The 128,079-nt window shown below is 51.8% G+C and overlaps 2 protein-coding genes across 3 annotated transcripts; one reads left to right on the top strand and one right to left on the bottom strand.

Moving 5' to 3' along the window:
* Positions 1 to 2,077: 2,077 nt before the first annotated feature.
* LMX1B (LIM homeobox transcription factor 1 beta) lies at positions 2,078 to 85,143 on the bottom strand. 2 transcript variants are annotated; one of them, XM_065035333.1, is made up of 8 exons: positions 84,601 to 85,143; positions 84,094 to 84,280; positions 9,119 to 9,351; positions 6,539 to 6,717; positions 5,540 to 5,617; positions 5,073 to 5,139; positions 4,413 to 4,574; positions 2,078 to 2,735 (listed from the first exon to the last, which is right to left on the bottom strand). In XM_065035333.1, the coding sequence occupies exons 1-8, from the start codon at positions 84,737 to 84,739 to the stop codon at positions 2,578 to 2,580; spliced, it is 1,203 nt and encodes a 400-aa protein (XP_064891405.1). In that variant the 5' UTR covers positions 84,740 to 85,143; the 3' UTR covers positions 2,078 to 2,577. The 2 variants fall into 2 exon arrangements, with proteins under 2 accessions (XP_064891405.1, XP_064891406.1); XM_065035334.1 differs by lacking the exons at positions 84,094 to 84,280; positions 84,601 to 85,143 and adding an exon at positions 78,360 to 78,514.
* Positions 85,144 to 88,731: 3,588 nt separating this feature from the next.
* Positions 88,732 to 96,224, top strand: LOC135575824 (putative cuticle collagen 145). The gene is made up of 2 exons (XM_065035335.1): positions 88,732 to 88,865; positions 89,391 to 96,224. The coding sequence occupies exon 2, from the start codon at positions 91,025 to 91,027 to the stop codon at positions 92,030 to 92,032; it is 1,008 nt and encodes a 335-aa protein (XP_064891407.1). The 5' UTR covers positions 88,732 to 88,865; positions 89,391 to 91,024; the 3' UTR covers positions 92,033 to 96,224.
* Positions 96,225 to 128,079: the final 31,855 nt, after the last annotated feature.

The following is a 128,079-nucleotide window of genomic DNA, read 5'->3' on the forward strand; positions in this document are numbered from 1 at the left end:
ATCCTGCCGGTAATGAGGGATGAAGGAAGGTTCTGCCTTTGTGCAGAGTTTATAAACCTGCTGTGTTTGAGATGGTGAAGATGCTTTTCTCTGTTAAGTAGCACGGCAGAGGGGTGGAGAGAAACCTGATGAATCCATTGAGACAGGAGGTGACAAATGTTTGTAATGTGCCACATGAAGTTCACTTGCCTTCTGCCTGCAGGCAGTGAGAATCACCTGAGTTCTTTACAGATGTTTGCTATCGCACAGAGAGAAAGGAAATTGTTATTTTGAAATACAAGGAAAATTAATTGAAGGGGGTGGCTAAGGAATAGAATATTCTCCCAAATTCAAAACATATCCAGGGGCTCACGACTCCCACCTGAAACCCGCATCCCTGTCAGAGCGCGAGAGAACAGTCACCAGCAAAAGTGCGCGGGGCGATGGACCCGTGTCCCCGGGCCTGGCCAGGGGAGCTGCGACGCGGGACAGGAGCGTCACCCGTGTCCCACAGCCCCGGCCCTCGCCCGCCAGGCTGTGCAGCACACACAGCTGTGCGCCGTGCCCTGCACTGCCCTCCCCTGCACTGCACACACTGTCCTGTCCCTGCACTGCACACACTGTCCTGTCCCTGCACTGCACACACTGTCCTGTCCCTGCACTGCACACACACTGTCCTCTTCAGGCACACACACTGTCCTCTCCCCGCGCTGTCCCCATCCCTGCACAGTGAGTGCCGAACATTGACTCGGAGAGAAAACCTTGCTCTCTCTAGAAAACACGACTGCTCCACGTTTCCATGCTGGGGAGGAACATGATCTTATTTCTTCCCTTGGGCCCATGGTCTGCCCCTTGCCCTCCAGGACACGGGGACCGCACCGCGGTGCCGGCTCGGCGGGGCCGCTCTGTGCTGGTGCCGCGGGTCCCGCTCCGGCGTCCCCGCCACGGCGGGAGCCCCCGCGCCGCCCGCGCTCCTGCAGGAGCTGCTGAGCCCCACGGAGACGCTGCAGCGCGGGCGGGGACCCGTCCCCAGCCTGGAGCACTTGGATAAACCAGTGCTTTGGACTTGTTTTCAGCTATTATGGTCAATATATTAAAGGTATTTACTTAAGAAAGTGCCTATCCTGCCAATCTTTCCCCATGAGCATTATTTTGAACACACCCTATAATTATCGATATTACCCTGGCAAATTTTCCCCATGAAGTTTTCTCCACAAAGAGCCATGACCATACTTGTCTGCCTCTCTACATTATAATTATCACCAGGCAATATTTATAACTATACTATTATTATTTATGATATTTTATGCCCTACAAAAACCTACATGACATATGCTCAAACTTCAGCATCTGAGACACTCAGACTTTGGCTGGGACATCAGTTTGTGCCCGCGCTCGTACGTCTGCACTAACAGGTCAGCTGGAGCGCGTACTGAAGCGCAGCTCTCGGGTTACACTGCGGCTCAACACACCCGAACCTCCCCTTGGGATCTCGCTCGTACTTTTTTTCCCCTGGTTGGTCCACATTTTAGGCCTTTTAATGATTCGGGCTGGAACTGTGTATCACAGATTCTCGCCAAGGTGAGATAATTAACTAAAGGAGCGCTTACTTATTCCAGATGGACAGTGGAGCACAGCACATTTATGCCTCATGCAAAACATAAATAAACAGAACAGAATGAACAACATGTTTGCCAATCATGGTCTAGACTTGAAATTTGACATTGCAGCACCTACAAACAAATGTAAATGTTTATTCTCACACTTCAAAAAAATTAAATAAAACTCTGTCTTGTTTTAATTATTTAAGATCAATACTAACCTAAATGCCTCTGTCCCTAACATGCATCTCCTCGCCAGGGCCATAGACCTTTCTTATCACGGAATCACTGGCTTTCTTCACAAATATCACTGTTAACCAGTCTCCTCAGTATCATATGCATAAGGGCTATAAACTAATGAGCAGATCTAAGTTATGTAGAAAAAGTGTAGAAAGGAAACAAATGTTGAACGTCACATTTACATTAACTTCTCACAGTTCAAATGGCAATTTATCCACAACATAGTATGAATCATGCAGTAAGAAAAGGGAGGAATCTCCAGTTTCTTTGATTTATTTGTCATATGGTCGACTGATGTCAGATCAGTGGCTTTAAAAAGAAAAAAATGAAAGGGTTTTACCATCCAAAACAAGAGAGAAAGGAGGAAAAGGTGGAAAAGGTCGAAAAGGTCTGGCTTTCCGCAAAATCCGTCTCCTTTACACGATGGGCTCAAGCCAAACCAAACCAGAGGCTGCTGACGAGCAGGGTCTTGTGTTCCTTCCGCTTGTCTCGTGGTCTGGTGCAAGCTGGGAATCAAGGGCATGGGACTGGCGGACGTGTTTTGGTTATATATATATGTATGTAGGTAGGTATTTATATATATATATACATACATACATATATATGCACACAGATACAGTCTTCCTAAAAATGCTCTTTGCAGTCCAGAGGCAGCAGGAGTCACTGTGAAGGAAGAGCTGGGCAACATATGGCTGTAGAGTCTGCACTGGAAAAAGTCACTGGCTAAAGACACGCCGGCTGTTTGTTTTCTTTATTTTCATGAGGCGAAATAGGAGCTCTGCATAGAGTACAGCCTGTCAATGGGGTTTCCTACTCTAGCCTGCATGGAGTTAACTTCGGAAGAGGCAAGAAAACAGTCGCTCAAGCTAGTTAAAGAGGTATCACTGTCGATATCATGAAAAATGGAGTCGTTTCCTGCAAATGAAACGTATATGTTAAGCTGGGTTCTGTGCAGCCAGGAGGACACAGTACACACGGACGCTCACATGCTGCGCGCGGCAGCCAAAGGGAACGCTCCTGGTTTTGTCTGTACGTGTTACCGTAGTTTTGCTCTAAGGGTCTGACCTACAAAGAAGGGCAGAAACCAGGCGGCACGGGCGGGCCGGCAGCAGTGCCACCACGCTGCCGCGGTTCAACTTACAGCCGGGGCAGCAGCACCAAGGGGTCCCGGCTGACGATGTGAGCAAACGGCAGCCGGGGAGCGATTCCCCGCTCCCCGTGAGCCCAGATCCGCGCCCATGGGGGCGCCGGTGCCACCGAGGCAGGTGGAGCAGACAGACACCGAGCGCCCGCGGCAGGGAAAAGCGCCTGAGCCGTAACAGCAGCGGTTCCTGTTACACACAAGGTAACAAGTGCGACAGGACCGAGGAGGAGACCCTGCTTCCCTGTCCTCCAGTGATCTACGGTTGGAAACACACTTACATACATACAGCACCTTCTCTTTCCCTTAGCAAGTGAGATTTCGGCTTTCTCCTCTCTCAAGGTACGAGCCCTAGCTCAAGTCCTGTAAGCACTAAGAAGTGTTAGTCCGGCTCTTTTCCTCATGCCCTCATTTGCAATGGTTTGTGCTGTCTCCTGCGCTGGCTTGGGAGCACAGAACCTGCCTCTCGAGGAGTTTTGCTTAGAAAGCCAAGCAAATTCCTAGCAACAAAACGAGAAGCCACCTAACGCTCATTTGCACTTCAGATGTCCTCAGTTCCTCACAGGATTTACCAAACTGCCTGGTGTGCACCCTGGACTTGTCTCAGTGGGAAAAGTGGTAACACAGACCCCACGCAGCTTTGTTGTTGGCCCGTGCGCACAAAGGGATCTGCACGTGGGCTGCTAAGTGACGGGCTCCTGGCCAGCAGACAGTCTGACATAACAGGCCCCTGTGGGCTACAGCAAGGCCAACAACCACAGTCTCACAAATACACTTACATTTTATTTAAATGACACCTTCAGTTGTCCCGAATAAATTACTAGGCATGTAATGCTTCTGGTGCATTGGGTGTACCTATCCACCTGATGGTGTGTGTCAGGAAATCATGAAAACAAACCATCAACTTGATTTTGGGCAGAGAATAAAATTATGCAGGAGAAATGTCCTGTGGTGACACAGCTCATAGTAGCTCATGGGCTGTTCTTTAACAAATCCGTGCATCAGTCTGAGGGATCTTAAACGGGTGCTTATTCATTTTGGAATGAACAGCTTATTTCTCTTTATTAGACCACTTTTCAAGGCACTTTTTTCCCAAAGTTTCTAAGAAAAAGGAAAAACTTGTGAGGGAGCTAGAATTAGGTACTGTTTATTTTTCAATGTCTTGGATAGTGGTTTAAAAAAGTGGATCTGGAGAGGCGACGTTGCTTGGTTTATCAGTTATCAGAACTGTGCTGTGAAATGCTTCTGGCGGGTGTTCAGAGCCTGGGATGAGCTCTCTCCTACCCCTGTGTGTACGGGACAATATACACACCAAGCGGACTGGTACAAATTCCCTGAGACGAATCCCAGAAAAAGCATAGTAAAAGCAATCAGCTCTACTGAACCTGCGGTGTACCAACCAGCATCCGACCCCTGCTATTTCTGATGCGGCAGAATGATGCAAGCCTTACCATAAGGGTTCATGTGGTCGCCTGGCATTTGTGGCGGGGTAAGACCCTGCTGAAACGGGTCTGTGCCATAACTGCTTTGATCCATTGCTACAATCTGCTGCTGTGGTGGTGCCAGTGGCGTGTAAGATGTCATCATCCCTTCCATTCGGTTGGACATCACTTCTGCAAAGCAAACGAGAGCACAGTCACTGCTTGGGAGCAAAGCGGCAGCAGCCAGGAGCACGGGCTGCCGCGCGGAACCCGAGCGCAGAGCGAGTGTCCTGTCCTTCGGAGCAGCCTTCCAAATCGCATCTGAGAGTACCGTCCTGAACACTAAGCTGACGGACTTGTAATTTCTGACTATATAATTCCTGGAGCTCCTGGGGTTAGACCGTATCTTCCCCAAGTCTGCCCTGTGCGTGACGTGGCCCTTTATTCTCTGCCTTCAGCTGGTACCGGTTCTTCTGCTCTGCATAAAGAGGCGATTTGAGGCTGTGAGGCCTTGGGGGCTGCAGAAGCTCGAGAGCAGCAGCGGGGCACGCGCTGTGCAGCCCCGGCCGGTCCGTGCGCTGCGGGCGCAGGAGGGGCCGCCCTGTACGGCTGTACCTGAGACACTGAGAACGGCACTTCCAGAAACCTTACAGATCCTCCTCCCCTTTGCCTTTATCTCAAGGCCCATACCTTGCCCCAGCCGCTGCGAGTTCTGTTGCTCTTGCTGCTGCTGATGCCTTCGTGCTAGTTTCTTCATCTGAACAAAAGAGGAAGAACAGAACAATCTCATGGCTCCGAATGCAACAATTTTGTTTCCTTGCAAAACTCTCTGCAAACACTAAATCAATTAATTCAGACCATTTATATTCATACACACACCACTCTGGGTTCAGTTTCATTTCTAAGCTTAAACATTTCAGTTTCCAGCTCATATTTGCATGCAAAATTTACTCCCAATCTCCCATTGCTTTGAGCGTAAGAACTTATGTCTGTGTTCGAAAGCTGCCTTTCCTGTACGGATGTAGACAGCTGTGCATGCAGAATACGTACAGTCCGGTCCCTGGGGTCTCTGCAGCATGCGGCGCGTGTAAAGGGAGGGAAAACCTGTGCTGGGGGACAGTCTGCGTTTTATTTTGAGAACCTGACACACAACCCACCTTTGCTCTTTGGTTTTGAAACCAGACCTGGACGACTCGCACGCTGAGTCCTGTTTCAGCTGCCAGTGTTTCTCTGACCTGCAAGAGAAAACGTTTCATGACATCATTTTAAATATTTAAAAAAACTGATCAGTTACGTTAGGAGAAAGATGCCTGTACTTACAATGAAAATGCACGGCCAAAATTACTTTAAAAAATTCCTCCTATTTTTGCCGTTTGTTCAAGTTCTGCCCTTCATGCCACTACCAGTTTCCTAAGCACTGAACAAGTAGCCTGAGCTGTGCAAAACGACTCTCGGTTATTTCATGATTTTTATTTTACCCACAAAACAGTTCTATGCAAATGGTACCAATCCGGCTATGAACATTTTTAATATTTCTGAGGTACAGTTTCATACTTTAAAATGGCAAGAAGGCACACTGCCCGGTCCCAAAAACGTGCTTCGTATGTCAGCAGGACAATGTCACGTTTGAAAAACGGCAGCTTTCAGGATGCGCCTCAGTTTATTTTCCAGTCAAGCTTAGGAGGAAGCAATTACCCGGGCTGCTTTGCCTAAAGATCTGCTGCTCGTCAGCGCAGCAGCACGTTATACCTTTCCCTGGCTGCTCCAAGCAAGACCAGCGGCGGGAGCAGCGGCAGCGCCCGGCTCACGGGACAGCGGGCCCCGCTGTGCGGGTGCAGGCGACACTTGCTCGCCCGGGCTCTGGCAGTCGCGGACCGCCTCGCAGCCTGTAGGAACCAAACGCGGCTGTTCAGCAGGAGTCGGCCCCGGCGCGGCTCTGCACACGGGGGGCGAACACCAGGACTAAGGAGCTGCTGGTCGCCCCAGGCTGACACGGTTTGGGCTGCATCGCTGCGCGCTGCCCTGGGCGCTCTGCTCGCTCCAGGCGGCGGCTGCTGTCCCAGCAAGGGGCAGGCGCTCTCGGAGCTGTGGCCTGACCCCGTCACCCCCGTGCTCTGGTGTCAGAGCTGACTTCAGGTCCCTGATGAAGCGTTTACCTTCCTACAGGGCTTGGAAGACACTTCAAAGGACGCTTTGAATGCTCGTCTCTGCTGTGTAGTAAGTATTGTCCTTGGTCGTTTAGGTCGTCTTGGGTCCTTCCCATCATCACTTCCTTTTCCTTGGTTTACTTGTCCTTTGGTGGGCTTAACATCTCCATCTTCATCATCACTTTTAACTGGTGAAAAATAGACAGGATATAAAATCAGATGCCACAAAATCACAAAAATGTGTTGAATGTTTAATTGAGGGCATGGAACCGATCAGGGGATGGAAATTCAGAACATGCTTCAGTAGTTCCCGGAATGGGGCACAGAGGGACGTTGTGCCCTCGCGGTGTCGCCCGGTGGCGTGTGCTGACCCGCAGCCCCAGAGCACCGGCTGCCGCTGCCCGGCGCGCCGCGGCGGCACAACCGTGCCAAACAAACACCCCAACGGGCCGCAAAGCCTGTTCAGCTGAACACAGTGCAGACTCCAGTTATTGTTCTGAATATCTGGCACTCCAGAGATAACATTAAATACCATCTTTGCCATCTCATTTCTGCATCCCAGAGAACACGCCACTATTCTTTGTCTGGTTTTTTCAATGTGTCTATATATGCATGCACAAATGTATTTTTCTTGGTAAATATATACAAATATATATGTGCTTGTGTAGACCAAATAGATTATTTATATTTTCTGTAGTTAAATGACAATCATTCGTACAATCTGGTGATAATGCATGTGTTAGTATATTGTACTTAGAAACCTCAATCCCAGTGGCAAAGGTTGACATGTAAGTACAAATTTCACTGTGAAAAACACCTTTCAACTCAGCATATTCACCAGATTACTGATTTTTCTTCGAGTAAACGTTAATACACTATTACAGGGACTTCAGTGTGAAGAAGCACAATGCAATTTTTACATACTCAAAGATTACACTTAGGGAATTAACAAATTAGACTTTAATTCATTTTAGAGTCTGATTATTATGCACCTAGCAATCTAATCACCTTTTACTTTAATAAGCATCTTTTGCCTAATGATTAAAGAGAAGTTCAGCCATTTTAATAACCATGACATTATTAACTTTCCAGCATGCCATTTCTAACGAAAGGTTTGTGAGGATTAATATTGCTCATTGGAGAGTTACTTTTGTGTCCAGTGGATAAATATTTGATTGCAGAAGGACGCACACTCAGCCGGGGCTCGTGAACTGATCTGCTCTCACACGGGCATCTGGGGCAGCTGCGTTTTCAGCGTATTAGACAATGGGAGACAAAACATCCCACTTCATTTGTCAACTTGTTTTTCAGGTTTGGGTTTGGCTAACAGAACAGCGAGGGCAAAAAAGCATCTCCAGGAGCGAGAAACTGCCCCTCGTGCCAAGGGGAGGCGGAGCAGACCCAAGGCAGGTTGGAGCGGCTGCGGCAGCGCGGTGCTGATCGCAGACCCCATGGCCGAGCGCTCGGGCCGTCCCACGTCCCCGCTCCCCGCCCGCAGCCCCCGGCTGTGTCTGGACAGACAGGCGGACAGCGCGATGCCGGAGCTGGCGATGAGAACGACGTGCTGAAGGGAAAACTCACAAAGAGCCCAAACCCTGTGACATGAGCTTCACAGAGCAGAGCACTTGGGGTCCTGCAAATACAGTATGGCAATAAATAACATGCTGCTCCAAGAAAGGCCCCGGTCCTGCGCGTCCCGCTGAGTCAGCACTGACCTCTGTCCTGCAGCATTCCTGACATGAAAATATAACTCTCAGCCATGTGGAAAATAGGGCTCTCAGATTAGAGATTATGGATAATGACTGCTCCTAGCTAAGCTAGAATAATGCATTTTCCTATAAAGCAGAGGCAAACATTCATGTCATTTGCACACCTAATAGAATGGCAGTTGTTGATTTTCGTAGGCATTTTCTTGGGAAACAAGTGCTCGATTTCGATGGCTGGCAGCAGTTCGTGTACACGGTGTCCCGGGAGCAGCCCGGCACACCGGCACGGGGTCCCCGGTCCCCCTGAGCACACACGGAGCAGCCCGGCACACCGGCACGGGGTCCCCCGTCCCCCTGAGCGCACGTGGAGCAGCCCGGCACACTGGCACAGGGTCCCCGGTCCCCCTGAGCGCACGTGGAGCAGCCCGGCACACCGGCACGGGGTCCCCCGTCCCCCTGAGCGCACGTGGAGCAGCCCGGCACACCGGCACGGGGTCCCCCGTCCCCCTGAGCGCACGTGGAGCAGCCCGGCACACCGGCACGGGGTCCCCCGTCCCCCTGAGCACACGTGGAGCAGCCCAGCACACTGGCACGGGGTCCCCGGTCCCCCTGAGTGCACACGGAGCAGCCCGGCACACCGGCACGGGGGTCCCTGGTCCCCCTGAGCACACGTGGCGTTCCCTCCCTCCGGGAGCTTTTCTGTCCTTTACTAAACAGCCAGTTAAGGGTGGGAGTCAGGGATTGCTTTAGCTGTTCCTGCTCATTTGCATGGGCGGCGTGTGCATATGGATAAAGTGGATGTGTAAATGGATATACTTTTCTACAAGAAAGCTCTACAAACCCTTGCGGCTTTTCCAGTCAGAGCAGGTGTGGGAAAACTCACCTGAGTCTGAGTCGTCGGGGCTGACGGAGCTCAACAAGTCTTTCTCTTTTTCATAGTCACTCTTGCAGAGCAGTTGCCCTTCCTTGAGCACAAACTCGTCCCCTTTCCTCAGCTGTCGCTCACAAACGCAGCAGCAGAAGCAGCTTAAGTGGTAAACACACTCCAGGGCTCTCATCACGAATTCTGTCGGGGCGATTTTTTCCATGCAGCCACTGCACTTCGCGGCAAACAGCCTGTGAGAGAGAGGCAGAAAAGTCACTGCATGGATTTAAACACAGCAAACTCTCTAACCAGCTTGGCGCAGGCTTAAGCACGCGGGGAGACCTGCATCCTTGTCTCGGAAACATCACAGCCATGCAACTCATTCAAACCCCTTTGGTCTAGGGCTTCCCAAATCACCTTTGCTGGATGAAAAACACTCAGATTTGTCCTTATCTCACTATTTTGTTTCTCTTCAAAGAGAGAAACAAAAAGGAGCTCTCAGGATTTGGATAACTTGTTCAAAACCAAATTAGTCTTAATTCACCTTTTAGAGGAAGGGCCAATTCACCCTTTTTCTTATACGGGCTCTGCAGTTTCAGCACTTGAACCCCGTTCTGAACAGATTCCACAACTCTCCATTTTTGGTGTTGTCTGTCTCCGAGGAGGCCGATAAACGAACACAGAAAGCATGAAATCTCCGGGCTATTGCTGGGGAGAAGACGACACACACACGCAATCGCACACATGCAACTGATAAAGAGAGGAGTGGAATAACATGGCTTTTCCTTGGATGTTGAGTTATTCCAGAACAACCTGTCTCTGAAGGGAGTGCTGTGCATTTTAAATGGTGTGAAACATCCTTTGGCAGAGATAGGCTGTGATACAATCTGCTACATTACCACTATAATCACAAGCTCTAGAACATATACTGTATTCCAGACTAGTTCTTCTGAAACCTCTCTAAACCCCCTCCTTCATCCATCATTAATTTTCTAAGATAAAGTTATAATGATTTAGATTAATTTTATTTTGCTTTTCTAATGGCAACTGGGAATCTCCCTAAGCGAGCTTTTAGGAAGAGGGCTGCTCCAAATAAAGATGAATAGCTAAGTTACAGCCCTGTATCGCACAGTGGCCTTGGTGACTTGAAATTCAGTGTCTTTTACAGCAATACATCAAAGTACAAGGTGCATTAATATTTACATTTCAGCAACAAAATTAGCACAACTGCACCCGCGTGTTCACAGGAAAAAAGGACATTCTGCCTCCCAGGATGGGCATGCCGATCGTTATCTTCACCCTCGGAGTTCTCCCCTGTCCTAGAAGAGGCGATTCTCTGATGTCAGGAGGCACGGGCTGTGGCAGTTTCTGATTCCTCCATTTTGCTGAGCTGGGCAGCACAGCGAAATGGCAGCCGGGATGCTGGCGAGGCGCGGGCTCACGCAGCGGGCAGAGGGAAAAGGAAATGTAAATACGTTTGCATAGGGCGGCCAGGGAAAGGCTGAGTGCCCAAGAACTTGTGGGTTTTCCCCATCTGTATCTTTTGATCTAGTAGCAAAGATCTCCACTGTTCACCTTGCTGCCTCGGCGTGGACCTGCGCACGACCGCGAGGTCACGGCTGTGTGTCCAACCAGCCGCGCCAGATGCGCCGAGTGGCTCTGTTCTGGGGACATACTGAACTAAATCTGTTAAAGGGACACTGATGCCACACAGGACTCATGGCCAGTGCCAGTAAAAAGGCGCCCTTATTTCATAGGTCTGTTGGGTTTGTCTGCAAAGCTTTTCTTCTGCTGGGTGCAAACTTTAACAGAAAGAGAGAAATAAGATTTTACATTCTGACTGGTAAACGTCACAAAAATATAACAATGCTTTAGCGAGCAAATTCTTCAGCGGGAAACATTTTTATCTATATACAATAACAACTCTGAAAGGATTAAAACACGAATGGGAAAAAAGAGCAAGCAGATTTTAAGCACTTTAAAAAGTTGTTTCTATTTAACTGCTTAAAGCTATTCGACTCAGCAGAATTAAGCTTGTATCTTTTGTCTGAAGGCTGTTGGTACAGCGGAGCACACTGGAAGCCTCAAAGCTCAGCAGCTCTGTGTGCAGGTACCTGTCTCCCCCGACCGGCACAGCTCACCTGTCCCACGGTCACCCTGCAGGAAAACCCCACCGTGGGAGGGATGGGGCAGCGCAGGAGCGGGACCAGCTCTGAGGGGCTGTGCCGGGCCCTGCCAGCGCAGGAGAAGCCGCTGCTGCTGAGCTGCAGCCTCGGCGGCTCTTACCAGTGCTCTGAGAAATCTTCAAAAGGAAACCGCAGAAATGAGCGCGATCCCGCCGCTGCGGGCGCTGCGACCCGCCGGAAACCTCGGCAGCGCTGCTGCGGCCCCGGTGGCAGCGCCCAGCGCCGCGCGGAACGAGAGCGGGCACGGCGGCGGCCGCGGGCCCCGGCACTCCTGCCCCCGCGGACGGACCCGCGGAGCTGCGGGCTCTGGCACAGCCCCGCACAGCCCCGCACAGCTCCGCACAGCTCCGCACAGCTCCGCACAGCTCCGCGGGCTCCGGTACAGCCCCGCACAGCTCCGCACAGCTCCGCACAGCCCCGCACAGCCCCGCACAGCTCCGCACAGCCCCGCACAGCTCCGCACAGCTCCGCGGGCTCCGGCACAGCCCCGCACAGCTCCGCACAGCACCACACAGCCCCGCACAGCCCCGCACAGCCCCGCACAGCCCCGCACAGCTCCGCACAGCCCCGCACAGCTCCGCACAGCACCACACAGCTCTGCACAGCTCCGCACAGCCCCGCACAGCCCCACACAGCTCTGCACAGCTCCGCACAGCCCCACACAGCCCCGCACAGCCCCACACAGCGCCGCACAGCTCCGCACAGCCCCGCATAGCTCCGCACAGCCCCACACAGCTCTGCACAGCTCCGCACAGCCCCGCACAGCTCCGCGGGCTCCGGCACAGCCCCGCACAGCCCCGCACAGCACTGCGGGCTCAGGCACAGCTCCGCACAGCTCCGCACAGCTCCGCACACCTCTGCGGGCTCCGGCACAGCCCCGCACAAATCTGCGGGCTCCGGCAGCAGCAGCGGGGCCGGCGCATCCCGCGGGTACGGCCGGAGCTGCCCCACGAAACGTGCCAGCGAAAACACCGATGTAAAACAGTTCACAAATTATTTTAAGTAGGAAAGCACAGAGCCCCTGCACATTTCTTCATAAAAACAACCAGGTTTTTCCTTAGTCTGCGCTGGGGAGTGTATCTGTATTAAATGATCTGAGCAGCATCTTCCCTGTCGTTCTGCTTTACAGAGTGCTTTGGTTTTTTTCTTTCTCTCCAAAACAAAAGATTTCTAACAAATAAATAGAAAATATTTTTTGTTATTTACTGGCAATGGTGCTTTGGCAGCAATGTTTCAAAGGCAATCTTTCAGTTAAAACAAACTACATTGTTGCCAATGTAGCAGTAACTCCTCCAAACATTAACCGGACTGACACCAATGCACGGACTTCGTGTCTGCCGTTTGTCTGTTGTACAACACCAGAGATGTACAACATGCTCGGTCCTCAGGTACCCTCTGCATGACAACACACACACACACACAGACCGCGTCGCGCTGGGTCCAATTCTGAGATTATAAAATCTTCATTAAATCTATCTTATAAAGTGTTTATAGGTATTTTTTCAGCTTCCAGAGAGTAACCCACGGTTATGCACTCTTCTTGCACAAAGCAATCGCACAACAGGAAACTAATCTTGACAAATGACCAGACTTTGATATCTGTGATCTAAACCACTGCTCATTAGACTGTTCATTTTATAAACGAACGGTAATAAACCTGTTGAGAAGTGTAGGATAGCAGGAATACTTTACAGATCACCCCTTTACAGGTTTCAATCAAAGCCATAAATTTGAAGGGGAGAATGCAGATATTCTGTGCTGAGACAAAGATTCAGTCCCACAGCAACCACATTTAAAGAAATATTCCTTTTGCTTTCTATACATTTTACAAATAATTTGCATAACTCTGCCTTTTTACCCCCACGGCTGATTATCTCCAGCTCTCTTAAGTTCATGTCAAACCTCAAAATCCTTGGACTTGTTAAAGTATGTGGAGAGTGGAAATCAAATGCCTTTATGAGAAGCCCCAGGAAATCTCCCGACTCCAAAGCACAACGAAAACATTCCAAAGAAAATTGTTCAATGAGGACAAAGGAGAAAAGCAGAACAAGAAAACCTTGTTTTGAATCACTGATCGCAAGAGTTTTATAAATAAATTCTGTTGCCTGGACAATTCTGAAAGACAACTCAATAGGTTTAGCAGTTTTTAAGTGCGTTTGCCTCTATGCCTGAGACACTTGGGGGATTCAGCCGAGCTAAAGCTTGGAACAATGGTCTGTCTGTCCATCGGAGTATTTGTCATAATTGTTGTGGAGCAACTTTACATTACTAGATAGTCAAAAAGTCTTCACCAGCTAAAGCTGGGTGAACATAACACATTAATTTTGCATATCTTTTAGAAGCAATGAAAATGCTAAGACATGTGGTCCTGTCTTTAAACAGTAGATGAAAATGTTCAGCAGCGGAAGAGGCCATAAAGACTTGATTTGTTAGGATATCGCTGGATCAGTAATCCTCAGAAACAAGCACCGCTACACGATCCACTGTGCCTTCTGCATGGGCACAACCACCTGGTGTTCCGCCCGCCCCGCGGATTTATTGTCCCTCGCGTGTTATCCCGCGGTACGGCCGAGCCTGCGGCGCTCCTGAGGACCACGGCTCCGCTGTTTGCTCTTCCGATGTCCTGACAACCACCGCTCCCTTCCCACTGCTCACCCAGGTCCTTCATTTCCTCCTGTCTGGGGGCAAACACGTTTTAATTGTTTTATGATAACTAATTTAATCTGTGCTGAGAGATCTCCGTGTGCAGTGCAAAATTTGCTGTTCGTATTAAGTGTGGTTCAAGAGGTTTGTTATACAGGACAGAGGGACAGGAACAGCCTGATCAGCCAGGTGGTTTACTTCCTGCACCTCTGCCGTGAAGCAGTGAACAGGAGGTCGTTACACCCTGTTTGACACGTGCAAGGGGACAGATGCTGTGTCTGCCTGTCAGAGGTGCCAAATCGGTTTGCTTGCTGTGCCATTCTGACATTAAGTGTTGCAAGAAACCAAAGCGGAAACCTGGCTTTTCTTGATTTAATAAATATACAAAGAGGGTGATCACGAGCTTCTGTAAATATTGTAGATATAGGCTCTAGCTCTGGCGCTTTTCTTCCTGAAAATAGCTTGTACATGACATCTCTATCCTGCCTATATACCAGCTGGGAGTTCGCTTGGCACTCGTGTAGTACAAAATATGTTAGAGCTGAAGTAAAATATATTATGTTTTTCACACAACTGAGTTTTATTAAGAGAAGAAATTAAATTACTAACAAATGACATCTGTTACTTGTTCTTTGGGAGAAATTTTGATACTTCCATCCTCTTCAGATGACATAGAATGGGGAAAATACCATGGATGGGGTTTTTCCCAGCATAGTACTTGGACACTTGTGTGGTGCCTGACGGCTCACGGGTGCTTATTAAAAATAAAGATAAACTGTTGCTTGGTTACGCTGAATTCTGAACATTCAAAACATCTCAGACGCACTAAAGCAAACCAGAAATATCGTAACTTTACTGGGGGGGGGGGAGGGAAACAAAAACAAAACAAAAAACAAGAAAGAAACCCTAAAAATACCCACAATCCATTTAAAAGATTTTCCCAGCAGAAAAAATAATTACATAGTTTATTAAAGCCAATTTCATAGCTGAAACTCCAGAAAGAGAAAGCTAATTCCCTTTCACCGCCTCGTAATAAAACATGCAAGAATTAAAAGTTTCTAGGAATGGAAACAAAGAAACCTTTTTCTTTTCAGGGAGGAGAAGAAAATGTTTCTGGAGCGTCTGTGCACGGGTGCTGCGGTGAGAGCGCCCGTCGGTGCAGACCGCACAAGAGCTGCGCCTCGTGCCACGGGCGCGGGTTCAGGATGAAGTGCGGTGCACCTCGGTACCCGGTCACTTTGGCTCTCGGGGTCACGCTCCTTGTGTTGTCACGGGAAGCAGCGCTGCCGTGCGCAGGCAGCGATGGCGGGAACCCCCGGCCCCGCGGCCGTGCCCGGAGACGGCTGGTGTCACAACAGCCGCACAAACATCACCCTCTGTTCGATTCCTTCCCATAAGAGCAAAAAGTCCCGCTGGTCTCGCCAGAGCAGGGTTTGGCTCATGTTCAGCATTTCCCACCTGCACCAGGCCTGTGCCGCAGCGGGCCCGGAACCTGCCACAAAGGTCATTGTCTCTCTTTATGTGGCTTTAACAAAGGCAAACGTCCTCTGTGGACAGTGAGCTGATGGCCCCCCCTGGGCAGGGCGCAGGACCCGCACCCACTCCGCCAGCCCTGTGTCCCCGGCTCCCCCCGACACGCCACGGCAGCCCCGGTGCTGTGTGCAGGGCAGGGCTGGCACAGCGCCTGCTCAGCACCCTCCCCAGAGCTCCGCGACCACCAGCCCCGCAGCGGAGCTCAGTGTGGGCTGCAACCACAACCCTGAGACAACTGCAAAGACACAGCAATGGATGCGCTAAAATGCATGAAGTCACGCAGAATTCAAAGCTGCCATCCTAATGTAACTTGCTCAAGTGGGGCCAGAATGACCTAAAAAGTTACATCTTCCTTAACTAGAAACTAAAACAAAAAATGTAAAGTGTAGAGGAGTCTCTTGCTTCAAGCAGAATGTGACAGAACAGATTCTTCTCTTTGCTTAATTTTCATCTCCTAATTGACCACTTTGTTCAACTGTCTTCCATCACTGCCACGCAGTTCTGGTTTATAGCATTTTTCCTTACAATGCTTTGATGGAAAAATTTATGAAGAATCGAATTATTGCTGTTAGAAGGGAATTAAAACAATTTTTCATTTACAAAGTCACTGATATTGCTCTACTGTGCTCCACCTTCGGGAATCCAATTGCTCTTCTCAGCTACTCCCATTCCTCTTTATAGCACAGCAATTGCACTGTACAGATTATAGCTGCAATTTTCTGCTAATCTGTTCTGTAGAACAGAAACTGTTATAGAAGTTAAGGGAGCCAATTGAATTGATAAAGCCACGGCTGCAATTAAGAAGCCTAATGGATTAACAAAATACAATTATTTTGTTAGAATCATTATTTTAGGCAGTGCAAACATTTAGGAAATAGTGTTATTTTTGCCTACGAGTTTAAAAAAGGTTAAATGGGCTTGTGCTGTTCTGCATTTCGTATTGCTTCGAATTATTGTGAAGTGCTATAAAAGCATAGCGTGTGTTGGGGAGTTTGTACTCCTGCTGTACTGCTGAGCTCGGCCATTGCCAAAACCAGCCTTTTTCATGTTTCTTCCTTTGGGTTTTTATTCGGTTATCTGCACATATTACACCGAAGCGCCGCTGTCCCCACCGCACACCCCACGGCTCCCGCGGGCGCCGCGGCCTCGTCCCAGCCCGCTCCCGCGTGCGGCCGCTCTCTGATGAGACGTCTTATCCTTCTCGTTCGCTGAGTGGCACCCTGGATTTACAGCCGCCTTTGAATTTACATCACAAACAACACAGGGAAATTCTTCTAATGTAATTTTGATATGAAAATTCACCCTAGAGGCCCTATAGGCAGGGAAATGGCGCTGGTGGTGATTCACTACCCCGGCCTTCACTTTTACAGAAAAAAATAATCACGTGTCAAAGCAATCCAAATGCAGTTTCTAAGTTATTTCTTGGCTGGCAGGAATGACTTAGGGAAAGAATTTACACGGGGCCTTTCCTCTCAACTAAGAACATTAACAGGAAGAAACGTTATTTGCCAGTATAAAACAAAATCACTTCCTGTGCCGGCTGCACCGACGCTGTACGAGAGCTTGTGCCCAAGCATCAGCACAGCCAATTTAGCAACTGATTTGCAAGGGAAAGATACCTTAGTCCTGTGGCGTTAATGTCTTTCCAGCGGGGGGTCTATTGCCAGCTTCTCCAAACTCATCAACACAATCTATTATTAATACCCAGAAAGGCTTTATAGTATCTTTATAGCACAAGGCAATGAAAGCTCTGTGGTGTAATCTGTTATCTATATTGCAAAAACATGGGAAATAAAACAAAACATAGACACTTCATAAACAAAATGTTTCATCTGTTACATCTCTCTGCCTCTCCTATATATAAAGCAGTAGGGTGCAGGAAAGGCATTCAGCGAGATTCGCTGTGAGATGTGGGACCGGCTTCTTCTAAATTGTTACTTGAAATGTGACAAAATCTAAATCGAATGAAAATTTCTGCTTCTTTCACTGGGATGAAAATCCTTGTGTCTTTGCAAGTCAGGCTGCATTTGATTTGCAGAGCAAAGGGGTTTAGGAGCAAAACGAGGCATCTGAAAACCCTGAGGGTGAGATCTCCGTGCTGCAGCGAGGGGCGCAGCGCAGCGCTGGGACACGGGCGCACCGGGCGCACCCGCCGCGCCGGGCATCGCCACGGCCAGCGCTGGAGAACGCGCCTCCAGCAGCACCGGGTGCCCGCGGGCACGTTCCTGGGGGCAGCTGCTGCTTCGGAAAGCGTTCAACAACAGAACCGGAGCAGAGCTGGACCTTTTCTTCTGTTATTGATCTACAGGTCAATATTTTACAGGAAAAGCCCAGAACTACCCTCCAGTTTGACCCTAGGAACAGCCACAACCAGAAGTGTCACCTAACAGCAAACACACAATTTAAAACCCAAGAAGATTTCATTTGAACAAACAGATTGTGGCAAGGACGGGACTGAGCGGGGCTACGGAGGAAGTTTTGGGTCCTTGGTGCGTGTGTGTTTGCAGTACAGTAAGAACCAAAGCAGCCCTCAGCACAGGCCTGTGTCTTATTTCCCAGATGCCCTTTTATTTTCTTTGCCTGTTGCAAATAAATCGTTCTTTTGTAGCGTTTCTCTTTTCAGTCCAACTGTCAGCTATTATTTTTCTATTTCCTCTTTTTGTCACTTTGCATTATTTTTGGTGCTGTAATTCCCATTTGTTCCCACTCCTATCTTCCTGTCTGCCATTGTTCCATTTTTTAATCCCCAGTTTTACTCTTCTTCAGCTCTTTTTCGGCCCATTCTCAGTGGGGTTTGAGAGAATACCCAGGCGTGACTCCCTGCTATAGCAACCACACCTCCCCAGGAAAGCCACAGCAATCTCTTCGGGAGCAGGAAAGTCTTTCACAGGCTGGCAGCAAAAGTAAATCCTTCTTCAAGGAACAAGAAGGATTAGCAGCGAGCAGTGGGCTGCAGACTTAACCCTACCCTCATTTCTTTAGAGCACCAGTCACTCAGAACCCTGCTGTGATGTACAATTAAACAGGACCCAAAAAATCCTGAATGACACAAGAGCCGGATTGTGTAAAGGTTTAATTCCACTTTAATACCTTTCCAAGTTCAGAACTCAAAGATAGCAATTTAACCCAAGAATCCCCATCCAAGCGTGAAAAGTTGCTGCTTGTCTTACAAAAGTCCCCACTATATTCTGCTCTAAATCGTGCTCTATTAGTCTGACCCTCAATGGATGACATTTTCCCCAGTCATCTCACACTGTTTCTCTTTACTGTCCGTCTTTGACAAACTCTGTTCTTCTGACAAGACAGAGGAGTCTGATCACGGAACTTCGGGAGAAACCCCGCAGAAATGCCACTAACAAAAGGAAAGAAACCCTAAAACGCCACACAAAACCCCCTCAAACAAACCAACCCCACTCAGGCACCCGGAGGTGCGTCCCGCAGCGTCCAGGAGTTACCGTTTGTTCTTGAAACGTGGAGTCACTCTTACTAACATCATGTCAATTACTTGTTATGAATATTACAATGGAAAATGAATATGTCTCTCAACACGGGCTTTTTCAAAGACTCCAAAGATCTGATTCATCTCTTTTATGTTAAGGAGCAGACTGGCCTAGCTATTCTAGTATGGGCAATACTACAGATGCTCTATAAACCAAATTTTTGGATTACACAGAACTACCAAAACCTCCTGGCTTGTGCAAGGGCAAACGTGGCTGGTGGAGTCTCAGAGACGGGGCTATGGGCATCGGTGCCTGCAGCCGGGCCTGGGCACGGCAGACTCCAAAGCCGCACCGGAGATTCGCCAACGGGCAAGGCAGAGCGCGTGCCCAGCCCCGGGCTTGCCTGGAGCATCAGCACAGGGCTTTTAAGTTATTCCAGCAGTTAAACATATATCAGAGAGGACACTTCCACATGTGTGAGAACGAAATCCCATTAGACACCAACAACATTATTAGGCATGCAAAGAGGATTATTCCCCTAAGCCCACAAGACTGAAAGGTTTGTCTAAACATTTTATTAACTTTTTCAGATTTTTTTTTTAATTAAATGAAAACTTGTAAGGAGGTCAAAGCTGGAAAATCTTGCTTAACTTTTAGCTATGTCGACGTATATCTATTATACACACACGGAAAAAACAGAGATGCCTGTTAGAGAGAAAGTGCACAAAGTCCCCAGCACGCCATATCAGTACAGCATCCCTTTCTTTGGGTGAGAAAATGTGTATGGCTTGGAATTGCTCTGTCAACACACAGAAACGTCCCATGGTGTCCCCGAGGGTGACATAAATGTTTCCAAAAATCAGGTGCTTTGTTGAATATCTGGCTGAAAAAAATCCCGCTCTGACTGCACTGTCCTTTCTGTGAAGCTGACAAAGCCCTTGGGTTTTATTTTCACAATATTTGCTGAAATAGAATGAAGTTTGCTTACCAGGAATTCTGAGGTTCTTAATACCATCTGCTGGATACAAATCAAGAGGCAGCTGTGTGAGTTTAACCTCCAGTAAGAGAAATGAGGAACTGCCCTGACGGCCCGGGACAGGACTGGACCGGCTCCCGCTCACAGCTGGGACACTGAGAGCATTTAACTCCACTGAGGGTTCGGTCCCAAACCTGTTCTCTGCCCCTCGCAGGACCCCAGCTCTGCCACCACGGTGGTGTTTGCAGTGTCACTGCTGCTGGAGGGAAAACTCTTCCTCTGCTGGATCTCACATCTGCTCGTGCCACAAGTCACAGAGCAGCTTGCCCGGGCGGTGCTGCGAGCGCCGGGGCGACACGGCAGCACAGGCGGCTACGCTGACCCTGCGCACGGTGGACGCGTCCGATGGTCACGCAAGGGGCACGGCTGATCTGCACGTTTGTCTTGTCCTCACTTCACTGACAACGGGCACTAAAACATTCAAGATTTGCCGCTAGCACTGCACCAAGCAGGCAGGAAATGTAGAAGCTTGGGTGTACAAGTTAATGAAATATGGTTGGGTGAACATAAGCTCTTCATTTAGACAATAACAGTTACTGCTGCAGTTTCTTTGTACCCACTTTATGAAAGTCATAAACTCTCCAAAGAAAAGCACAAACTATTTCACCCTGACGGTCTTTGACTCTCTCTCACTACCTGCTGGCACAGTTAGAAAGTATGAACTGCCTTTGAACAGATTAGGACCAAGTTAAAGTGTGACAACATCTTAAGCTTTCTCCACATGTTGCCAATGATTTCCAACTAAAGATGTTACCCCCATCACTTCTGCCACAATGATAAGAATCTATAGCCCACTCACTTGAGGAGATAAAAGTGGTTTAGCTGGAAGTATAAAGTACTCTGACTTGCTAAGCTGAGGGCTGGCTGTCCCAACCTCGCTGAATTTTTCCTCTACAAAGCACAAAATCCTTATCATTAGGGACTTAAGCTGCTTTTTATTTTGAGACAAAAAGAATACTGTTTATTGGCATCCAACTCAAACCAGCTGTAAACAGTTGCTTTGATGAAGCAGCAGCTACAGCTCCAGCATGCCCGAAGGCACACACCCACTGAGTGTCAATCATTAAAGGAAGAATGTAAGGTGTATACAGGGTCAAAAGAAGGCCAAGGGACATTTAAGACCTCAGGGATCCTGGATAGCCCGGGTTGCCTTTAGAACCGAAAGGGGATTTTATGCTATCCCCTTTGTCTCCGGAGGCAGCTCTGGGCTCAGCCCGGACTTTACCCACAGAACAGCAGACTTGCAGTGTTGGGCTTTTGTCCCCAAGGTGCGTGTGGAAGCCACGCGGTGAACTGTGACTTGACAGACCCAGCCGGCTCCAGAAAGCTGCACTGCAAGATGGACTCGGATCCACACAGAAGACTTGGACCGCAGAAATCGTGTTTGTTTCTATAGACATTTGAGACACGGATGTGAAAGGCACTCTAAGTAATTTTAATTCTTGTACTGACCTTTCTCATAACTTATTTCTTTCATCAAGAATCACCTTAGTGGCTGCAACAACTATTTAAGTTAGAGATGCCCCACCAGCCTTTTGGTGTGAGAAGTATAAAGTTGTCATAGAATTAAAGATGAAATGGCAGGAAGATAAAAAATTTAATTAAAAGTAAGTTTGAGAACCAACAGCAACAGCTCTGTCACAAAACATGTCTCTACGGTTATAACTCCTGTTGTGATCAGATAGATACCAGCAAGAAGCCCAGACCTCAGGACATGCATCCACTGCTCCCCAGGACTCGGGGAACGGCCCCCGGTGACAGCCCACGCCCCGCGAGGGGACGCGGCGCCCGCAGCCCTGTCTCTGGCTTCGGGGTTCCTGCGGTGAGCCGGACACCTCGTGCCACTGGCTGGGAGTCGGCCGGGGAACCCCACTGTGCGTGCAATTAAATACTGAGGCAAATCTGAGACCTTCCTCACGGACACCTCCCTCTTACACTCCCAAAGAACTCTCTTACAACACCAAAGCAGAGACAGTTCTCTCAGCCCATCCCCAGTACAACACTGAAACTATCTGTAAACCTGTGTTGTACTTCAGGTTCAGCCTCCACAGCAAGGGACCACGTATGAGAAGCACATCCTACTCCAGCAGGGAGTAAAGGACTGAAGAAATGTGGAGGCGAGGCTGAGGAAGGGCAAGAGAAAGCATCAGCAACAGCGGTGACACCTGGGCAGGGATCTGCAGAGCGCGGACACCCCCCGGGCTGGTCTGCAGGACCCCAAGCTGCGGGCATTCTGGAGCACGGACAAACCAGCACACCCGGTAGCACTGCGAAGGTTCCAGCTCCGAATGGCAGCGCTGCTCACTGGCTCACGGGTTTGTGCTCCTTTAGAAGACCAGAGCAACGGCTCAGTGTGAATTCAAATGTTGACTTAGCTGCTAGGTGGGCCAGGTTAACCAGATCTCATTCATGCCACATGAGCTACATAGTTCATAGGAAAGTGGTGTTACTGTAGAAGGCCCTGGTGCTACCAGAGAGATGTGGCTCCTCCAGACATAGGCTCAGCAAGTCCTCCTCCTCCCATGGCTGGGAACACCAGTTTTGCCAGTTCCTCTGGCAGATACAGGGCACATCCCCTTGCCCACATCCTCACAGATACCACAAACAGATACCCTTGCTTTGGGGATTCAGCTCAAAATTGCTGCCTGGGCTTGGAGCTTCACCTGGGCTCTTGCCAAGCGCACAGTCTGTCCCTGGCCAGACCTGTGCCAGCGCCATCCTCCCACTGCCCGCTCACACACCCGAACCGGGAGCTGGGCCTTCCTGCTGGTGCTGCCCCCCAGCCCGTGTCCACGGGAACATCTGCAGCCGTGGCCGCGCTGGCGCCTGCCTGGTGTTCGGCCTCTGGACATCCATCCCACGCCGCTGAACTGCACCTTGCAGTTGGGGCTTGCACGACAGACCAAAGACAGCAGGAAGTCTGTGGTGCTGTTAGATTGTACAACATTACAATATACTCTGGTACGAAGTTTTCTTGCATGAACTTCATAAAACCTCTCTGAAGGAGATAGTAGTACATCTTCATTGTTACGCTGATAGCTTTATAAACTTACTCTAGTGATCTATAGGAAAAGCAAACCGGACAGCTCTGTATTTATGGGCATATTTAAAAAGCCGCTTATATTTAACAACTGCATTTAGCTGCGTTAACTGCAAGTTGCAGTAATAAAGGCTCTGCACACTTCGATACTAAATTAAAAAAAGTTCTGCTGTTCAATAATACATAGATGCTGTTTTTTTCATTACTCTTTAATATCATTTCCATTTAGTTTATAAATAATTGTAGCTAGCTAATGAAACGAAATAAAACCTGCCTCCAACCCATTCCCTAGAGCAAACTAAACTCCTCTTTTTAAAGCTTCTTAATCACCGCCCAGTTCTTACAAAATTAGCATAGTAATGGGCTTTAAATTGAGCCTCTTTGTTTTTTAATTAAGCTCCCAGCAGGTAAAAATAAAACAGATTATTGAAGAATATGCCAACACTAATAGCCTGAAACTCTTTTGACAATTAAAAAGATCCCATGTTAACCCTTCTGAGGAAGCTCGCATGCTAATTAGTCACTCTCAGGCCCACATCCACCCAGACTCCATCCACCTCGGGATGAGCGGGGCGGCGGCTCCCGGCGGACACGGGCCCGGCACAGCGGCTGCTGGACACGCGTGGGCAGCGCCGCGGGGCCGGGCTCGCCACGCGCCGGGTGACGTCATGGTGACGTCAACGTGACGACATCGCCGGACTCCCGTCTCCGGCGGGGCCGAGCCGTGTCCGCGGGGGGGAAGCAGCCCCCCGGCCGGACCGCAGCCCCCCGGGCCCGGCCTCCTCCGCGCCGCTGCTTCCCTGCCGGCGCCCCGGCAGCCGGCTGGGGGCTCCCACAAAGGGCGCCCCTCTCTCTGGAACCCCAGCGCTCACTGTTTGGCGATGCCTCCTTGGAGCCTCTGCTGCATTTCGTACAAAAATTGAACTGGATGCCGGAGGCAGCAGCCCTGGCCGGCATTTCAGCCCCCGGGGCTTGTTTGCAGTGTCTGCCTAGCAGCGCCAGCGCCCCAAACATGCCGGAGACACAGCTATTCTTTCTTTGCTTAGCAACATCAAACTGCCCAGAGGCGAAGGTAAATCTTCAGCAGAACGGGGGGGTTAAGAAAGAGCAATGTCGAAGCCTTTTCGAGGACAGCAGCGATTCTCTGGGAAAATTTACTAGAAATTGCTGGCAGCCTAGAAATAGGAATAGCACCGACTTTCACTGGTGGGTCTGTCAAATATTTGGAAACCACTTTCCAGGTCCCACGCTTTATTTCCCGTGCCTGATGCAGGCGGCGCAGTGTGAAGCGCTGGCTGCGCTCCACTTGCATCCAGCCAGGACTATTAATCCCTCGCGTTGAGGAGCGCTGTGTCCACCCCAGAAATGAAATCAGCAACATGAAAAGACCATTCATTTCCAAGCACACTGATCACTCTGCATCCTTCAGAGACTCGCAATAAATGGTACCAAATGCTCTTGTGTACTCAGTAAAAGCCTGTCAGGTCTTAGGCAGCTGCAGTAAGTACAGTCACTTGCTGCTTTATATTACACCTTATACCGCAAGGGTCACCATGATGGAATTAGAGGCCGACAGAGAATGTGATTGGATTTAAGGGCAGACTCCAGCCGTGAATATATGCTGCCTTCTTTCACTGAAGCATTTGGGAGCCTGTGGCACGTGTCCTAATGTTTCTGTTTCAAAAATATATGACATTTCCTGTGTCTCTTAACTGATACCAGATAATTTGGAGAAAGAAGGTGCATGGGGCTTATAATGCAATACAAATTAATTAGGCAAAGACCTTCATTTACTCTCAGTGCAGGGACAAGCATTGCAAACTCCACTGGACTTCTCTGGACCATGCCCTGTCGAAATAACTAACGCCAGCAGAATCATTCAAAACAACGTGAATCTATCACAACCAAATTAACTTCCCCCGAGCTACCCTGAAGCAGATCACACCATTTATGTGAGAACTAGAGAGGCCGGGCTGCGAGATGGTGAAGTCGACTTGGAGTTTGTTGGGTGGGATCCTGGGTCCCACGAGCCCTCTCCTCACAGACCGCTCACGTCCACAGAACCGCTCGCTCCTCCTGGGAGCAGTTCAATTACAGGGACTTCTCCAGGAATACACTTTCTTTAAAGTAAAGAGCTGCAATATTGAGAACAGGCTTGCAACGTTCTCAGCACATCTGGTTGAGAACAGCTGGAGAGGCCGTATTCAGTACAACCTCCTTTATCCCTGTGCTCGAGGTTTGTCAGCTCCTGGTGGGGCTCCGGGTCTGCGCCGAGACCAGCGACTTGCGAGGAGGCGTCTCTCGAACTCGCGCAGAACGGACGGTGCAGAACGCAGAACCCCCAGCAGCAAACAGCGGAACTCCAACCATTTCACATCAAAACTTCCCACCAGACTGAGGATAACAATTCCCCGTGCCCGCGAGAGGTATACTGCAGATGTCATGCTGGAAAGTGCATGTACATCCATTTTGCATTACATACCTTGTGCCGTGCACATGAAACAAGCCATTCTATGAAACTGTGCTAGCGAACTGTTTTGGAAACGCATACTCATCCCAATGCATCTCAAGAACATAGACACACAAGAGGAGCTCAGCACAATGGTGCATGTAAAAATACTTCTGCCTCATTTGACAGTTTTTACCAGGCCCAGAGACATTCCTCGCTATATGAATAACCCCTGTCCCACCACACAATCCACCAAAATGGAAGAAACGCTTTTCCATGTCTAATTCTGACTGGTTTTCAGCTGTGGCTGCAAATGGAACTACAGTGAACCTACCAACTTCTGCGCTGTGTGCACAGGCCATTATCTCCACCCGCGTCTGACCTTTTGCAAATGTGATCCAAGGTGACCTTTTACTATTATTGCAGCAGTAAATGCAGTTTTTCAAGGAATTCTCACTGGAGCATGTTTTACATTAGTAGTTGGTATGCATCAGAAAATCCAACTTCTCAGCTGTTTTAATAAACCCTACGCAGCACTCTCTATAGAGATGTTCAATCTTATATGAACCTTATATGGTACCAGCATTATTATCACCCAGCCGCTCTCAAGCAGCACCTTTCAACGGGCAACGCAGCTGTCCAAACAGCGCCTGGTGGACCTGGGCAGCACACAGGTACTTGTTTACTCTCCTCCAGCAGAATACACGGAGGTCATTCTTCTGGATTTCATCACCGTCCCTTGTTTTGTGCTTTATATTCAACCTCTCAGGAAATCAGAGAAACTTATTATTTCCTAACAAAAATATCTGTCACCTGATCATGGCCGGCAGCTTCAGCCTCCCCCTGCCCCCAGCCGGGTGCTCTTGTGTGATGTCTCCTTGGTGGGAGTGTGTTTTATACTGGCAAAGTGTAGTACGGTTTCTTTTGGCTGAAGGGTATCCAACCACACCGTGCTTTGTCTCATAACGAAGCTGGACTTACTGGTTGCTCAATAGGAAAAGAATTGCTGAGAGAAGATGCCCTTGATTTCAGAACCGTCTGCCACGCTCCCGGCCGGCGCAACGGCAAAGGTGTGACTACGAATTTCAAATTCAGAAGAATCTTTAACTCCTTGTCGCCACATCAGGCCCTCTCATCCCCGTAGGGCGGGGGACGCTAACGCAGCAGTCACCTCCCGTTCGCTGCGCGCTCCTGGCCTCTGCCTGGCTTTTCCACACGTACTCGGGGTTCACAGCAGCAACTTTCTGCTTCGGCGTGCGGCACGGCGCGGGCTCAGCCGGCCGGGATCCCGCTCACAACAGCCGCGGGTGCTGGCAGCGCACAGGACAGCGCCGGAGCAGCTGGCAGGATCGGGCCCGCGGCCCCGGCCCAGCCGGTACACGCAGAGCCAGCGACTGCTCCTGCGCTTCACTGTCTGTTGTGAAAGCTGACGGGGTCATCAGCTGCCAACGGCAGAAAACGCACAGGACAATGTACAGAGCTCAGCACCAGGCCCAGAAGTGCCATGCAGCCCTGTGGGTTTTTTCTTTGCTCCCACACACGCTCTAGTATTTGACATTTCACAGAATGTATTGGTCAAAACTATCACCTAATTGCAGTAATGATCTCTTGGTTAAGAGCAAACTCTTGGCAAAGCTTCAAGCCCTAATTATTTCAACTGAATCCAACTGCAAGAAAACAACCACCTTTAAAGCTGTCATTTCTTATAGCGACCGTTCCTGCCACCCCATGAAGCAGACACGCCACGTCCTCCACGTCCATCCTCCGGCTGACCCGCAGCAGCCTCGGAATTCCACTGGGTTGCGATTCCCATTAGAAAGACCAAGCTCTGGACAGCTTTGTGCATCAGGCCGGCTTGTACCTGACAGCAACTCAGCAAACAATTTTGTAAACCTGAAAGAGATAATTATGTTTCCTGCTCTCTAGACATTGTCTTCATTTTTTTCTCTCGTATTTTTGAAGTAATATTTTCCAATTTAATTTTTGCCTGTCTTAAATTATCTGAAAGTGAGATAAGCTACCATTAATATTTTATTAGACTTGGCATTATGCAAATTAGAGAAGTCTGGACTTAACCATCGATTACCCCTCAGCCCCAGCGGACTGCTCTCATGCTTTCCCACCTACTAAGCACTGGCCCTCAGCATCCTCAGCTCGGGAGAGCTGAACGATCCTGACGCGACCCGTACAGCGCGAGGGAGCCGGGCCGGACCGAGCCCCCGGAGCGGCCCCGGCAGCGCTGCTGGGAGCAGGAGCATTTGTAAAGACCTTTCGATGGAAGCGACACACAGGAAAGGGGTATGAGCGCTGGTTATGTGATTCCCACACCCGGAAGCAGTGAGTTTGATCGGGCTTGCAGCTCTGTAGCTGTTTACCTCAGCAATTTGGCCCGTTCTCACAAAAGAAGAGAGACAATCAGAATTAAAGGCAGCTTGAAATGCTCAACTCCAAGTCCGACTCGCCTGCTCCTCCCCTGCACCGAACAAACACGGATCAGAGCACCCACGTGCAGGCGCGGCCCGGCAGCGACCGCCCGACACACCGCCTGCTCCCGGCAAGGGAAACACAAAGGTATTTCGTAGGGAAATGGAAGTGACCGATACCCCCAGCACACAGCGCATCTGCGACTACCAAACACTACAGGAGCGATGGATCTCCAAGCTCTTCTTTTTGTCACCCACCAGAATTAGAAGCATGATATACTTAATTTAAACCATATTTCTCAAACATCTGAGTGGTTTAACAGAGCTGAGAAGCTTGTTGCCCTGTGGAAAACAATTCCGTCATATTTCTATCTAAAATTCATAAACTATAATAAGCAAACTTAAAAACTCAAATTATGCATGTGTTCTTCCCAACACATACACTCTTCTTTAACACACGTTTTCTGGAGCCCGGGGCAGACTTTCTATACAGCAAGATACAGAATAGCAAGATGCATTTGCTACAGGTATATAACTTAAAACTGTTTGTAAGAAACATCCTAAATATGTCCCCTGCTGTAAATGTGACATCTTTACAGCATATGCTTAGTAAATAAAAGCCCTGGGAAAAGGAGGAAAGTCAGGATACCTCCCATATAACTGATTGTAAATTCTTGGGCACCAGGTTTATATTCTTAATAACCTACTAGTTAGACTTAGTGTGTCTGTTCCATCTAAGTCAATTTAAATGAGGTGTACCAGATACAGTACATAAAGTGTTTCATACTTGTGGAGATATGTTTAACTATTGTTTCTTTAGGAAAATCTAATAGCTAGCTCCATTTAATCACTGTCAGATGTTCTACATGGTGCAAGTGGGAACTTCCTTGACACAAACTGCTTTTAATCACGAATCTCTAACATATCTTGCGTACATCTCAGACTGACTTTTGCGATACATTAAAAAGTTGTTGCAGTACTTCTTTTTGGTCATGTTACCCTGGTCGCTTTTTGCTGTACTGGGTACTTAGCAAAAATCCTGCAAGGTAACGTTTTCTTTCCCTGGAAAAGGCCGCGAATTCCATGGGGTTTCATAAAAACGAAAGCACAGCTGCAGCCCCAGCGCCGCTCCCGCAGGCTCCGGGCGCTGGCTGCAGCCCGGCCGGTACCACCGGTTCCGCCACGCGGTGCGAGCCCGGCGCGGGCAGCGCTGCTGGTGAGCAGCCCGGCCGGGGGCACGCGGGGGAGCCCCATAACCACAGCCCTCCCGCCACTCCTTCAGCTCCTCTGACTCTAAGACGGCAATCAGAGCCGCCCCCCAACGCGTGATCAAATACACGCAGGGGATAATCTCGCCTCCAAAAAGCTGGAGAAAAGGTGGTGTCGAGACTGGTTTGAAGTGGCCTCCTTAATAGAAAAGGACGGTCCCTTTCTGTGTACATCATGATTTGCTTTGGGATTTCTCTTGTGCCCCGTAAGCCTACAGGATATTACAGCAGCTTTTGTGTCGCTGGTGACCCAGCTGTTCATTATTGAAAAATTCCACTGCTTGATGCTGAGGGCAGGAAGGCTGACCCCTCATCTTATGGACGTTACTATCTTTCAAAAGATACAGGATTAAAGGGCCGAGCAAAATCTGGAGGAAAGCTATGTCTGGTTTTCTGTGTTTTCGTTGTCTTTCGCTATATTGGCCCAGAGAGGGATGTTTGTACAGGATTTAATTAGTTGGAATCAGGCTGAGATTATTGTTGAGACTATTTACTCAGCAAATCTCCAGTCTGAGCCGGAGCTCGAAATGAGTCTGAATAAGAAAATGTAGGAGTGTTCAGTCTTACCGCTCGTATTCTGTAACGAGCTGCGAGACGCGGCTGTGAAGGGTCTGATCACGTGAGGTGCCGAATGCCCTTCGTTCCCACTGGGACCAATATAGCACGGGGGCAACCATCATTGAGCTTTAATCAGCTATAAATAGCAAGTGAGAAGATCACAAAAGCCCTTGAGGTTTAAGAAGAACTTACTGCATTCTCTTGGGGAGCACTGCTACAACACTAGGGCATGGCACAGCACAAGCAGCAATAAAAGGGACGTTGTAAGGATCCAGTCATTCCATATACATCCATTTTTTATAATATAAAAGCTTAGGATTCGAATATCTAATTCATATTTATTTTCTAAATTAGAGCATCAAGATTTGGACATGAAATTTGGGCCCATCAGCTTCAAAGGAGAAAAAAACATTGCTGTTTCTAGATACAAGTGAGGTGGCTGGAAGCAGGAGCTGGAGACGCAATCAAGTATGGGGGAAAGCAAGGAAACAGTTCTGCAGTAGGATAAGACACCTCTCAGAACAGGCACGTTCGCTGTTGGGCCTCCTCCGGCAGGAGATTCCCTGGGATTCGCATCCCAATGCCAACAACGCACACAGGCCCCAGAACACACATTTTCTTGTAGGAGCACCTCTACCAAAATAATGGATAGCCGCCTGCAGACACACGTGGTCATTGCCCAGGGTATTAGAGGTGGCACTGAGACTGTTACAGAGACGAGAAAAATGAGTGGGGTCAGCTCCCCTTAGCCAGGCACAATCTTCATCAAAAATTACTCCCTGCGATTTATTAGGCTGGAAATCTTTATGATAAGGCAGAGCCAGCCACAGGACCTTGTGCCTCAAACGCTCCACAAGCCCAACAGCACGGCTGCAGAACAGCCCGCCGACAGCTGAGAGGGCACAGGACCCAGCAGGTTGCTGCCGCAGAGAAGGACGCTTACGGCGAGGCGGCCGTTGCTTCGACAGCGCTGGTTACTACGGCACGACCCTGGCCCTGCCTGCAGGGACGGGAGCTCTGCCGCACGGTGGGCTGCAGATGTTACCACTCCCGAAGCCGCTCTCTGCGGAGGGGAAAAGCCCTTCCCGGGAGCACAAGGCCCCTTGTTGCCTGGCTGCACTATTTCAAGTCAAATAATATTGTTTTAAAGTCACTCTTGCCAAACTGAAGTGTAACAGATACAGAGAAAGCAAACACGCCAACTCCAGCAGATCCTCACCAAGCCGACACCAGCACCCGCACAGCTCCAAAGACAGAAACGCACTCTGACCCGCACCTCAACACCCAACGCAGCAGGCATGCTGAGCACCTCAGCTGCCGGGAAATCAAAGTAAAGCAAGGAAGTAGAGGAAAATTCAGCACTGCTCTTAGATCCCAGCTCTGACTTTTTAGCAGTTTTGAGCAAAGTCCTGGCATTGGCTCAAAAGGCTTTTTGTGAGCAAGCACGTTGTCAGCATTTTTCCTTTAAAGACATAAAACCTTAAGTAAAAGAATAAAGCCAGACTGAGATTTATGCTGCAGCTTTCTTCCACCCTCACCCCTCTTTTGGTAAATTACTGATGTTGATGTATTAGCCAGCTCTGCGAGCTGTGGGCACACGACTTCAAAGGCAGAGGTTACCCCACCAGAACGGCAACGGGACGGACGCTCAGCGCCGGGCTGCGCATCCCGCGGCCGAGCACGGCAGAGAAGCGCCTCACTGTAGCTGCTGCGTGGCGCTGGGAGCCTCCCCAGGCCTCCGCCAACTGCTCGCAACATGCCTGGTGGATCGCAGGGCCCAAGGAAATTATTGCCATGTTTATAGTACGTGGCTATATTATCTGCCTGCAGAAACCATAGCCCTCCTTGTGCACTCAGACTCTTCGCCCTAAAGAAAGGAACAGAATTTGGATAGCAGCAAGATGCAGACAAACAAACAGAAAATCCTCTTTCAAGTATTTTGCTAGTGATCCTGTATGAAATGGCAAGTGTGCATTCCTCCCTGCAATGCACTGTGAGCTTTCACAAACCAAGCTTTTTCTGAAAGTCAAGATTTTACAAAGCTCGGAGCACGGAGGAAGAGCTGCCCGGCTCAGCTCAGACTGAAACCCGGGCGCCTGCACTGCGCTCCCAGGGCCCCGATCCAGCCGCGGCTGCGGGGCCGGTCCCCAGCTCCGGCAAACAGCGGCTCGGGCTTTGGAGAGAAGTGTCTGGGCTGAATGGCTTCCTGCACCGCTCAGCCAGGACTGCACACCTAACATGTCTTGTGAAAGTGGGAAACTGTTCATATCCTCCAAGAGGAAAGCGGTGTATGTTCACTGAATTATTAGTTAAGAAATTAACAATGAAGATTTCTTTTTTATTTAAGTAGTGGAAAAAAAACAATAACTTTAAACAAGGTAAATTTCCATGAGGACTGGGTCATTTAAAATAACTGTGCCACAGAGGTTTTCCTATGCCCAAGCTGCAGCGAAACTCAAACCCTCTGTTTTCAAACTCGGAAGCACCCAGGCGCTCTGCAGTAACGCAGCAAGGCTGTGAGCACGCAGCAGCTGACGCTGCGTTGCCAGCACACACACCCACCGGGCTCAGCACCACTGGAAGGTGAATTAAGAGTGGATTTGGGGCAGGGATAGATGTGGGACATGGGGTTTTGGTGTGATTTGGCACACAGATCATGGACATGCAGCAGCACCCTAAGGGCAAACCATTTGAATCCTTTACTGCTGATGCAAACAAAGATACCACTGGGTACCCGTGAAGCACTACAGCTACATCTCCCGCTGCAGGCCAGCCAGGCACCCCACCTTACAGCTGCCCTGGAAATCCCTCCATGGCACAGGCAGCATCAGGACCCTCTGCAGTTTCGGGCCGTCCTGCCCCATCTGGGCAGGTTCCCCGTGCACGCTCTGGAGCCGTGAGCAGCCCCATCCCACACGCCGGCACCTGCATGGTGCCAGCATCCACCCAGCACCGCAGCACAGCCGCCTCGGCTGCGGACCGAAGCGCAGGCTGCAAATTCAGCACCGTGGCTGCGTGGTTATTCATCCGATGACCAGAAAAGCACTGCAGCAAGCGCTCATTTGTCTGGCTCTGCAGCCACATTCACTCCTTTGTTGAGCCAACAGGCACAGTGACATGACAGCTGAAGGCAGCCAGGCTGCCAGCGCCGGCTCTGCCCCTCCGCGCACGGCCCCTGCGTTCAACAGGAGCTGATGAAAGCCCTTCCCCCCCTTTTCCTCTCTCTCTCCTTTCTCCTCCTCTTCACAAAGAGCAAACGGGTGGTTAAAAGCCCTGATCTGATAGCTTCCTCAAGCCGCTTTGCACCTTGAGAGAATCAACATCCAAGCTGTGGACAGCGTGATTTCCCTATCGGCTCATCCTTCCATGGAGAGCGACCGGGGCCAATATTTTTGGTGATTTATAAAGAAAACTCTTTTTGCAGACAGAACATGAAAGACACAAGCTCTAGATTACCACTAAGATTAGCATGCAAAAATGTATTTGAATTTCTGATCAGCAGGAGGCTTCAAAGGGACCAAGTGCAGATTAGCAGGTGTTACGTGAAAAAAGAGAGAGAGCTTTTGTGCTACAAAGTTGCACGAGCAAAACAAATATGTCTTTCACTTTGAAGAGCTGGGGAGGAATTTGTGGCTATTGCCATGGAAACTCAACAGGCCTTACGCAGGAAAGCCAGATTTTGGAGACAGAACTGCTGTTATGTCTGTATGCTGCTGAATACAACGTGTCTTTATCAGAAGATTGGTGGGGAAAGTTAAATGACAATATGACACCATTACAACACCTCTGTTTGTTTCAGCTGAATTTCACTTACCTGAAAAAGAGCCCAGCAGGCACTTGCTTTCAATAGTGAGCCCCCAGAAATTATATTAATTTGGAGAAAAATTTAATGCTCCAGAAGACCTTGATCATCGTTAACATGCAGCTAAACTTTCGGGGCCAATATGGTCCTGCACAAAAATTGTGTAGGGTCAGTCTTGGCTATATGTTTTCAAATTCTTTTTCCACTTTTTTCAGCCATTTCATCTCTGCACCACAACTGAACAGCACTCACATGCATCACTGGGCCCCGATCAGCCACCCACGATCTTCAGCCAAACCCCAGCCAGGTTTGCAGAGCACGCTGCCCGGCTCTCGGTGCCCTGGGTCACCACGCTCCCCGTCACAACCCCTGTCCCCAGCCCCTCCAAGCAGAGCCCTGCGCTGCCCGCGGCCGCTGCAGCCGCTCTCCACACACCACCCGGGCACCACGAGCAGTCGAAATGTCCCCAGAGGGACAGGAGACGGGTCCCTCTCCAGGCAGGAGGGAACCGGAGAGCAGAGGTGGCGACACGGGCCCTCTCCCGCGGGACAGGCTCCTCCTGCCCACCCACGGCTGCCCTCGGCTGCCCAGCACGCCCGGCCCTGCTTACAGGGGTTGTTTTATAAACAGAACACCTCCACAATTAACCAGGCAGTCTACCACTAACTCACCACCATCAGCACACTTTAAACACACAATTAATTAACTGATGCCAAGATATTACACCTAAAGGTCACAGTATCTCACGGCTTCCTCTGCCCCGCTGAGCCTTCGCTCACCAGGGCCCATGGCGGGTCTGTGGTTGGGAAGGTGTCTGCAAACCGCGGCTGTTGTGGCACAGCCGGCTCCGAGGCCACAGACCCTCACCACCAGCACCACCAGCACCACCAGCACCACCAGCACCACCAGCACCGAGCTGGCCAGACCGCGGCCCAGCCAGGTCACCTTGCACAACGAGCAGGCAGCGAAGGAACAGCAGAGGCTGCTGATTTTCTGCGGGTTTGGACTCCCGGGGAGGCCACGGCTGCCGCCTGTGACCAACCTCAGAGCCGGGGAGCACGGGGTGCTCAGGGCGCCCGGGAGCACCTGCACGGGGTGCAAGGCACGAAGGAAGCCAAAGGCGCGGAACAGGCGGGCTGCAGCGGCCCCGGGGCCAGCGGGACCAGGCCGCTCGCTCTGCTCCGCCTGAGGATCCTGCCCTGGGCGCCTGAGCTGTGTTCAATTATGGGCAATCCTCCTGGAAGACGTTTTACTTCACACCTTCCCTGGGGATTTTCTGTTTTTTTCGGGCCTTGGGGGGTGGGTTGAAGGCAATAATAATTAGTTTTGCTCCACTTACAACAGGTCTTCCTAGAAAACCCTGGGCAGGGGGACCTGGCACCACGTCAGACACGAGACCAGCCCGGAGAGCGCTGGCGACACTGAGCAGAGCTGTGCTCCAGTTCTCAGGAGTGTCAGAAGATACTTCCTAAACACACTGCATTTCAGGTAGTTTTTTTCCTGATGAAAATCTGAATTGTTATTAAAAAAAACCCAACCAAACAACCAACTAGTGCTTGAGTGAGAGTAAGCCTGTAAGTGCCCTACCGCCTGAAATTAATAACACATTCTGTACAAGGCAGAAGCAACAGCAAAGTCCAGGCGTTAGATACCAACTACCTGTGAAAAGAAGTGTGCAACAACAGTCACCGGGAGCGCCTGAAACCCAGCGTGCTTGCTAGAACATGCACCCCCTGCCTTAGATCTCCTCTCGAACTTCCACAACAACTCGCGCAAGAACACCGACTTCCTCCCCAGCCCGACTCACCTTCGCCTGCCTCATTCAGACCTGCAAGCACGCATTCTGCCCCGAGAAATCTGGCAGAAAACAAAAGTGCTGTCCTTTTCTGCTTCTTGGCTACTTATGAAAAGACCTACAGTATTAAAGCTAAAGAACTGGTTCCACGGAATTCCACACAGATAAAGCACACAATTTGTTGCAGATACTGACTGAATTTCAGTACCATTTTCATTCAGCTAAGAGGGAGTAAAGACTTTTGTTTATAATCACTAACTAGTCACATGCCTGTATATACAAAATAAAAGGCAAATAACACTTGCATGTGAAAAGAAACGTGCTTTAAAATTATAATCCTTGAAGCATATTTTATATGGGTCAAGCACTTTTAGTTACATCCAGATATTTTTGAAAGCTAGGAAGGGAATATTTGGCTCTTTCTCCATACCGTGGGTTTCTGAAAAACTTCTCCTCCCAGGGTAAGCACACGAGAAATATGCAAACACAACGTTTAGTTAAGTGAAATTTAAAATGTAGCCCTTACATTTTTAGCTTGCTTACATTTCTAGTAACTAATATTTATATTCATATTTAATTCTAAGATAGATATGGCACAATAAATATAATCCATTCAAAACAAGCAAATGTCACTTCAAAGTCTGGGTTGGAAATGCCCAAAGATTATTCTGAACAAATGAAGAAAGAAAGAAATTTTACAATATAGATCAAGAAGTTGAGGGAATAACTTACAGTCAAATGCCAAGATTTTACACTGTCACTTATGTAAAACAGCAGAAGACAAGGCAGCTGAATTTGTAACTCGCAAAACCCTGACAAGTGTGGTCAACCTCCTGAAAGCAATAATTTATTATCAGAAATGTCACGCCTACACAATAGCCTTATTGTTGATTCATTAGGTAATTTCCCTTGAAGACCAGCTGTTTCTGGTGCGCTAGGATGAATAATGAGGAAGATATTCAATGTTCAGGGTACAAATGACAGCCATCAGGAGGCCCGAACACCAGCAGCCGCCCGCGGCACCAGCGCCGGGAAGGTCCCGCGCCCCCGACAGCGAGCCCGGACGGCTGCGGCACCTCCCTGGGCCCAGGACACCCGCGACGGGGCCCATTGTCACCTCCCATTCCCATTGACGTGCCCCGGGGCGGACGCTCTCCTCCCAGCAGACTCCATTCATCCCCAGGTGCTCCAGCGGCCCCGCCGCCAGCGCCGCCTGCCAAAGCCGGTCCCCGCGGCCGTGCTGCAGGCAAGCGCTGATCCTATTGTCCAGAAGTGCCTCTTTTCTAACCTTAAGCCAAGTGCTATCTAGATAATAATTATTAAACTATAATTTACTACAGCTGGTAGTACTATCTGCTAGTAGTTTGGTGGTGGGTTTTTTTTCTTTTTAATTTTACACAAATACATTATTTGTCCTTCAAATGATCCCTCTGAGGGCTACATCTCCATCACGTAAGTAACACTGCAATTAAAGTGAGTTAAATTCACCAATAAGCCGACAAGCACCATGTGCTCTATGGTTGGTGTTCATTATGCTCAGTACATTAATGCTAACACTTTGTCAAGTCTTTTCATGCTACAGCCACCTAAACTGCATTAACCAGGGGAAAAAAAAGGAAATGTGTCTAAAGCCTGCCACTCGATCAGCCCTTTAAAGTGAACCTGGGCTGCAAAAATCGGGTGGAGCCATTCCTTTGCCTTGCAGAACGTGTTTATGTGGAAACACAAGGGCAGGCGGGCAGCGCCGCACAGAGCGCGATCGCACCAGAACCGCCGCTCCACTGCTGAGCTCTCAGGGCTGCAGCCAGACCCAAATCTGGACCCGGACGGTCGCCTCTGTAGCAGATTCCATCAACACAACCAGTGTGCTGACACCGGCGGGCACGAAATGTTCACTGAAACACAAAGGAGAACACACCCTCTCTGCCTCGCCCAGTGACGGCTAAAGCTTGGAGATGACGGAAGAATAACCCAGTTCTAGAGGCCCATCATTTTCAAGTGTCCCTGTTCCCACTACATTTTCCTTTCAGCTGCAATGGCTTACGGTGGATTCTGCACTGAGATCGGAACCCCAAGGACACCAAGTGCAGAGCCCTCCCTGCTGCCATGGCCACTTCCTAGTTATTGGCCTTTTAGAGCCAAACGTGACCATGCGCTCAGTACAATTTTTCCATAAAGAAATGGATAAGCTGTGCCCCACTACAGAAGGTCTGTTGACAGAAGCGGCTTTGCAATTAACAAAATCCTGTCCACAGTTCAGTTTCAGAATCTGATTATTGTTCCGCATTTATCTTAAGCAAAGTAGCTGACAAATAACTAAAAAATAATGTGATAAAAACCATTTATAATGCCAGCTTATTCCAGGTCTTTCTCTCTAACTAGTTATGACAAGGCAATAATGCTGGTTATGCATTTGTCTGACTTTAAATTGGTTACTTACAGCCATGATGGATGAGGGGAAAGATCGCCTTATTCTGAAAAGCAGCTCTTGATTTCTGATCTCATTTTTGCAGGTAATGAATTATATCTAATTAGTAGGTTCCAAATCTAATCAAGAGGTTGAGATGTTGACCCAGAGACAGCAAAAGAGGATGAGGAGGCCTCCTTTTATGTGTTTTTGTTTTGCTTATCTTAAATAAAGAATGCTTCATAAATACCGTATTCAGGAGAGCACTGGCTACGCTGGCGAAAGATGGAATCAATTCTGAAAGTCTCTGTTTCAGTTAACAGTCTGATGAAACTCATCTCCACAGATGTATTCTTTCCATTGGGAATGTAAACTCCTCATTCACCACTATGGGCTATTTAATTTATTATTTAGGAAAACTGTTAGAAATTGTTGTTGTTGTAAGCAAATCAGGCTCCAAGTGAAAGAAATTACCTTTGATTAAATGAAAAAATCCTGTGAGTTAAGAAAAATTTCCATCAGTTCTTAAGAAATAAAGAATTATTTAAAAAAAAAAAAACAAACAAGGACCTGGAATGGAAAAAATAGCACAAGGGATGGATGGATGGATGGATGGATAAAAAAGTAGCTGCAAATCAAACAAAAAAACTACATTTTAATCACATTTTGCTCTTATAAGTGCAGTTTTCCCCACTAGAATCAAAGCCAACATATGAGTACAAAATGTACCCTGAGGTCAGTCAGTTATCCGACCACGTTCACTGTTCTCTGGCTTTCGGGTCAGGCAGCGCAGACCGGCCCCGCGCAGCCCTGCTCCGGACCGGCGGCCCCCGGCGGACCGGCCCCGGACCGGACCAGCAGCACCCGGCAGACCGGCCGCGGGCGGACCCGCTCCGGACCGGCGGCCCCCGGCAGACCGGCCCCGGACCGGACCAGCGGCCCCCGGCAGACCGGCCCCGGGCGGCCCCGTTCCGGACCGGCAGCCCCCGGCAGACCGGCCCTGGGCGGCCCCACTCCGGACCGGCGGCCCGCGGCGGCCCGGCCCCGGACCGGACCGGCGGCCCCCGGCAGACCGGCCCCGAACCGGACCAGCGGCCCCCGGCAGACCGGCCCCGGGCGGCCCCGTTCCGGACCGGCAGCCCCCGGCAGACCGGCCCTGGGCGGCCCCACTCCGGACCGGCGGCCCGCGGCGGACCGGCCCCGCACCCCCGGCAGACCGGCCCCGGGCGGCCCCGCTCCGGACCGGCAGCCCTGGGCAGTGAAACGCCGGGTCCATAACACCGTGTCTTTCATGCGAAGAGGTTCAGTGACCAGTCCCAACAATGCCTGTTTCTCAGGCAATACCGGTTTTAAGAGCTCGTTTTTAAAGCCAGACAACTCTATTTTGTGTATTTATCTACTTATTTATGCATTTCCAAAGATCACCACAATATTTACTCTGTTATTAAACTCCATGCGTCAGGTACTAATGGCCCGTAATTATCTTTGAAACTGGATTTGATGTTGCAAAGTTACACAGTGTAGACAAGTGTCTTAATGATGAATGTCAGTGTCAGGGCTGCATCAAGGGTTTCATCGTGAGAAACACTGTTCTGCTGCTGCAACTTAGAAAACACACCTGCCATGCAGAGCACATGGAAACAGATCAGCACCAAGCTCTTCTGCAAAACCAACCCCAACGACCCCCAAAAATGTGCGTGGCAATCAGTTTCAAAATGCTCTAGAAGAAAACCCTAGAAAATAAGAACTCCAGTTACCAGTGCTCATTCTGCAGCTCGTGCTCAACTGCACAGGCCTGTGTGGACATATTACTACTACTTTATTCAATAAAATAGTTCACAATATAATTCCACAAAATTATCATAAAATCAAATGTTTGTGAGTGGTATTTCCTTTGTCTCCCTCGAGTTTGGCCAAACCAGCATGTTCTAAGTCATTCTTTTTGTGAACAAATGGCTGAGAGCTATCGCTGCCAATTCCCCATTATGTCCCTTTGCCCTCACTCATTCTGTCTTCACAGAGACCAGAACCCCCAGCAGCAGGAACACGCTGCCATTAATTCAGTTACCCAGGGAATTTCACACCTTGGCCAGGCCCTTTACGGTTCTCATTTTAGTGCAACCTAATCTCAAATGGATGCAGAAAGCTGTGAAGAAGGGCAGCTCAAGCTGAAGGCGGCAATTAAATGATAATTAGGGCTTTACTTCATCTTGTGATTGATAGAGGCTTACTGGGCCCAAACTGCATCTTGTCATCTACTAATAGGCTAGGGGAGATACTCCACTGAGTCTGAAGGATTTTGTCTTATCTCAAGAGAGATAATCTACTCAACAAGTAATCTCCTGCCTGTGGTAAAATGCCACTGTATATTTACCAGGCCACTACTCTTCACGCTCAGCTCTGACCCGGCCCCAGGACCGTGCTCGGCAGCCAGCAAGCGGGGACTTTTCTCTCCCATCTCCAGCCTCCTGGGTGTCTCTCCCAGCTCAGCCCCCCGACAGGAATCAGCTGTTCGCCCGTGCTCAGCACAGAGCCTCGCAAGACCCACCGCCTGGGAACCTCAGCAACAGAAAACTTTCGAACTGCTTTCAGTCTCCACCGGTCCTCAGAAAGTGCAGCCAGCGGCAGAGCCCGGCCCAGCAGAGCCCGGCCCGGCAGAGCCCTGCCCGGCAGAGCCCGGCAGGACCGGCGGCCGGGGGGCAGGAGCTGCTGCACAAGCCGGGCTGCAGCTCCTGCTCCTCTCAGCTCGTGTACTCGTCTGTCTCATTTGGGCCTTTCTAGGCCCAATTACTTATTATAAACAATTCAGTTTATCTTTATCAGAATCATTATCTAAATTGGCTACATGACACACACTGTTTTCCTAACTGCACTCCTGGGAAAATCTGCTATAAAATCTGTGATTTTGTACTTTGTAATTATCCCTCTATGGGCTATAAAACATTACACTTGTGTTTAAAATAGGTATAGCTAGCATTTTCCACTGCTCAAAATGGAACATTTCTTCTACCTCAGAAAATAAAACGCAGCACAATATTTGGTGCAATCCACACAGAGGTTTTGCAGCAGCCATGTTGCGGCTGCTGGTCCGACTGCAAACACAAAGGAGTTTCTCGTGATGCTCTTCGTTTTCACTCCAGAGTTTTGATCTCTCGCTTGATAGTTTTTCTCTGGGCAAGGCAAAGGTGAGCTGGGTTAGTGTCAAGTGAAACATGGCCTTAGCTGGCATTTTTGATCTGGAAATTATGAGGTGTCAACAACAACAACTAACAGGATCATACTCCCAACACCATTAATTTTCTCTTTTCAGTATCCTCCACATTTCCTGCTGTAAAAGTGCTGGCCAGCTCTTCCCTGTTGCTGACTTTTGTTTTCCTTACTGTTTTGAGAAATTCCTCCTTCCTCAGGATTTCTGAATCTGTTTCACACAGTGCCAAGCCAGCAGCTCTCCCCATGATTAAAACAAAACACTTCAGTTCTAAAGAGCACAGACCTCGCCTCCCATCTCGCACACCATGAGGTGTCCCGGCCTCCCTTCTGAGCTGATTCTGCTTGCTTGACGTACTTTCAGAAGTTCAGTAACTAGCGGTGGAGGGGTCATGTTTGCCCTCAAGTTGCTGCTTTTCATGCTTGACATGTTTTTCTACTGTCCGGTCCCTTAGCTGCAGCAGGGTCACCAGGATGGAGAGGAGGGTGGGGGTTACAGAAAGGGTATTGTATTACACAAGCCCCAAAAGGTTTCGGTTACAGAATGTATATTGTCCATGCCTATTGGGCTTGTGGAGAAGTATCAAGTTCACTACATTCTCATTTGGGGACTTTGATCCTTTCAGTTAAAAAGAAGCTGCTTAGAATTACTCTGCAGAGCAAAGAAATGAATCAGTGGCAGTCGCTCACCCAGCACTGAGGAATGCCAATATTTCTGTTAGCCGGCCCGATCCGAGGGAGATCTACCCGGCTGCGGAGGGCTGGAAGGGGCTCTGGTCCACCAACACAACCGCAGGCTCCCCCTCCTTTCAGAAGGGCGCGAGCCCCTCGTGCTGCCTGACCCGCGGTGCTCTGAGCCCCCGCGCCAGAAACGCGCAACGCGGCACGCTCGCTTTCGGCGCTTTTATGCTCCCTTCAAATGAGAGTATGTTCATGCTCCTTCTGTAGCTAAAGCAGTGACGGGAACGGCAACCGTGCATCTCAGCTCCTCTACCTCATTCTGTTTCTCTAGGTTACCCATGATCACCCAGGTATTCCTGCTCAGGTAGTTCATCAAACACATACAAAACATATGGAATCACCACAGCAGTTGTTTCTGCTGCTCTAATTCTCCCGTACCCCTGAGAAAGGCAAACATGTCTCAGTGAGCTTTTATTCTCCCAAAAAGCACGAAATTCTGTAATTGTCTCTTCTTATAGAAGCCCCTGTACTTTTTGCCTGGAACATATTTATGCACACACTGACTATGCTCTTTTATTTCCATTTGCATATATAGTTCCTTTACCCAGTAATCTTCGTTAATCTAATTGTTATGTCCTGATGAACTATGAGATGCACATACTATCTTATTCTTTCTCATTGCTAAATCAGGGAGACCTTACATATGGGGTTTTTAATCTGTATTCAACCAGAAGCAGAGTAACTTGGAGCCATCAGGTGCTTCAGGGTCCATGCTGAAGCTTTTATCATCAGAACACCCAACCGTCATGGAGACAAGGCCCTCAGAAACCGCCATCATACAAACAACATGCCAAGCCAGCATAAAGCTACATCATCTAGCATACGACAAAGAGTACAACTGCTCCAGCTACAGATGCTTCTGCTACTGCAGCAGCTCAGGTGAGTCGCGAGCACCGCCCGGCCTGGCGATGCCCGAGAGCGCGCCGGTGCCAGCACCTGCGCGGGACCCGCTCGGCCCGGGAACAGCAGCCAGGGGAACAACAGGACATCAAACATCCCTCCGGCTCTTTCCTACGGGTTTCCCCGACCACCACACTAGACTGGGCTTTGCCGGAGAGCTGCGACCCCCAGCGCAGCGCTCTGTGAGCGGCGGCAGAGCCGTGTTCCAGCACTGCTGCTGCGGGAGCGGCCGGCACCCTGGCAGCGCCGGGAGAAGCGATGCTCTTGTGGATGGGGTCAAAAGGGACCCAGGAAGGCATAATGAAGCATTAGCTGATTTTTCAAGGGGCTCTGCTTTGTTGCATTAGCAATTTTCTACAGCATTAAGCAGTTTCATGGTACATTGTACTGTGCTGCCTGAAATGGTGTACAGACTATTTTCAGCCCAGAAAGCTGAAGGATTTGAGTCTTTAAGTACCATGCTAGGCAGAGACTGGTAACATCAGCGCAGCGACCCACCGTAAGCTTTCCAGTGCAACAAAGCGGATCCTCCTCACCAGGACGACAGCGCTAGATGATCTATCTGCTGTACAGCGTAAGCGGCACCCTCGCCTTCCAGGAAACACATGGGACCATGTCAGTTGTGGTGTATTAAAAACACAACACTCGAGTACAAGTGACCCGGTGCAGCACACACAACCCACCAGGAGTCCCCGAACGGTGTCACAGCAAGGGTCACATCGACACAGGAACCGCGCTGCACCTGCCGAGCACAAGACATGGAGGAGAGCTCGGAGGGAGATGAGCACGGCATGGCTTTTGGGGTCTTTATTCTTTAAAATCTCGCCTTTCAGAATCATGTAACATTTCTAGTAGTAACAACAGTAATAATCTTTTTTATTGTTGCTTGACTTCCAGTATATGAATCAGGTTGGAATCAATGTCTTTGGCAAGGAGGAATTCCATAAAGTGTTCCACAATCTCTTTATTTACAACTATAATCCTAGAACCACAGCCAACTCACATTGGGAGAGTAAATAAGCAAAATGCTGTAAAGATAGCTTGAAAAAAGGAGAGCACTCATCTATTACAGGGAGTTCTATCTCACTTAAAATTTCATGAATATTATTAGAAATTATGGTCATATTTGTCACTGGAATATTTCTCAACTACTATATTAAACTTCATAGATCAAACTATGTGTGGTTTTTCAAAACAAATCCACAAAATAAAGCACAACAGAGGTGCTCAGCACCCTCTGACACGCTGCTGAGGGGCCTGCCGGTGCCGCCTCAGCCCGGACTGACACCGGCTCCCAGCTCACCCCTGGGACTGGAGCTGGAAACAAAGCCCCCTCCTCTGCATCTCCTCTGGACAGGCGTCCAGACGCAGAGACGCAGCCAGGCTGCCCCGGGGACGCGGCCCGGCACACAGCGAGCGGCAGCAGCGCCCGCGCCCCGGCCACGCTGCTGCGCGGGGTCCCGCACCGCGCCCCGGGACGAGCCGAGCAGGGAGCTGGGCTGGCAGAGGTCAGGGCCGAGCTGTACGAACGCCGCTATGCCAGAGCGCTTCCCGCGGAAGGGCTGACCTGCTCCGCTCGTGCCCTTGTCCAGCCTCAGCACCCCCCTGCACCCTCCGGTGCTGAGGAGGTCGAGGTGCTCGCACAGCTGATTGCTTCTCACAGCACACCGCTGTGCATTCACCTGCATCTGCCAGTATCCTCTGCCACCCAAAATACCCGGGAGAATGCAGCCAGGAAGGGTCAGCTCAAACAGCCTGATGCTGTTTCTGGGCCGTCCTGTCCTAGGTATTCACTCAATACTACACTTCACTTAGCATGTTTTTAATCTGTGATTCTCCTAAGAGGTAGAACTTCTCTGCATCTAAAGACCACAAATTCTCTATTTCTTGACACCTTCCAGAAAACAACTGGACTAAACGGAATTAACCAAAACCAGACTTCCGCTACAGAGAACTAGAAGGCTGCCCTTTTCACTAGTCTGTGTAAACTCTTACTGAAGGGACATTTTTACCAGGCAGCCTACCCTTCTAATCAAGAGAAAGTTTGAATAGAGGAATACATTAAAAATAATATAAAAGTACATGTATGAATGTAAAGCTGTTTGATGGAAACAGCCACAGATAAAGATCCCTGGAAGTGTCATCATGCACTGTTTGTAGATACAGCTGTACCCATATCTCTAAATTACAAATGATAATGAGGTGTAAAGATTTTATCAGATACCCAGCCTGCTTGAAAGGCCTTTGTGTGCTGGCTGGTGCAGTTTCATGTGAGGTGGTAGGAATTTTGTTTTCTTTCCTAAGTGGAACATCAGATTACACAGGTCTTATTTCACTGCTGATTGCAGTCGTCCACTTAACATCCTGACAGATCCTCGGGCGCGGAGCAGGGCTGGTGGCGCTGCCGCGTGGCGCACACTCATCCATCACCGCTAACGGACGGCTCGGCGGGCCGGCCTCGCCTCGTCCGCCCGACACGCTCCAAACGGGGTGGCTTCCTTTTAAATTCCTGCTAACTGGGTTTCTCAACAATTTTGTGACAGCCTGTCAGCTTTTGTTCCTGCAAACAAAAACATCGGCTGAAAACATCACAGGCCACAGCTTGAATAATACAGTAGGTTTTTGGATACATTTCCTGGCAACACCACAGCTGTGTGGTGTTCTGTCTGATTTCCCGCCAGCACTACCACTGCACGGCCTGAGTGTTGCTGACTGGTCTTCAAATGCCTCGTTTTTCCACGGCAGCAGAACTACGACACCAACACACCATCACACCACCTCCCGCCCCGCTGTGCCCGCCCAGCTTCCCCGAGGCAGGAGATGGGGCCCCCCCAGCCCGCGATGCCGCCGGCCCAGGGCCACACTGGCAGGTCTTAAAGTAAGAAGGGTCACCTTGGGGTCCAATGCACAACGGGCACCAGCTCAGACACAGGAATAACTCAGCAGGACACAAATGCAGCCCCGAGCCCCAGGCACTGCAGTACAGGACTCAGTGCTCCCCAGGTCCTGCAGCTGAAGGCTGAGATGCTCCAAGAATAACCGCTGCCCATGGCCCCATCCTGCCCAGTCTTCCTGAAGAGCAGTTTTGCAGAAGGGTCTGGCTGAGGATCTCCCTGACCCAGGTGACCTCCCGAGCACCTCCGGTGGCACTGCCAAAGCCCAAGAGCATTGCACATCAGCATGGGACAAAACAAGGACCCTGAGAAAGACTTTCCCCCATGGAAGGAAATATGGCAGTAAACAGTTTATTCTCTACGTGATCGCTGTTGCTCTTGTCATCTAACAAGTGAGATGAGTTACAACTGTAGTTGATGCTTGTTGCTGCTGCCAGATCCAGGGCAACAGCAGGATCACCCACAGCACCGACAACCTGTGGGTCAGCATCAGCCTCATCCAAAAGCAAACTGGCCCATCAGTCCAACATTCTATAGCCATCAATTAGTGCTTTTGGCACCTTGTTCAGCCTCCTTTATGACTTCTTATTTCTGTCAGCTTTTCTACTTGGTTATGTTAAAAGAGGAACTCTCTTGGACCTCTTTAATGTTCTTAAACTCACAAACCACAAAGCGTGTTCTGCTTCTGGCAGCCCGTAAGATTCGTTGCACTGAGCAGCCTTGTGTTCGCACCTCTGTTGAAAGACAGAAACAAACTCTTTAGCACGTGAGAAAGCGAATCGCTGCGTGTCACCGTGCCGCTGAACGTTCGCCCTCACCGGCCAGCTGAGGAGGGTGAGGTTTTGAATGCTGTCTGTGAGATAGTCCTCAACAAGCGGCAACCCATACACAAACTACAAGCCACCTGTACATGTGAAAGAGTTATCATCCCGCCTGCTTTCACGTAACACCCCGTGGAAAATGCATTTGCTTCTATTTGGGAAACAGTCAGTAAAATCACCAAAAGCCACGGATGAAACCATATAAAATAGATTTGTGTTTCCTTGCCCCAGTATACTTGACATAACAAAGGGCATGTACTTCCAAATGTAAATAGATCGCACTTGCACAACACTATTCTAAACAAATCTGTGGCTAATGTAGTTTATGAGATACACCGAGGAGGTTAAATTGTTTCTGACTAGGTGGTTAATTAAAGGATTTATTTTGCAATTGCAGAGGACCCATAACTCACGAGTTACTGCACAATAAAAGCGTTGTAGATGTGTAAAGTAACACCACGATTAGCTCCCCCACGCAGCTCTGTGCGCCCCTGCTTCGTGCCAGCGGCCCCAGCCCAGCACTCGAGAACCTCTACCAAGCGTGGCGTGGGGCGGCGTGGGGCTTCGTTGGGCTTGGGAGCCTGTTCAGTGTGCGGCGTTCTGGTTTTCAGTGCAGTGGATGCACCGGCTGAGGTGGCTGGCTCAGGGCTCCTGCCCGCTACAGAGGAGAAAATAATACATGGGGATTAATTACCAAACAAAAGTGGTCTGGAACAGAAGAGAGAAACAGCCCGATAAGACTTCTTAATAGATAGTTCTCGTTGTGCTTCTCTCTCAAAAGACTCCTGAGGATCTTGGAGCTCTCCAGTGCAGCCTCCATCAGAGGACACATCGCATTTGTATTTCGTTTGGCACGGTTCAGCATTCGTTTTACCATTTCGTCAAAGTAATCTCAATGTTTGAGGAAACGTGACACAGAGGAAGTGTGAAAAAATAGAACATGGTTTTCCTTTTAGTTAAAACTCTGATTGTTTTGGTCCATATTAAAAAAATGATTTTCCTATATATTTAGCCCTCTAAAATCCATGCCATTCGGCTACCAGCATTAATGACATTAGGGTGAATTATAAAGAGAAATCAAATTTTCCATAGCATTTGAACGCCATTAAAATGCCAAACAATAAACTACCAGACTGCAAATTAGATCAGTGGAAATATCAAACACATTGCGGTATAAAATCCATAATTGCATTTAGCGCTTTGGCTCCCAGGGGACAGGCTGCTAAAGATCATCACCGTGCCACATATGAGAAGCTATTGACAGAACGATAAAAATCGACAGCCTAACCAAATAAACACTGCAGGCTTCATTAAATATTCAGCAACTGAAATTTGACTATCATGTGCCTTTTTCCCACTAGATGTGTCGTGCTGCAGCGTGGGGTCTGCGCCGTGCCGGCAACTGGAGCCGTGCCCTGCAGGCCTGCGCCGCGCCAGGACGCGGCCGGTGCCGCCAGGTACCGCACCATCAATAACCCGGCTGCGGCTCAGACAGGGTTATTATTCTCCTGAATGCATTATTAGCCTCAGCCACAGGAGCATCGGGCTCCAAAGACTTTAATTAGAGGCACTGTAATATCTGCAAAAGTTTAACGCTTCTCCCATGGGGACAGGGACCTCTTGTCCCTCCCAAAGTGCCCCCGAGGAGCCGAGCGGGAGGTGACCCCGCTCTCCCTCCTCCTGCCGGACGACGCAGCAGCTGCCGACCCCGCGCACCCCGGGATGGAGCAGGTCGAGCTGCTGCGGAGCGGCCAGAGCTGGGCCGGACACCTGCACTGCGGAGCTGCGGAGCGCGGTGCACGGTGGCGCAGTGCTCGGCCCCACGGGGCCCGGCCCAACGGCTCACACCCCGGTCAGCTCCCACGGGCTCCAGGACGCTCATCACCGCCCGACCTGGAGCGAGGGCAGTTTGCTTTATACAAGCTCTGGCTTTTACACTGTGAAAGGGACACAAAGGGAATAAGTGTCCCTGGCGGAAAACAGGACGGTGCTAATATTGAACCTTCTTAGCTACTTATTTCTTGTTACTCCCTTGCATTACCTGCTGCCAGGAAGAGCGGGTCTGCGGGTCATGCAGCCGTTCTTTTTGGTCACGGTGAGATAACAGAACTACAGGAGAGGCCGCCACAGGCAGAGGGCACAGAGCTACGTGCCTTGTAGAAGAAAAAGACATCTAAGAGGAGGCAGTATGTCCCAAGAGTTCCGCAAGCAGGACAACACCTGCTGCTCATGGACCCGGCCTGACCAAAGGGACAAGAGACTGAGACCTGGGACAGAGTTTTGGTACCAAACTGTTTAAAATATACCAGCATATGTCTTAAAACGACACGGAACATTTCAGATCCCGGCAGTGGTTCCTAGTATCCTGTCACGGTACACTTCATCCTGCTCGCACGCTTACTGCTGCAATAGAAAACACAACAACAAAAGGCTGCACATTTCCTCTCTCTGTTCCTACAGGCCTTGAGTCTGAAATTAGAACAAATAAAATGTATAATGCATGCTCTGGAAGCACCCAATAGGGTTATAAGCAGCCATTCCCTCTTCATGGAGAAAAAGTTTATGTAAATGACTGATGACAGTGTTATTGTGTGAGGAATATCAATGGAGTAATTACAGTTACATAGCTTGCTGCTGCACTGCTGCTCTAAGCCTGTGTTAATTTTTCACACCACTCCCTTGGGAAAGATCGCAGTGTGCTCCTAAGAGCAGAGCTAATAATCGGAGCTCTGAGCCACCGCGCTGAAACTAGCCCCAAGGTCTTTCTGAGCAGACTGCTAAACACTGCCTGTCTCCCCAGAGAGCCGAGAACAGAGATAAAATGATTAAAAACTGCCAAATTGGACTGGCAATCACTTGGCTGTACTGTCAGCCCAAGACAAGACAAATCTCAGCTATTTTTTCTTTTGTGAGCTGGAGATGTAGGAGAGCACAAAGCCGCAAACAGCAGCGGGCTGCCCGCACCGCTGCTCTTCCCAGGTACCGCGTCAACAGCTGCGCACACACATGACGTGTCTGACTGTAGTTAACACCAACACAAACCAAGAAGCTGAGAAAACCCATGTCTATTGAGGCCTATCGGGACCTTTATTATTATGAGTCAATTCCACTTGTTTGATCCCAGAAATAATTTCAGAACTGGGCAGATCAGGCTCAATAACTACATCTTGCCCTACCTGAGCGGGTCCCTGAGGTTAGACACTGCTGATACTGTCTGGCCTAAAATTTTAGACAGATTACAGACACAGGTCAGTCCTGTATAGTCAAAGGCAGCACAAGGATCAGGTGACAGAGCACATCTTAAACTTTGTCCAGTAAATGTGCTTTTGAAAAGTCAGCCGAAGTTCCCCAGCACCTCAGCTGTGTGAACAGAGAGGATCTCGACCTGCACCGGAGACCAGTAAAACAAGGCACCGCTTCCCACCGAGCTGGGAGCAATACTCCACATCAACAGAGAACAGTGTGCCACAACCAGCCTACCAGCTGGAGAACAACAGCCCACAGCAAAGCAAGTGTGCAGCACTGCCATAAACCCCTTCGCAGGGCTGCATCAGCCTTTCCTGGCCAGGGATGCAGAGGAACAGCCTGAAACGCTGCGGACAACCCCACCGACCTCCGGCACTGCTGCTCTGCGGCCCCCGAGCTGCATCTCCTGCGTGTGTCCTGCCCAAGCGCCATCGCTGTGACGGGGTGAAAGGGTGACAACAGGCACAGACATCTTCTGCCTTTCCACCACAATATTTTTAGCTTCAATTAATTGCATGAAATCAGAGGTGCAGGTGTCAGCATTCATGTAACCACATGTCCAGGCCCTTTACTGGAGTGTAACTGTCAAGCAGATCATGCATTACAATGGGGAAAAAAAAAGCTCTCCCAGTGTGGAACTGGGGCTGACTGACTCCATCCTACCCATCCGCAGAGAGATGACATGGGGGCCTTTCTCCCTCACCCCATAAATTTCTCAAACATTTGTTTGTGATTAAAAATACTTCTACCCTGTTCCCTTTTGAAGCAAGAGGAAGAAATCTGGCGAGACTGAACACTGGCAGCTGGATGGGAGAATGCTGGGCTACAGGAGGCAACTTGCTTTAATAAATGCTCCTATGTTTCCAGGTTTCACTGAAACACCCATTGCCACGTCTACTCCCCAATCCCTCGTCTACAGCAGAGCTAGTGGGAGCCATTGCTAGAGCTTCAGAGAGATTAAGATGTTATCTCAGCCCTGAGTTTTTCCATGAAGGACTGACTGGGTGCTCCCTGCACAGGGCTGCCCGGGCACCGCGCTGTCCTGCCACCGGCACAGCTCCCGCGCCTGCGGCAGCGCGGCCCACGGCACCACCGCGGCACCCACCGCGCCTGACCCTCAGAGATCTGCAGCCTGGAAACAGGATACTTTCAAAAACCTGCTCATGGAAGAGGGAGGGGAGCAAAGCAGCCTCAACGCAGGAGTTATTGCACTTCATTTCCACCCTGTTCTGGTGGTTCTGTTCTCAGCTCCACATCACGTACGGATGGGCAGCAGGGGGACTTGGGGGGGAAGGTCTGCAGCAAGTCCTCCTGTCTCCACCCCGAGCGGGGAGCGAAAGCAGCGCCGTGAGAGCCGTGTCCCCAGGGCTGCCCCGAGGTGAGGGGCACCGGGGGCTCCTGGGGCGCTCGGGCCAAAACACGTCCCCATGGGACACGGCCGCGCCATCCAGCCCTCCCAGCAGCCTCTTCTACGGGAAAGCTGTGTGCTGGGGCTGGACTCTGGATCACTGAGCTAACACCACATCTAAGGCAGATTACACTGAAGATATCAAGTAAGTTTTAATTTATTCCACTGATAGCTCATTTTTAGCAGATTCTTTTTGATCTGCTTCAGTGCCTTGTCTGACACATCCTGCAGGTCCATCCCGGCTCACTCTGGCTGTGTTGAAAAGCACCATCCTTCCCTTTATACCCCATGGCTTTTGCTCTTCATCAGGATAAGACACACAGAACCCTTTCCACCTATTCCAAAGCTGATCTTGCACAGAGAAACAGCAGAACCACAACACACAGCTCTGCAGAGTCCCCTTTATTGCCTCCCAGTTATCTATCAGTTAAAACTAATGTTTCCTGCCTGTAAAAGAAGCTGTTAGGTTGAGTCTCTACAATAAATTCAGGAATGATATGGCCATATCTGCAGCTCCTTTCCACTCAGCCACACACACATACAGCCGCACACAAACCACTCAGCTGGGAGAGTCTCAACAGGCACATGCTGGCAGGCTGGGCAGGTTCCAGCTCCCAAGCTCTCTGCAGGGCACGTGTGGAGCGGACGCGCCGGGGCCACCGCAGCTGGACACACTGGGGCCGCCGCAGCCGGACACGACGCGCCGGGTCCGCGGCCGCGACACGGCCCGGCCGCGCAGCCCAGCTCCGTCTGCAACGTGACGGTCCCCTCAGCAGCTGACAGACCGTCTGCGGGGAAACAAGATGGGTTTGCTCACTGTGTCTGTTTCCTCATTTCCGATCCTGAAAAAATAAATCCACTAGAATCTAAACTTTCAAACACGAAAATACACTTTTTCACACACTAAATATACAGTCTACACACACACAAGATGCACACTTAACATTATTATGAGCAGAGGTTCATATTGTAAACAGAAAAACAACTTTCTACTTCAGCTGCTACAGATCCAGATGCTTTCTCTGTTCTGCAACACTCCAGACACATATGATTAAAAAGAACATACCAGGTATTACAGCTATTAAACTGTTAGATACAATTTACAATGGCAATTAACCCACTTGTCGTTGGTCTTCGCTAAAGTTAACCAGAAGTTTGTCAGACATTTAACAGTCCGTGGAGCAGGCTGAGTTTGTGACTCGTTTCACAGAAGTTTGCTCGGTTATTTCTCCCCATCACTAGCTTTTGTTCTAACTCAGTTTGCCAAATTTAAGAAAAACATGAGGCTAACTGCTATGGGGCTTTTTATTTTTGGTGCATTTATACAAAGTGTTCCACTTCGTTTGCATCCAGCATGGGCTGGACGCATCCCGGTGCAGGTCACCAAACCACAGCAGGCAGGGCAGAGCCAGGCGAGCGCCACGGGGACCCGGCACCGCACAAAACGTCCAGGCACCGGGGTCCCTGTGGCAAGGACACCGGCCCGGCCCCTTGGGGCCCCCAGCCCCACACTGGCAGCCCCAGGAGCGCGCCGAAGCGTCCCGAGGGGCAGCGGGACAACCGTTCCTGGAGCCAGGGTGGGAGAGGGCACCGGGCTGCCCCGGCCAGCACAGCCCGGCCCGCCAGAGGCACCAGGAGACGCAGCATAGAGCTCTGGGACGGACCTGGGTGGACAGGGGTGGCAGGACTGGCCAAAGACAGGAGGGGAGTGAGCATCCAGCAGTGCTCTCATTATGGGAAATCTCGTTAACTTTGATAGAGGTCTGTGAACCAGGAGAGCTGCTAGTGCTCATGCCCTGAGAGTTATGAGGTTTGATGCATTTTTCTCAGGGATTACAGGACATAGGCTCCCCTACTCATGAGAAGCAAGACATCTGGGTGGATGTCTATCTTTCCCACAAAATCTGAACAATTTCAACATTTGAGAGCATGTACAAGTCCCCACAAAGTTACTCTGTTATTTGTGTCCCCACCGGGGCGAGTGCTGCTAACACAAACCAGCCTCGGAGCACCCACCAGCCAGATGCAGCATTGGAAAGGATCAGCAAGAGCTGAAGACAAGACAATGCCCAAATTAACGTTTTCTCACAAGTCTCTAAGCTCAGCTTGTTGGCTGTCACCTCTGACTAAATTAACGCAGAATTTGGCCCCAAACTTCCCCAGATTTTTAGCTTAACAAAGACCCCTGGGTTTAGCAACTCCACCAGATGATGAGAAGGCCAGTTTACAAAATGCCTTCACTTTCTAAGTTTATTTCTGGAGAGCTGATAATTTAGGGCCTGACAGCACGTGTGAGTCTTGCCTGAGCAGGAGCCCTGTGCGGTGTGATCGCTTCCCACTGCGAGGGCACGGTGTCCGGATCGGGGCTCCGGCCGACACGCCGACACTGGCTGCCCGGGCCGCGCCGCCAGCAAACCCTCCAGCCGCTGCTCAGCCAGCTTTTCTGCTGGTGCCACAAGTGGTGTCCGTGCATGAGCCGCCTTTTTTATTCTCTTTTGCTTCAGTTCTCAGGGGAATGAACTGGGAGGTGCAGATTTTATTATGCTAATGAAATAAGAACACAACAGCTCTCTGAAGCATGCAAGGCAGAGTCTAGGGCAGCGCTAAAAACTTCTCCCACAGGAAAAACAGATACAAGGCTGGCTTTGAAAGTGGGCGTCTTCTACACTAACCACGGCATTGTCAGGAAACCACAGCTGTCCACCACATGAGCGGGCTCCAATGTAACTGCGCGGGGGCGTGCTGACAGAACGGAGCCCGCAGCGCGGCGCCGGGCGCTGCTCCCCGGCCGCAGCCGCCGGGCACGGACCGGGCGCCGAGCCGAGCGGTGCCAGCGCGAGCCCTCCCGCCCGCCTTCCTGCAGCGGACGCGTGGAAGGGCCGCCTGGTTGTTTCTGCCATAGCAACTTTGCATCCCCAACCCCTCTTCTTTTTGGCTGCTCTGAACTGACAGTTTTTGCTGGCGCACACAGTGCGGGGCAGCAATAGAGCCTGCGCCAGTCCCGCTGGACGCCCGATCCCGTGCAGCCCCTCTCGACGCGCTGTTCGCCCCGGCACCTCGTACGGGGTACGCACAACGGCTCGGGTCTCCCAGAAGAAAGAAAACACCACGTACCCAGGCCATTATTAAAATCAGTTTAGTAAACAATAATCACGGGAATAGTTAATAAGCACAGCCTTTCTGTGTTAAGTAGGAAATTAGATCCACTGCCCCATTACTATTTTGAGTGAGGAAACAATGATGCCTTTAATTATGCATAGTCTGCTTTATTTGAACTGTGTTGGCTGTTGTGAGGGAAATAATCAATGTAAACGCCTCCTGAGGTCGCTCCTGAGGCAGCCGTGAAATGAACTAAGTGAGCAGAGCTGCGCTATAATCATATCAAGTAAATCCCCAGGTACTAGCCCGGGAATCACACACACATATGATTTATACACTCTCAACAACTCAACACTGACACCCCGAGCCATTTCAACAGCAGAGCTTGCATATTGCTTTGACTCCTTATCTGCACATGACAAGTCACAGTTTTGAAGTCAGAATCAGTTCTAGTTTTAAAATGAACACACCCGACTCCGAATTCAGGGGAAATGCTGCTTGATTATACACCGTGGAACTCCTAAAACCAGCTCATTTTCTAGGGTTCTTAAGCAGAACTCCCCAAATAATTTCTTTAGATTAAAGATAATTTTTATTTCAACACGGACAAAGTTCAGAACCAAACCCTACTTTAGTGAGAGAAGCAAGAACTGGTCCGGAGGGATTATCTTTTAATTTCCACATTGCTATAGCGTTTACCCAACAACAAACTTTGGTCTGGATTTGTTTACAAAGCCACCCAGCTTTCTGTTATTTTCCAAGTCTTTGAGTTCAAGCAAATATTTTAAATATGAGTATTTATTTTGAGTGTGAATTGGCAGCGTGTGCTAAAACTGTGAAGGAAAGAATACAACACCTGAACCACGGCTTTCCGTGTCGGGTTCCGTCAGCAAACCGCACTCAGTAACTCAGACACCATGGCAGCGCCACAGATCACCCTCACACGCACACTTTAGTGCCGCCAGGAGCCTTCGCCAAGGAGCTTCCTGGGAGGAAAGAAACGAGAAAAATGAGGAATTGTGTCAAAGGAGCTATTTGGCTGCTACGGCTTGTAGGAAAAACTGCAGCGTGCAAAATCCAGCCCTGGGATAAACACGGAACTTCTTCCAGCTCTGCTTGGGAGGAGTTTCCTCCAGAATTCCTCAAGAGCCGCCGTTCCCGCAGCGGCGCGGCCTCCGGAGCCCGGCACAGCCCACCGCCCGCCGCGCCCGCCCAGCAGCACCGGGGACCCATCCGAGGTGGCCAAATCCTGACTGATTTACATCCACGTGAGCCTAATGGCTTCAGTTTGCACCCTGTAAATCACACCTGCCAGGGGAATCATCCTGCCACTCCCTTGCACGCAGCTGAGCCTGTGATGGATTTGGCAACAAGACTCAGGTATCGCAAGTCCCAGGTCAACACATCCATCATTTACTGGGGATGGCACAGAAGTCCTCCACTAATCCAGTTTTTACAGCTGGCTGCTGCAAAAACTCTGTTCAGTTAACCCCGATGAGCTTGTTTTCGCCCAGCCCATCTGCCCCTGCCATGAAAACATGATGTCGCACCTGTGACATCACCTGTGACATCACCCGTGACATCACCACGTCCAGCTGCACACAGGACCTTCTTGAAACACGGATTTCTGTAAAGCAGAAAGCGCACACAACGCTGCTCCGTGTGCATGGGCTGGACATGCAGAGCGGGCACAGAGCTGGGCCCATGGCCGTGTTCTCGAAAGCCAGAGCAGTCCCACGAGCTGCAGGCCACCAGGCCACGCACGGCCGCCAGGCCTGTCCCACAGCGCCCGCTGCTGCGCCCAGCTGTTCCCGGCCCTGTTAAACGTCTTCCTTCTGTGGCAACTGCATCCCCACGCGGTCCAGGGACTGCGCTGAGCCGGGACACTCGTGTACGTTTTTTCACCCCAGAATGGGGTTCCTAAGCTGTCTCAAGGGCACAGCGGAAAGGGTTTTTGCTCGCAGCTGAGCTACCACAGCATCCGCTCAGCACCACTCTCTGCAATCCCATCGCTGCGGTTGAGGAACCATATCGTAATCTCAAAGAAGTTTCTCAGTGCACGTTGGGATGTTTGCGTCCAGACATCTGCTCTCCACTCCAAACACGAGACTCCTGCAGGTCCCTGATCCATGTGTTAAAGGGAGTTTGATCTTCCACAGAGACACGCACTGGAGTGAACTTCACCCTAAGGAGTTAAATCAGCTTTTGCTATGGAAACTCTCATGATAAAAATAGATCCTCCTGCTCTAAAGGATTTGTACTGTGAATGATTTAAGTGGGCTTATTGAACTATCCTGTGCGGTTTGTTTTGGTGCACAGAAATCACATTTGTCAAAAAATTCGTTGTTTCAAAGATTCATTTGAATAAGTTCTGCTGTACTTGCCACATTATGGGAAAATACTAGCATCTCCTTCTCAAATGGAACAGGCAAGCTTAGAATTCTTAGTGTTTTGGCTAGAAATAAAAGTTTCACAGAGCAAGAGCATATGGTGGTCTACAATTATTACACATAATCCTCCAGCGCATCCCTGAGCATGTTACCATAAATCTCGAGCAGTAAGTCTGAACAGGACCGTGAACAAGTACCATTCCGCGAGACTTCAGACTCCTCACGTCTGCAAGCAAAACAGCCACTCCAAAACATGCTAAAAATCCAACTAGAGGCTACAGGCTATTATTTGTGTTCTCTGCTGGATTTGACCATTTAAATGCTCTAATGGTGATTCTAGACAAATCTATTCAGCCACATTTTATGAGAGTTGGTAGACACGGAGTTAGGTATCAGGACCTTATTTTAAGATTATTTGAATGCAGAAATATCACTGCTTGACTTTAGTTTTATTTTTTGTTTTATTTTTTAAGAGGGCTGTTCTGGTCATCTGAAAATAAACGGCAAGTGCCAAGGCACATCCAGTCACCCCAGGCTTGGCAGGTCTGGAACACAGCGACCCGACGAGCGGATGAACGGCCCGACCGCCACGCAGCGGGAAACCCACTTCTCAAAACACGGGCATAATGTTTCTAACCCAGCTCCTCACTTCACCCTGTGTAACATGGACAAGACACACTAGTGTTTCGTCCTTGTTTACAAGCTGGGAGCACCAGTGGCACGACGCATCCCGGCCCTGCGACACCTCAGCACGTCTGCCAGAGCTGCGACAATGGGCATCGCCAGCGTGCGCAGCCACAAACCGTGGAGATGCTCCAGGAGCCCTGAACAGGCTCCTGTGCCACACACACAGCCGGAATGACCTGAAATTCCTGTCCCCTCTCTTGAAATAACATGGGCAGAAGTGCAGGAGGTTTCTGGACCGCGCGCACAACGCACCCGCACGGCCCCGCACAACGCACCCACACACTCACATTTTCCAGCCCCTTAAAGAAAATAAATCGCACGAACGTCACGCATATTTTAAGCTGACACCCTGGGGGATTTTCAGAGCAAAAATGCCTTAACCAGAAAACTTTGTATTTTCCTTGCTCTCAAAAACTTAGAAGAATTCATATACAAACGATGACAAATACTTCATTCAAAGAGACAGTTACTCCCAGAGCGGGGGGAACAGGGCCAGCTCAAGTAGTTAGAACGGCTGCATGCAGCTCGCCCCTCTGCTTCAAGACCACAGGAATTGTTTATCACTGAGACTCTCCCAGGCTAATTGAAACCAGCCCTGACTTTTGAACCTGCCAGCACTAAAGAAACTTTAAGTGTTTTCTCCTACTGAGATTTGGCCTATGGGGACTGCTCATTGCTCACCCCTCAGTCATTTTCAGTTCATTTTATTTCCACCTTGAATGAATCCTTAGTCTCAAAGATGTTTAAGCAATTCTCTAGTAAAATACTTCATTTATAGGACAATGAAATTTTGAGACCATGTTGCTCATGTTGCATACTTCTAAGGACATTGATACTGACTAAGTTTGAACCCGTACATTAAGGATCCCTAATAAGACGGTTTCAACGGTATCTTTGCAGTTTACATTTCACAAATGTAACTTACTGACACTTGCAGCATACAGCACACTCTCATTTAGGACTTGCACAAACTCTTAGAAGCAGAAATTTGTGCAGTGAATTAGAGTCCAGTCAACCTGAAGGTGGTTTAACATTTGCTAAAAGCAACCTGAAAAGCACGCCTGTACAGCAGACTGGCCCAGTGGGACGTGCTGCACGCGGCCCGCCCGGCACACCAACGGGGAACAATCCTTTCCAGTACGCATCTCCACTCGGATGCTGCGATAACAGGACCAACGTGTAACGCCTACTAAAAAACACGTTGGAAAACACTGCGACCATGACGCTGCACTGCCAACGTGCAATCCACAGCCTTATCGCCGATGGAGAACCCGATACGGGTCACAGCGCCTGGCAGCCCGACACCCCGAGCGCTCTCCCAGCTCTCTGCATCCCCCCGGGACACTGCTCAGTGCATCCCAGATTAAGTCAGGACAAGCAGGCAGGCAGCAGCACATTTATCTTCTCTGCAAACATCAGTTCCAGGAGAGATTCCACAGATAAGACAAGTTCATTCAAATTCATTCATCTGAGAATGGAAACCTGAGCCAAAACTAACATGCATTTTATGCTTATTTACAGACCACCAGAGACTAAAGGATTCACCAAGAAACTCACAGGTACCTTGTCTGCAACGGTCATGAAATGCCACAGCTCGTTCTCCTGGGAGGTTTCACCGCACACCAACCTGAAGTTCAGCTCCTCCCCAGGGCTCTGCTCCCTCTGTGGTCCCGCACGCATCCTCGGCCGTGCTGCCAACCGGCCTTCGCCCGCACGGCGGCAGGGAGGACGCTGGTGCCCGCTGCTGTCTGAACAGACGATCCACCGCGCTACCACAGTAGCCAAACAGCCACAGGCCCTAAGAAACGCTCGCAACTTCATCACAAAAATAACTTCTCTGCACTCATAAGAGTTGAGCACATTCATCTGCCCAGAAGCTCTGGGCACCCTGAAGAGCCACCCCGCTCCGCTGCCTCCAGCCACTGCAGCCCAACCAGGCCCCAGGAACACCGTCCTCAACTTCTGGAGAGCTCAGCAGCAGCTGCAGCTGATAACGAGATGCTACGGGCCTCACCTGTGCCTCCTGGGACAAAAGGAGCAGAGACTCGGAACAGTAAAAAAATGGCTTAGATGTTTGTCTCCAAGACAATGTCAAGATGTAGTGATGATACACTGCTGGGTCCCTTGCTTAAAGATCATCTCCTTCTCTGATGTCTTCTGTACGTGGTACACGCAGCTATTAGTTGCCTCTCTATATGGAATACAGGAGACGGCCTGAAAAAAGAGGCCAGTTTAAAACTTCATGCGTGTTGTGTCCAGAGGAACTCAGTGCTCAGATGTTGTCTGTCCACAGGCAGTCAGCAGCCAGGTCACGTCATATTTGAATATCAATGAACAAGAGAGAGGCAGGAAGAAAGAACTTTCTCAGTGAACCTATGTCATGATCTCCTGTAGAAAAAAGGACAAACGTAACCCTCTTTTTCTCACTCTACACCTTTTCCTGGCCATACCTCTCCCTGTGGGAAGGACATGAGAGAGCAAACAGCATGTGATAGATGTTAGTTACAGTGCTTACATGTCGCTAGATGCTGTTTGGGTTTGGTGACTCTAAATGCTGAGACATTTAACTATGAAGATCAGGAAGGCAAGAGGACTACGTGGCCTCAGCTGCTGCAGCCGTGCGTGCAGGAGCTGCGAGAGCAGAGCGCCCAGGGACGACACGGGCACAGCTGCGCGGAGGCACAGCCCGGGCTGAGCTGACAGCGCCCCGAGCCAGGTCCTGCTCGCTGCCTTACAGACACAGCACGCAGGTTCAAACGGGGCTGACGGCTGTCCCTGGTCACCCAGGCAGGACCCCTCCTAAGCTGCTGGCGATGCTGGCATGCATCAGCAGGATGCTCTGCAGGCCACAGCACCAATATTTTCCACACATGCCCATACTTCCAACCTGTGGGCGCTCCCTCCTGACAGGATGCAGGAATGCTTGGGGGCTTTGGATGAGCTCCTGGAGCGGGAACCGCCGCGTCAGCACGGCACCGTGCCCGGGCTGAGAAACGTGGGGGCGTAAGTCGAGTTCACCTGGAAGTGGGACAGGGGGTAAAACAGCTTGGGAAATGCTGACAGAGGCTGGTTGACACTCAACCTGTCCCGAGGAAGCCTCAGGAATGCCTTTGTGCTCAGTATCGCGCAGGATCAGCCTGGCAGGCTCACACGTGCACACCGGTTGTTTCCCCTGGGACCGCAGCAGGAGCAGCAGCATCCCGTCACCCCACATGTGGGAGCAGCCCCAGTGCCAGAGCTGCGGCCAGCGGGGAGTCACCCCAGCACGCACAAGGCCAGCCTGCCCAGTTACCTCCTCACAGCCTCACGAAGGGAAGAGCTTAAACTGTGCTGCTAGTTCCTTCTCCTCTCTGGGCATCCATGCCCAAGCCCGTGGCGTGTGCATACACCATCTTAGAACATGCAGCAAATTAGCGCTTCCTCTACTGAGATGATGTTGCCTGTGTACCAAGCGCTGACAATTCCACCACAGACCTGAGAGGAAAATGGACTGCTCGTGCTCTCTCTGTGCTCTCAGCTGCCCCAGCCGAGATGCCCAGAATAAAACACACAGAGCAACTTTGCTGGTGGCTCATGAAGATGTCCCTGTAAGTGCTGAGGCTGTACAGGACATCGCTGCTGCCTTTGTGGGACACACATTAACACGTTATCCTACAAGAATGCAAAAAGCAATTAGGACTCAGTGTATGATAGTATGGAGAGGCCTTCACCTGCAGGCTGCAAAAATGAGATTGTGGGCTGCAAGTCTGTGGGTTTAGGAAGCGGGTTTAGGAAGCGGGAGATGTCAGTTCAACTCTCCCCTCCCCTTGTGGGGGTTCACGCCTTTCACCATGCTGGAAAACACCCTCACCTGCGAGATACGCGGTGTCTGGGGCAGGTCCCATCTCCACCCTCCTGCAGACCTGCTCCACCACACAGAGGAGTCACTGGACGTGTGTCCAGGCACCGGCGTCACTTGGGCAGACGAGCAGAGAGGGCACTTGCCCAGCCAGGGCCAGCAGGTGCCAGCCCCAGGCAGGCTGCCGGCCGTGGCTCACAGGGTGCTGCCCCCGAGCGCTCGGCTGCCGCGGGAGCGGGGAGGCAGCAGCACCACCGGCTCCTCCTCTGGCAGGACTTCCAGAGAGGGTTTTGGCTGCCGCTGCATTTTGTGCGAAACCTGATCACGTCAGCGCGCATGGTGTGCCCTGGGCAAGTGTACCGGCGTGCTCTGGGCGAGTGTACCGGCGTGCTCTGGGCAAGTGTACCGGCGTGCTCGTGGCAAGAGTACGACATTGAGCCCATGGGCCCGCAGCAGCTGTGGCTGGAGCGTGGGCAGCAGTGAGGGCTGCGCAGAGCCCCGGCCCCAAACCTGCCCCGCGCCTCCGGCCAGGTGTCGAACTGTCCAAACCACCCAGCTCAGGCGCTGCAGCGGCTCCGCCGTGCTATCCCGTCCCCCCGCACAGCGGGCAGGGCTGCCCCAGGACAGCCCGCATCCTGCCCTGCCTGGGCTGTATGTGCCCAGCACCACCGCCCAAAACCCCTGTCCCTTCGGTCCTGTGCTGGAGCAACAAAACAACACCCAGGGACATAACCTCCATTTCTTTACACTATTTATCTCAGCAATAGACAGACTCTGACTATTGTCTGCACAGATGCTTCACGAGAATCAGATGGAAAAAGGGTTTGAATCCAACCTTCAGAATAGATCTTTAAATATCCAAACTGTACAGGTCAAAGCTCCTCGCTGTCCCCCGGAAGCCCCGTGTCGCGGAGCCCTGGGGGGTGGGAGCGTCCCCGCGGGCCCGCGCAGCCCCCGCCCGCACCTGCCGCGCCGCTGGGACACGGGGTGAGTCAGGCAAACCCCCGCCTTCAACAGGGAAACAAAACCAGCTCCTATGCACTGAAAACAACCGCACACATTAATTACAGCTATTAAAAGCTACTCTGTATTTATACTTAATAACAACATCTTTACTGGGGGCTTGAGAGTTCACGCTCATCTGACAGCCCTTTTCTGGAAGGTCTGAGTAGATAAAGTTGCGTAAGCTTCGCTCTGGCTTTGTCCTGCTTCAGTGAGTGTTGGAGACTTACACTGTTGTGAGACAAAAATTTGGCTCCAAAAATGTGAAATGATGAATCTAAGCTCTACAAAATCCCAGCATAACACAAACTCAATTCAAATACCAGGCACAAAATATTTCTTTTAAAAATTCTTGCATTTTTAAGCACAAATTCACCCCGGCCCACGTGACACTGGCTGGCAGCCGGCTTAGCACTGCTCCCTGCTGTCAGTACCAAACCAGCAGAAATTTACAGCCCGTCCTCCCTTCCAAACTGTCACAGAGCGCGTTACCCAAACCAAGCAGCGGATCTGCCCGTTACACCCTTCTGCAGGTCAGAGCGTTCTCTGTCCATTACGGGTGAGCAGAGCGAACATCCCTCCTGGTAACCTCTCTTCTGTATCAGATCTACCTTTTTTTTTCACATTTTCTGTATTCTAGCCCCAGCATTTGTAGTCTGTTCATTATCTACCGTAAGTCCCAGCATGCTGCATCCACGCATTGCTTTGGACAACTTCTGTTCCCAATGGAATGGCATTACTAAATGCATATTGTGAATTCATTTTGAAGAATAAAGAGTTTATCCGGTTTGTTTTTCACAAACACGTGTACAACTAAAGCTTAACTGCCAGGCCGTTTCAGAAAGGCTATGCAAAAGCATATTGAAAACAACAGCTTTACAGCAAAAAGCTGAGTGAAATGTTTGTCCCCGTCCCTGCTCGACGCTGCAGCCCCAGCGCCCGGGGGCCGGGTAACCGTCCCGCCCGGTCCGGCCTCGCCCGAGCCGCAGTCCTTAACGTGTCTGGGAGATCAGAGAAAAGAGAGAAAACCGCAGCGAAGGGGACACGGCAACGGCCGCAGGGGACGCTCCCCCCGCCGGCCCAGGCCACGTGCACCAATTTGCTCCGAGAGCAGGAGCCGGTTATCTTCCACCTCTTGGCGCAGCAACTGGCTGAACGCGGCTTGGCCCTGTACTGACGCAGCTGCTGCCTCCCTGCCAACAGCAGTGACGCGTCCTTCAGGCAGGAAACGTAGCACCACGGCTTTTCTCTCCCTCCGCAACACTGCGGCTGGGTGCTCAGCAGTGACCCCGCTCCTCTCTCTGCTCATCGCGCAGGAGCGCTGGCGTAGCCAGAACACGAGGCAGCGCTGACCCTGAGCTGTGACTGACCCTGCTCAATAGTCCCGCTTTTTTCACAGACTATTAGCTGGTAAAAGATTCTGCAGATCCACCTAAAGCTCCTTCCTCCCTGAATTTCCTCATGATGTGATCCATTGAAGTTTCAGGACAGCCTTTATTACAGCATCTGCTGAAGCTTCAAACGTAAAGCAACATTTTGAAAAGGCAGCAGCTGTCTCTGCAGGCAGGAAAACCCTTTTGTGACCAGATTGAACTCTTACATGTAGCAAGAGATGCAGTTCAAGCAGTAAACTCTTGATCTTCACTCCAAAGTCTCTACTTTCACTTATCAGCCTGACATCTCACAGTGGGGCCACCTGCCCCGACCACGGGCTGGCTCGGGGCCGGCAGGCTGGAACCAGAGCGGGGAGGGCGGGCGGGCGGCCGGAGGTGGCGGCTCCCCGGGACCCTCCAGCACAGTTCAAAGTGACACGTTTCAAACAGCCCTTCCTCCGAACCCCATCGCCTTCAAAGCACAAACAGCTTTACAGCCTGCGGCGTGTGCAGTTTTCCCTCGGGACGCGCGAGCGGCCGCCCGGCATTCCGGACCCCGTGTTCTGGACGAGCTTAACGCTGAGCCCCTGCTCTGGTGCGTCCTTTGATTCCTGCCCTCCCACTTGTGCCAGATCCTGCAGATCGCTGCCAGAGCTCCCACACGGAGAATTTTACGCAGAAATACTTCAACCCCCCCCCCCAAATAATAATCATTAAAAAATAAAATCAAATAAAAATGAAAGCTCCCCAGCAATTGGACTCCGAAGCTCAAGACAAAACTTCTCTGAAGTAGAAAATGAGTTAACACATAATTAGGGGTTTTCCCAACGAGGCCGAATAATTTATGGAAAGTTCCTGACATGTTCCTGACATGTTTGGTCCAGTAACGCCTCTGTACAATATTCGACTGTGACATCACAGCACCAAGAGACAATGTTTTCAAAAGAAAACTCAGTTCTTGTGAAGCCAACAGAGTAGACGCTCCAGAAACTGCTAAACTTAGACCACTTTCCTAAATCGCTGTTTTATAAAGGAAAAGGAAAACATTGCTGGCTGTGTGCAATGTGTGCTGAAGTCACAGGATCCGGCTGTAACAACTCCCCTTCCCCTGTCACGGCCCGAGCGAACTGCGCTCCCCAGGAGGCGAACGAGCGGAACCAGAGCGCTCTGCCCACGTCCCCAGCGACTTGTTACCGAGCCGTTCCGCAGCAAGGACGGGGCAGCGCCGCCCGAGAGCCACGGCAGACCCCAAGGGACAGGCCTACCATCCGATAACCGCATCCGTGCAGCACATACCCTGCAGGGGCGGCGGGAGAACAACTGTCCTCAGACAAAGAGAGGGGCTCCTCCGGACCGAAGATACACACACTGTTTATCTAACGGTTGGAAAGTTTACAAGAAAACAGCAAACTTCGTGCTGTGGTTGTGGAACTGAAGTAGTGCTTTACTAGAACCAGGTTTTTTCGGTAATTCTGCGGTTGTAACAACTATTTTCTTTACATACTGCTATAGAAAAGGGACTCTTTTTAACTTAATTGAAGACACTATCAAGAGTAAATATACTGGGGCTTTTAATAAAAACAGTATGAGGAGAACATTCAAAGCTAAATAATCAGAAGCAATTTGTGTTCATGAGCAGAATGATGTGTCATTTTTTTCCCTTGCAGCGCTCTGCACTGGATCAGTTTGAGACTGTGGCGAACTAAACCTATCTTAAAATAATGAACAGCAGCGAGGGCTGAAGATAGCTTGAAAAATACGCTGGAAAGAGAAAACATATGCCACAGAGTGTGGTGCAAAAGTCATATTTCATGCATGACTTTAGAGAACGTTAATAAGGATTAGAACCATACTCCAGCAGAATAACAATCAGTCAAAGAAGTGTAATTAATTTTTCTTTAGATCTCTGTTAGACAAAAATACAGGAAAGATAGCATTGTTGCCTATAGATTGTGCTCCAGCTAAGAAATATAGCCCCTAAATACACGTTGTAACTGTACACTGTAACCGGAGTGTAGAACATGACTCATTTGCTTTATAGTTGTTGGTTTTATAATATTATGGGTCCAAAAATATTTAAAACTTCAATTTTTTTGCTTTGGCCAATAAATATGATTAAGATAATACATCCAAAAACATGTGTAAGCTGTGTATGTGGGACATATGGAAAGCAGATGTGTTCTTAATTTAAATATGACCTAAAAAAATCAGCTGATTACCAGGGATGGTACTCTGTGAAGCTGCTCTGGGCTCCGAAGCGTTGTTGCTAGCTCAGCACCATTTTAAAGCAGGCACTTGGCTCCTCTGGTGTCGGAAAGCCCGAGCGCGGTGCTGCAGAACGGCGGGGTCCCGGCAGCGACCGGCGGCTCCACACGAGCGGCCCCAATGGGAAACCAGCATCACTTGTTTTAAACACACTTGTTATCGAAAACGTTTCAAAAATATTTCAAGTGTATGTTCCAGCATATGCTTACAAAACTTCAGTTGTGCCCTTTATAATGCTTTTTCAGCCATGATGATAACAAAGGCCATGCTCAGTTTCCATTCTAAGCCCAGCTCTGGATGCCAAAATCAAGAGGCAAAGCCGTGTCCGTCTCACTGGTGAGAAATGATGCTGAGGCAGTCGTCACGTTTTTCAAAATCGTACCAAATCCCAGCGGAGACCGTCAAAGGGACGAGAGAACTTCCCAAAGCACAGGCTAATCTGAACCTGTGGCTACTCGGACGCACCACGGTAAATAAAGACACGTTATTTCAGGCAGGCGGTTGCCACCGTTAGCAGATTCTCACTCTCCTGCCAGCTCCAGCTTGGCAGCGTCCACGGGAATCACCCCAGCCACAGTGCCTGGCGCAGCTGCCAAGATGCCGCGAGACGCTTTGCCCGGCTGCCGGCGGGTCCGGCTGCGCTGGGCACCAGCGTCACGGGTACTCGGGGCCCTACTGCTCCATCGGGATCCTCAACGACTTCTCCTTCTCCCCCCTGCCAGTATTTTTCTGTCCCTGTCCCAGAGCCTGTCCTCCCTCCGGGAAATCTCCGTTTATGTCAGACAAGGCAATGGGACATGCAGTTACTGTCGGACCCTTGTCCAAAACCGACCGCTCGTCTGGCTGTGTGCGTGCAGCCGGCGCTCCTCGCCAGGCAGGGCTCCGGCACCCGCGGCGCGGCGCACTCCCTGCCTGCCGCCCCCGGCACACACGCAACAGACTCCCCAGCGAGAAACTAAAGTTCCACCCTGCTAGTCAGAGTTCCCTAATACAAGAAGCACAGAGATTCTTCCACAATAAATCCTAAAAACTTAATCCTGTGATGCAGCATCACTACAGCAAGGAAAAGAAAAGAGGGCTGCAGAGAAGAACCCAGCCCATAGGCTGTTGGGGGCATTTTCTCATCATCATCAGAGACCTCATGATCTGAAACATCTGCATTGTCTTATGCTGGTCATCAAGAGCCACTGTCCCTCTGAACTCCAAATGTTTCCCTTCTCTGCTGTTCGATGCCTCCCTGGGTCACAGGCCCTCACACACAAATCATTTCAGCCTTCAGAGGGGCCGAGAGGGAGGCAGGAGCCTCTGAAATTCAATCCCCAAAGGTTTCTTCTTTTTTCTTTTTTCTTTTTTTTCTGGTCCAAACAAAAGTTATTTCATTTCAATGCGAACGCTGCAGCACAGAACTTGAACAGAGGAACACCGCCCGGGCTCTGCGGGTGGACGGTCGTTTCCCTCGTTTGCTCAGCGAGGGCAGGAGGTGTCCCCAGGAGCTGCTGTGACACACCAGAGCTGCTCGGACGGGGCTCAGTTCCCCGCAGACCGCGCTGCGCTGCCCGTGTCCCCGTCACCCCGAGCTGGTTCCGCAGGGCTCCCACCGGCACCGCGGCTGCCGCAGCTGCCGCCTCGTCTGCACCAACCGAGCACTGAAGAGCCATGAAGTTTGGACTCGTGCGGTCAACAGGATCCTGGATTGCTTCCTGACGCCACCTTTTCTGAAGTACACGCAGCCCTTGACTACACTGCTTTGCTTTGCATTTAACTCTTCCGATGTGTTAAAATGCTCCTGTTCTCGCATTTCAGTGGGGCTTCCTTTGACCGTCCGAGGTTTTGACAGCTGTTTACAGTTTTTCTGAACCTGTGGCCAAGCGCACCCTGACATCGCACTGTTGGCTGCAATTCACCTACTAGCGAACTGTCCTTCAAAGCTGACAGATGTTGGACGGGCTCCGTGGCCAGCCTCACCCATGAGCTGGTATTTCACCCTGTCTGCCGCTCGCTCCCTGCAGCCCCATCCTGGCTGCAGCGCTGCTGCCAAACCGACACCTGAGAACGGATGCTGAGAGCAGAGCGGAGCTGTGTGCATAAAGTGCCCTTTGCTAAGGGAAAGCCGCTGCCTTGGGGGTTCCTTTGCGCACTGTTCTTTTAAAAACAAGGCAGTGTGCATGTTCCCCTGTTCGCGCTGTACGACAGCAGCCACTGCTGCTTAAGATGGAAAACCCAAGCCAGGTGAAGCGGCAGCGAGCTACTCTGCACAGCTGACACGAGAGCCCTCCCGTCCGCCTCCCGGCGCGGCCCGGTCCTCTGCCGCCATGGGAAGACACGGCGCGGCCGCGGCCGAGCGCCGGGACAGGCCCCGGCCTGCAGGAGCCCTGGGCAGCGGCTCTGCCAAGCGCTTTGAGATCCGCGGAGGAAAGAGCCGCGGGAGCGAGGATCTCCCAGGGGAGGTGGCTGCTCCAGCGGGGAGCGCGAGGTCGCCAGGAGACTGGGCGGGGGACAGGGAGGAGAAAGGGGAATTCCTGAAAGATAATTTCTTAAAGCATTTAATTAGCACTGACTTTTAACATCTAAAATTACTTTTAAAATATGCATAGAGATGAGAAACCCAGAGAAGCTGCACACACCTTCTAAACCAGGGCTGGTGAGCAGCGCCGACCGAACCAGTGTGTGGCAGAGCAGCTGAAGCTCCGCGCTGTGTCTCTACCAGTGGTGCCAGGCTGGATGAAAGGAAAACAAATCTTGAAACACTCCCATTCCCTTGCTTTTAATTCCAGCTTGAAAAAATACTTAACACACACACACACACAAAATAATTACTCCATCCCCCAGAATGCATCATTCTTTTAAAATTTCCCAGACTTCTGTTACAAAAATTACAGCAACCAGTAGAAACTTCACAAATCCACCGAGGAGGCAACTCTTCAAATACCTGTGGTTTCCCACATTTTCCAAGGAAAACAAAAAGATTTATAGTTTCTCATGTTAAATCTGAGAGGCTAAACTTTGAGGGACATACTTGCCCACCTGCTGCACATGCATTAGTTCTAGCTGAAGAGAAGTCAATGAAAATGGAGAAAGAAGAATTTGCAGAGCTGGTTAAAGTAATAAGATTTGTTTCAGAGCATCTGATCTTTAGACTAACAGACTTCCAAACAGTTGGACAAGTAAATAAAGCACCACAGGGAAGCGCTGGTTGAAATAGGTTACCGCAGGGATACGCACAAAGGAATTCCTACAGCTAAGAAAGCGCTGGAGCTATGAAACGTATAATGCCAGCGACTGGGGTGAATTGCTGGCTCCTGCAACACTCAGCAGCGGATTCTACAGGTACCCAAGCTTCGAGGAGGACATAGAACTCTGCTCTGAGCTTTGGGGAGTGTTACATCCACTAACAGTTACCACTGAGCAACAGCAACATTTGGCACTTCGCATTGATCCTGTGCTTCTGAAAAGAGGTTTTAGATCCACTCACTCCTTTTTCTTGATGGAAGTCTTGAAGAAGCTCAGTGGCACACTGCACCACCCGCTCTTACACACACCACGCAAAAGGAAAAATTTCCTTTAAAGGCCGTACTTTCTTTAAATAAACATGAAGAAAATCCAAACAAAAAACATTAGCCCGTGAATCCTCCTTCCATCTCCCTGGGACTCCCCTGCCCCACAGACGCAGCGGCCCCGGAGGCAGCGAGTGCTCAGCAGTGCTTGGTGGGACATGGGGAGCCTGGGGGGACACAGGGAGCCCGGGGGAACACAGGGAGCCTGGGGGGACACAGGGAGCCCGCGGGGACATGGGGAGCCCGAGGGGACATGGGGAGCCCGGGGGAACACGGGGAGCGCAGGGGGACACGGGGAGCCCGTGACGTCCCCGCAGCCGGAGCGGCTGTGCCAGCGCCAGGCAGCAGCTCTGCCCCGGCGGAACACAGCGCAGGGAGCAGACAAAGCGGGAGATGTCCCACGTCCATCCAGCGACAAGGGGGTGGAGGTGACACTGTTGTAAGGTGCCATCTGATCAGGACTTCTTTTCTGTGCTTGACATGAATAAGGGGATTAGGATGGCGAGTTTCCGTGAGCTCACTCTATCGGACAAAAGGCCCTGAGGTTTAGTGTCACACTGCCTGATAAAAGTACAGGAGGCTGTCAATCACGGGCTCCTAGGTACTTGTGTCAGTGACATAATCTTATTAGAAGATAAACCAGTGAAATCCTTTTCATGATGAAAAGTTACATTTAATTGCTCCTGTGCTTTTCTTCTCTTTCACTTGTTCATTTGTCCATTTAACTTTGTTAACGTTAGCTATTACAAGAATATAACGGCAGAAAGATGCAAGTCATCTGCACTATAGCTGCGCTGGTAATAAATGGGCAGCTAAGGATCCTGAAGGATGGCAGTGCCTGTGCAGAAACAGCACCGGTTGTGATCTTTTGAACAGGAGGTCAAAAGAGTTACTGAATTAATTAGCAGGAGTGCTCATGCACAAGGATAAAGTTAAATGTTATGTCAGTTTCTTTAACACCAAAATAAGCTGACAAAAAGACTGAAAAATGGAAAATCTCAGACTCTGTGCAACAAAGGGAGATTTTTAATATCCTCTTACAGGAGCAAATCCACGTTAGCCTTAGTAAAGTGACTGCTCCACTTTCAGCCAACTTCAGGCTGTTTCTTTTCCACGTCACACACAGGCAGCTGATGCTGATGGCACCAATCACTGCACCCCGCCAGGAACGAACCAGGAGAAGAGCCCCGGCACAGCCCTGGCAAACACGGGGCTCATGTCCCACCCGTGGCCCCAGCCTTCCCCGGAGCCCCCGCCCGTCACCCCGAGACCAAGGCGGCCACCGTGCTCGCAGCTGGCGCTTGGCCGGGCCAGCCGTCACCCCGGCAGGCGGCACGGCACAGCACAGCACAGCACCGCATGGCACGGCACGGCATTGCACAGCATTGCACGGCACAGCACGGCATGGCATGGCACGGCATGGCATTGCACGGCACAGCATGGCACAGCATGGCATGGCACAGCACGGCACGGCATGGCATAGCACACCGTCACATCACACGTCCCGGTCGCATGGCACGGGCGCTCCTCGTGTGTGCCCCTCTGTGCCCGCGCGGCTCGCTGGGCACATCTGCGGCCCGGCACCCAACACGGCACGGCCAGGACCACCAGGCTGAGCCACTGCGGTCACAGGGGAGCTGTGGGCTCAGCCGGCGCCAGCGGGACCGCCTGGTCTGGCTCGAACTCGTCAGCAGCGCCACGAGCAAGGAACAGCAGGAAGCCATGCAGTTTTAAAGCTATTCTCCAAGCGTTTTCAGTTCGGGAAGTGAGCTGGGACGGGACCTCGCCTTAACAGGCCTCGTCCCACAAGGGCTCAGAGGGTCAAGAAGTGTGTCCTGCAAAGCGGCAGCGGCAGAAGGATGGGACGGGACGGGACGGGACGGGACGGGATGGGACGGGACGGGATGGGACGGGACGGGATGGGACGGGATGGGACGGGACGGGATGGGACGGGACGGGCGGCACAGCGGAGCTGCGGGTCCCCGCGGCCCCGGCTGCCCAGAAAATGCCACTGAGAACCGAAGGCGCGCTCGCCGTGCGGCTCCGTCACCACAGGGCTCTGGCGCTGCAACCCGTCCTGCAGGTAACGCCACCTGGCAAACGCTACCAAAGGGACTCAGTAAAATGAACCACCTCACGAATGCGGGATGCCAGCCCCAGCGAGAAGCCATGCTTCTCAAAAGATGTAGTTTTAAAGCATCATATAATTGTCAGAATTAAAAAACGACAAACATGTTCTCAGTAAACTAGTGCCATTTAGAGCCAGAGTCCCACTAAAACAAGTATCACACAAAGTGTGCATATTATCCAAATAATTTAGCTCCACATACTGTTCGTTATTTTATCCAAGTGCCTGTCTGACTGAGAACAAATTAGCACCCTAAGCTGAAAGGCTTTGAGAAATTAATGTGTAATTCTCTCTCATAACTCAGACGATCTTAAAGAAAATAAGTCCTCTAAAGTTCTTCAAAAAAACCACATTTTCAGTAAAGACTAACAAAAAAATTCTGACAAATGTCTTAATACTTTGCTTTTTTAGTAGAAATATGCATGAAAAATCATGAGAGATGGATCAGAAGGGCTGACAGCAGAACAAAAGCAGCTGAAGAATGTGAATTAACGTTGGTTAAATCAGTGGTAGCTGGTGACTGAGTGCAAAGAGGATCGCTACACCACTGGGCTGCCGATCGCGAGTCCCCCCGTCCCACAAACGCTTTGCCAGCGCAAACCCAGCTCCAGCTTTTGGGAAGGCAACTTCAAAACACTGTAATACATTAGAAATTAATTACCTGACTTACTATTTTCTCTCAAAACAACAGTTTCTATATTATGTATATTTACCAAATCTTTATTATGTTTTCAAATATTTAATCACACATATTTCATACCTGCCAGTTCTGCGCTAGACTCTAGAGACTCCAGTTGCTAAATGGAGAAAGCCTGTCAGAAACCCTTGCACACGAGCTGGTTGCTGTGCACCCGAATTCCCGTTGGGTTTGCCATGAAGCCACTGGGAGCTGCGGGACGCGGGCACCGCGCCGGTCCATGACCCCACACCTCACCGACCCGCGACCCCGCACCGCGCCAATCTGCGACCCCGCACCGCACCAACCCGTGACCCCGCACCGCGCCAATCCACGACCCCGCACCGCGCTGACCCCGCACCGTGCCAGTCCATGACCCAGCACCGCGCCGGTCCACAACCCCGCACCGCACTGACCCACGACCCCGCACCGATGGACGTTTAGAGCGCTCACAGCAGCGATGAGGAAAGAACAATGGGTGAGCTGAGCACAGAAATGTATCTTTACTGATCGAACTTCAGCAAATCCAAGAAACCATGAGGAAGTGCTGTCAACTAAAGCTTGAAACCTAAGAAAGTAGCCATTCAAAGCACAGTAGGCCCTTATAAACAGTTAATCCACGCAGCTGCAGTAGTTAAAGCAAACACAGCACCCTTCACTGCGCCATCAATTACACCTTCCCAGAAAAAATTACACAAACTTTGTAGGATTTTTCAGAGAGAAGATGGATTCTTTTGGAGACTTGAGGTCAAGACTGGGCTGTTTAAAGTATATTATTAACAAATAAACATTTATTGCAAAAAAACCCTATAGGCCTTTGGGGAGGAAAATTGTGTTATTTTTGGCATCAAATGACACAAGCCATTTCTGACATGAATGGCTATCACCAACGGACTGATGAAATGGCAAATGTCTCACACTTAACTTCCCCTGGCTTCCTGAATAAACTTTTTCAAACACTTTTTTCCTTCTGAAATGGCAATAAACTCCATGTAATTTTGGTTTTCTCTCTGTTCTAGCTATTTCAGGATCCGTAGCTGGAAAGGGTTGAAGGTACTTCCAGATGGAAGCTGAAGACTCCCCAAAGACCAGCACGGCGATGAAAATCACATTGTTGGATTCGGGGCTGTGAGCTGCCCCATTCGTGTGGATTCAGGCTCGAGCGACAACTCGCAATCGGCTTTCAGATGGCTGGGTGAAAAAGCTGAGGTTTAATTGTGGCATCCAACAAATTGAACGTTATAGCTCTTGTCATTGAACGTATCCGCTACGCACTCAGACAAACCCCTGCCAAAATATGAGCTGAATCTTTAAGAAGAAAGCCACAAATGGAACAGGCTTCAATTACGCTCGACAGCCAATATTCATAGGACACGTATAAAACGAAGACAGGTCCTTGCCTTGGGCTTGGTTTCCAGCCTTTCTGTAAGACACGGATCAGCACAGCGAGCTTGGCCACCACCGGGCACCCAGGGCCACCGCTGGGGCAGCCGCGGGGCTGCGGACCAGCCCGTGGGGCTGCGGACCAACCCATGGGGCTGCGGACCAACCTGTGGGGCTGCAATCCAGCCGTGGGGCTGCAAACCAGCCGTGGGGCTGCTGACCAGCCCGTGGGGCTGCTGACCAGCCCGCGCTGCCGTCACTGTGAGGGACTGCGGGGAGCGGCACCGCCAGCCCTGCCCCGCGCCCTCCCATCACCTTGGCGGGGCGACACCGCGCTGGGCACGGCTGCTCTCCTGTAATTGCCCTGGAATCGCCGGGGATTCTCCCACATAAAATTAATGCAGGCGCCATCAAGGCTAATTTATTCCACACCCACGAAGCGATGCCGGGGAACTGGCATGGGCAGCGGGGCCAACGCAGCGCAGCTCTAAGGCCCATGGGAGCAGGAGCTGCAGCTTCGAGCACCGTCTGCCTCCCCAGACACCCACCCGGGGCCCAGGGACCCCCAGAGGGCCAGGACGGGAAGCTGACGCTGGAATACAAACGCTGTGTCCTCCATGGAACCTTCTCCCACGGCAGCTCGTGCCAGGGGCAGCGGCTGTGGCAGGGACACCCTGCGCGGGGATTCCGCCTGTTCCTCCACTAACTCAGTCGCTGTCGGTTGTAACGCCGCCTTCTCCCCGCAGCCGAATCCCTTGTTTGTTGCAGCTCCAACCACCAGGCCTGTACGTTCAGACACACAATACCAAGTGGAGATAGTATCACTGCAACATTTCACATGCCTTTTATTCCCTTATACTTTTGCAACATTTCATAAATGGCTCCTGACAAGGACCTGTCTTTTGTACTACAAGTACTCCCATCGCTGTCTCATCTGTAAAAAAACAGTGTTGCTTGTCATCCTAGACACACAAACCAAAAGGCACATGCTGGACATCGCAGCATGAGCATCAGCGCTCACGCGAATGCTGCAATAAGCACAAACAGCACACGGCTACAACACTGTTATTGTCAACCACTCACAGCTTCCACAGGAAAATGTGCAGAGAGCTGCCTTGCAGCTTGGGAAAATGTTGGTAAATGCAGTAGTGAAGTAAATAATTTCTCATACGTGTGTGTAAACAAATAAAAGTGAGAAAGTCTTTGGACATTGCAAAGCCTGGGCACGTCTGGCTGACAAGAAAGGCAATCGTTACAAGAGCAGCATCGCCCTGGTGCAGATGGATGCCCAGCACGCGGGAGCTGCTGTCCCAGAGCTCGGGGACGACCACGCTCCCCTCCCCAGCAGCAGCGTGTGGGACCTGGCCCACCGGGTCACGCTCCGCATGTCAAACTTCTCTTGTCGTCAGATGAAGCCCATGCCAAGATCCAACCGAGAAGGCAACTCACAATGTTAGACTGTGACTTCTATTTGGGGGGTTTCACCTGTGAAGAGTCCCATCCCCAACACCTTCAGCAAGCGGCTCCACTGGGCTCTCTCTAGGCACTTGCTGTCAGGCAACCTGACCTTGCACGGCACGGCAAGCTGCTGCACGCCGGGGCAATTGGCTTCCCTGGCATTACTCATGGGAGCCTCGGGAGCCGGGATTTGCCGGCTCAGGCGCCCGCCGGGGCCCAGAAACTGGCAGCGTCAGCTGCTGGGCGCAGGGAGCGCTCCCGCGCCGGTGACGGCTGCAGGAGGAATGTGCTGCCAACCTCCGCCAGCACCGCAGCCCACTGCGCGCACCGGCGCTCTGCAGATTGCGCTCTGAAGTTATCACAGATACGTACTGACTCCAGCCCGTGTGCACATACAAACCTTCACAGAGCGGACACTCAGTCTGCAAACCACCATTATTAACAGGGAGGATCAGCCCTTTCTCCCCTGCCAGTCAGCAATGCAAACCTGTGGCTGCCCAGGCAGACCCACGGGCAGTGATCCCATCCCACGGAACCCACGCTCACCCGCCACCGCCTGCCCGCGGGTCCTGCCCCGGCGAGCTCAGCAGCCAGCACAGCCCGGTCCTGCACTCGCCAGGGGCGGCACGGGGGCCCGGACTCCCAGCTGCTGGAAGAAGTAACTGAGGCGGATCGGGGCCGTGTGCCCAGCCAGCTGCAGCCCTCAGCGGTGCTGGGGCCACGCGACTGTCCCGCACCGCAGCTTCCCCCCGCCGAAGGTAACTCACCTCTTCTGTGGTCATTTCAGTGTTTCAGTTTGCATTTTTTGTCTTATTTTCATGACTTCCTACAGCGCTTTATTGTGATTTGCTAATAAACCTCTTTGTACGATACAGAATTAAATACTTGTCTCATTTCACATGCATTATCAAAAGAAATCTCAGGAAGCATGCCCGCATCCCCCCCATAAAAGCGGGTTAAAGTTGTAACACAAAAGAGAAAAGAAAGCAGTGACACTGCTCCTGTCAAGAAGCCACAGGAACAGCTCTGTCGGGTGACAGAAAAGTGCCAGCTGTGGGCAGGACGAGTGTGCCAAAGGGCTGAAAACAACTGTTCGGTGGAGCTGATGTTAGTGAGAACTGTAACCTCTCTCACTAACGGGTGTGGGCAGGTACCACGCTGCAGCCCAAGGGTTCAGCCCCATGGAGCTCCCAGTGACCCCAGTTCCCGCTGGGGCTGGCACCTCCGGACCGCAAACACCATCACCAGTCATCCCATCCCACCCCATCCCATCCCATTTCACCCCATCCCATCCCATCCCACCCCATGCCATCCACCCCATGCCATCCACCCCATCCCATCCATCCCATCCCTGTTCCACAGCAAACGCGCTTTCTCGCTGGTACCCGCCGAGCGCACCCGTGCCCTGCGTGCAAGGGGAGGAGAGCAGCAGTGATGTTCCTGTCAGTCTGCGAGAACAACGAGTAACCACCTGCTGTAACTAGAAATGCTTTAAAACAACGTTAATAATTTCTTATGCAAGTTCAAATTTGCTTGCTTCCTACCATAACAATAACCTATCATAAAAGTAGCAACTGAAAAAAAATAGATTGTTATTCTCTGTTTTGTTGTGGTGGTGGTTGTTTTCGTAATCGGTGAACGGTGATTCAGGTCACATGAAGGAACAAACACATGAAAGCAAACTTTCTAACAGCTACCAGGAGGATTTGGTCCTCAGCATGTGCACATAAATTCCATTAGCTCTTACTGGGAGAGTGCACGTGCACTCTTGTACATTATAAATAATACACTGATTGCAGTAAAATCAAGAGCCAAATTCTCTCCTTTGATGAGCAAGGATGGCTCTCATTGAAGTCAACAGGAATTGCATGTTCACAAGTTCATGTCAACATTTGCAAAGGAAGATTTTGTGCTTATTAAAAATATATTATGTTTTGGAAGCAAACCAAATGACCTCCACGACAAGTGTTCTCTGTAAACGCATGGGCTTGTTACAGGAGCATCGGAGTACAAACCGTTATAAAGTTCCCAAGAAGCATGGTACTCCTTGTTTATGTCAATATTAAGGGCATCTCATCAATTTGTACCATAGCAGTTCTGCTGTATCTATAAAGAAGATCACTGTAAAATTTCAAACCCAGCAAAATAACAAACTGGAATTAATCATATTAACAATTCCTTTACCGTAACACAACCTCACAAATGTCTGCTTGCTCAGCTGCCCACGGACAAACAGTTTTGAGAGGAAACCCGCAGCTCCGCGGGAGCGCGGCCACGCGCGGCGCAGCTGGTGCCGCCGGGCTGCCACGTCCCCGGCGCGGGCCACGAACCTGCTGCCACAGATCCTGCCCCCTGGTTGCACTGATCCGGTGTTTCACCTCCTCGAGACAGTGGATGCTTACCGTTGCATACAAGATACTTCATTTTAAGGGGTCTTCTTTTACATTAAAATTGCATAATATGCTACACATGGCGCTTTCTACTTATCAAGTATATTTAGCATCCAATAAAGAGCAACAGATCTATTCTGTGTATGCGTTGGTCATATAAAAGGAGAAAACATTTGCTATGGGAGATGTGTTGGGGAGCAAGCAGAGCCTGCTGTGCAAGATGCTGTTCTGCAAGGGGCCCGTGCAGGCGCCGGCCCGAGTCCCGTCGTCCGGCTCCGGCGGGAGCTCCTCGCGGCCACGGCAGCAGCGCTGGACCCGCAGCTCCTCCGAGCGACGCCACAGACAAAACAAAGTGTCGAAGAGCTGCCACAGTTTTATGTTGCATTTAAAGAGGCTTCTAGAAACGGGATCATTTGCCCAAACAAGGCACGCAAGATTTCGATCTCTACAGCATGCAGTTACAAACACATTAAAACCAAAAGTCAGCTCATTCTACTTTACAAGTATTATCACTTTTTTCTCTCTTATGGTCTCTATTCTCAAACTCAGACATCTAGCTTTACTTTCCACATTTATTTTAAGTTAAATATGAATTTGTTCACATATTTTTGTACTTGGTTACTGAAGGAGAAAAGCGGCACCAGTGCTGTTAAAGCTCCCGCTGCAGCAAAATCATCTGATCTCCCCGTTACATCTTTTAAAGTATCTTAGCTCAGAAAACACCTCCGCTTTCTCAACAAAATTCCAATACTTTTTTATCAAACAAAACCCAGTTTTAAGCATAGCTTTAGATATAGCGTACCACAATTACATAGTCTGCAAGGTGTATATTCAATAATCATTCCCTGCCCACTTGATATATTTATTCCACTTAAAGAAAGGAAATTTCTGTTCTTACTTCCACACATCTAAAACCAAAGTAACTGCTCTAATTTCGCTATCTGGCTGCTAGAGACTCGGCTGCCGAGGCTCACATCACGTTACTTAAACCTCTTTGTTTCAGAACAAAAGTGGAGTTTTTACATTTTGTAACGAACAAGAAACTGTCATTTCATTGTGAGTCAATCGTTGCCCGGTGAGTAACGCAGGCAGCCCCAACTGTGCCAACCCCCTCTTCGCTGCACTAACCCGTCCAAGAGCAACACCGGCTCTGTTTACCTTTGCTGGAGATTACTGCACAATTGACTTCACACTTGTATTTATTTACTTGCTGTCTTACCTCACTTGAGCAATAACGTGACACACCACGCAGGCCAAAAAGAGAAGCCAAAGAGAAGCATTCATCCCTGTTTTTTCTGCAAGGATGTTGTTTGACCCAGCACACCCTCCACGGGGGACCTTGTCGTGGTCTTTTTCCATCTCACTGGGGTTTAAAGTTCCCGGTGAATCTGCATTTTATGCAACTCGTGACACGGCCCACGCAGCCCAAGCAGAAGAAATTCCCTTTCTAACTCTATCACGAACTGTTACTGTTATATTCATGCACCACGTTTGTCCGGAACTGCCACAAGGACTGACCAGCGCGGGGAGTCTCGTGTCAGCCAAACAGAGAAGGCACCAAAACGCGGGTTCCCCATCGCCGCCGCAGCCCGGAGCGCACGGCCGGGCCCCGAGTCCCCGGGGCTGCGGGGCACCGGAGCCCCCGCGGGCGGGCACGCGGAGCCCCAGCCCCCGTCACCCCGAGCCGGCCGCACCGCTCCTCCCAGCACAGGAGACATTAAATGACATGAAACTAATTCCTGTTACAACGAGGAGCAGCAGATTTAGGAGAAATCTGAATTCTGTCTGGAATGAAAAATAAAAACCACAGCTGCACTGTGAAAAGCACACCCCTTTTCTCCTGAATATTTGTCAGGCTATCTGACTACATTAAACAGCCTCCGGTTGTGACCAACTCTGCGCCCACCTTGCCCATTCACTGGAGCAGAAAGCCTGACACGATGTGCCGTGCTCTGGAGGTTGCTCCACAATGGGGGCAAGCAAGAGGGGTACGTATTTACAGCTGAAATACACTAACAACATAATTACTCCGAGACATTTTAATTCTACTATTTTATCCTCATATATTATTGAGAGTTGAAAAGGTGAGATGTATGCTTTTGAACTAGTTCAAAAGTTCAGGCCAAAAAACAATAGATACAATTTCTAAACAGAATATAAAATGTTACTGTTTGTTATATATTTCAGTGAAGACATTTTTGCAGTGTATTTCGTATCATTGGTTATGTTTTCTTAGGTTAGCAGTTAGCATTATAAATTATCCTCTTATTAATCTGATTGCATATTGCCTACATCGCAAAAAGATCCTCCCTATGATTTTCTACTATGGATTAGTGCAAATTACGTATTACCACTGCAATTACTTTGTCCAATACGGTTACCGTGAATGCAGCAGAAAACCAAAATGTCTCCCCAAATTCTCCATCGTGTTCCGCTCCAGCTCCTGCTCGTGTTCGCTCAGCCCAGCGCCGGGCGGTGTCCCCGGGGGTCCCGCAGTGCCGGGGGGTCCCCGCTGAGGGGGGGACCCGTGGGGCTCTGCCCGCCCATGGCCGCTCTGCTGACGTCATCGGCAGAAATAACAGCGACTTTTCCTCCACACTCCCGCTTTTGGAATTGTTTCGAAGAGCTCAACAGCCTGGTTGTACAGAGGATTTTTAACCGGGCTGGTGTGGCTGATAGTGCAGGGCTGGTCGGATTTTCAGCAAAAATGCCAGAGTATCTCAGCCGCTTTTAAAAGCATTTTTAGTGGATGACATAACCTCAATCATTACTCCACGTCCTGGGCATGTGCTCAGGCCACCCCTCATCCCTGAGTTTCAATCGGTTCTTACGCCGTTTCCTAACGACGCTGCACAAGGACGAGAGGCGGTCTGACACAGACCACAGGGAGCGGGACGCTGCTGCTCCTCACAGCTCTGCTGGGTTCGGATGGAACGACTGCACTGATGAGCGTAACGACACGCCTGGTGTGCCTCGGTTACCAAAATTCAAAAAGCAAGGAAGAAAAATAAAACAGAAAGCAAGTAAAATCTTCCTGTTAGCAAACAGTTGTTACCCGTTCTGCATGTAGCAGGATGTGGGAGCTCGAGTCACCTCTCGCACGGCAGCTCCTGCCTGCATTCCACAGCCCGCGCTGCGAGAAAAATACCATTCACCAGAACACTAATAGGAAGCTTTTGTCTTATTTCAAATATAAAATGCCACCACGCTGGGAAACAGCAGCCTCAGTGCGATACTGATGTGCAGGAATGTCCCGGGTCTGGCCAGGGCACCGTGTCCCCCACTGCTGCGCGCAGCCCAGCCCGGCAGCGCCGGGACGCGCAGAGCGACCGCGCACAGACGCCCCAGGAACACGCGCTGGGTCTTTTCCAATAGCACCCAATAACGATGCCAAAACAACGCCTGAGCTGTCCTGAGGAATCTAACAAAACCCCAGACATTGCTCTTTCCTACCCTAAGCAAAACTTAGAATACATTAATGAAAAATTATTAAATAGCAACTCTGATTGTTTGCTGCCCTATCCTTGAAAAAATGCTCTATTTTACAGCCTTTATTTTCAAAGCTAGAAGAGAAATACGGATCTTTCTAGAAATTATATGTACTTCTTACATATGAAATATGTAACCTGAAACACAGCATGTCTTTTTTTAACATCAACGATAACTAGGGCAAATCGTTATGTAACGCTGAGCAGGGAGATAAAAACAAACCAAACAGCACAATCACAAAAAACCTGAAAATATACAAATAGGAAAAGAAAATAATATTTATAATTATTAACGTTTTCTATCAGGAAGCACTGGGGTACAACAAATAAATTCGTTTAAGCAAAGAACTGGAATGTAACTGCTGCAACCCCCGTTTGTGATCAACGCTCATTCTGGAGGTTTCAGTTTGTCAGAAAGAAAACTTCTTTTCAAGAAAAAAGAAGAGTCAGCCTAAGGGTGAATGTTTAAGGACCCCGCGGCGCGGTCGAGCCCCGCTGCAGCCACGGGGCTGCTGTGACGGGCCGGCGGGAGCCAGCCGCCCGCTGCCGCTGCCCCGCTCACCTCCGCCCCTTGAAAACCGCCAGCGAACGTACCTGCGACCCTCCAAACCTGCCAGTTTAGCAAAATAGGTACTTTGCATTAAATCAGGGTGTACTTGTGCAAAAAAATGTGTTGAATTACTTGTATTAAAAGAGTCTAAAATACACACACAGTTTAGATGCTGGTTCCACTGATGTACAATGATATTTTTGTGACAAAATACACTTATTGGGCACCTCTGACCATTTCAAGCTGTGCTTGGGCCACTGATCCACCTCCCCAGGATTTATTCGGACACTCCAAGCATAGGTGCAGCTCCAAATAGACAGCTTTTTTAACAACAAAAAAAGGAGGAATGTTTTCACCCTTCCCCCTAATGCGCAACACCCTGATCCGCGGCCGGGCAGGAACCGCGCCTGACCCAGTGAAAGGTTTAAGGTCTGATATCTGACCCATCAGGAGCTTGCTTTCATTAGAAAGACGAGACACCGGTTTGCAAAGATACACACACAGCACTTGATTATAGTCCTGGGAGTTCTGGAGAAATCTGACCTTTAAATTACATTACTATGGACAGCAACATCTATTTAAAACAAATTTCAGTAACTAAGATATTTAAATAATCTTTATTCTCCCTCTTTTTTTTTTTTCGTCTCCCCAGAGGTCTGTTAGAGAACCCAGGATAAGAAAAAGCGTGTGATTTACTGATCCTGGTGTTCCTCTGTACCCACCCGGCTCCGTCTCCCCGCTGCAGGGCCCGCTGCTCGGGCACGGGCACCGCACCCCAGCGCACCGCGGGGCTGCGGCTGCACCAGCCGCTGGAGGGGACGGGCACAGCTGCTCGCGGCTTCGCCCTCCTGCCACGCTCCCACCGACAAAGCCGCCCGGCCGCTCCGCACGGCCCATGCAAACCGCCCGCACGATCAACGGCCATTCTCACACTTTAGCTACCATAGGAGAGTATTTCTCTGCATCTAAAAGGCAGCAGACAGAGACAGCACACAAACAATGCCAGTGCGGGTTCACGTGTTTGCTCTTCGGGGCTAATAAAATTTCAGAGAAAACAAATTCAGATTTAGTGTGTCCCCCCCCTTCCCCGGAGCCGCGGCTGCTGTCAGTCCGCAGGGCACACACAGCAGGTTACCATGTCATGTCACACGAGGTGCTGGGATTCAACAAAGGCTAACATGGTGATATCTTTTTATTGCTCGTCAGCCTGGTTACCCCATTTCCCCCTGTACAATTGGACACCTTGGATAATGAGGAAAGTTCTGAAGCAGTGACGTGTCTATTTTCAGTCAGAAAAGTATTTTTGTTTTCACAAAGCAATATTCTAGGATCTTGCTGTTTAAGCTGCAAAGTGTTATCCTTTATTTTACAAAAACTGAAGATGGGACTTAGTGGGTATATATATTTTTTTAACTAAAGTTAATATTTACATCACCAAATAATGTTTTTTAGGCAGCCTAAAGACTATTCTAAATTCTTTCCTAATTAATAAAAATACCTAAGGTAGTTCTACGTACAGAGGCAGAAGTTTCATCGATGTACAACTATAGCTACCACAGCGAGTTTTATTTTGTGTAGAAGCAAAAGGCAGAGTCCATGGACACGCTCCCTACGCAGGGACACGAGAAAACGCAGCTAATGCTGAAGGCCTGGCCCGGCAAGGGCAGGATCGCAGGATCACAGCGGCCCAGCGGAGGGGAGCTCCGGGTTATTTTCATGTGAAGCGCCAGGCCCATGGCAGAGTCTTTGGTAGCGTGCTGGTGAGGGCTGCAGTACGAAATAACATGTTTTGTTGTAATTCCTGAACAGGGGGACATTTATCTGGGCCATTTATACAAGAATTATAACCCTAACAATATTTATACTCAGCATGTCATGTTAGCATTTACTACCAGTTTCCATGGAGATGGATTTTCATGCTGTAGCTATGAAATGCACATTGTTGCCACTAAGCCACTTCAGGCCTTTCTGGAAGCCTGCTGAATGCCTGACAAAAGTTGATGCAAACCAATAGTTGTTGTTCTTTGTTTGTTGCCAGACTTCTAGCAGAGCCATATTATGTCCTAGTGATTGAAGTGCCCATGTTCGCCCCCCTCCCGGCACAAAAAGGATCCTCAATTTCGGTGACAAGCATGAAGTGGGCTTCTGCAGGGGAGGACAAACACGGCGCGGGGCAGGGGCTCTGTCTCCGCGCAGGGACGCGGCGCGGCGGGAGGCCGCCTCCCGACAAAGCCTGACATTTGGGGATAAAGCCTACATAAAATAAAGCGCGGGCAGCGCCCGGGCCGGCAGGGCCGGAGCCAGCGCCGGGCTCCTCCTGCCGCGGAGGCTCGGCCGGCGCCAGTCCCCGCGGCTGGGCCCCGCGGGCACCGCCGCGCCCGCCCGCGCACCCTCCGCGCCCGACGGCGATCGGCGGCAGCGGGAGGGCACCGACGGCGCTGCCGAGCCCCGCTCGGCCGCCCCGGCCCCGCCGCCGGGCAGCCCGCCCGGGCCGCCGCGCTCCGCGGGCAGGGCTGCGCCCAGGCGCTCCCCGGGGCTCCCGCCGGCGGCGGGACGGCGCTCGCCCCGGGCGCAAGGGCCTCGCGGGGCGGCTCCGAGCCCAAACAGGCCGCCTTGCTGCCCTCCGACGGCGCCGCAGGGTCCCAAACCGCGGCGGGTCCGAGCGCTGCGGAGCCCGAGGCGGGGGCCGCTCCCTGCGCGGCCCGGGCGCCGTGCCTCGAAGTTTCTCCAGTCCCGCCCGCTGCCGCCCGGGTCCCCGCTCGCCGGGGCTGCCACCCGCGCAGCCGCGGGCCCCGGGGCGGCGTTTCGCCGCTCTGCCATGCTCCGGGCTGCAGCACTGTGGCGGCGACCCGCTCGGAAACACGCTCCGAGCCCGCAACCCGGGCCGGGCCGGGGCTGCCCCGCCGCACTCTTACTGTTGGTAGTCCTGCTTGCAGTAGAGCTTTCGGTCCCGGAAGTAGCAGCTGGTGGTGAGCGCTTGCTGACACGCCGCGCACTGCAGGCACTCCTCGTGCCAGGAGGACTCGTTCACCCGCATCAGAAACCGGTCCGAGATGGGCCGCTGGCAGCCCTCGCAGACGGCCTGGTGCTGGCAGTCCGACCCTGCGAACGGCAGACAGCGGCATGAAGCGCCTGTCCCGGCCCCGCTCCCCCGGCCCGACCCGCTCCCGGCCCCGCTCCCCCGGCCCGACCCCGGCCCCGCGGCAGCCGGCGGGCAGCGCGGCCCGGCCAGCCCCGCAGCTCGGCGACATCGCGCTTGACGGCCGCCGCTGGGCTCGCACCCCGCAAACGTCGGTGAAAAGGTTCCGCGCCCGCCGGCAGCCCGCAGCAGCCCGGGCCGGGCCCCGCCGGAGCGCAGCCCCGGTACCGAGCGGAGCACGGCGCTGCCTTTTGGCGCGGCCGAGAAACGAGCGGCAACTCACCCAGCAGCACTCCCAACGTGGCCGGACCCGAGCGCAGAGGGTGGTCTTCCATTTTAATACCGTCCAGCATCTTTGAGCAGTCCGACTGGCCCCGCGTAAAGCAACGTTCCAAGGACTCGGGACCTGTTGCGATGTCCATGGGGCGGGCGGCGGCGCAGCCCGGCGCTCCGGGGCGGCGGGGCAGAGGCGCTGCTGGGCGGCGGGGCCGTCTCAGCCCCGCGTCTGGCCGAGCTCGGGGACACTCTGCGGCCGGGAAGAGGGAGTCGCTTTTATTTTTATCTGGGAGACATGAGGAGCGTTTCCTGCCTGGGCTTCCAGAGACGGGGGGCAGAGGAAGGAGCCGGCGCCGCTGCCCATGGGGGCAGCCCGCGCTACACGGGCGCGCACATGCCGCGCACACGGCGCAGGGCAGCCCGCGGTGTCACCTGCTCGCCGGAGCCCCACGCCCTCCGCGGAGGGCCCTCCCGGGGCCGGGCCGGGCGGAGCGGCGGGGCCGGGCGGGGCGGCGGGGCTTCCCCGGCGCTCCGCAGCCCATGTGCCATGCGGCGTCCCGAGGAGCCGCGCCGTTTAGAGCAGGGGCCGCGGCGGAGGAACACACCCCCCGGCGCCTCACCCCTCCTCAAACTTGCTGACATTTGAACTCCATTGGTGCGCGCCGTATCGCTGCGCCGCGGTGATCCGTCTCCTCGACGTCAAATAGTGCCCTGGCCCCGCCGGGCCCCCGCGGCCCCCGAACCGCGGCGGCGCCCGGAGCGCGGGGCGGGCGGGCTCCGCGCACCCCGGGGCGGCCGGCGCGACCGAGCGGGTGCGGGCAAAGCGGGCCTGGGGCGCGTCCCCGCGGGCCGTGGCCGGGGGAGAGAGCGAGCGCGGCCGCCGAGGATCGCGGCGAAGCGGGGCCCCGGCAGCTCCGCTCCGCTCCCGGCCCGACGGCGGCTCCCGGCTCCTGCCCTGCCCGGGGTAGGTAGCAGCGCGCGTCCCCGCTGGGCCGCGAGCAGGTGGCGGCGGAACCGTCCCTCGGGGCAGCCGACGCCGCCGGGAACGCGGGTCTGTCCCGCGGGCAGTGGCGGCGGGACTGGCCCCGGCCGGGGCGCGGGACGGGGCGCGGGTGTCGCACCGCGCCCTCCTTTCGCTACCGAGCGGCTCCGCACCGTCGCGGCGGGGTCTCCGGCGGGAGGGCCCGGCGGCGCTTGGCGGGCAGCGGCCTCGGGGGAGCGGCCGGCGGCGCGGCCCGAGGATCCGGGACCCTCCCGCGGCGGTCCGGGAGCGATCGGCGGCGGCCTCGATCCCGCTTCCCGAAAAGTCCTCGGGCTGCGCTGCGCTGTTAACGCGCTTAAATCGCTAAAGCGTTTGAACGCGTAGAGGCTCCGTTTGTGTGTGCAGTGCGTGCATTTGCACACAATGTGCGCGTACAGAAACAGCCGTATTTGCACACACTGCGCTCTCTTATTCCGTCTTAGAAAACAAAACAAATGGGAAAAGCGATACCCGCCGGTCTCCCCGTGCTAGAGGGAGAGCGCCTGAAATCCCGCGTCTCGGGCTTTCCTTTCGTTTTTGTTTTTCTGCCGATACCGCTAAAAAAATCTAAATCCGAGGAAATAAAAATCCGGAAAGGATTCCGTGAGGAGTTTCTTAATGTGACCCATGATATGCTGTGACCCTGCCGAAGGAAGGGAGTTTATTTGGTAATGCTCCCAAAATATTGATATTTAATAAGCAGGACAAGTGTTAACTTGAATTACTTAATGCTTCTTTTTCTGGGTCTTAAGATAAAGCCTTCTTTTTATGCCGTTTTCGTACAGAAACATCGCTGAAAGAAATTAATGATTACGTTTTAGTTAAATATTTTGGGAAAGGTTTTCAGTAATAGAGCTTATTTGATTTTTGTTCTGGACAGTACAAATCTGAAAACCTTTGTAGCTAATGCTGAAAAAATAATATATGATTATTTAATTCTGAGATCAAGATAAAAGCTGCTTAGATTTCAGAGTTCAATCATTGAAGAAAAAGCTTCTCGTTTACATTAATTTTTTATGTTCCCTTCATATTTTCTTGTAAGGATTCAGTGTTTTCCGTCACATAGGGCTTCCATCAAATTATCTTCTACAATTGCAAGGAAAATTAGAGCCTCTCTTTCCGCAGTAGTTTTCATAACTTCTCATTTTAAAATAATAATAAAAAATAAATAAATTAAAAGCAAACAAGAGCAAGGCTGCGCGGGACAGTGAGAGTGGAGCGGGAGCCTCCCAGACTCGCACCCACAGCAATAATTCAGTCTTTGTTCGTGGGCTTTTACTCAGAAATATCACACCAAATATTTGTTGCTTCTTGCCATGTGTGGGTACGAACGCTGCACCGGATAATTATTATCTCTGCCTGTTACCCCGAGAACAATTCGATGAGGTGTTACATTCGGTTTATATAGTGCTTTTAACGAAAAACAAAATACAATTAAAACACCCACGCACAAAACCATCACAGAAATAAAACCAAACCAAGACAAACGCAACCCCACCTCCCCGTGGCTTGGTTCTAATTCCCTATTTATTTGCAAGGCAAATCTTTTTGTTTTGAGGTGTTTTGTTTTAATGTTGAGACTCGAGCAAGAAATGCAGCCAGTCCCAGTTCCGCGTTTCCTAAATAAAACAGGGAAGAACGAAGCACCGGATGAAGAGCAGAGGGCTGAGCCCGCCGGAGGAGCCTCGGCGGCCGCTGCCCTGTGTGCTCGCGCGAACCGTCCCGCAGTGCCGCTCCGGCGGGACGAGCCGCCCCGCTCCTTCTCCTGCCCGGTGCGTTCGCAAGGCCGTGCCGGGCGCTCCGGGGAGCGCTGCGGGCGCTCGGCGGACAGTGGGCGGCGAGACCCCTCTCCTCCATGGGGCTGCAGATGCGTGAGGGACAGAACTGCCTTGCTCGGTGCTCGCTCGGGACAGCGGGGGGGGCTCCGGTTGCTCGACAACGAGAACAGAGGAACTCCCCGCTTTCCCTGCATAAGCGTGCTGTCTCCGCTCGGGGTGCGCGGTTGCCTGCGCATCCCGGCTCCCTGCATGCGACCAGACCCGCCGGGCTCCCCGCGGTCCCGCCATGCTCCGCCCGCTCCCCCGGCTGCCGCCGGTGCGTCCTTGCGGGATGCCAGGGATGCAAGACGCCCCGAGGCACGGGCTGTTCCGCAGGCTGCGGTGTTTGCTGCCCTGGTGCGGGCCGTACGGTCCAGCCGTGCACTGCGTGCAGCCCCGCGGGGTGCGCTGTCGGATCCGTGAGTCCGGGGTGCACCCAGCCGGGGGAGGTGGTGACCGCGTAGCGCACACGGCATGGCCCAGCTCGGCTCAGCCGACCCCGGCCCGGCTCAGTTAGGTCCGACTCGGATGACCCCGGCCCAGCTAGGCCCCGCTGCGGCAGGGCCTCGGGCGCAGCCTGCCCCCTGCTGGCGCGCGGTGGCACGGCCGGGGCTCCCGCGGGCTCGGCGGGGCCGGGCCGGGAGCGGGCCGGGGTCAGCAGGGGCGAGCAGCGCCCGCAGGGCCGGGCCGTCCCGGGCCGGCGCCGTGGGTCGGGGCACGCGGGAGCGGGGCCGGCCGGCCCGGGTGTTGCCACGCGGGGAGGCAGCGGCGCTGCGTGCCTCTAGACGGGGCGGACCGGCCTTCCACCTCGCGTGCGCAGCCCCGTCCCCAGCTCGGTCTGCGGCGCCCCGGCGGCAGGGAACGGGGTAACCCCGAGGGGCAGCCACGGAGGCAGAAGCTCAATTCGTCCTATTTTTCTCCACCCACAGCTGGACTCTGCGCCTCGCTTCCCTGTGGAGCTCCGGTCTTCCCTGCCCGCCAGTGGCCGTCGCCGAAGCATCGCTGCCTGAGAACCCGCCCGCGGCTCGGGGAGCGCGGGGGCACCAGCCAGGCTGCACGGCGGACAGGGACCGAGCCTGTCGCGGGTGCAGCCGCCGGGATGGAGACTGGCGGGCGCCGCTCGGGCGACCTCGCTGCCGGCGACGCGCGGAGCTCCCTCCGTGTGCCGGACGCTCTCCAAACGGCTCTGCAGCCACAGCTCCGACCGAGCGCTCGGCGGCGGTGCCCAGCCCGCACTGCCTCCGCGCCGACCTTCCCGGGCCGCCGCCGCTGCAGCGCCCTGCGGACCGGGCCGTCGTGCGGGGGCCGTCACACCGCCCGGCCCCGACGGCCCGGGAGCCCCGGTGAGGAGGCTTCCTGTCCGGGAAGAGCCGCCGCCGGGTGCGCTTGGCGATGACTGATTCTGCCCGCTCTCCCTGCCTCAGAAGGATAAATGTAAGCGAGCTGCAAAGTGTAGTTACTAATAACAATAACAATAAATTACAGGGCTGTTGCTCAGTAGCACAAACAAACGCTTGCCGTGAACCACGCGGAGCCTCCCCGCGCCTCGCAGCCGCCCACCACGGGGTCCGCCGGACCGGCTGCAGCCCGGCCCCAAGGACGGTCCCTGCTTGCCCGGCAGCCTCCTGGAGCAGGTGACCGGGCCGCGCCGGGGTGGACTCGCACCAGGGACCAGGCACGGCCGCTCCACAGGGAGGCCGCCAAGGTGCCCGGCTGGCACGGCCCGCGGGTGGGTGAGCTGGAGCCGGCGGGGTCTGCGGTCCGGTCCCGCCGCGCTTGGTGCCCGCCCGGGGAGCAGGGGAACCCCGCGCTATCCCGGCGGGAACAGGCCAGCAGACCACGGTCGGAGGCAGTGCCGCGTGGAAGGCGGAGAACACCGAGCCGGTAGTTTAATTAAGCAGGGTCTCTTTGATATAGGGAGCCTGATGCTATCTCTGCGCGCTGTTCCCTTCACTGCAGCTTTTGGGTAAGAAAATTGCTGAGAAAGCTAGATCACACGGAGTGCCGGAGCCTCTCCGAGCAGCCAGAAAGCCCCGGGGAAAGCGGCGAGTGCGTGTGCGGCGCGCTGGGAGTTCCAGCTCTGCTGTGGAGCGGTGCACGCTGTGTGCATTTTTGGGGGGCCTGGAGGAACTAGAGTCAATTTACCATGATTAAAGGCACAAGCAAGGAGGCGCCACACATTTGCATACGCCTTCATCTTTCCTAAGTGGATTTTTGAGGGCAGCGCAGCAGACAGAGCTGGGCTCGGCGTCCCCCTCCGCCGGAGGAGCGCCCCGCCGTGTGGCCTCGGGGACTGGAGGTCTTGGACTCCTCGCCGGCCCGAGGGCCTCGGCAGCCGCGGGTCGGGTCTCGGCACCAGGGCCCTGTCGCGGCCGCGCTGCCCTGGGAGCGGTGCCGTTCCGCCGTCCGGTCCCCGCTGCGGCGACAGGCGCAGCTCTGCGCTGCCCTCCCTCTGGCCGCGGCCCAGCGGCTCAGCCCGGCGTCGGGCACAACGCGCAGAGGCCGCGCCTGCCAAGAGGGCTCCGCTGGCGGCGGGCACCGAGCGCCTCGGCTTCCGGCTCAGCCGCAGCCCCTCCGGCCCCGGTCTGGGCACGGCCCGTGTTACCAGCGCAGCCCCGTCCCTCGCCAGGCCCCCCTGCCCTGAGCCGCACGGCCCAGCCCGGCAGCAGCCGTGCTGCGAGGTGCCCAGCGCAGACGGCTGAGGCCCAGGGGCAGCAGTGGCGGACAGGGACTCGGGTCCCTGCGCAGCCTCTTGGGTCCAGTTCGGACCAAATTCAAGCGCTCTCGCTCCCAACCGGTTCGGCTTCCCGGGGGCTCTGCGCGCCAGGCGCGGGCCGAGACCCGACGGGGCGGCCGAGGCGCTGCTGGCAGAGGCGTGGCGCGCACATGTGTCCCCGCGGCGGCCGATGCCAGGTGCAGGGCTGGGGGCAGAGTTTACCGCCAGGCTCTGACGGCTCCGCGGGTATCCCAGCCCGGGGCTGGGGGGAGGGAGTTGTCTTTTCCCAGTTCAGGGCAAATACTTTCGTTTCACTGGGAAATTTAACCTCTCCTTGGAGTTGGATCCATTATACGGGTTTAATATCCGCTCTTTTACAGCTCAGTGTTGTAAAGGCAGCAGCCAGGTCTGTGAACTCTGACATGTGCACCCACGGGGGGGCAAGGAGGGGGTTGCCGGCGCGGGGCGCGCCTGCGAGCGCAGCCTTTCATCTGCGGGGCCGCCACACCGGCCCCGCCGGCCGGCAGCGGGAGGGGGCGGCGGCGCTCCCCCCCCGTGTTGCCGGGTCGGGCCCGAAGCGTCCGCGCTCCCGCCTGGTCCTTCGGGTCCCCCGCCGCGGCAACCCAGGGGTTCTGACGAGGCCCCACCGCTCCACCGGTCCCGGGGAACGGGCTGGGCCGGCGCGGCGGAGGCCGTGCCCGAATCGGTGGCCTCCCCCGCGCCGGGACACGGCAGGTGCGGAGGCCAGGAGCGCCAGCTAGGCGCTCCTCGCCGAGGGCTGTCCCTGTCAGCCGTACGCGCTTCCCGCAGAGACCCGCTCTGGAGAGTCGCCTCTCCCGCACAGGCGTGAACGGGGCGGTGCGTCGGAGGGACGGGAATGGACGAGGCGACCCCGAACTTTCCGCTTTTTTTCCCGCGAAATGGCAGGTGCGTAGGGCGGCCCGGGCGGGGGCACCGGGCCAGCGCTGACCGCGGGGCCGGGCCGGGCCCTCCGACATCTGTAGCGGGACAAGCGGGACCGGCAGAAGCGGCCCGGCCCGGCCCCACGGGCACTGCGAGCGCTTGGCGCTGCCGCCAGCGAGCGGTCCTGCGGAGCGGCGCCGGGAACGCGGTGCAGACGGCCGCGCCAGGTTGCCCCGCAGGACCTGGCACCCGCGGGGCAGCCGCAGGTCACCGCGGGTCCCGCCGTCCCCGAACATCAGCCGCAGCTCCCGATGCGGGCGGGCTGCCCGTGCCGAGCGGCCCGTGGGGCCGTGGCGACCGCGGGAGCGCTTGTGCAGGGAGCGGGTTCCCGCTCCTCGCGAGTGGGGGAGCAGGCCGCTCCTCTGCTTTGACGACGCGCAGCTGGATTTCTATACATTTAATTGAGGAATGTAAACCCCTTGTTTTTTCGGGGAAAAAAAAAGAGCATTCCCACAATGAGAATCGTTTCGCCCTGCGGCTGAGCAGCCTCATGGTTACAACTAACGTCTCTCCCCGCCGTGCCGATCGCAGCACGGACCGCGGCCGCTCCGAGCCGTTCTCCGTCGTCCTCCGCGGCGCCGCGGCCGGCGGGGAGCGGTCGAGACGGCGCCGGCTCCCCTCAAAACCGGCTTCATCGCCCGCCCGCGGTTCCGCGCATCCATTGCTCCCAGGACCGCCTGGGCCGGCGGCGCAGGGTTCGCTGCGCGGAGGGAGCCCCGCCCGTGCTCGCGGCCCTTCCGCGTCTCGCGCGACTGAGCCCGCTCGTCGCGCAGCTATCCGCACGGGAACAACGCAACGGCCGATGTTTGTCCCGTCCCTGACCGGCCCCGATCGCGCGGAGTCCCGGTGGGGCCGGCGCGGGTGCGTGGGCCAGGTAGGGCGGCGGCCCTGGCCCGGGGCCGCACGGACACCGGGCCGCTGACGCGCCCTTTGAGCGTCTTTTGCGCGCCCGCGCAGCGCCGCGCTCCCCGCGGGTGGGCTACGGACAGGAGCCTCCGCCGCATCGGCGCTGCCCCCGGCTCCCCCGTCCTGCCCCATCGGCGCTGCCCCCGGCTCCCCCGCCCTGCCCCGCCATCCCGGGGAGACAGGGCATCCGCCGGCGTGGAAAAACAAAGAATTTGGAGAGAAAGACGAGAGGGCTTTGCCTGCAAGACGTTATCACTTTTTACATAAATATATTAATAGTTAGCAATAAATGCAGTAATGCAGTCGGTAGATAATTGTGTTACATTATTTGATTGAGCTTTTCTGCTGTGACTCTGCTGAACTGACTTTGTAACCAGAAATCAGAAAACGACCACGTAAAATGGGGAAAATCAGAAACCTCTCAAATAGATAGTGCTGCTAACCTCGCCGTTCTGAGCACTCCCTTGAACAGCGGAGCGGATTGCTGCTTTCTGGTTTGTATTAGTGATTATTGCACTGTCATTAAAGAATGCAGGGGTGGAAATATTTGCTTCGGGACTTAAGCTCACGCGGTACAACAAGAGGGAAGCAAAACGCCGAAGTGTGCGTGCGGCATAGAAAGAATAACGCTCAACAAACTCTCAGAATACCCGAAAGCAGGAGACCCTGAGTGGGGAGGACTCGGCGCTCCCTGCTCCGCCGAGAGCCCCGGCGCTGCGGAGCTGCTCTGCCCCCGCTTCAGATCCATCTTGGCTACAGGCTCTGCTCCCCAGCTCCCTAACGCACACGCCTGGCAGCTTGTCATGCAGAGTGCCTGCGTGATGTAATTCCCCAGCATGACTATTCTCACCTGATGCCAACTGATCGCTCTGAAGATGCGCACGAAGCTGCAGGCTCTTCTGGCAGCATTTTCTTGCCCTCTCTCCTTCTCTCGCATGGCGTTTCTGTCTGCCACGCCGGGTGCTGGCAAGACACGACCCGGAGCAGCCCCCGGGGGTCTCGGGGGCTCCGTCGCCCTCAGTGGGGCTGTCCCGCCGCTCCCGCAGCCCCCGCCGTGCGGGACACCGGCGGCACGGAACAACACGCTATTTTTGTCTCCCGTTAACAATAAGCACAAAGCTTACTATTTCTAGTTAGCTTGGAACGTGAGTTTATATAAACTCAGCTGTGGCATCTGACTGAAGAAGAATCCATTCTAAAGGTGTTTTCCTTAAAGAAATCCTCTGATCCCGGGGCTCAAAGGTTATCACGAACAATAAACACTTTCACCCTCAGCCTCCTTTAGACAATGACAGACGAGCCAATTTGGCACTCCTCCCCGCACTACAGATTTGCTCCTCTAATTATTTTAGCATTTTTATTTTAGGTCAGAATAAGAGATTTGCATTATTTTCACTGGATTCCTGGTGCCCGGTTTTGCCTCTATTGCACGCTGAGGTGTCCTGGACCTCACATGAGGAGGACGGAGGAGAACGGTCAAAGGGAGATGGAGACGGTTCGACCGCTTCTGGCCCCAGCCTCGGCTTTACTCTTCCCGCAGAGATCCCCCGGGTATCTCTGAAGTTCAATATTTGCATAATGCGGGGAGGAAAACTGTTCCCTAAGAACAATCCGATACACGTGTATCGAAAGAGTCGCATTTGCCACAGCTCCGGAGCCCCCTTTCAACCCGGGTGAAAAGGGGCTATAAAGCAGATAGCTGGAACACGGGATGGAGAATTTCAAAGTCTGATTTTCAATGGGACTCCTGCAAACGTAAATGCGTTTGGTTGCAATCTCGGTCACGCAAAAGCTTGGGGGGCAGCATGCCGCCTCCGACAATCTGACGCTTTTGAAGCAGCGGCTTTTATAGCATAAATTCTGATTTGTCCATTTCACACAAGACCGAGAGTTAAACTCTTGTTCAATCCTTAGCATTTTTAAGCTCGATTTAAAAAACAAAAAAAACCCCAAACAAACAAAGAAAAAAAAAAACCAACCAAACAAAAACCAACCGAACAAACAAATCCCCAAACAAACAAAAAAACGAAACCCAACAAAACAGAACACCCCCCACCCCCAGGCTCAAGCAGCTAGTCATATAAACTCATCGATAAATGCATTTCCATGTCTGATTTGGGCTGCAACGGTACGATTAGAGTAGCGGAGCTGTTAGAGCAGCGCAGGCGCTCAGCCCCGCCATAGGCGAGCTCTGCACCGTCCAGAGCCCCCGCTCAGGACCCCGGCCCCGCTCAGCCGGGCTCGGAGCTGCGCTCAACGAGGCGAGTTAAGAAGAGAATAGAAGAGAAAGGAAAGAGAGCGGAGGCCTCGCCTCTCGCTCCCTGTGCGGGCTCTGCGCGCTTTCCCAGCGGAGCTCCCGGGACCCCCGACCCGGCGGTGCGGGACCCCCGGCAGCCCCGCACCTCTGCAGCCCCGGCTCAGCCCCACGCCGGCTGCGGAGCCAGGATCGCCTGGGACAGACACTCAGACTCAGATTCTTAAATACTAACAGCACACGAGCGCCCAGGTCTTAATTTTTACTAGTGTCAAGGAATAAACCCATTGCTCATAAAAGCGGGGGAAGACTGAGAATGTTGATGTGTTGTTATACCGGTTTTTTACATGACAGGTTATAAGATTACTCAGGAGGCCAATACAGCACGTTAAAGGGGCTCTCACGTCCCGTTTTCCTCAGCTGTGAAAGTTGGTGAAGTGATAGGATTAGGGGTTATACACATTTAGAGTGCTGTATCACTTGGAGGAATTTCACAGCAGAACATAAGTAAGAAACCTCAATTAGCTGATTTCAAGCTATCATCATAGACTGGACAGCATGCCGTACGTTTAAAATGTTGTGTCTAATGTCTTTTATTCTAGAGATTATTTTCCTTGGCTTTGTGTGAGAAAAAGGAGCTGCAATCAAAGAATCTAAGAAAAAGTGCGGTTCATTAGTAAAATATGATATCAAGATATTAATAAGATTCATTAATGTAAGATATTGATAAGATATCAAAATGCTGCTGTTAAAATGGAAAAAGGCAGTTGTGAAACCTGTAAGATTTCAAAGTTTCAAGTTGAATTGGCCAGAAAAGATGGAGAAGTGTTGCACACCGTTAACGTTTTGTTGGGAACTCCTAGGGCGCCTCTGTTGCCAGAGCAGCCGCCGCTCGCTGCCGTTGGTTTCCAACATCTCCGGCCCGTCCCCATTGGCCGCGGAGACCCTGGGAGCCCAGCGCTGTCCCCGTGCCCCGGGCAGGGTGGCTCACGGGCTGCGGCGCAGGGACGGGCTGGATCTGCCCCAGCTGGGGCGCTAAGGGCTGGGGAGAGACGGACAACGGGACGTACGGGGCAACAGACGGCAAAGATGAAGAGGAATTTTCAGGATAACGTTTTGTTTCCTTTTGGCAGGTGAAAGACATACAAAGCAGTTGTTGGTGGTGACTAAACAGAGTTCTCAGCGCTCTGAGATGCACGGCTGAAAACACTGCGTGTCCATTAGCAAGAATATGTGCTTCTAAAATATAATTACCTTGGAAAAAAAAAGCATTTTAATTTCAATTACAATTGTTCTATGAGAGACAGATGTGAACTGCTAAAATGTTTATAACGTGGCTTAACAGTAAAAAAAACAAATATTAATGAAATGTGTTTCACTGATGGGATTTGATTGGCATACTGTATTAATTACAGGCCTTTCACCTCTGAAACTGCTGTTCTAATCCTGTCAGTACCCAGGGAAAACAATTTAAAGCTTGTTTAAATATTCTGAAATGATATAGAATCATACAGGCATCACACAAAAAAATAGAATTTCAGCCTTAGTTGCCTTTTAAGGAGCATCTGCCAACATATGTGTTCTGGTTATCATTCTACAACGTCAGTACACCTAGAATATTTACAGACACTACTATGCCCAAATAATATCTGCTGGATCCACAACTTGGAATGGAAATCCAAACGGTAATCGAGTCTCTCCCACGCCACGGCCGAGCCCGGCGCATCCCCAGCAGGTGGAGACGGGAGCGCCGGTGCCTCCGGTCCCATGCACCTATAAAGCACCAAGAAAGGGCAGCCCATTTCAGGAGCCTAAGCCCAGGCGTGCAAAACCCATCACTTGGCTTTACAAATATAAGAGCAGTTTAAAAGCCATGGATCTTAAACCGTCCTTTATTTTTATTCCTAGTGGCCAAAGCAGAGGTTCCTGCCTGATCACATTTGTAAGTTTTTCTTTGCAGGCAGAAGAAACAACTCTCTCAGCCTCAGAGGTGAAGTGTTATTGGGGATGTTCCTGTACCCACAGAAAAGCCGAATTTCCCTCAACCCAACATCCACAGATTCAGCACAGCCTGAGACAGGACACAGAGCCCCCATCGGCACCTGCAGCGCAGCAGCCGGGGCGCGCAGCCCCGCAGGAACGCCGGCCCAGCCGCGGCACCGCACAGCCCTACGCCCACTGCACGCACGGCAGGGCCTGTCCCCGCGGCGCCGGGCCAGAGCTGCCGCTGCTCCACATGGCACCTGCAGCTGGCACCGCCGAGGGGACAGTGGGAGGAGACTGCGGGAGAGCGCTGTAACCCTTTCCACAAGTAGGAAATGGAAATGAAGAGAAAATACGCCATTTATTTAGAGCCCAGAGCCCTTAAGCACAAAGAAACTCTTCGGCCCTTAAGCTTCTATCAAGCTAATGTTGGGTACCTGATGCCCAAGAAGCAGCAGAATGAACCGGCACCACTAACGGGCACCACTCGCTGGTGCTGCTCGCACACATGGACGACAAGCAGCACAAACAGCCAAAATCCTGCAGTAACCCACTCCTCAAGCCCTCAGCCCTCTCCCTGCTGGGCTGGGGATGGCGTCCCATGGAAGGGACCTCACAGGTGACACCAGCCACCTGCTGAGAAATCCTGGCAGGACCTAAAGTGAGGAGCATAACCTATGGGCTGGTTTAGGTAACCAAAGATAATGAGTTTGCAAGTAATAAGGATGCGATTTTCTCCGCAGCAGGAACACTAGCATCCAAAGCACCATAACGCAGTAAGCAACTTAGCCCCCCGTCAAAATGGGAGTGGAAAGAAAAAAACATAATATGAAAATATTTCGAATTCTAACCCCCATTTTAGCGTTTTCTACATGTTCTGTGGAAGTGCGTTTGATGTGATTTGGATAGATCTCCACTAGCACATCAAAGTTTATTGACCTTGAAAAAATGGATGCATCACTGACGATAGAAGACTCGGTGTTAGACTATCAATGCACATTTCATTTGATCTCTGTCTTAAATACAAGTCAGACCTTTGGACTCCATACAGAGTTGGACTTTAGTCTTTTCCTGTAATTATTTGGCGTCTTGTTAACATTTTATGAGCATGTCTGTTTAAATAAACTTATTTGATGTGCATTTATTTTGGCTGTAGCCAGCTGTATAGGATGGATGTGCTTCCCTCTTCATCTTTTAAAAGGAATCAAAATAAAGCTGAACAATGGAACTGCAAGGGGAGTAAATTTAAATATAGTGTTTGTTTCATTTAACAACAACACAATACAGTTGAAATCAAACAGACCTGACAACATTATTTATGAGGATTTAATATTTACATGCTAAGTATAGAACATTTGGATAATTACAACTGTAGAGCATCGTTTTTTTTTGCCAGTTGCATTGACTGACACATCTGAGCGCTGCAGGAATAATTTGTTTGCAGTAATGGACTGTAAAAAAGGCTGGAGCTTCAGAGGGCTTTTTAATACCCCCTTCTACTTCTTTTACTCACCTTCCGAATACTTTTAGAGAAACAGAATGTCTTCAGAAATTTTACTTTACATGAAAAGACCTTACACATTCGCAGGTGTCTGTTCTCTGTATTGCAGCATGCACGGCCGCCTCCGGGGCTCCCCCTGGGCTCCTGTCTGATGTTTTCATATGGTCAATATGTTAAAACGACAGTGCTGTTGGGAAGGTATAGTAAAATAAAATCACCATCATGAGGCTGGAAAACATCATCAGACATCACAAAATGTGACAGAACTGATGGATGACTTTGGGGTGTAAGTTTGCATATGAGCACCTTTAATGATGCAAGCAGCGTTAGGAGTTTTCAGGCTGATGTGCCTGCACCCCGAGCCTGCGCAGCAGGGTGTGCTGAGCCCACCGCCTGCAGCCCCACGGTTGGATAACGCGTTCCCACTCACCCACCTCAGTCGGTTCACGCTGGAGGTCCCCAGAGCAAGCTTGTGCAAGCCCACTGCAGAAAATGAATTTCACCTTCCACGTAGCCCCGGCCGTGGCCATGGAGAAGGCAGCTTCCCCAGGGAAGCCCTGTGACCACGGGTGATGCCCCAGCACTGCATTCACTCTCTGAACCTGCTTCCCAGCCTTGTCACATCGAGTGCATCCTCTGAGATGCTGAGGACAATTAATGCCCAGCTGAATAACTCTCCAGGGCTCACTGAAGAGGAATGAATATTCCAGTGCTCAGAACCCTATTGCCACCCTCACAGATTACTCCCCTCATCTCTCACTTCCCAGAAAAATAACACAACTGCCCTCTGCCCTGTACACTTGGTCCCCCAGGCTAAACTGCTTCCCAGTCTTTACTTTCCAAAAGTCACTGTTTTCCACTGGGTATCGTGCTGGCAGAGCTACACGTAACCATTGCCTGTATTACTTTCAAAGCATCAGGAACTCAACGAGAGACTTTTCTAACCGGGTCAAACGGAGAGAGAAACCTGCACGGTGGGAGAAACACTCCAACACTCAAACCTTTCTTTTCTCCCTTAGCTCCATCTACCGACCTCACCGCAGATTGCAGACACTGGCAGAGCGCTGCACATACCAGACATGCTCTGTCTTCCATCAATAATCATTTTAAGGTTAATTCTTCAAGAGATTAGAAAAAAACTACTATCAAGCAAAAGACAAGTGTTTGTGTATGTTTACCCCGCGGGGTTTTCACATCAGAAGTGTGAAGTGAATTACAGGGTACAATAACCCAGAGGAAAGTTAGCTGCTGCTTGGTGAAAAACATTTTGGAGCCAGTTCAATAACCCACTATGAGACCACACATCAGAGCTGTATTTATTTAGGGAGCCAATTGAAATGGAGCCTGCGAGGAGGAGCCGATATCAGAGGCGAGACGCAGCCGAGATGCAGCCGGGCGGTGCGGGGCGCGCGGGGCTGGGGCAGCGGGGCCGCGTGTCTGCTCAGGCCCTGGGCGATGCTCCGGCTGGGATGCGGCTCTGCCCTCACAAGTGCCGGCACCCCGGCTGCCTCTGGGCTCTTCTGGGTCTCTTCTCCCTTTTGCTAAGAATGCCATCACCCAGAGGAGCCGCGTGCCCCTCCTCGCACCACCCGGCACACAGGTGAGAGCGTTTCCCATTTGGGATAGCGGTGTGGTTACCTTGCTGGTCTGTGCTGCACAGTGTTCTAAGCTCGTTTTTACCAAAGGAAAAAAAGAAAATCAAATTTGAAAAGTGTGTTATCATTTAAACTTAAACAAGCAGTTTAGGGCAAAATGCCAGAATCCTCATTCAGGAAAAAAGCTTCAAAATCAGGTGCTGAAAATCCAAAATCCAAATTCAAAATCTCGCCGCCATGAGCACAGAGGCCAGAACCTCACTTCTTAAAAGGAGCACCAGGAGTCCAGTATAGCCCAAGGGCTCCTGAAGCTGTGGCTTCAAGGGCAATATTGAACCCCATGGCACCTATGATAAAACCCCAATATTGTATATATGGAGGGTCATAGCCACTTATTTAAGAAAAGGCTGAATGAAAGTGGTGGAATCACAAAGAACTGCATTTTGCCTTTTCTTTTCATTTTTAACAGCACTTTGAGGGCTCATATTTTGCAGAATTTAGTTGGAAACCCCACAGTTGTTCCTGGGGCAAACAGCTTCAAGGAGGAGCAGACATCGTCAGCCATTTCCCTCCTCCGTGGGCCCCTCCTCCTATTAATAGCACTGGGCATATACTCCAAGGTAAAACTTGCTCTACTTATGTTAAACTGATAGTGTAAGTAGTAAAGTCTCTCTCCCTTTTGGTTTAAATGAATTCTTGCCACTTAAGTTCATGTTTATTTTTATAATATGGACTCTCTGTCGTTTATTGCTCCCAAAGGGACTCCAAATACCATGATGGTTATGAGTGAACCTGGGAATATACTTCTGAATTGCTTGTGATTTATCCTGTTTCTGATGCACATAATAACACAGTTCTTCCAAAGCCTGTTTGAGGCTTTTAATTATTAATTTCTGTACTTTGTGTGGCACCATGTGACAGTTATTGCTGCAGTGAGTGGGAATTACTGTGTCTGTGCTTTCCGGTAACAGCATTGTCATTGAGAATTTCCTATTTCAGGCTGACTCCTGAATGACTCTGGAACAGCTTGAACCTGTCCCCAGCGACGGAACAAACGTCACTCAAACCTCGGCCCTTGGCAGCATCAGGACGCTGAGGGGTGCAGAGCTCAAGAGGAAAGATGGACCAACAGGAACCATGAAGATACGTGGTGGGAACAGAAGTGCGACTTGCTCTCTAAACACGCAGCCCACCTTCCAGGTTGCCCCAAACTTCACGATACTGCTAACTAAAGACAATACAAACATGGAATGACTCTATATACAAGCAGATTTTTAGTCCGTAGTACCACTTGCCGACAGCTCCAGCCCCACATAACTCTTTGAAAAGCCAACAGATCCAAGCAGGTAACAGTCTGCCCATCTCAGAGTGCCCATCTGCTCCGACGCAGCAGGTCCCGACCCATGGGGACGCCATGTAGGATCTGTCCCCCGGAGCAGCACGGGACGCGTCTGTTGCAGAGGTTGCATTGTCCTGGGTGGCAAACCGGGTCTGTGGCCTTGTCCCCTCCCTGCCTCGTGCACTTGGACTTTCCCAGGAGAGCCGGAGGTGTCACCAGCTCAGGCGTGCACCCGGCCCGGTGCTGTGTGCAGGGCTGGACCCCTGCACCGAGGACACCGAGACCCGGGTCCGTGCAGAGGAGCAGCTCTCCCTCCCCCCTTCCTCCTCTGTTACTAAATCTGTTTAAACTAGGGGAGAGGGGTGAGGAAGTGAGACCTTTTGGAGAAGCCACATAGATGTTTGTTTTCCTTGGGGGTTTATATCAACATTGGTCTTGACATTTTGCCTCTTATTATGTGTGGCTCTTTAAAGGGTGAAATAATATTTTCTTTTGCTTGAGAAAAGGACAAAGTTCAGACAAAGCGCTCAACCCAAAATCATTTTCTTCTTTCCCAACAGTTTACACATTGTCTGCGCTGGGGCTCTGTGTAAAGCACCGCTCTGCAAACAACAGGAGCCTGGCAGGAGATGCTGCTCCGTGTCCCTGCCCGCACCACGGCCGTGGCCCCGCCACCAACCCACCGCATACGCTCCCTAGCAACTGACTTCAAGAGGTTGCATAATTGGCAAAATGTGCTTCCAAGTTAGAAAATACAGTTTTTCTGCCCATCTAATCTCCCTCCACCTGGCAAAAGCCCGTTTCCAGCACAGGCTGTTTGTTCGTGCACCCCCAGAGCTGCTGGCGTCACCAGCTGAAGCCCTCAGCACCAGCCCAGGCGGCGGGGCAGTTTCCCCGCGCGCTGCCCGGGAACGGGCTCCCCGGCCTCTCCCGCCGAGGCCTCGTGCTGCCGGGACGTCACTGCCTCCAAGCAGCAGCCGCGGGACCAGCAGGGAGCCCACCTTGGCCCATGGGGCTGCTTAATTAGGATCAGTCTAACTCATCTGACTCTCCAGCTGTACCCCAAAAGAAGTACAAGCAAGAGTTTAGCTAAAATGCAGGCTTTAGAACCATTTCTGTGCTGCCTCACAAAGACAGCCTGAGCAGGAAACCCCGGCAAAACCTGTTAGTAATTGCAGAGGCTCAGATATGACTGAGAAGCAAACCGAGGGAGTAACGTGGGAACTATATATATATATATTATATATATGGAAGACAAAGATGTGGGAAAACCTCAGGCTTCAGAAAGCTGCCAGTTTTGGGTAACTTCTAGGGACGATGTTAAGTGAAGAGTTGCTCACATGTCCTGTCACAGCTCCACCATGTGCCCTGAGCCCGGTCAGGGAGCCGCGTCCCTCCCAGCGCCCGTGGGAGCACCAGGGGTCGTGGCCAAAATGGATTTGGTGGGAAAAGGTGCACAAGGCAGAGGCCAGCGGGCCTGGGGAGGAGGATGCTGCCGGTCACAAAGGGACACAAAGACCAATTTCCTCTGCTAACCCACAAACTTAAGTGTCAGATCTGCAAGTTGTTTCTTATTAAGGTAAAGGTGTACTTCATTTTTGAATTAGATAAGGTTAGCCACTTCTATTGCCCTTTGTAGACAGATTATTTTGTGAAAGATGCTGGAATTTTGGATTGACCATATTCAGTAGGAAGCTAAATACCTCCATTGTAATAGATTTAGATATTTAGAATTTCTATAGATACAGACCATCATGTTATAAACACACTATATCACTAATTTGCAGAATTCTTTTACCCCAATATTTAATTGTAACCTAATAAATCTGCATAGTATGAAATCAAGTGAAAACAGACCCAAATAATAATCTGTAAATGTCTGGTAGTAAAATGGGATTTTTCTGTAACTTGTGCATTTCTATTTCAGACATATTTTTCTTATTCCATGTTCTCTTTAGGAATGTATTTCACAGACAGTCTGCAAGCAATACAAACCCATAAAATATGTATCAACAGAAAGTCAGTAAACGTTTCATAGTGACAGAACTGGTTGTGATAAGAAGCGAGCAGAGGCTGCATCGCGCTCCGGGCGGGACGGGACCCACGCAGGCGACCCCGAGTACAACGCGCTCCCGTTACCTCAAACCAGCTGTTCAAATGCTGTAGGACACGCAGCAGACCTCTGACCCGCAGGTAAAGAGGGAATGAATGCAAATCATAATTCCCCAATTATTCGGGGGTGAAATGTGACGCTGGAGTTAGTGCTCACCAATCAGGTTAACAAGTTAGCTGAAACTTTATCTTTCTGTACTTGAATTACTGGGAAATCATCCTGCTGCTCTGATCGAAGAGATATCGATCACCCCATGCTTACAGAGGGCTGCAGGGGCTGGGCGCTGTCCCCGAGCGGGCGGTGCAGCGTCCCCATCCCGGCGGCTCAGCCGCCACAGCCCGCGCTCCGCAACCAGGGAGCGTCGTGTGGTCTCTGTCCCGCACGCGCGGGAGCTGGAGCGAGCACTGCAACGCATCTCTGGTCTGGAGGCCTTCTAAGCGGTCGTGCTTGTCAGGCATTCATCTACAGGCAATGAGAGTAGCTCGTCGCCAAACAAGAAGCTAACGAAAAGCTCAGGAGCCATCCACATGTCCAACACTCCATGCTGCGGGTGCAGCCGCTGGCCTTGCTCAGGACAGGGTGGGTGAGACCAGGAGTGCTGCCCAGAGCCCCCACGCAGCCGAGACATGGACCTGTCCGGCCCCCCACCCACAACGCCCGGGCAGCCCCACAGACAGGGACCCGCGCACCCCGCTCTGCTGAGCGAACCTCCCCCGAAACCGGCACAGCGTCCCACGGCCCTGCCGCAGCAGCGATGGCATTCTGGGCGAAAGCTGGTGCTTCTTGGAGTTTAATAGCTCGTGGTAAATATGGTGTATGTTGTCAGAGTAAGATTTATCCTTTCCTTTCATTCTCCCAGCTGTCAAATGTGTTTGATTTTTCTCAAGCTTTGAGTGTAGCAGGAATTTAGCCAATATACACAACTGATGATGATTTTCACTTTGGTTTCAAGCATCTGCCATTCATAACGAAGCCCGATTAAAAATGTAAGAAGATTATTTTTAGCTTTCGAATGTGGCAGAGCCTTGCTACAAAACATGGGGTGAGGCATGAATAATTAAAGAAAAACAATCAAGGTATATCCAACTCCATAAAGCAAGAGAGCAAATCCACCCTGCGGCGCTGCCTGCGCTGGGACGCATCCTGCACACAGAGCTCAGCGCAGCAGCTGTGCCTCCTGCGCGGCCGCCACCCCTTCAGCGCTCACCGACGTTTCTGTACCTTTGTGCGTCCCACGGACAGGGAGTTGCGAGGCAGAGAATCCCTGCCCTGTGACCAACTTCAGCATGGCTTTAGAACCTGCAAATTCTCCAGGAAGCGATGGGGGAAATGCAGGAGCAGCTCTCCAGTGGTGGCAGCAGCAGACAGAACTGTCTAAATGGGATTTTCTCTATGTAGGGCTCAGTGGCTCTGCGCATGGAGAGAGGCTCCGGTCCCTGCTGGGCTGGGCTGGCCAAGATGCAGCTTTGGTGCTGCATGAGCCCCTGCCAGCAGCAGAACACACAGCCCAGCCTTGCCCACCAGGAACCTGCCCCTGAGCTCCCCACAGCGGTACCGGGGCCCACGGCTGCGGGAGCCTCTGCCTGCCTCCTTTTCACCGCGTGGGTGTTGAACCGCAGCGGGCAGGCCGCTGTGGCACGGTGCGGGACTCGCTGTGTGTCCCCAGCTGTGCCAGCAGCCGGCGGGCAACGCCGCGGCAGGACACGGAGCTGCTGCGGAGTGGCAAAGGAAGGGGATGCGGCCCCGCTCTGGCTGCGGTGGCTCTCGCTCCTGAATGTTCAGTGTATGAAGATGTAAACTACGAGGATTGGTTGTTTTAGGGATTCACTTACTTTTACTCACATTATAAAACCATCTCTAGTCTCTTGGAAGGAATTGACATTGACAGGACCAAATTGTCTGATAATAAATTTATCAAGATGTTAATGATCATCAGCTTCTCTGTGTACTACTTGGCAAAATCACTACAGGTCTTCCTATTAGCTGGAACTGCTACCCATTTAGGGTTTGCTTTGAAATTTTATCTTTCCATCTTGTTTTCTGTTTCCTCCTTTTTTTTTCTTTTTTCAGAGGCCTCATCTGTTTGCCAGCATTCTCTGATCAGCATCTCTCATGTGTTTCCTATTAAGGCTATGATGTGTCTAGCCATTTTACTTCTCCTGCCCTTTTAAGTGGTGTCAGTCTTTTTGCTTTGCTACTAGTTGCCTTTTATCTCTGCAGTCTCCAATTCTCACCGCACATCATTACCTAACTCTTGAACTATCTTTCTCTTGCTCGCCCTGACAAATCTCAGAGGCCCGTGGCCCTTGCCAGGATGTAGCTAACGATGCCTGACCGGCCGCCGGGAGAGGTGGCTTCCCATGAAAAGCCAGAGGCTCCCGTGAGCTCAGCAGTGGGCGCGGGTGTCCCCGGGCACCCCGGCACTGGGCGTCGCCCGAGCACAGCGCTCTGCCAAACCCAGGCAGGTTGTGAGCGCAGCACAGACCGTGTTGCCCCGCCGGGCGCTGTGCCCGTCCCTGCACCTGGTCCCATCCTTGGCTCCCTGAACTCCGGGGTGTTGGGTCCACTTTATCGCACCAGGACCGAGCCCGAGACATGACTCTGTGCTGGTGCTGGAGCCTTTAGAGATTCAAAGACCTTGCATAAAATGGGAAAAACCCACTGAACATTATCCAGTATTGACCAGGGTGCTCCTTATGGCCCCATGAGCTCTTTGAGTGTGAGAATTTGTTTGGGGTGCCTGTTCTGACTAGTGCCCATGCTTTCATGATTGTTTTTCTTGCAGGATTCTCTCTCTTAAGCCATTTTACTGCATGGTGCATTGTCTATGGTCACCTTAATGTATGGCTTATTTGTATTTCATGCTGCATTTAATTCAGAAGTGGATGTCACTAATGATCCACAGACACCACCACACAGCACCACATAACCTCAATCTGTAACTAGCTATGGATAGTGTTATCCTACACTGTTACTAAGAATAGCTTCTAAATACACAACCAAACCCCAAACTCCAGGGCCTCCCCCACTGGGAAGGACTGGTGATCTTCCCAGCCCAGCTGTCACAGCCCTTCCGGTGGCAGCAGGCTCTGCCGCTCTGCGGGGACTGTCCCTGAGCCCGAGGACGGCTAATCCGGGCTAACGGGCACTCCCCGGTATCTGCACCAGCAAAATAATTACAGAGCTCTCTTGCGGGCAGCGGACACTGCGGACACTGCGGACAGCTGCTGCCTGTGCGAGTCCACGGGACAGACCTGCCAGAGAAATCAGAGCCTGGAACGCCAGGCTGGTGAAACGGGAGCTCACCAGGGCCGGCGGCATGGGGCAGGGGCAGGCGAGGGCCCTCCTGCCGCTGCTGGCTGCACACACGGGGTCACCATGCGGCGAGCTGGCAGGAGGCTCAAAATCACCCCTCTGAGGTAACGCAGCCGCTTTTCCCGTGCCCTCCACAGCAGATGCTGTGGGACAGCAGAGAGCCCTCCCGAGCGGGACGGAGCGGCACCTGCACCACGGAGCGGCACCCGCGCCAGCCCGGCAGCGCCTGTCCCTGGGACTCCCGCGGCACCGCCCACCACACCGGCACCAGGGTCCACATGCTCCCACCCGCCCTGGGGTGGTAGCAGAAACAAGCGGCCAAATAAGAGAATGAAATTCACAAGAATAAATGAAAAATGCCCCTGTGAGGGTTTCTCTAAAGGTGTATAAAATAAAAGTCAGATTACGCGTAGTCTATACAACTTGCCTGTAAAGTTGTTTGCCCGTCTCCTGAACTTGCGCTTTGAGATACTGAAGTGGTAACTGGAGTCAAAGCACAGAGCTACTTCTCATCTGGCTGGAGAAAATCTACACGTTGCTCCTTGGAAAAACAACCCAAACCAAACCCAAGCTCCAAGGCTTTCTATTTGTGTAAGAACAGGAGTAAGTGAAGCAGAAGCAGCAGACGGGCTCGCACGGCTGTCTTTGGTGGGCAAGCGCTGCCGGTTTCAGCGCGCACGTTGGAGCGCAAAGCCTCTGGCATTTCTCAAAATGCCACAGCAAGGGCTGCACAGCGACACCAAGAACGCTGGGAAATCACAAGACAGTCCTCATTTTTCAAGTGCAAAGTGAGTGATAATTGTTTAAGAATTCAGCCCTGTACACTGTAGCAGAAAGGTGTTCCAGTTTGGTTTTCCAGGGGGTATGAAAAGGATTTCCTGCAGTGTGGTTCGTTCAACTCACTTTTCATAAGCTAGTTTTCAACATCATCATCCAAAAGCCATTAGTTTCATTGTATGTATCATGCAGGGTTATTTAGTAGGTCAGAAGGAAAATGTACATGGACAGGTGCTTTAAATTACAAGATGGTGGAGGTGGTTAATAAAAAAATACTAGAAAACATTGGTAACCTTATTTTGGGTTATGAAATGGGTTCTGTAACTGATGGGCAAATGGCTTAGGGAAACACTGAGATCCCTCAGAAGTGGTAGGTTCAAAATGCATTCAGGAAACCAAGCTGCTCCCCAGAGATCAGAGCACTGTGCACGCTGTCCAGGCATTCTGCACCTTTAAAACTATTTATTTCCTTTTAGATATTTGCACTGTGGGGACAATTAATTACATGAGGCTCAAGTCCTCTATGCGTGACGCAGACAGAAACCTTAAAACACTTGCGTTTCTTGGCACAGCCTGTAAGGTGTGAGAGCCGTGCCGGGCTGCGTGGGTATGCTGTGGCTGCCCCGGGACAGACCGAACCTGCCTCCACGCTGCTGGGTCCGTGCTGCACAGACACCAGGAAGGAAGAGGAGACTGTCCCCAGTCACGGGTGCCTCAGCCACGGGCACCTCCACCCCCTCAGAGCACCCAGCATCCTACCCAGATGAGGCAACGGGTCTCACCATCTAACAAGAACCAAGCAAGGGGCTGGTGGCAGCCGAGCAGCCCTGGTGTGCTCTGGCCACCAGGGTTTTCCAGAGCCTGGCAAATGACCCCAGCGACAGCTCATCAGGCTCCTGTCACTGCCCGACAGGCTGACAGCACATGGGCACAGCACAGGGAGCACGGTCTGGGGTCTCTGAGCACCCAGGGACCACTGGGGTCACAGCTCGTTCCACCACCCCCGGGCCCCTCGCCCAGAGTCAGCCAGCACCCACACAAAGGCAGAGCAGGGCCACGACACGGGGACGCGGAGGGGACAGTCACCGTGCAGCCGGTCCTACTGCGCATGCACGAGGGACTGATCACCCTGAAATCCTACCAGTGTCTGCGAGACAGCTCAGGAAGAGGTACTGGCATAAAGAAGAAAAACACAGGAAGGATTTAACAGGGAGATGAAGAGGGTTTAATTATTTTATACATTGGAGGCTACTTATGGAGATGACTACTGAAAGACCGGTGCTTGCAATGCATCTGTGTATATAGCGGGCAAGAAGGGCAAATCTGGTTTGTGTAAGAATTCCCCAACATCACCGTATCTTATCTGATTCCTTTGGCTCAGAGATCAGGCTGGAAATCTAATGGGAGTCAACTGCTTTCCAAGATGCTGAATATTTCCTAATTATTCCAGGTTGGAAACATGTCAACAGCTAGAGCACAGATGCTTTAGGATCTATTAATTCCTGGCCAAATCCAGACTGTTCCTCTGCTCTTGAAGCTCAGGGCACAGGAGGAAGGATGAAGGCAATTACGTTGCAGGAAGACGCTACTCAGTCCAGCAGGCAGTAGTGGGGAACAGGCACATCACTGAGGGCACGGCTGGCAGCCGGGACTGCAAAAGCTTTGGGCTGCGTCCCCACCGTGTCCTGCCCGGCCTGGGGCAGCTGAGGACGGGGGGTCCCTCCAGGCTGTGGGGATCGACGGGCACAATCTCCTGCCCACACACCTGCAGGGTGCTGTCAGGCTGCAAACACGGGTCCCTTCTGAGGCCTGACAAAGCTTGTCCTGCCTGGCTGCAGAGAGGTTACATCTTTAAACAGCCGGGCTGATGCTGCCCAACCCGCCTGAACTGCGCCCTTTCGCCACCCCAGACCTCATTGGGGTCTGACCTCAGGGCTGGGGAGAGAGGAAATCCCCAGAGTCACAGGGAACAAGCAACAGGAACGGAACACCCCCCAGTCCTTTCTGCCTCAGATGCTGTGATGACGCATCCTCAGCTGACAATGCGCAGCCAGCACGTGGCTGAGGGGCTGTGGTCACTGTCTGGGCCCTGGACCATGCGGCTGAGGGGCTGGGGTCACTGTCTGGGCCCTGGACCATGCGGCTGAGGGGCTGGGGTCGCTGTCTGGGCCCTGGACCACGCGGCTGTGTGCTCTGCGCTTCGTTAGAGCCCTCGCTCACCCCACGAGACATGCCCTGGGCTGCATGACCCGCTGTCAGTGGCAATTCCAGCTTTTCTCTTTCCTCTGTTTTCCCCGTGTGCGGTTTGCACGCCAGCAGATGAGCTGCTCTGCCCTCATGCTTTCCTGATTGCTTGGTTTGCGGACATGGAAAGATTGAACAACTTGTGCCAATGTGCCGTGAAATCTAATGAACTAATTGCTGCAGGAGCAGGTGATATTTCAGACTTTCACCTAGAAAGTATACATGTGTATGTTTTGCTCTGGTATAGCATACCTAGCAGTGCCTCCTTTCTAGCAAGAGAAGATGGAAGAATCTGTAGGATGCCTTTGTGTCATTCAGTGTAGTACACATGTCGTTATGCAGACAACATATACTTTGAGAGGGATACTGCATGCTGGCAACATAGCAGGGACCCCCGGCAGCAGCTCAGCCGCCACCTCACTGACCGTGCAGCAGGAGCTGCGCCCCAGGAGGACCCCCTCAGCTGGGGCCTTGGCCCCTTTGTCCCCCGCTTCTGCTCAGTCACACTAGGTGCCCCCACGCTAATCAAAGAGCTCCAGCTGCTCTCATGATAGTGGTGAATGAGGCATCATGAATGTGGCCAATTATCACAGAATTGGAAATGTTGTGTTGGCAAGTTCCAGCACCTGCAGCTGGGGGGGCCTGTGCTCGTCTCCAGTGCTGACAAATGAGGGCAAATGGAGTGAACACAAGAGCCAGGACATCCACAGGGTGGCTCTGGACCGTGGATGCTGTCCAGGGCTCCTGGACCTGGCTGCGGAACCGGCCCCACAGCTCCCGTGGAGGGGCTGTCCTGAGGGACCACAGGGACTGCCGCTGGCACCCGCTGTGCCCAACGGTGCCAAGCTGGGCTTAGAAAGGAGAAGCCCAAGGGGCTTATCCCCTGTCCCTGGAGTGTGGGCACAAGGACTTCAGGCAGTTTTCATTAAACTTAGTGAGCAGGAATAAAACTCTAGAAGATTACATGTGGGCCCAGATACTGCCCTGAGCAGCATCCCAACGTGTTTCAAACTGAGCCTAAACTAACATGGGATCATACATGTGTTTTGAATGTTTTTGGCATTTCTTTAGCGTGCTTGCAGTGTTTGTACTACTAAACCACGGCTTCCTTCTTTGGGGAAAAGAAGAAAGGTCAGAGGAATATCTAATAAACACAAGCAGAAAAAAGCAAGACACTTTGCATCCTGCTGGTATGTAACTGAACTGCTCAAGCTACCAGGAAAGTGCCATGGGGGGGTGTTTGCTGCGGTGGCCGCACGGCTGCCCTCGCGCCAGGCCAGAAGTGCCCGGTCCCGCAGGGCGGACACGGCTGCCAAGGCAGCCTGGATGAGCACGGCCACGCATGGGAGAGTGGCCCGTGCACCACACTTGTGTGTCTTCTTCCAGTGGTATTGCAACTACAAAAGTCACACCCATCAAGTTTTATAGTGGATAGATTAAGAGGAATTCACTTCAGTAAAACTTCATAAGACGAAATCTTGCACTTTTACGGTATCTAGGTGTGAACTTTCCATTCTCTCTAAGGTTTTCTGTGTTCACACCCGGAGTTCAAGCTCGCGCTGAGCAGGCACGTGGTGGTGAGTGAACACGTCCCCAGCTGCCGTGCCCCAGCGGAGGCCATCGCCGCTCCGCCGGGAAGGGAAACTGCCCTCAAATCACCTGTTTGCAACCTGCCACATTCAAAAGGCCCCAAACAGGGAAACCCAGAGTGCTCAGATTGGGTTTTGTGTATCAAGCTAAAAAATAAGCCTCAACATTCAAAGGAAGAAACAGGTGAAATCAGTGAATTTTGCCTGGTTTCCATCCAGAGCCCCAAAGCCACTCAGGTCACAGCAAAACTCATGCAGGTTCACCAAGAGCTCACCTGGTTTCCAGTTTCATTGCCAAAGTTCCGCATAGCTTTACAAGAACCCCAATTGGATCCAGAGTGAATCCTTGTGAAGCCCTAGGTATAATACTTCTGTATTCTGCCTGTACCCAAATCACTGCCAAATCAAGGCATCTATAAGTATTGAAAACACTTCAGTTACTAAAGAGTACATGCACAGTCGATAGTCAATTAAAATCACTGACGAGGGTGGGGGGTGTGTTGTGTTTCCATTTGGAAGCAATTCAACTCAAATTCTAGCAAAGCTCCTCAAAGCATATTGAACTGATTTAAGGAGTTTGCATCCAAAAAACCTGAAATTTAAACAATGAAAAAAAGAGGTTAAAAGGCGCATTAATAGTTGTTTATAAATCATGCCCTCAAATGTTAAGAAAACACGCTGCCTGCCTTGTTGGCAGGAGGGGAAACAAGAACACGCAGCAGAGGCGCAGACCCGGGCAGGGACAAGGTGCCCGGCACAGCAGCCCGGCCCCATCGCCCCGAGCCCGCGGGCGCTCCCCATGGGACAGCTGTGGCCGCGCTGTATCAGCCTGTTGGGACCTGCTTTCAGGAGGTACTTCTTTAAAGCAAAACGCTTTTCCTACTCTTTCTGAGCATCTTGTTTTTAAACTCAGAGAGCAAGCTCCACCAAGACAGAGCCTGAGTCCAACGGGACAGTATTAGCACACCTGAACAGTGTTTTTCCTTGCGTGCACTTCCAAAAAAATGAAAGTGAACTGCTTTCATCTCTCTGAAAACAACAATTTCCTATGAAAGATTTTTAGCCCTGAGGGTGCTGTGGGTGCCTCTGCCCCTCCCCATCAATATGCTTTTGCCTGCACAAATGGAAAAAATTGGGGCAGCCCCCAGGCTATTAATACTTCTCCAGAGGTTTCTTTCAAAAGGAAACAAACCAAAAGCATAAAACACCCCTAGTGACTGCTGCAGAGTGTCTGGAAAACCCAGAGACTTCCCAGAACTGCTCCGAATTCAAAATCCCCTGGGGAAACGGGCCTTGTTCTATAACTCCAGAGGGGGTGGAGCACACGCAAAAGTAAAGACACAGGAAGAGCTGCGGTGGTGAGGGAATTCACCCGCGGGCTGCGGGACAGGGCGAGATGCAGGGACACGGGGAACCGCCCCGAGCTGCTCCGGAGCGCCTGGCCAGCGGTGCCTGCGCCTTCCTGCGGCGGGCAGGGCCAGCACCTGCTGCCAGAGACGAGAGCTGCCCTCGCCCTTCGGACACTGCAAACAAACTGTCCATAGCTGTCTGTGCTCTGCCACAGCAGCCATGGTGCTCCAGCGTCACGGGGAGTTAAGGTCCAAGAAGATCTTTTGGAGTCCCGAAGCGTTACGTGCCAAAATCAGAGGCAGCTTGGAAAAACATGCCTGCAGTTAAATAAACAGATCCCCTGGCAAACATGGTGAAGCCTCCATCTCCCTGTGCCCGTCAAGCACAGTTTGCTCACAGGCATCCAGGCTGTGTTCTGCTGACACATTCGTCTTTATTTGTGTATCCTGCAGAGCTGCATAATTACCTTTCTGACAAAAAGTACTGACGGAAACTTGAGGCTATCTCAATGCTTATCATGTGGGTTCAGTTCATGCAGCTACATCTCATTGTACGCGAGGAGAGACGCACAGGGGTCAGCCCCGCATTGGAAAAGGAGCCTGTTCCCTGCACACCGAGCTGCCCCGACCCCATCACTGCAGCAGCAGGACACACAGTCACTGCCCTGGCACCAACAGCCTAGATCCAGCTCCAGCCCACCTCTCAGGGCAAAGCAGCTCGTGGAGCGACTCCAGCAGGGACCCCCGCAGTCCCCGCTCAGCCCCCTGCCTCCCTCGCAGGCCGCAGCTCCCGAGGCCCCGCTGCTCTGCTTCCCTGCGGCTTTGAGACAAGCAAGAGGTTTCTGGCAAAGGACTGATCAGCCCATCAAGTGTTTTCCTGCCTACCAGGGCGCTTTGTGTGAATCACACCACAGTCAGAGGGGTTCACTTCATGTCACACCCAGCTACATTCCGAAACAGCTGTTCTCCCCAAAGCCTGCCATCAGTAAGGACTGCAGTGCCTCCACAGATGGGTGCTCTACTGTTAACAAAACAGCTGCCGAGATCCCCAAACCCCTCGTGCACAGAGAATGCCATTACCAGAACAGGCAGGAGGCAGCTTGGCTCTTCTTCCTTTCCATCATGTTTCTTTGCTGTCTGTGTCTTTCTCACAGCTTGAGCAGTGGAGGAGTGAGCCCTCCTTCTATTTACGTCTCTTCCTCCTGCAAGGGCACAGGGTTGCTCCCAGCACGTGTGCTGGGGACAAAGCCTCCTGCCACCGCTCCTGGCTTTTCCTGAGAGCAGCTGGCTGCCCCGCAGCGGCGCTCACGGTGCTTTTAGCCTTTTGTATCATTCATGACGCTACAGAGTCTGGGCACAGCCAGAAATTATTGCAGCCCCTGCACTGCTGTCCCAGCCCATGCAGGTGGCGAGTGCTGTGGCAGCACAGCTTGCCAGGGTGGGAGTGTGCTCGCCCAGATGGCAGGAGCCTGCTTGGAGACCGGCTGGTGGCCCTGGGTGCTGTGTGAACATGCTCACAGCAAGGACAGCACACGCCCTGCCAACCACGGGGAAGAGCAGAGCTGTGCTGGGGTCTGCCTGGCCGGCCGGGGTCGCGCACAGAGGGAGGCTGTACAGAGCTGAAGTGGGCTGGGCGGTCAAACTGGGCCGAGCAACCTGGGCCAGCTGGAACTAGGATTTAGCACACCCAAGGCAGAGCTCCCCATGGATTCAGTACCTCAGGTGAGAGTTTGCTTGTGCAGGCCAGGCTAACAGCCCAGGGGCCAGACACTTATTACAAGCTGTTTACAAAGCAGTTGTATCACACCCAGGATCAGCAAACCACTGACAATTCTGCAAGAGAGCTCACTTTGTGGTGGATTTCCAGGGAAAATCCCCCAGTCTCTGAACATCAGATGCCTAAGCCGAGCCCTGAAGCCCTCTGTGATTCGCTGTGACAAACAGGGACAGCTACACAGCCCACATCGTCCCTAGCACCAGGTGACGCTCCTGCATGCGCGTGACCTGCCGAGGCGCCGGGGCCACCTCGCTGCGCCTGAGCAAACACCGCGGCTGTGCCGAGGCCAGCGGAGACCTCAGCACGCAGCTCTTTAATCTGCTCCCCTCCTCCTCGCTGTTATTTACAACTGTTTAAAGCACCTATTGAGCCCTGTCTGTAAAGGGCCTGGCTGCTTTTTGATCGTGAATCTTTTCCTCGCAGACTTATCCTGGACCTGTGCCGCTTTCCTGAGGAGCTGCACACACTCCTGCTCTGTTCAGAGGAGGAGTCCCAAGCGGGGATTATGGAGCTATAAAAGCGGAAGCGGACTGCTTGGCAGAGCATTCCTTGAGATTTGCCAGCCTAAGCACACAGATGTTTCTCAGATGGGTGAATTTGGAAATGAAGATCTACGTGGCATCTGTCAAAGGGCTAGTGCTTCTGATCTGTGACAAACACTGCACAGGATCCTGTCTGTCCTGCCAGGCTAACGCTGCACACAGCACAACTACCCATCACTGCAGCTAATCCTGAGTAATGTATTAATTGTCTTGTGCACGCTCGTTTGTACCTCATAATTCTCCTGTCCATAATAAAAAGAATCTCCTGCTGCAGTTGTTCTTCCAGAGGCAGGGAGAGCTGCGGCAAAGGCACCCAAATGATTTTTGGAGGACAGACCACCCCTTAGCAACATGCTGGCCACAGTAGCCCCTGCAAACCCCCTTGGAGGGAGGTGTTTCTGAATTTTAACAGCGGTAACCTTCCTGCCCATTATCTCGCACAAGGAGCTGATCGGAGAAGCGAGCGTCTGCTCGGCCAGAGCCGGGGCGGGATGCCAGCAGCACACCCCAGCACGGGCTGCGCAGGACGGGGAGATGTCAGTCTCCAAATGGCCCCAAAACGTGCTCCTTCCAACGCATGTCCCTCAGCACGCACTTGCAATGGCAAAGCTGCTTCGGCAGCGCCTGCTCCTGCGCATGGTGGAGTTCCTGCTCTGAGCTGAGACCAGCCGTGGATGGGGCAGAGAAGATGAAAAGGATGTACAGACACCAGAGCACGTTTGCTCATCAGGAATCCTGAATAACGATTCTTCACTTCGGAGTATGCAATAAAAATCCAACTGCAAAGTGCTTGCAGTTGGTGTAATATTCTGTAAATCACAAAAGTAAGAGAAAAGAATTAGGCTACAGGTTTCTGAGGAGTTATGAATAATGGTTTGTCAGCATCAGTTCAGACCCATGCTAAAAATCTTTTAAGCTAATGCATTAACTCTTTCACTGCTGCTGCAGATAAAAGCGTTGAGGTCACAAGATGTTACAACTTCAACATCCTGCTCCAGTTCACCCAGATATACATCTGCGTTTGCTGGAGCAGATCCCCCGCTGAGTGCCCGGTCCTGCACTCCCGGCTGCAGTGAACAGGGATTTCACCTCCAGCCTTCAGGGTGCAATGCTCCTCACCGCTTTGCAGTAAGAACAGAGGTGTGTGGCACAAAAAGGGACATGGCTTGCTGGTCTGAACAGCTGCATGGAGAACACAGTTGGTTTAGGCACAAGGTTAATAACGCAGAGGCTTTGCAAAGTGAGCTGGAACACATCAGGCTCATTCAGCTACCTTGCACTTTTCCTTGGGTTGCTACTCCTGTGCCACCTCCCGCTGACCCTGCAGCCAGGCCAGTCCCGCGCCGTGCACGCTGTGCCCAGGGTGGCCCCTGCCTGCGAGCAAGAGCCTTGGCAAACGGTGCTGGGGCCAACAGGACCTGCTGGCAGCAGGACAGCAGGTAAGTGCTTCCTAAGGTGACCCTGCCTGGCTCGTTTCTCACTGCTGGAAACCTCATCACGCTCCTCAGTCACTGAACGCTGGTGTCCTGCACCGGAGAGCTCGCCTGTTCCCACCCGGCAGCCAACAGGCAGCGGAGCAGCCGTGTGAGCGAGGGGGGCAGGCAGGCGCGCTGCCAGGCCAGCATACCAGACAGCACGTCTGACCTCGGGAATATTGATTAATACGAGGACATGACTGTCTGCAGAACGTCTAGCAAAGCGCAGCACCGAATTTCATTCATAAACAGCTAAAAAATGCACAAATCCATGTGTGAGCCTCCCACGCCTCGTGTGTGTTGGTTCCCCCCCTTCTCCAGGGGCTGAGGGCAGCAGAGGTGCTGGCTGCTGGTACCACCTCCCTCCCACCACCCAGCACTCCAGCACACACCTTCAGCTGTGCCAGTAAATACGCTAAATATTAAAACAGCATAATAGCAACAGTAAATAACAATATTTTGACCTCATACACCCTTTGATCTGGGGATAACAAACATTCACAAACAGAATTCAGTGAGGAACAGATCCTCCAGTGCCAGCTGCCCATGCTCTAGACCACGCTGCTCACAACTGCAGCAAGCAACCTTGCCACAGCTCTCAGTTCTCTCTCTGGCCTGCTGGAGTTCATTCTGCAAGTGCTGCAAGGGACCGTGGCTAAACCTCGCAGGACAGAGGGGAGAGGAATGCCCGAGCCCAGGGCCGTGTGGGCAGACAGCGGGGAAAGGTCACCCCAGCGGGGGCACACAGAGCATCTGCTTGCCCCCTCCAGCTGCAGGGAGAGCTTCGCAATGCAGCAGTGATTCCCAAGCTGAATGTCTGGCCATGGTGCCATTTGGAGAATAATTTATTCCTTTTGAATAGTACTTGCACTGCTATTGTAAAGGCACTTATAGAAGCAACTGCTTGGGCTGTCATTAAGGGCTTTACCACTATAGTTGAGTAATTCATACACTTGCATCCTCAGCTAACAGTGTCATCTGTCCTGGCACAACTCTCAGAAGTTTTGAAAGAGAGCAAAATCACACAGTCTCTCATTGCTAGAAACAGGGATCCCAGCACATGGATGAACTCATCAACTGGGCAGGGTGACAAAGCCTGACTTGTGCTGCAATTGCTTTCACATGGTTTGCATCATCGCAGCATCAGCAGCGCGAGTGTTCCCCATGCCAGACAAGCGCCACAGAGCAATAAAGCAGCTCACACCAAAGTACCGAAAAGAGAAAACATCTTCAGGGTCTGCCTAGCGGAAATTACGGAGAACACGTTGCAGAAGAGCTGGTGGATGGCGGAGCAGCGGGACCCGCTCCGGCCGTGCCCGGGCTGCACCGCGGTCTCCCCGGGGCGGCTGCGCGCTCCCTGCGGCCGGTGCGCGGCGGGCGGGAGCTGCCGGGCCCGCCCGCGCCCGGGTGAGCCGGCCGAGGGGCGCGGGACGCCGGCCAGCGCTGCGGGGCCGGCGGGCACAGGGGTCCCCACCCGGGCCCCGGGGCCGCCGTGTTCCCCGCGCCGGGCGGAGCGGCCCGGCCCCGCCCCGCCTCCGGCGCGCCCCCCCGCCCCCTGGCGGCTGTTCCCGGCCACGAACACGCCGCAGAAGCGGCCGCCCCGCCCGGAGCTCCGCACGGCGCCGGCACAAAGCCGCCCTTTCTGAACCCGCGCCTTGCTCTCCCCACGCGTGCGGACTTTCCTCCAGGCAGACAGAGCCCCAGGACAGAGACGAATTGCGAATGAGTCTGAGCAGCGAACAGCGACTGTCCAGAATAGGAGTAGAAATCGTGGTCATTTGTGGCCATTTGAGCCTATTCGCGGCAGGAGGTGCTGTCTCCAGCGAGCTCTTTGGTGCAGAGGGACAGAGGTTGACAAGCGCTGAGCAGAGGACTCAAGGGGGCCTGGCACGCATTTCTCTGGTCTCTGCTCTTCCTCGTCAGTCCTCAGCTCTAGTTTAGAGTCAGGTACAACATCTCCTTCCCCTCATCCACTGAAGCACAAACATTAACATCCTGCCCTCATGCACTGGTCCTAAAAGGAAACACCCTCCCACTGTGGTTTGCAAGTGCAGAGATTCTGCAGGGAGAATCAGTACAAATTATTCACACAGTTGATACAGGAGAAAGTTCAAGCACATTATATATGCAGTGTAGTGTACTGCCACTGAAGTTACATTCCTATCTCTAGGTACAGAATTTGTAATACATCTGTTAGGAAGCACCGACGAACACTCATCCCTGTAGCCGTTTGAGTTGAGAGGCACCGTGACGCCCCAAGCAGCACTGGGCTCATCCTGTATCACGGGGGGCACGACAACTGTTCGTACAGGACCAGGGCGGCGCTTCGGAGCAGAACCAACAGCCAGCACAGAGCTCCCAGGAACGTCGAACACGCCAACCCCAAACCGATCAACTGCTCCAAGAGAAACCCTGTGAGTGTCAGCAGCTGACGGTGCGCAGTCTAATCCAGCTTGGCTGTTAATTTCTGAGTGACGCATTGGTCATTCTTATTCATTGTGATGTTCATTAGTACCTGGGGAATTCATTACTAAACACATACAGGTTACCTGCATTGCAGCTACTGGAAGAAAGAGGCACTTCTGTCCTCAGTTATATGTTACAGCTGTAATGACATCAGTAAAAAGCATTTTTGGAACAGATTTGGAACTGAAAAGTCAAGGCAAATCTTAGATGCCGCAGTTGTGAGGAACTGCCACAAATACCTTCGGCAGAGCTGGATATTAAAAGCTGTGAGCTTGTTTGGCCAGAGTAAAGTAATAAACCACTATGTTCAATCACATTGGAATGCAAGGGCTGCAGCGAGCGTGGCGATACCCCTGCGGCCGTGCCCTTCCCAGCGGCTGCTGCATGCACAATTTCAGCTAAAGTCTGAAGGAAAAGTACATTCTGATGTAGAGAATACACAAAACAATATTGCAAAGAGCAGCAATGACCAAAAACTAATCATCATGACACTTCAGCATGTATGAGCTAAGAACAAGAGACCTGTTGCTGAGAGGCAAAGGGCAGCTGGGCTAAATTAGCCGAGCAAGTTTGAGTCTGGATAGTGTCATTAGGAGAAAAGCAGAACTATGCCATAAACTCTAATGAATGCATTAATGGATGGCTTGTGCCTCTCAAAAGGGGAAAAAACGGTTTAAATAAAGTTATTAACACAGCCCACCTGTGTTTGGCTCTTGGACTATGTTGTTTAAATAGCCCATTAACTCTTGGAGTAACTAATCTTGAAAGTGAATATAGCCTTTCTGAAGTAGACATTTAACTACATTCATATAATTCAATTAGATTGAGCATTCTCAGTCCAAAGCCAGTATTCTATGCTTTCATCTCTAATAATGGTGCACAGACAAACTTGGTTAATACGGTGTTAAAAAAGAATTTGCATTTGTAATGGTGACCAAAAGAAAATTGCTGGACTGAACCCTAAAATATAACACATAATGTCAGCAGTCTGAGTTAGTATTATTATAATACAGAATTTTAAGGTTGCATTTAATTCTAAGATCAGTATTACAAGAGCAAGCTGAGTTTTATGGCTCTGTGTTCAACTGACAAGGGAAAATTACTGGTTTTTAAGAATGATATTGAGACAGAATTTCTTTTCTGGGGAGCAGAGCTCACGTCAGTTCACAGAACGCACCCCGGGCCGCCCCTGCGGGGGTTGGGGCAACGGGGAAGGGTGAGGAAGAAGAAAAACAAATCGTGGCCTCACCAAGTTCATCCAGTTAATAAATAGTTAAAGCAAATTCATTAGGAAACAGGAATTTTATAGATTTAGTTAAAGGTTTCTTCCTATTTATGTCACTGAGAAATGATAAAATTCCTTTTATCACTCTACAACTTGTTAATGTTTTACCCCAGGACCACTTCATCTGTAATAAACATCTTAACAAAATATGCATCCCTAGGGAGGAACCGTTAATTTCCTTAAGGCCTCACACATGTAATAGGTTTTTATTGCATGCAGGTGCTTTGTGAAATTGCATTGACTTGTAATAAACGTCCAGTAAAGAGCAGGTAGCACCTACAGGGGAAGTGTTTGTGCACCTGTCCGAGGGAGAGCGAGCGCACCCCGATCCCGGCGGCTCCGCGGCCGTCCCGAGCCTCCCGTCCCCGGCGCCTCCAAGCACAGCCAGGTAAACGCTCGGGTTTTACAGTGGTGTCTGACCAGCTTAACAAATACATGCTAGCTGAATTTAATACGTATTCAAATGTATTTATTGCTGCTTTGGCTAAAACTGCAGCATAAATTACAATCAAACCCACTCTAAAGGGCAGGGAAAATAATGCATGGCAGATTTTCCTTTTCTTTTGTAGGAAGTTATCCATGTAAGACTCTTCAAGAATTAAAATATTTTATTAATCTGTTTAGAATTAAGTATAAAGAAAGTTCAGCATAATTCTTATCACTAATAACATACCTGTGGCATTTCAATGTGGATGGCTTTGCCTGAAGTGTTTAATTTTTAAAGGTTATTGTTTTTTACAAACCCTTTGAACCACGATGTATCGAGTTTTCCGTGGACGCTGGCTGGACAGGGCTATTGTGCTCATCACCGCCACCAGCGGGAAGGAAGCCCCGGGCCCAAGGGGACCCCGCAGCAGCACCGCCTGCGCCCGCAGCCGCGGCTCCGTGGCCCTCCCTGTGCTGGGGACTCTGGCAGCACCGGCTGACAGGAACTGCTGACCCCCCGAGACACGGCAGGGGCGTCTGAGGGGAACCCAGGAGTTCTGTGTTGCCACTGGGGGCAATCCTACAGGGTTTGTGTCTGAGGAATTTAAGTTTAGTTACGAAGTCTAGAACTGACAAAAGTTCTTCAAAGCCTCCACATATTTCCTTCTTCTCTCCCTTCCCCCACCCCCCCTTTTTTTCTCCTTTCTAAACCCTGTTTCCCAGTGAAAGGATATCAAGGCGAAACTGCAGCTAGAAGCCAAATAAATGGTGCTGGAGATGGTGAGTAGCTGAGGTTGGGAACCTGAGATGCGACCGGACTGAATGGCCCGGTGTGAGCAGCTGGGAGGGCAGGGGACGCTCACCCACCACCCACCTGCCCCTGGGAAGCATCGGGCAAACTGCTTCAAAAGCGGCCGTGACACTTAGAAATCTAAGCTTGCTTACAGTTTTTATCTGAGTGCATAGGAGAGCCTTTTGACCTTTAACAGGACTATCACTACAACATGTAGGATGCTTTTTCAATCCACATTTGTGCGTTTTTGAAAACTGCAACCATATGCATGATTGAGAACATAAATGCTTTGGCTAGCCCAGACGGGAGGACAAACTTCATAGTCCAAAGCATCACCTGAAATATTTATTAATGACTGAAGCATTTCAGCTCAGCAAAAGTCTGTAAGAATCTGAGAAGTATTTTAGGTGTGTTTAATTAAAAAAGTTATTTACTTTTCACCAAGACCTCTCTGCACCAGGTACATACTGTAAAAACTCAGCTGTGATTTTATTCAAGTCAAGAGTAACAACAAATATTGAATCCTGACTTTGGGGGGGGGGGGGGAAACGTGAAGTTGCTCATCACTGAGTTATAAGAAAACTATTCCTACCAAAGTGAGCAAAGAAGACAAATTCAGAGTCCTATGTGAAGAAATAACAAATAGCAGGGAAAATAATATGAACACAAAAATTTAAGAGCAAAGACTAAGACAGTGAATTGTAAAGAAAATCTCCCTGCGTTTAAATGGCAGAGGAAAAAGAAACAATAAGTAACCTCACACCTGAGCTAAGATGGCAAAGAAATAAATAGCACTGCAAAAATCAGGAAAGCATTTAAACACATAAGTCACCGAGCGCAACCCATTAAGGGCGAAGGGGCTGAGCACACACAGCGCAGCCCTGGGCTCTGACCCCTGCGCGGCACCTCCTGCCCGGGCAGGCTGATGAATTACACGCACGGCATCCACGAGGGCTCATTAGAAAACGCTGCACCGGCTGCGGGGGCACGAGGGGGTGCGGGGGTGCTGAGGGGCTTCGGGGTGTCCGGCAGCGGGTGATGCTGGGGACAGGGCCGGGGAAGGAGCAGAGGGCTGCTCCCCCGCACCCCCCAAATCTGCCACGTGGGTATTTCCTTCCTCCCAAACGGCCCCCGGACGCTCCGCAGGCTGCACCGGCCCGGGGCCGCGCTCCCCGCGGGCACAGGGCGAGCCGCCCCCTCCCCAGCATGGGGCCCAGGGAGAGCGGTGGCAGCCCCGGAGCACCGTGCGACACGGGTGCCAGGGCCGACCGCCCCCGGGCCCCCAGCCCGGCTGCAAGGGGCAGAGGCACCAGCGGCCCACGCGGGACGGGCTGAGAGCAGCAACGCGCCCATCCCGCAGCCCCAACACAGCCGCTTTTCGAGGGGTCCAAAAGCAGGAACCGTCCTCTTCAAAGAGGGCAGATTCACAGGGGCTGCAGGCCGGGACCCTGCCCAGCACAGCCGGACACGCGCCCTTTGCCCGTTACCGCAGCCCCGGGGCTCACGGGCTGCCCGGGGCGCCGCGGGTCCTGAGCCACGGCGGTTGCTGTTTCGAACATCCCCTCCAAAAATCTCGACATAGCATCTTGCTTTTCAAAGGGAAGGAAATAAAGGACAACCCACCAAATGAAAACAAACAAACACAAAAAGACCAAGCCAAGTAAAACAATCAGCCCCCTCAGCACTAAGGGAAAAACAGACAGGAGTCAGAGGCAAATGTAATTAGGAAACATATGAGAAGATTCAAAAAAGTTCAAAAGAGTATGAGCAAGGAAATGTATAAAAAGTAAATAAAACACATTGTTTAAAAATGTTTCATATTAGACTTCCCCTATAAACGTTTTACTTTTTATTTTATAGATTTCATGCTATTCTAATCAACTTTATTTTTGTAACTTCACAACTGAAACTGCAAACCTTACGGCCTGTTTTCACATTCTGGTGTGTCCTGTCAGTCTTTTATTTCTCTCTGGATGGGGGGAAAATAAAGTCAATGAAGTGAGCCAAAAAATTCTAATTTCAAAACTTTTATAGAAATTTCTCCTGAAGAAACTCAGGCACCACATCACGGAAAGATCATAAAGGTTCGGTGAAAACAGTTCCAACTCCGGGCAAATCAAAGACTAAATAGTTTACTATTGCTTAAGAAGAGTACGTAAACTTGTAAAGGATATTAATGAAGGTGTAAACTCTTATTGAGGAAAAACGAATCTCTGCTGTAGAGGACTGGGGGATTAAACAAAGCACACACAGCACCTCATCTGCCGTGCCCCAAACCGCGCCAGAGCGCCGGGTAAGCTCAAACCATTTAGAGATGCAAGGCTCTGCTGGCTGCAGTCATCTGGATGAGGGTTCCGTCCCATCCCATCTTTACAATCAAAGAGTTAACTCTGATGTCCCAGCGCACAAATAAGTAAATGTGGGATAATTAGGAAACAAATTCTGCAAACATCTTGAAAGGGGCTGGAGACCTTTGATCTTTATAGAAAAGAAAACATTACAATACAGTCTCGCTTTCGGGGTCTGCACACATTTTATACCAAGGCAGAGGATGGTATCTTTCTTAAAAATCAAGTCACACCTAATTCCATCATACCCTAATTATCTTAACTGATTTCATATGTCTAAAGGTATTTCACCAAAAGATTAGAGTAGAAAGAAGGACTGACAAAATAATTAAATATGCAATTTGCCAAGCTTGGGCAATATGGCTTTGAAATCACCTTTTCAGGAAGTTTTACAGCTTGTTCATTGACATATATATTGCAGCCTTCAGATTCTTATTTAAGCTCTTTTGATTACTTTAATGGATTAATACCCGAGTACCATCAATGTAAAGTCCAACACTCAAACCTGTTTCTAATTTGCCAAAAGTTGCACTGTTTCCTTTTGGTGTTAGGATAAGAAAAAATAATCTGTACCTTGATTCATATATATATATATATTCTTTTAAATTGTAAAATTCCTTCTTCCAAAATAGCTCTGCAAAGGCAGAAATGGGCCTGTATCTGGTATCCATTTTGGTTATGGGAAGTCCTTCCATGTTTTCTAAGTTTTAGGTGGCCTGACCAACATACACACAACCATCAACACCACGTGGGGTGGCGGTTTTACCAGGACAGTGCAGAACTGCTGCTCTAATCCTTCCAGATTTGAGAAAAAGCCCCTGTAATGATTTCACGTCTGGAGCCTTCACAGCTGAACCATTTCATGGGGCACAGAAACCAGCCGGCGAGGCAGCACCTGCCCGGCGCCCACAGACGCTGCCCCGTCCTGCCCGGGACGCTCCTGCCCCGGAACCGCCGCGGCAGCACCGACGGCCCCAACCGCGCAGCACCGGGCGGCATGGCGGTGCCAATACGTGACAGGGCCACTGGAGGACATGGCCGTGCTCACAAACAAGGTTTGCGTCCAGCAGGAGGACGTGGCCAAGCTCACAAGCAAGGTTTGTGTCCAGCAGCCCATCCCAGCTCTCACCACAACCCACAGTAACACATTTCACGATATAACGGCACGTGGTGTGAAGAACCACCTTCCTCGCCTTGTTTTGCACAGCACAACATAGAAATGTCTCACTCCTGCCACGCACATGTGTACGTACGTATATATATATACACACACCCCCAGCTTACCTGGCCCCTTGTAATTGAAAAAAACCAGGTATGGCTCTTTCACCCTGATGAAATATAGGAAGAACACTGCTGAAGTTGAAAGGTATTAACAAAATAAAGTGAAAATATACATCTAGAAGAACTGATTTGGCCACGGATACACATAAACATCACTACTCAATTACAACTCAAGCGTGAATCAACCAAACAAGTGTATAGCACAGAAAGGCAGCCAACTTCTCAAACGCGTTAATCAGTAAATCTCACTTTACCTAATTAACCTACTTGCTCTGCCCTGTATAGAGACCAAAAACCATCCAAAATTCCTTGAGAAACAGCCTCCTCCTTCCACACGTCCTGGTTCCCAGCCCCGGCAGCGCCCACAAGGCCCAGCCTAACCCTGCACCCGCACACACCACCCCTCCAGTCCGGTTTAAGTGTCATAAAATCACCAGGAAGCACAAGCTTTAAGTGTTTAAATAGAAATCAAGCTTAGAAAGGCACAATACTCTGGCCACCAGGAAAGGAACAGACCTTCAGCCATCTCTCCAGGGCCAACACACATTCTTTAAGAAAGAACAGTTTTTCCTTGAGATTTAACAAAACAACCCCAACCAGCACAGCCTTTGCCTCTTCTAGCAGAATTCCAACCTAACTGCAAACTGTCTCTGAAACATAAAAAACACGAGCTGGCACTCACCGTTCGGCAGAAGCGGCAGGAAGCAGCGCCCCGAGGCAGCCACGCTGCAGACGGGCACTGAGTGCCCACAGCTCAGGAGATGATGGAACAACCACCCCAGCTGGGCTCTGCCCCAGCTCCCTCCTTTTATTGTCAGTCGCAGCTGGGCCTTGCTGGCCCGCACCTGGTTCCCTTTCCACGTGTGTCCTGCTGGTTTCAGTGGGGCTCGGGGTGCAGGGTGTCTGCGCCCTTCCTGCTGCTCCACAAACAGACACGGCTCTGGAGGGCTGGGCTTGTTTTCCTATTGACTTTTTTCGGGTTTATTATTTCTTTGTTATACATTATCATTTGAAGCCATCAGAAATGACCCGGGAGAGAGACAGGGCATTTGCTGACCACAAACACCTGTGCACTGTTCTTGGTTAGAACGGCTGTCCACGGGCTACGTAAAGGTCTGGGCATGTGAGGGACTCTTGTCCCTGCTGCCCAGGGACACGGCTGAGGTCACAGCTCGGGCGCTTCACTGGCACCTCTAGACCTGAGTCCCGGTCACGGGCAGCCTGAGTCCAGATAGGCAGGAGCGGCGCTGCCGCCACGGCGCTGCCACCATGGCACTGCTGCCACAGCACAGCTGCCACCACGGCACTGCCGCCACGGCACGGCTGCTACAGGACTGCTGCCACCACGGCGCTGCCACCACGGCGCTGCCGCCACGGCACGGCTGCTACAGGACTGCTGCCACCACGGCGCTGCCACCACGGCGCTGCCGCCACGGCACGGCTGCCACGGCGCTGCTGTCACAGCACTGCTGCCATGGCACTGTTGCCACGGCGCTGCCACCACGGCGCTGCCCGCTGCAGACCCGCCTGCTGCATGGCACTGGTGCCGGAGGGTCAGGTGCAGAGGGCTGGGAGAGCAGGAAAAGCATATTGCTGCTTTGAGGCTGAGACGTGGTTCAGGGCCTGTTTATTTATTAGTGTCCATAAAGTTCCACCAAGTGACCCACCTTAGGGTTAAAAATGTCTGTAAAGTCACAAGTGTTCCCTGGAAGCCACAGTTCAGTAGACGCCTTTAAAACCAGCTAACTGAACCACAACAGAGAGACACCAAACTGACGCAATCCTTTCCATCTTTAAAATCATGCACGTACGCTATATTTCAGGGTCAATTTATCACAACATGCCCCTTCCTCACTGGTGCATAGCAAAAGGGAGCGCACAGACATATTTATAGCAGTCGCTGCTTATCAGATGGTATAAATACGTCTGTGCTGAAATAAATCAAGACACGGATGTGAAGCTCGGTGACCCATGGCGGGAAGGAAGCGTTGCTGAGCCCGCAGTCCCCACGGCACGGCCCGGCTGCCACACAGGGCCCGGCCACCACACACGGCCCGGCCGCCACCACGCACGGCCCACCCGCCACACACGGCCCGGCTGCCACCACGCACAGCCCAGCCACCACGCACGGCCCGGCTGCCACCATGCACGGCCCAGCCACCACGCACAGCCCAGCCGCCACGCATGGCCGGGAGCCGCTCGGCGCTGCCCAACGCGGGCGCTGCTGGGGCTGTGCCGCGGGACTTTTCTTTCACGCTCACACCACTGAGCGAATGGAGAGGACTAGAGGGATTAGAAGGAGCCCTCTCTGTGTTCTCTTCTTCTGGCTGTTCCTCTGTAGCTGTTTGTCTAACTGCAGTTTGAATATAATGAAGCTCCCCAAGACAAGGGTTTGTCTCAGCTTATCCTGGCCAGGTGTGGGACCTGCCTCCTGTACAGCGGTGCTGAGGCACCACGAAGGTGCTGAGGCACCATCTCATGCTCCTCTGCTGAACGAGAGAAATGATAAATGGTTTCCCTGCACTTTTAGCTGTTTCCAATTCACTCTGACCTGATTAGCACTGTTGTCCAAATTCTAAACATCCCTGCAGCTGAAAAACCCCAAGGAAACTTCCAGATAGTATGGGATTAAGAATAAAAGACAACCAAGTGAGTTCCCCATTAGCCATCGCCTGTAGAACACAACATCTGGTGCATCCCCAGGTACAGAAATAGGCTCAGAGTGAGGTGGTGCACAGGACAGGGACACTTTTGGTTTAGGGTCATTTCTTCACTCACTTGTGCATCTCGTGTCTCCTGCGGCCTTGGGAAACTGCTGAGGTTTGAGGTTTGCCAAGCTGAGAATACAAACGTATCGACAGGAAAATCGGTTAAACTTTCCAACAGCAAAACACAGTAATTCACCCATCAGCAGAAGTCTTGGGACGGCGGCTGCTGGTGGTGCACAAAATGTTCCCAAAAGAGTTACAAGAACTGCACAGAACCGGCCCGTTAAGATGGCTACTCAGCAACCAAAGTGCCAGCCAAACACTACGAAAAGAGAGCTGCTGTGTCTCCTTACGGGGAGCACTTCACATAACACCCACTCCTGTGGGGACAGTCAGGCCTTCTAAGAATAAACTGATTAAAGAACATTTTGCAACCTATAAACCTGGTGCAGTTTAAAAGCAGGCTTTTAACCTTGGAGGTCTTATTTTCCTTAATAAGAAGCTGGGAAAGCCCTCGCTTTCCCCAGTTTGATCAGCTCATTAGCAGACTGACAGTATCTCAGGAGCTGCTGATACCCCGCGCTTTAGTAACAACATCTGCTGCCCTGCCCAGGGCTGTTTGGGAGCAGCGAGGTGCGGGTCCGCGTGCCGAGCAGGCGGGACGTCACGAGTCCGTCGGCCGGGAGCCGCAGGCAGGCGGCAGATCTGCGGGTCTGTCCGTCCATCGCCGCGTCTGCCGCGTCCCCGGCATCGCCGGCCGGGGCGTCCCCGCGGGGCTGCTCGCTGCTGCGGGGCTTTTAATCTAGTTTCCTATGAAAACAAGGTTCTGTGATCCCTCTGTGCTTGTCTGTCTGCCTGTCCTGCCCAATAGCTTTGAACTCTTTTCTTTACTGATTTAAACCA

Source organism: Columba livia, chromosome 19 (genome assembly GCF_036013475.1).
Source record: "Columba livia isolate bColLiv1 breed racing homer chromosome 19, bColLiv1.pat.W.v2, whole genome shotgun sequence".
Classification (NCBI taxonomy): domain Eukaryota; kingdom Metazoa; phylum Chordata; class Aves; order Columbiformes; family Columbidae; genus Columba; species Columba livia.

Bases quoted from the DNA above. Each gene is read 5' to 3' on its own strand.
- LMX1B (XM_065035333.1), bottom strand. From the start codon at position 84,739: ATGGACATCGCAACAGGTCCCGAGTCCTTGGAACGTTGCTTTACGCGG. The intron at 5,618-6,538 runs GTAAACGCTTCA...TTTCTCTTGCAG, and splicing joins CTTCCAAGCCCTGTAGGAAG to GTCAGAGAAACACTGGCAGC. The intron at 5,140-5,539 runs GTGGGTTGTGTG...TCTTTTGTTCAG, and splicing joins TTCAAAACCAAAGAGCAAAG to ATGAAGAAACTAGCACGAAG.
- LOC135575824 (XM_065035335.1), top strand. From the start codon at position 91,025: ATGGACGAGGCGACCCCGAACTTTCCGCTTTTTTTCCCGCGAAATGGC.